At 41.2% G+C, this 143,023-nt stretch overlaps 6 protein-coding genes across 11 annotated transcripts in view; 4 read left to right on the forward strand and 2 right to left on the reverse strand.

Annotated features, from left to right (window-relative positions):
• Nucleotides 1-8,193: 8,193 nt before the first annotated feature.
• On the reverse strand, nt 8,194-11,587 carry pdcl3 (phosducin-like 3). Its single transcript, XM_087803673.1, has 6 exons — nt 11,518-11,587; nt 10,892-11,012; nt 10,352-10,442; nt 9,351-9,494; nt 9,033-9,241; nt 8,194-8,582 (listed from the first exon to the last, which is right to left on the reverse strand). Exons 1-6 carry the CDS (start codon nt 11,521-11,523, stop codon nt 8,437-8,439), a joined length of 717 nt encoding a protein of 238 aa, XP_087659799.1. The 5' UTR covers nt 11,524-11,587; the 3' UTR covers nt 8,194-8,436.
• Nucleotides 11,588-12,051: 464 nt separating this feature from the next.
• LOC148068821 (interleukin-1 receptor-like 2) lies at nt 12,052-35,523 on the forward strand. Of its 2 annotated transcripts, none has more exons than XM_087803671.1 (12): nt 12,052-12,393; nt 18,129-18,206; nt 19,420-19,672; nt 22,235-22,427; nt 22,587-22,758; nt 23,986-24,048; nt 25,465-25,600; nt 31,844-31,998; nt 32,672-32,815; nt 33,000-33,167; nt 33,764-33,975; nt 34,267-35,523. In XM_087803671.1, the coding sequence occupies exons 2-12, from the start codon at nt 18,131-18,133 to the stop codon at nt 34,558-34,560; spliced, it is 1,866 nt and encodes a 621-aa protein (XP_087659797.1). In that variant the 5' UTR covers nt 12,052-12,393; nt 18,129-18,130; the 3' UTR covers nt 34,561-35,523. The 2 variants fall into 2 exon arrangements, with proteins under 2 accessions (XP_087659797.1, XP_087659798.1); XM_087803672.1 differs by lacking the exon at nt 12,052-12,393 and adding an exon at nt 14,755-14,823.
• Nucleotides 35,524-35,627: 104 nt separating this feature from the next.
• Nucleotides 35,628-70,678, forward strand: LOC148068822 (interleukin-1 receptor type 1-like). Of its 3 annotated transcripts, none has more exons than XM_087804545.1 (12): nt 35,628-35,744; nt 36,548-36,688; nt 38,690-38,873; nt 64,447-64,615; nt 64,951-65,123; nt 65,210-65,274; nt 65,353-65,479; nt 65,969-66,108; nt 67,845-67,991; nt 68,135-68,296; nt 69,456-69,653; nt 69,962-70,678. In XM_087804545.1, exons 2-12 carry the CDS (start codon nt 36,601-36,603, stop codon nt 70,141-70,143), a joined length of 1,635 nt encoding a protein of 544 aa, XP_087660671.1. In that variant the 5' UTR covers nt 35,628-35,744; nt 36,548-36,600; the 3' UTR covers nt 70,144-70,678. The 3 variants fall into 3 exon arrangements, with proteins under 3 accessions (XP_087660671.1, XP_087660672.1, XP_087660670.1); XM_087804546.1 differs by having other exon boundaries at nt 35,643-35,744; nt 36,613-36,688; nt 65,353-65,413; XM_087804544.1 differs by having other exon boundaries at nt 35,646-35,744; nt 36,613-36,688.
• Nucleotides 70,679-80,143: 9,465 nt separating this feature from the next.
• Nucleotides 80,144-97,411, forward strand: LOC148068823 (interleukin-1 receptor-like 1). Of its 3 annotated transcripts, none has more exons than XM_087804854.1 (13): nt 80,144-80,166; nt 81,452-81,507; nt 81,865-81,928; nt 82,204-82,432; nt 82,520-82,709; nt 83,781-83,931; nt 84,414-84,476; nt 84,983-85,109; nt 85,772-85,920; nt 86,000-86,137; nt 94,390-94,554; nt 95,924-96,057; nt 96,696-97,411. In XM_087804854.1, the coding sequence occupies exons 3-13, from the start codon at nt 81,868-81,870 to the stop codon at nt 96,942-96,944; spliced, it is 1,656 nt and encodes a 551-aa protein (XP_087660980.1). In that variant the 5' UTR covers nt 80,144-80,166; nt 81,452-81,507; nt 81,865-81,867; the 3' UTR covers nt 96,945-97,411. The 3 variants fall into 3 exon arrangements, with proteins under 3 accessions (XP_087660980.1, XP_087660979.1, XP_087660978.1); XM_087804853.1 differs by lacking the exon at nt 80,144-80,166 and adding an exon at nt 80,173-80,757; XM_087804852.1 differs by lacking the exon at nt 80,144-80,166 and having other exon boundaries at nt 80,766-81,507.
• Nucleotides 97,412-106,996: 9,585 nt separating this feature from the next.
• On the forward strand, nt 106,997-110,620 carry LOC148068824 (putative ribonuclease ZC3H12C). Its single transcript, XM_087804851.1, has 5 exons — nt 106,997-107,700; nt 108,010-108,149; nt 108,220-108,454; nt 108,970-109,076; nt 109,193-110,620. The coding sequence occupies exons 1-5, from the start codon at nt 106,997-106,999 to the stop codon at nt 110,575-110,577; spliced, it is 2,571 nt and encodes an 856-aa protein (XP_087660977.1). The 3' UTR covers nt 110,578-110,620.
• A 2,259-nt stretch (nt 110,621-112,879) lies between these two features.
• The window catches only part of LOC148068825 (radixin), a 32,512-nt gene continuing 2,368 nt past the window's right edge, over nt 112,880-143,023 (reverse strand). The window contains exons 2-15 of the mRNA XM_087804855.1: nt 139,422-139,527; nt 121,087-121,170; nt 119,700-119,795; nt 119,310-119,432; nt 118,962-119,113; nt 117,956-118,039; nt 117,743-117,889; nt 117,091-117,187; nt 116,857-117,020; nt 115,850-115,980; nt 115,526-115,686; nt 115,350-115,442; nt 113,979-114,188; nt 112,880-113,374 (exon numbers count right to left, since the gene is read on the reverse strand). Coding sequence (XP_087660981.1) covers nt 113,210-113,374; nt 113,979-114,188; nt 115,350-115,442; nt 115,526-115,686; nt 115,850-115,980; nt 116,857-117,020; nt 117,091-117,187; nt 117,743-117,889; nt 117,956-118,039; nt 118,962-119,113; nt 119,310-119,432; nt 119,700-119,795; nt 121,087-121,170; nt 139,422-139,433 — 1,719 coding nt within the window. The 5' untranslated portion in view covers nt 139,434-139,527 and the 3' untranslated portion in view covers nt 112,880-113,209. The remainder of the gene's footprint in view (nt 113,375-113,978; nt 114,189-115,349; nt 115,443-115,525; nt 115,687-115,849; nt 115,981-116,856; nt 117,021-117,090; nt 117,188-117,742; nt 117,890-117,955; nt 118,040-118,961; nt 119,114-119,309; nt 119,433-119,699; nt 119,796-121,086; nt 121,171-139,421; nt 139,528-143,023) is intronic.

Here is a 143,023-nt window from a genome sequence, read left to right on the forward strand (position 1 = left end):
AGTTAAAAAAAATCATGTAATCTGTGGCCGAAAAAGTGAAGTATGGTCTCTTTTTTATGTCTCTTTTTATACTCATTATAATTTTAAATCACTTTGGGCATCATTTCTATCACATGGCTTTTAAAAAAAACTTTTTGTAATCATTTCCTGTTGCCACAATGATGTCAGTACCCTGGAAGAGTGCGTATTGGTGTGCGTATGTGTGTCCTTATGGGAGACATTAACAGAGTTACTGTAAAGAGGTGTGTGAGTAGGATCAGTTTGAGTGGGTGTGCCGGCAGTGACCAGGCGAGTGGGATTGATCACCTCTACGTAAGTGAGGATTCCAGACAGCCTACAAAACTGGAGTGTTCTCAGGGTGTTGCAGGGCAAAGACTCAACCGAGATCAGCCGGAGACCTCAACACAGAACGGAGCTTCAGCAGAGGCAGCAGAGAGGAAGTAAACACAGACATGACAAGTTCACTTTTGCCTTTTTGTCTGTTGTGGTGTCTCGGCTGTTGGAGCATGACAGGTAAATTAATTTTATAATAACAAATATGTATTAATCTTATCTATCTATCTATCTATCTATCTATCTATCTATCTATCTATCTATCTATCTATCTATCTATCTATCTATCTATCTATCTATCTATCTATCTATCTATCTATCTATCTATCTATCTATCTATCTATCTATCTATCTATCTATCTATCTATCTATCTATCTATATCTCATTGATGGTGAAAATTGTATAACTTGCATTTTTTTTTTTTTTTTAAACGCAAAGAATGATGACGTGGCTACTCAATATTGAACTTGATTCATTCATAATTAAATTAAATAAATGTGGAAAAAATATCTATTTATCTATTTTTCATTATTATAACATTGTATAATAATCTGTGTATGCTTTAAATACTTTAAATATATATTTCAACATATTTACTAACAACTTTATATGCATAAACCATTCTTTTAAATATACATTTTATTATCTGTGTAGGTTTTTAACACGTTTTTAAAGGTATATCCTTACATTTTTTAATGTTATTAACATATTTTCAAATATATTATTGTAGTACACTGGAAATAGTTTGAATAATATTTAATTGATAAGTGTATTCTCTCTGTTTTTGTTTTATTATTGTCTCTACTATTTTTATTTCCTGTGTGAAACCTTAAACAATTTAATTTCTATGCTATGGTCTATGTTGGCGCATGCGCAGTAGGTCGGAAAAAAGAACGGAAGAAGTTGAACTGCCAATTGAAATAAAATGTTAACAAAACAAGAAAAGACAGCAAAGTTGGTGGACGTAAAAGTTTGGTTCAATACACTTAAGGAGGTGTACCATCGACAGTATTATGGGATACTGGAACCCAGGGGTCGATTGTTGACAGTGACTGGAAAAAGAGAAGCCTGCCTGATGCTGTGATTCGAGGAGTAAAATAACTTCTCAAGGAAGACGATTTGGATCTATCTGCTGCAAATAATCTATCTGCCGAAACACCATACCAAGGCTGGATTGAAGTTGTATTTGAAGTTGAGTTGTCTGCCTGCAAACAAGAACAGTGAATTGTTGGTACTGATATTGGTGAGTTCACTACCACTAATGAAACCTATTATTGGGTTCAATGTGATCGAGGAGTTAGCCTAGACCAACATGTCTACATTAGAACAGTATCAAGTAAATTTGTGCACAGTCTTGGATCAAAAACTGAATTATAGGATCCTCCAGTTGACCTTTCTTACCTGACAACTGAACAAGAGCATATGGATAGGACCATGTTGAGGGAGGAAAAGTGAAGTCTTTGCCCAGTGATCGGTGGGATACTGGCTGTATCAATGACTTGCAAATGACAATCTGTCTGAAGGATGATGTTCCTGTTACAAAGACGTAATTCCATTCCTCGTCATCTTTATAAGAAAGTGAAAAAGCACATCGAAGACCTGCTCAAGAGAGGATGGATTCAGAAGTCCTCTTCATCGTACTCGTCATCAATAGTCATTGTGAGAAAGAAAGACTCTTCTATACGCTTCTGCTACGGTCACCTCAGTTGAATGAGAAGACACACCCTGATCGGCACCTAATTCCTAACATTTTATAAATATTGGAGAACCTCATGGTTTACTGTGATTGATCAAGGTAAAGCTTATCCTAATAATAATTAGTTTTCACCAAAGACTTTGAGGAACATGTGGCAAATGTGAGTAGAGTGCTGCACAAGTAAAAAAATGTGGAATTAATTAAAGGCCGAAGAATTGTGAGTCCTTTAAAAAAGAAGTGTGCTGTTGTTTCAGAGGAAAGTTATGAACACAAAAAGAGATTTTGCTCTGAAGAAAGAAAGTCTGCGAACTGTTAAAGAAGTGAAATCAGAGAGAGTTTATTGGGCTATTACAGATCTTTCATTGCTGACTTTTCAAGAATTGCAAAACCTCTGTATAATCTATTGTCACACCCAAAGCATCGATGGGTGTCAGAATTATCAGATTTTCACTTTGAGACAAAGATGGAATATCACGATGCCAAACAAACTCAAGAAATTAGCTAGTGTTTCCTCAGTCTTTCAAATTAATCATTTTTAAAAAACAACATGAGGAAATGGGTCATTTAGGTGGTGACAGAATGACATCATTGGCAAGAGGGAGTTTCTTTTGGCCAAAAATTAGTGAAGAAATTGACCATACCACAAAAGTATGCCGTTGTTTGAAACAAAGGAAGCCAAACAGAAAAACGAAGACCCCATTGCAAAGCATTGTCACTTCAGCGATGTTTAAAATGATTTAAATTGATTATCTGCAATTGGAAAGAAGCAAAGATGGTGTTGAATATATCCTTGTCATCATAGATGACAAAAACACAAAGTTTGCACAAGCTTATGCAACTGCTTACAAATCTGGAAAAACTGCTTCACGCAAGATCTTTGATGACCTCATCCAGCGATTTGGTTTCCCAGGTAGAATTCACCTGAGAGAAAGAGGACAGAAACACTTCAACCAGAAAGCATGGAGTTCAGTTCTTGAGCCTGGAGATCATGTGTTGATTCAGAACTTTACTGAAAGAGGAGGACGTGGAAAGATCCGAGCATACTGGGAAAACAAGATCCATGTTGTAAAAGAAAGAAGAGGAGATAATGGACCAGTGTATGTTGTAAAGCCTTTGGAAAGAGCAGGTAGAGAACCAACACTACACCACAACCTTCTGCTACCATGTCCTTTTCTTGTGGATCGACCGGAAAAGACATTAAAGTCTAAAAACAGATCTACAATGAAACAAAGAAATCCAATAGTAGTAGGAACGATCAGGAACTTAAAGATGACACCTCAAGTGAAGAAGACTACACTATGTGGGTCCCAGTTCAACTGAAACCAATTGCAACAGTCTTTAGGCCTCAAAACATACATGTTCATTCTCCTGATGAAAGACGAAGGGCGGGGGATGAAAAACAACTTGTGGATATGGAACCTGAAGAAGACTACCTCCAAGAAAGGATGCAGGACTCAAACTGATGAGGCGGGAATGTGTTCAGAAGATGACCAAGAAGTCCTTGAAAGTCCAAGAAAAACCTAGTGTTTCAACCTTAAGATAAAAAAAACCCCATTAAGTTGTTAGTTCCAGAGTTGCACAGAAACATTTGGTTAATGCTTAAGTTAATTTATACAGCTATAGTATCTGATAGTCAAAATATAAGAATACATCTTCTTTTGACGAACAATAATATGACAGACTACAGTTAGTATTGAGAAGTAATTACAGATATTTGAATATTTTGTAGGAGAGATTACTGCATTTTGGGCAGGTGTGAATATTAAATTTCATTCAGTATGTTGTAATGATAGTTTCCCATATGTATCTTCAAGGACTTGGGAGGCCTACCAACGTAACCAGATATTGGAGTCAAAGCAACAAGGCAGATAACATAGTATATTGCTATATGTGTCCTGTATTAATTATAGTGCAGTGTTACGAGTTATAGTGTTAACATATAATTTATTAGATTTAATACTGTATTCTTGTTTTGTTTATTAAATTTGAGGTAACGGGTTTAATGCCTTTGTTTAATTTTTTTTGTGGAGGAGGTTGTAGTACACTGGAAATAGTTTGAATAATATTCCATTGATAAATGTATTCTCTGTTTTTGTTTTTTTATTGGCTCTACTATTTTTATTTCCTGTGTGAAACAGACCATACTGAGGGCCCCACTACTGCAAATGTGTTTCACATTGTGTTTTATGTGCGTTTCTTTTGCAGATGCAAGTCCTTTTGATCGATGGAAAGACGGAATTGTGTTACGGAAGGTAGACAATTGTGTTATTTCACATTTATTAGGCCTCAGATCCTCTTAAAGTGCTCAATTTGGTGACGGAAAATTTAGCTACAATGTCGTAAATTCTCTGTTTGGCCGTTGCAAATTTGTATTTGTTTTAAAAACAAGAGAACAAATATTTCAAGCTTGAGCTTCTGGCAAGTTGATAAAGTACACCTGTACTTCGAAAACACAGTCTCTGACAGTTTGATGGTGACATGACACTCACAGACTCAGCGGGCGGGTCGCCCAGAGAAAGTTAGGCAGTGACGAACATTGTACAGATAACAGCTAGAGTTCTTCTACTAAGAAGAAGAAGCAGCATTTTATGGTCGTGAACTGATTGTGAACAGTGTGTTAAAGGAAATGCCCATCCTAGTGTTTGACTTCTGCATGCTTCTCTCCAGGTTCTCAGCAGACACGATGGTTTACAAGACAGTTCAGCGTGGAGAGAACAGAACGAAGTAAGAAGTAAAACCATTACAAAATCTATTGGGTGTCTATAAGAAGCCACAAAGATTTGAAATATACATTTTCTTTCCACCCAAGAATCCAGAACAAGCGGTTTTCAAAAGAGTAAGGATTCTACATTGTTCTATCTGAATAGATTTTGGATCTGTTCTTACCTCACCTCATGTCCTTCTTCTCCAGTTCCTGTTCCACTACGCCAAGGCACACAACTCTGCTGGAGCGGTCCACCACACGGTATGTCTTTCCCATTTATTAAATATCCATCCACCAAATTGTAAAAAGCACTCACTTGTTTTTAATAATCAACACACGAGTCAGTAAAAGTCTTTGAAATTGTGTGAAATGTAAGTAAGTAAGTAATAGTTATTTGCTGACAAGTGTTATAGTCTTGTGTAGTGTTTGAATGTCAAAAGATTGATGGACATCAATACTTTAGTGGGGGAGGGGACACATGATGTTTAGTACTTTGGTTCCAACTAGTGATGTACCATCATCTTCAAAACTATTTGTTAACATTACAATAATTGTTATGTTTTTCATTATTGTTTTTTTCTTCCAGTCAGACTCAGTCCACCCGTTGATGCGACTAGGCCCAAAACTGTCAGAGAGGAAAAAGAAAGTTCTGCTTTTGGTAAAATGATATTGAATGATATCTCAGTTATGGACATTCTTTGCTTGCAGAAAAATCAGCATATTAACTTAAATGTCTAAATCAGTGCTGAGTGATAGTGAGCCCTCCCTGAAGAGAACTCAGTCAAACACCACCTTCTGCTTCACTTCAAGCATGTAAACACTCTAAGTAAGCTGATCTGACCCAAGTACAACACCCTGGCACTACCTCTTGGTCACAATAATACTAAATGCTGAGCTCTCTGCTAGGAAATTCCCTAAAAATGCAAAGATCGGGAAGCTTATAACCCTGTTAGGTTTTTACTACCCTCAACAGAAAATCAGCATACACTCTAAAAATCCTTGTAAAAATATTTGCTACTCAACAAACTCATCATCAAAATTAAACAACATTTTAATTACTTTGATTTCAAAATTTGACTAATGAAATACTTCATTTGTTTAAGTGATCAGCTCCAAATAAAAACAAATTTATGTGCAACTGATCAACTTCCAGATCAAACACCAGGTTCTACTTCATTTGTGCTCTTCCCTCTACAGGCTAATCATTACCTTGAGGCTCTGCCAGCCAGCAAGGGGCAATAGGCAACCCCGACATCTAACATGATTGGAAGTACATTCAAAAGAAGGAGAGTTGTAATAAGGCACAAGTTGGGTGCCCACAAAACAATTTCCCAGACTTTGTCGACACCTCCAAGTACAGTTAAGAGCATCATAAAGAAGTAGAAAGTATTTGGCTCAACCAACATCTTGCCTAGACCAGGCATTAACTCCCAAATGGATTGGGAAAGGAAGGATATTGATCAAAAGAGCCTATAGGCCACACATGGTCCTTTCATTGTATTTATGCAGCCCTTACAAAGTCTGAGTAGAACATGTTTCCGACAGCTAACAGTTTAGTTTTGTAATTATTATTGTATAAACTCTTACTTTATACAGTTTTTTTTTCTTTTTTTTAGTCCTTATTTATTACATATTTTGTGATCATCTATATAATTTCAGTGAATATTAATTAAGTAAGTTAGTAATTTATATTTATAGAGTGCTTTTCTAGACCAGGGTCACAAAGCACTTAAACAATCAAAACAATACTCAATAAAATATAAACTTAAAAGGTCAAGATAACACCAAGAACAACACAGGAGTCCCAGAAAATCTAGGAAAAGCCTGCACGAATAAAAATGTCTTAAGTTGTTTCTTGTTTGTTGGAGTCAGAAGACTCAGAAGAGAGAGGAAGATCATTCCAAAGATTAGGAGCAACAGCCAATATTGAGATCATATTTAATGAGGAATTTAAATTTCCTGCCCCTGGTCTAGACAATTGTTCAGGATCCAAGGGTAAATAACGCCACAAAGTACACCCAGATTCATGAGGAAAACCTGCCCCTTCTACTAGACACCAGAAGATTGGCAGGTCATTTACCTTATCTTAAACATACTGAGGTTAGAAAGATGAATGAATCCTCTTGAGCAGCTAAGTCACAGCCCGGACTTTAATCCGATTGAAAATATTTGAAATAACTTGAAAGGAGCAGTCTAACGCCGTTTGACAAAACTTGAATAATTCTGCAAGGAGGAATGGATAAATATTCTCCGATCTAGGTGTGCAAACAAAGGCAAACGGAAGCTCTACAAAGTACGTATTATATCAAGGGGCTGATGACTTTCCCCAACTATGTTATTCAATTTGTCCAGTTTTTTTAAAAATTTATCTACATATTTTCAGTACTGTTTCACTTATCCCCCCATTATTCGGACATTGTACCTTTAAACTAAATAGAACATGAAAATATTTATTTTAATGAGATTTTGATTTTAGGCTGTATGGCGAATAAAGTAGGCATTTGTGAGGGGTTTGATGATTTTCTATGGCCACTGTATACACCTGAACCCAGAGCAGATATTTTGAAGTAGAGGCTTCTTAGATAAGAGGTGCAACGTCTTCCCAAAATCAAAGTTTAGTTGCTTCTCTTTTTGTTTTTTTTAAACCTTTCTTTTTTAATATATAGGTTTAAAAATACAAACTCCCCGTTTTTTTTAATCTTTAAATAATTATTTAAAAATAAAATAAACCAATTTGCTTAGTCGCACGAACGAAGTTAACCAGACTTTTTTCTCGTTTATGTATTCTCGCACCGCGCTTACGCTGCATTCCGCTGGCGCCCGCTGGAGGAGGGATGCCCTCTAAGAACCGCTGCTCTAGATTACATTTATTCATTTAGACTTTTGTAAAAACGATGACCTCTCATGTTTCAGACAAACTAAAGCTTATTCAAATTCAAGATTTAATGTTATGTTTAAATTCATCACACAAAATAATTATGACAATGTCATAATAATATTTGTTATTTGAAATGTTATTCATATGGTCCTTTACAGTAATTTCACTTTTTATATTTTAATACTTTTGTCTTTACGTGGTATATAGCATACATATAATTATGTAAACATGTTTTTGCATCTTCAAAAACTTTTGCTTGTTTATTAATTATTTTTTAAATGCTGCGCCAACAGAGTATTCGAGCTCTGCCTGATGGATGCTGTGGATTCTGAGAGAAGTGGGGGAACAGGACTGAACATGAGAGCGTTCCACTGGAATACAGCCCAACCATAGCTGCTGCAGCATCATCATCATCATTCTGCATCCCCGTCGTCGATCCAAACATTAGGTCCATCTGTTTCATAAATAAATGATTGTGTAGCTAGATCAACCCAAGTTCTTAGAACGTTAATTTCATGTGTTTCTCTCCTTCCATGAATCAATAAGCATTTTGCATTTAGGAAAACAAACGACAAACTCACTTTCAACGTAACGTTTCTTTATAAACCTGTTTGTGGCTCATAATGGGTGGCAAATGTCTGCATGTAATTCATTTTGGCAAATTGTACAACACTGCTGTAGTTAAAACTGTGTGAATATGAAAGATAAAAAGTTGATTGTGTCGTTTTCAGTGAAAGTAACCAGAGATCTGCAACAACAAACTCCACAATGAGATGTTCATCAGCTGTCCAGACAGGAGTGTTTTCATATTCTCTAGGTGTCCACTAGTCCTCGTCCTCTGAGTCGCTGTCCTTATGTGTGGGTGCTGTGCATCGGATTGAACTCATGAGCTTGTCTTCAATGGGCTTCCTAGGGTTTTCCTCCAAATCCGTTTTCACTGCACCGCTCTCTGATAACCTCCACTCCAGCTCTGTGAGGAGACACAAGCCAACCTCAACATACAAAGAAATTCTTTACAATAAAAAGAAAGGAATGAAATGAGAATTAATTTTTTAAATGTAGTGCCGTGTTCTTGCAGTATCCTGAGACGCACTTTTGTGATAAAATGACAAGAAGACCTTTATATTGTCAATATAAACACGCAGTTGAGCTTCCATACTACTACATGTAATGCAAGTGACGGCCATGCCTATGGTCTTCAAAGGAAAACAAATATCAAATGTCCGAAGAAGTGTGTGTGTGTGTGTGTGTGTGTTTGTGCGCAAAAGAAAAACCAAACATGGCAGTGTTGTGTCGCTACAACATTATAGGAGAAGAGGATTTTGAACAGAGTCGACCTTGTGAACAATATAGGATTTCATACATATCAAAATATTTATGCATAGTTCAAAAAAATCATTGAGTCTGAACGGTATCATACCATCAATTTTTAGGTTCATGCCTCCAAAGACGAGGGGGCCAATGAACTGAGCCTTCATGTCGCCTTCAAAGTAAACAAAGATGGTTGGCAGGTTGTGGTCAGGGTAGTTGGGGATGCAGGTAGTAGCGATGGACTTGAGGAACTTTGTCTGGGGGAACTTCTTGGCCAACACACTTATGTGTTGGTTTATCAGGGTACATATGGGAATACTGCGAACGAGAGAAATATTTAAATGCATGAGGAATTTTTTTTATCAAACATTAATAAGCAGTACAACATGAGGCAACGATTAAAACACTTTATACATCTAAAAATTACCCCTGTTTGTAGAGGTGCAGCACCACCCAGATGCCTTCTCCTGCTTTGTTGACCTCTTTGACGTAATCCTGACCGGAGATTTCTGTCACTTCGCCAAAAATGTTTTTCATCTGGGTTGCTTTCCATTCAGCCAGTCGCTTTTGCCTGCAGAGATCAAATACTCACTGAGTCTCATTCATGAAGAGTGAGCAGAACACATTTGTGTTTAAAACAAGAGCAGCAGAAAATTCATTAATCAATATTTTAGCAGCTCCGATTTTGTCTTGGCCCCTCACAGAATCTACACCTGAGATTTTGTGTTAATCCGAGTAATATTAAAATGATAAACGACGACAACATCTACTTTGATTGTCCTGTCACAACTCCACAACTGAAGAAAATAAAATATATATTTGTACTCCACTACTCTGATCTCCACTTCACCCAAAATGATTTCAATCTATGCTTCAAAAAAGTTATTTTCTCTCTCCGTCTTTTTCCGCTAAACAATCATGAGATGAGCTCATTTTGGGGATTAATCCAACACACTTGAGTTCCCCCATCAGATTTTGTTTTAAGTGATTCATGATCCTCTACTCGCGCTTCATGACAGACCCAGTGTGTGTTCATTCTAGACAGATGGTTCTGATTTTCGACCTTTAAATAGGTCACCATGACGTTTTTCTACCTTCACCCGTCTTTGTCCCTCACATCTTCCTTCATTACTTTCTTTGTCTCGTTAATCCTTCTCTTTCAGACTTCAGACTGACAGCTCATCCTCCAGCATGCTTAAACCTATAAGTTGCCATTTAGTTTAATATTTGTAATATTTTGCAGAAATGTAACCATCCGCTCAAGATAAAATGGGCTGTCGTACATATTAAACTATTTACATAAACATTTTGTTGTAAATATATTAACATTAAATCCTGCTTACAGTAAATTGTTGACCAAGTGACGAGTCAGCTGTTTTTTCTAGCATTTATTTCAAAAGTCTTGTCCCGACGTTAGACTGTACTGACCTATACATTTCAATTGCTGCCTCGTCGTCGTCACTGAAGTCGTCCTCATTCTCATCCAGTTCCTCCAGTGTCATGCTCTCATAGGTTTTGACTGTTAAGAGAACGAAAAAAGATTCAGTCTGAACTCACTTGCATAATTAATAATCATTACTAACGGAGAAAGACACTTTAATCGTTTAAAGAAAAACCCACAAACTTTGGTTACTTAAATCATTTTACTAGCTATATATGGTTTCCACAACAGATTAAAATACTTTTCTAGCACAAAAAAAACAAAACATACATATACATAAACATATACATGTTTAACTTAATATCATAAACGGATTTGAGATCAACAAATAATTACAACCTCTCAAGTTGTAAATCTGTACATGCGTTTCATTTTAAGTGATCTTTTTTTTCCGAAAAAGCGTTTTTTGAGTAAAAGTTGTACATTCAACCTCACCACACTTTAACTTTAAAGACACAGTTATGAAAATGAAAAATTGATTCAGTTTTGCATAGTGATTCTTTTTCTTTCTCAATAAAAGTTCTCACCGATGGACTGTTGTTTGAGGGCCAATTCTTCTTCTTCCTCATCTTCTTTGGGTGTCTCTTTGGGCGGAAGAATGCCCTTTTTCCTCAGAATATCATTCCACTCGGTATCTTCATTAGGATCCTTAAATAAATTCAGGATATATTACTACAAATAAAGGGAGGGCTATGGGGTTTTCCATCACAAAAGGATTCGTTTAAAGTATAACATGAATGTAAATGGAACAGTCTTTGAATCCCACTTTTGAAAAGAGGAGAGACGATTGTCTTACTTAGGACACATTTCGAGTTTCAAAAGCGATTTATTCTTATTTTTTTTAATCTTAATGACTAACAACAGCTGTTGTTTGTACAGATGAGCAAAAGCTCAAATTCAGTATGATTACATTTTGGTTTTAATATATACACGACGGAAACAGCATGGACAAAACATGTTTAACTTTAGGAATTGTCTTTCACATTAAACAAGTAAAGCTATCAGAGGCTTCTATTTATACGCCCAACTTCACTAAGGTGTAAATATGTGGCATAAATCATCATTACATCTCACCAACGGGCGCTTTCAAACCAACAGCTTCCCTGGCCGATTCAAAATAAAGCTTACAAAATAACAACACGATTAAACTAACCTGCATTTTGTAGACTTGAAGACCCACCGAAGTCACACTACTAGGCTCTCGCAGACACGGAAATAGAAGGAGTGCCGACAAAAGCAGTCCGGGTAGAAACCAGAATATAACCAGTAATGCTCACAAAAATGGAGGACTTATCCCAACTGTTTCTGAGTAAACGTACTGATGAACATACAGAGTGCGTCTGAAGTCTATAAAAAGTATTTATTAATACAAGTTTGACACACGCTGGGGAAACGGACAGAAATATATGTGACACTGTTATCCGGCTAGGAGTAATATGACCAAATAAGGAAGTAGTGCGCTATGCGTTCCGTTTGTAGCTGTCGAGACAGGTGACACACAAGCACAGACACACACACACGCACGCGCGCGCAAACACAGACACACAAGTCATTTATATTTGTAATAATCTCAAACATGTATATTGTATAAAACGGGAAAAAAAATCGATTGATCAGAAAATAAACAAACACGAGGTAATGTATATGTTATTTTATGTCCTACCACAAGAGGTCGCTGTAGTACAGTCGGCTCATCTCCGCCGATATCGGAAATTGCGCTTTAATGGATTTTCTTTCTATAACAGTTGACTTGAATATACATCCACGATGTGAGTCTAAATGACTGAAGGCTTGAGCCACACGGAGAGGCGGACACCATGGTGTCTCCTCCCGGTGATTGCGCAACACTTGGACGCACGCTGCTCCTGAACAGATCCCTGGAAGGATGTCGCAACATTCACAACATAGATGAGGAAGTCAGAGCTGCGCACTTCGAACTCCCGCTCACTGTGTTTTTTACACAGCATAAGATGTTTTCGGGAGACTGACACGTGACCCGGGTGGAGACCAGTCCGTGATCCACAGACTGGTAAGACATGTTTTGAAATAAAAATACAAATATGACGTTTAAAGAACCATGCCAGCAGGAGTCGTTTCTTCTGTGTGTGCCATTGAGCAGTGTTCCTGTGCACTGATTTAAATGATTTCGATGTTGAACGATTCTGAGGTTCACCCATTCGGGCGTTCCTTGCTTTTGGCGTTGGCTGTGGCCCACAGCAGCCTGTCCAGCACTATAAATACTATCAATAAAGTTGCTAAACTTCTCACACGCTCTCCCTCTGCGAACGCTACACTACGATAGTGGAGAGTGTGTAACTGATTGAATACATCATCATGAAAATAAGTCTTAAATATACTGTAAGTATATGTAAAATAAATATTTATTTCATGTTACTAACTATCACAAATTATAGTTTGCAAATAATCCATAACATTTTTTGTTTTACTTTTACTTTGTAAAAGAATATGATGATGACAGCAAGTTTCTGTTTCTTTGGATCAATGACTTTCCTCAAAAGGGCCTATTTCACTAGTCTAGAGGCAAGTTTGTAGCTGCGACTAGAGTCTCCATTGGTCGCGGCGTCGTATGTGCGATGTCTCGATGAACGCAAGTCAAGTCACCTCGAAGTTGCAGGAAAACATTGGAGACTATTTGGAGACGTTTTCAGGTTTCTTTCAGGCCTTGGAGACATCTTAATTAGATTGCGGAGATTTTGCAGAGACTTCATTTGCGCTTGACCGGGGAGTGCTGTCAACGACCTCTCTGCGACCTTCTTGAGACCAAGAAGTGTGGAGTGAGGAGACGTTGCGCAACAGATCAGTCAAAGTGACTCGGAGACAAGTGTCCACTGGCAAGATACAACTCTAACCGCTGATGTGTTGTCATCGGTTTCTCTGGGATGCATGGTGTTGTCATGCTAGTGAGATCTGGTTTCTAATTACCACCTGCTGACCCATAGTGCAAATTGCTGCTAAGGAATGCACATTTTTTTAAAAACATGCAGTGAACTAAATGTGAGTGCAGTCCTGATTAATTGTTTTCCCCAAACAATGGATAGAGCCATTCTTCTGATAAATGCAGACTGTATGCAGGTTTTTTTTATTACGCCTTAATTTGGTTTCACTAACTCGTTAAAATATTTTAACATTATAACTTTCTAACATGGAAAAATGGTTATAATCATCTTTCCTCGTTGTATCCAATTAATTTTGAGAAAAGGAGAAAGAAATAAGTCAAGTTTTGTCTTTGTGGTAGATATAACAAATAGATTCAGATGGCTAATAGGGATGACTAAGAACCTTGTGTCTGACCAGTTTGTGTTTGATGAATTTCTTACTTGAAGCAAAAGTGTTCTCCTCAATAGGTATCTCACCCCCTTGTACCTAAAGGGCAACTAATGTGTTGATTTAAGTGTCTCTTAAATAGATGATGGACCTCTATTTTACTCATCAGTTTGTGTCTGTCTGTACAAAACTCTCTGTTAATTGAAATATTTACAAAAAAAAATATGTTTAATTCCAGCCCAGTGACAACACTTGGTTTTTCTAGAGATTAAATCTTTTAACTATAACCACACCCACTCTGCTGGGATTGGTCATCGAAGAGCTTCGAGGTTTGTCCAAGCGTGTCATAAATTCTCTACCTCCAAGGAACTTGTTGTATAAACAAAGTGGGGCGTGATTACAGCTGGCTTGAGGAATGAAGCACATTGTTATGTAATAATGGCCTTTACTCTCGTAACCTCTTGCTTGTCTAGATTTCAGATGGGGGAGAACTTTATACATTAATATTTTTAAAACATCGTCATGATGAGGGACTTACTGCATCTTAGAGAGGAAGACTTCAACATTTTAAATATGACTGAGTCAGTAGAGTTACATTAGTTGCCCTTTAACCACAAGGTATTTGGTGTCAAGATCATGCACTCACTCAAGGTCATATTGATACATTATACATTTGTACATCAAGATTAAATCATTTCCTTTTTACATTCACTACATAACAATACATGGAATGTTGGATTTACAAAATAAAAATACATTGAGAAAACTATACAATAAACAATAAACAACCCATGAGCTTAAATGAAACTCTTTTTACCTGCATATTAATTAATTCAAATGAAAATAATCATTTACTTTTTAACCGTTTACAAACTTTTCTCGGCTACTTTAAAGTAAGAAAAAAGGGAAACATCTCCCTTAATTAGGGTTGAATGAAAGCACATTTTTTTAATGCATTTATTGATTTGTGGATGAACTTTTGATTGAGACTACCTAACTAACTAGTCCGACTTGCTTCCTGCTTTTGGCTTCGAAGCTGTTTGTGTGTTATAGAGGGGAGGAAGGAAAGTCATGTTCAAACAATGATGAGGGTTTATTCAGGACTCCCAGGGCAGAGGTGTCTGTCCATCTGGTAGCTTCAGTTTTCTTACTTTCCTGCGGGAAAAGCCAGAAGGTGAGTCACTTAATGTACCCTTCTTAAAGCTCTTGGAAGAAAACCTTCATCTTATGCAGACACAGTTAATCTTTAATTTCCTGAAACCAATCAAATCTTTTTATTTTTTTTTCTATCTGTGAGGCTGTTTTAAGCAATGAGTTCTGGGCAATCATTCTTATAATAATAAAATTCTGTTTGCCAGCAAAGCCATTATGCTTTCATAAAACTGATAATAACAAAAAGGGTCTTGGAAAAAAATGTAGATATGTGTTATTGAAATTTGTAGCTATTATATATTTAAACTTGATGTAAGACTGTCTTCTCTTCTTAAAGATTGGGATACATTAGAAGGATTGGGTCATTGTCCTTTAGTGTAGCATCCCATTCTGTTCCTGGAACTTTTGGAGTTTTCTGCAGACCTGCTTTCCTTATGTTTGCCGATCATTTCAATTCTGCATTTTTATAGAAGGTCACATTTGAAACTTTTTCAACCCAGCTTAGTTTGTTTCACTTTCTTCTGGGAAGTTTTGAAATGTTGGTGCAGAATGATTAGAACTTGTTGTTTTTGGGAGGTTCTTCAAAAGTCAACAAGTTTAACTGATAAGATGGTCCTGTTTTCATGAAGGATCTCTAAAATGTGTCACAAAGTACAAAACATGACAAAGTTACGTCAACTTGATTTTAGCCAACTTGAATATAATCTTTACGATTGGGGAAAATGATCCTAAAAAGATATAAAAAATGACCTTTACTTAAACAATATGAACATCCCTGTTAAAGCTAACATGGATATAACACCATCAGTAATTTGTAGTTCCATGTTTTTTTTGGCTTCGTACTGGCCTCCTCCCAAATGACTTAGTAAATGATATTGGTCCCCACTTTGCACTCAGCTAATAGTGTGGAGTATGTCTGTGTAAAATGTATCTGATTTTATATTTTGGTTGATTAAAGTTCACAGGCTACAACGACTACTTTAGTTTACCATTTATCATGTTCTCTTGCCACATGAATGTTGGCACAACCTTGGACTTCTCCCTCAAAAAACAGACGGAAAAATATCGGCTGAGTGAGCAGCAAGTTTGTGGCAGGAACATCCGATAACCACTTAGACAAAGCAAACAGAAATAAAAGTATGTGTGTCCATTGAGTCATTTATTCAGAGTTAAAATCAACATAAAGTCCGTTCAGACACCTTGATAACAAGAAGTTATGGTATGATCGTACATAAGTTAATTAATACTTCTAAATTATTTTTATGTATATGTGTGTTTTTTTGTCTATATGTGCCTTGTGATTCACTAGCTACCTGTATTTGTTGTAATTTGTTTGTAAGCTTCACAGTTGTTCACGGAGTAAATATGCATACTGTAAAATGGCCCCAGGAGGGTGAAAAAAATAATCTCATCACTCTAGAGCCAAAGACTCATGGAAATACAAAAATGTTGCTGCAGCACCCATCACACACATAATCAATCCGTCATTGAGTGAGAGTGTTGTTCCATCTGCTTTTAAAACTGCTTTAAAACTTAATTGTAACACCCATTTTCAAATCAGGAAACAGAATATATGAAGAACTACAGACCCCTCAGCATATTCCCAGCTGTCTATAAAGTCATTGAAAAGGCTGTAGCTGAACAGTTGATTGAGCTCCTTGATAACGGAAACATGTTGTATCCTATGCAATTCAGCTTCCGGTCAAAACATTCCACTGACAAGGCATGTTGTTCCTTATTGAGGTCATCAAAGCCAGGTTAGACAAGGAAGGGTTAGTGGGGGCCGTGTTCCTCGATCTTCGTGAGGCATTCGACACCGTCAACCACACAGTGCTGCTGAAAAAACATATTCATTTCAACATACTTGAAAAACATGGTGCAGCCATCTTTTTTAATGTAACTGTACATTGTCCTTTTAAATAAACTGAAACTGAGGGACAAGACGGCTAACTAACTCAATAACTAGACACTGATGCCTGGGAGTAAGTTACTCTCACAGGCGGGAAGCCATGCACTCTCAGTTACAATCTCAGTAAAAAACGGTGGGAGTTTAATTGCCAACTCGCTACTGCCACTTCTACTGGGTGCTGCACTTGCTCTCCCCATCGTGCCTGTGCCTGTGACTGGCACCCCTAACCACAACTGAACCCCTGCTGATCAATGTGGTCACTCTCAGAAAACAGAAAACCCCTGCTGGCTATAACTCACAGTTCATCAGAAAGACTGGCCTACATTAAACCAAAAAAAAAATTAAATAATTATCATCACAAAGAAGAAGATCAGAAAACTGGGGAGCAATTCATGACTGCATCTATGGTTTCAACATTATTGTTTGCTACACACACTCCTTTTTCCTTCCGTTTGGCAGAATTGTTTCTAAATTAGTCAGACACTATTTACGGTCGTCCAACAGATTCAGATTTTCTTTCTTGTGATTACAGAGAGCAGCTCTGATTAAAACTGGACTTTAGAACTCCAAGTACTTTGCTTGGCATATGTTGTCTGGTGATTAGTTTTTGTTTATTTAGTTGTAACAAGCAAACAAGCAGGTTTTGTTTATAAATATAATGTAGTTGTCCTGAAAATCTCACATCTTGATGCAAGCTTCAACACATAGAGGCTCAAAATATATAACATTTGGCTGCAAAAACTACATTCCTACCACATACTCTTTCTGTTTATTAATTTAAAGTTACTGTCCTTTAAAGAATATTTAATTTATGTTCGGTTGAATGTCTTGACACATACTGAGACTGTGGAATGGCTCTATAACTGGGATGTTGTTTGAGCTAATATCAATGGTTAATATTTCATTTGGAGCTGTTTATATATAGCATAAAGGCAAACAACAAGATAACATGGAATCATATTTCATTTTCATTTTAACAGCCAAAAGGATTTTGTGGCTACCATTGTTTTCTTTCCTGTAGTGTGGTTGAGGTTGCCAAACCCTGCCTTAGAGTTTTCCACTTCCTGACGCTGCCACCATGGATGCATCACTTTAGGGGTTGAACTGGTGATAAGTAATGCCTTGTTTTTTCCAGCCATAATGCCAAAGAGTTAAAACTTGTCCACCAGTCTTACAAGCACACGCACTCTCACTCACTGGCAACGACCAATTGAGACACTCCAGCGGTGGAGCTGGAATTCCAGGCATGATTCCAAGTGTTACGTGTCTTTTTTTCAGAGAAATAGCCGAGGAAAAAAAGGAATAGAGGGCGTTGACTAATATAAGGCCCATTTTAAAATCTTCACATTATTGAAGCCAGTTGAAGCATGAACTGCCCTTTAACCTCTACGTTTGCATTCTGATTTTTTTGTTTTCAGTCATGGGCTCAAATCTGACCATTGGATCTTGGCTGCTCTTCTTAAGCCTCTTCCTGATCTGTTCAGGATCTAACCATGGTGAGTATTAATTAAAACCATTAGGTGGTTAAAATAAAATGTGCTGTACTTGTGCATTAGGCTTAGAGTTGGAAAATTAAATGAAATAAAGTTGTTAATTAAATTGCTTCATTTTTCATTAAAGTGATCATTTATACACTGTTTTACATATAGTTATCAAAATAGTTATAGTTAGGCTGCCTGGTCATAGCATAGCATCATAAACCTGTCGTCTTTGACTATTCCATGTAAGCGTCATGGCTGAAATATTATGTTTTAATTAACAAATTCTCTGAATTTCAACATTTAAATGTTGTGTCATTTTATTGTTTCAATAGTTTTGCCTTTTGTAATTAATTTATAATGAGACAGATTAACCGGGTGACAATCTAAATTATATTAAACAATCAATAGATATGGATTATTTTTAAATAATTTCCCCCTACTGGCGTGGGGAATTTACTATATAGTTTAGCCAGAACTCCCCAGATTAAAGTGTTATTAAATGATTGGCTAGATTTATGCAAAAAGGACCAAAGTTTATGATATTGAAAAAAAAAAAAAATAAATACAGAGTATTTAATGGGTAAATATAAGTGTGAGAAAGGACAGGTGTGGCGTGTGGTTTTAGAATGAGTCAAATTGCACATGACACATGGCAACCCTGCAATCCCATTGTCAATACATGCTTGTTTGCGTGTGACAAGGTGCAGTTAAAGTTTTTGTTTCTTCCAGTGCAAATATTGTTAATTTATTTGTAATGAGTAATAACAAAGTTTGCGTAGGGATATAAATAGAACACATTGTAATAACAAATTAATTCAGAGCATGCAAATCTTAAACCCGTTACCTCCTAAGTGATCTATCTTAATTGAATGTTGATGCACAAAGTAATGGCTGATAAGGGCGTTAAAATCACAATAATGATTAACGTGTTAGGCTATGTAACAAATTAATTATTTATAGCACCTATTACCACAAAAACTAACATTGTTCCAGCTGTACTAAACACGTACCAAATGAAAATGACTTACTTACTTACTTAATAAAACGTTACTCCCAACAATGGTTACCAGTGGTGAAACAGTCCCTGGAAAAGTTGGAATATACTGTACCTTCTAAAAAGCAACAGTGTTTTTTTAACACACGCTCACACACAGACAGACAGAGAGAATATTTTGATATTCTTAGACGCTGCTCATTTATTAACTTAATTTAAACTATGTTTTCTCAGAGAACTGCATCGACTATGAGGTACAGTTTGAGAGGGTGTTCGCTGTCCCTGGAGAGACAGTGATGCTGAACAGCACTCTGGTGGCTCCTGACGTCTTCAACTTCACCTCAACCCCCTACAACATATCCTGGTATGACTTGAAGACCACCAAAGAGCTACACAATGAGACCGGTCGGACCCTTGTGTGGGGACACACCTTGTGGTTTCTGAACGTGAAGATGGAGGACGCAGGGGAATATGCGACTATTGTAAGGTATGATTAGAACACATATAAACACCACTATTAGCATTGTTTTAAACATTTTAAACGCAAATATTCCGTGACGTCAGACAGAGACTGACAGACAATCAAGGGGAACAGAGAGCAGGTGAGACTAAGACATGTTTGACACAAATCAGGGCAATCAGGTCAGAAGCACAAGAGGAAGGGATCAGGGCTTCACAATAAAACCGGGAAGTATGATAAGAGACCACATAAATGACAGGAAGGTTGCATTTGTTATTATTGTATGATGGAATTCAATCATTTTTATATTAAATGGTTGTTGTCCTTTTTAAATAATTCAAATCATTTTTTAATTGATTTTATTTAAAAATTCAATTCAATATACTTTATTGATGGGGCTGTATGGACACTGGTAACTAGGGTTGGGTACCATAGCCAGTTTCCAAAATAGTTTTAGTGAAGTTAGAATCTGCTCTTGAATAAGGAAAATGGGTAAACTGTGTTAGAAACGTTATTTTTCTTTTTGGCGTCAGAGGACCCGGAAGCAGAAACAGTCAAACACACAGGAGTAAATCCAAAAGCTCCTTAAGATGAGGGAAAACACCGCCAGAAATCAAAATCAGCCATGCACCTGACTCCTGCTGAAAGATAACAAAAAGCAAAACAGGAAGTTATCTCAACAAGATAAAACATACAGCAGGGTTTGAATTTAACCGCGGCAACCAGGGCACTTGCCAAGGGAAGGGGGAAAAAAAGGAAAGGCAAGGAATTGTTGGGAAAAAATGTAGCAAAATACACAACTTTCTTAGGCAAGTTTATTTTATTATTTAAATTTAAATTTTTTATAATACATTTTTGTTATAAATGAATAATTACTAGCAGTAGAAGCACAAGATGTTAATGAATATCTGATATTCTAAAATGAAAAATATGTCAAACCTGAGTGCATTATTTAAAAATGTTATTGCATCATTTGTTGTAAGTCAAATAAATGACTTATTATATTTTGAAATTGTCATTTTACTTTCTTGTTGTTTTCAATAGGTGTTTAAAAGAGCATGATATATATATATACACACACACACACATTTGCTTTGGTGCCCCTACTTTGAAAGAAATGTTTGCCTTGGTGCCCTTCGAACTTTCCTTGGTGCCCTAAAATTTATGCTCTTCTTTAAGGCAGCACTTGCCTTGACGTTAAAAAGTTTTAATACGAAGCCTGATACAGTACAAGATTCATGACGGTTCCCTGGTTTATCGGGGTGCTCTCTATAAAAGTATCTCAGGAGTGAAGGGTCAAGGATGAGGCTGTGTGAGATCCATGACCTCTCCTCAGGTCCATATTCCTCCCAGTCCACAAGGTATTGGTATCCGCCACCTCGGCGTCGGACAGCCAGGATCATGTGCTCTCTGTACACATGGTGATTTTCGACAACAAGAGGAGGAGGTGGAGGTTCGGCTTCGGGTCCTGGAAACATACAGGTCAGAGGACTGCCTTAAGGAGGGAGAGCCTTGGCCATTTCATGACACCAAAACTACTGTATGAGGAAGACCAAAGTGCGATTAACTCCAGGGTGGCAGGTTACCTTGTTGTTGTGTCCCCATTGCAGAACTTGAGCCCTCAAAGTGTTGGGAACAAATAGTCGGTCAGGAGGTCCAGAGCTCGGCCCTGGATGCGTCTGAAAAGCCTGGAGAACAACCCTTTCAATGTCCTAATGTCCAATGCTGCCCAGGCGTAGCACCTCTCTGGAAGGATGGTGTCATCTACTGGCTCTTCCTGGGGTTGGCCGAATTGCCTGGAAAAGGCATCCCGGCTTGACATTCTTGCTGCCAGGACGATAGGTCAGAGAAAAGTTAAACCGTCCCAGAAACAGGGCCCAACGGGTCTGGCAAGAGTTTAACCTGTTAGCCTCGCTTAGATAAATCAGTTCTTTTGATGCGCTTGTACCGTGAAGGGAGTTTCAAGCCAGTGCCTCAACTCCTGCAGCGCAGCCACCACCGCCAGGAGTTCCCAATTTCCAATATCAGTTCCTCTCAGCCGGAGACAGCTTCCCGTAAAAGAGTGCATAGGGGTGTACCTTGTTGAACTTAGGAGAATACTGGGAGAGCACCACAATTACTGTTGCACTCAGACGTTTATCTGGCATCATGACATACTGTAATTGGAGCAGCTGAACAAGCATGTGTTTTATCAAATGTGTAATACAGGCTGTGTGGTAAAGGCTCCTCTCTCAGACACTTGGATCTGACCATCAGAGCATGACATCATTCTTGCTGCAATCCTTTGACATTAGAACATAGGTGGTGGCCCGTGAGATGTAATTTGCACTTTTTGAAACCCCAGATGTTGAAACAAAGGTTGAAAATCCAACCTTTATATATACAAATTACAGAATTATAACAAATGATTTAATTCAATTATTCAAAAATATGCTTGTGCTCAATTGTTCAATATTCTGTTTCTACTGATATACTTCCATAATATAACTTCCAAAATACCACTATGTGATAGAAAAGAGCAAATAAAGAATGGCTGACACGTCTTTAATATTTGGTATAATCCATCCAGTTTGTTTGTGTTATTTGCAGGACCCCCAGAGGCTGTTTCAGACAGGTCATCAAGATGGTTGTGGAGCAGCCGACTGCAGGAAATTGTGAGCGACCTCAGAAGGCTCATCAGACCCTCACAAGTGGAGAGACAGCCTCTCTTTCCTGCCCACTGAAAGACTACATCAAAATCTTAGACCAGTACAACATAAGTTCGACCATCACATGGTTCAGAGTGAGTTCAGTTGAATTCACTAGAATTGTTTCTATAATAATGAACCAATGCAAATACAGATGTGGAAGTTCTCAGAATAAACAAGTTAAAGGAAACACAAATAAATGTTTCACGTTAAATAAAAAGTCCTGAGCAGATGAAGGTATGACTGTCTTTCAGGGCTGTGATTTCATCAAGGATGGGGCTGACCGGCACAGCTACTGGAACAGGTTCAAACTAAAGATTGATGGCGTAGAACCCATAGACGATGGCTCCTACACCTGCACTCTCAGCTTCAGCCTAGGTGGGGTCGATCGATCTGTGTCGGAGACCATTGAAGCATGGGTCAAAGGTCAGGCACACAACATCAGTGGAAAAGCTTCTCTTATACTGTGTTAGGTATCCAAGCTGTACGGTAGTGGTGGGTTGATGTGATTTTTTTGAAAAAGCTGACGAGGTATTATGATACAGTGTCTTCATAAGTAGATGTCTCTGCTTTATAATCCTTGGCTCGGATGGACTAATTCAATGAAACCTCACATCATTTTCAAACTTTGAGTGCCAAAATAAAGACACTGTATTGTGAAACCTCATGAGCTGTTTCATGAGACCTCATCAACCCATCACTACTGTGTGGTATGGATCAAAGTAATGACTGAATTATACTAGTCCAAAAGTTTGTTTCTAAACAATAATTGTTGTGCAATAGATAAAAGCTACTGTAGAGGGAAAGTTGTTCTGTTGGGTTTCTCAACTAATAACTTAGGTCAACTAAAGTTACTATTGTTTAAACTTTTAAATTATATGAGTTCATTTTTTCCAAGGTCAGAATAAAGAAACAAATTGTACTGAGACATGTGTGTAAGTGTAAATTCACAGATTATGTTTGTAAAGTTACTGCAAAATCGCATAATTCATTTTCTTTTTTTTTTCTCCATAATAAAGAGTGTGTGATAGTGAGCCTCTCCTAAAATAACTAAATCAGCTGTTCTTCCCCTAACTTACTATTATTATGTTATTATACTTTTTCAGGTCTATTTTTGTTTCACTGCCTCACACTTTGAAAACCTGTCGCACAGATCAGTTCAATATATAAATAAAAAGTAAAATGAAATGTGTATAAAAAACATGGCACCTTCAAGCTCAAATATAATTTGTGTTTTGCTCATTTTGTCCACCTTATAGGCTCAATTTAAATACTTTTAAGTTTAAAACCTCCATCTGTCAGAATGTTTTTTTTTGTTTAACCGTCTCAATATTTAAACATCAGGATTAACAGGAAAATGTTCTTTTTTTTGCGCCCTGATGGGCCCACGCCTGGTAATTGAAAAACACTGCTTCAAATAGTTGTGACGATATTGAACCTAACCCATCCTTATAAAAATCGAAACTACATATGATTATATATGCTGATGCAATTGATTATATAACTCTTCAACTGAAAAGTTGAAACACATTTTTGTTATTCACACTGACCATGAGAAAGGATTGTACCTCATCAAACTAGGACGATAGAATGGGTTTCATTAAAATATTTAGTTATCTCAGGTCTTACTCTCACTCTTTGATGTGTTCACAGAGGAATATTCTTTGGCACCACAAGTATCCGAGCCGGCAGAAGAAATCCATAAAGCGTCTTTAGGTGAGTCTTTTTCATCCTGAACAGCAACAACCAGATTTTACTTTTACAAAATGTCTGGAATAGACCTGATACAGAATATTAACCCTTTTAAGACCATTATATTGAACAATACCATCAAGAACAACATTAAATATAATCAGAATCAGAAATATTTATTGCCATTATTAGTGGAGAGGGTCCACTAATTAAGAATTTTCTTTGGTCAATTGTGCAACATCAAACATTAAGCTATAAACATAATGCAATAACATTCACAATTTAGCTATTTACAAAGTGCAGTGGAGACAATTAAAACAGGTTTGTATTCATGAGTCTTATTGCAGAGGGGAAGAAGGAATTGTTGTAGCGGGAGGTTCTGGTCCTGATGGAACGCAGTCTCCTGCCTGATGGCAGAGGTGTGAAGAGTCAGTGACCAGGATGAGGAGGGTCGGCTGTGATCTGACCTGCACGTCGCCGGGTCCTGGAGACACACAGGTCTTGAAGAGATGGTAGTTTACAGCCGATCACCTTCTCAGCTGTGTGTACAATGTGCTGCAGTCTGGCTTTGTCCCTAGTGGTGGCGCTGACGTACCACAAGGAGATAGATAAGGTGAGGATCAACTCATGGCAGACGGTGTTTCTTCAGCTGCCGCACGAAGAACGTCCTCTGCTGGGCCTTCTTAGTGAGGGAGCTGATGGTCTGCTCCCACTTGAGGTCCTACAAGATTGTGGTGCCAAGGAAGCGGAAGGAGTCCACGATGGAGGAGGGGGTGGAGGAGTCAGCGAGGGTGAGGGACCGATGGTGGGGGCTGTGACTTTCCTGAAGTCGACGATCATCTCCACGGTTTTCTGGGCGTTCAGCTCCAGGTTGATTAGTTGAGCAGACTGATGTGGATGTGCAGCTGTTGATGTACAGGGAGAAGAGCCAAGGGGAAAGTAAACAACCTTGACGGGATCCAGTGTTGAGGGTTGTAAAATCAGGTTCTTTGTCTGAGTGAAGGAAATTCGTCTTGGATGAGAAAAGAACAGTCTGGAGTCTGGAATCAGCAAAATATATGTGTGTTGATGAAAAGGCAGATTACAAGAATCTCTGGTACATCAATCGTAGCTTCGGACACATCTACTAAGACAAGCCACGCAGATGTCTCTCCTGCAGAAGTGCTGTTTTCAAGGTCAGGTTCAAACATAGTTCAGATCGTACCATATCCCACGTGAAACCTAACATTGTAACTTAATTGTATATCAAGACGTCATTAAGCGAAGGCTCACAGAGTACACGTTATCTGGAAAGGAACATTACATTCCATTTACAATTACATTTGAGATGCAACTGGCCGTGAATTTAAAGCTACTGATGTCAAAGTCAAACTTCATCATTATTTCCCTCTTTGCTCTGCCTGAATGGCGGTCATGTTTCTTGTTTCCCATTGTCCTCAGGATCCAACTTCACAAAGAAGTGTCTTGTGTTTGTCCCGAGTGTTGGGAAACCAATTGTGAACCTTTACTGGCTCGCCAGAAACGGCTATATTTTGAGCTTGGAGCCTTCCGACCGAGTCTACACCTCTGCACAACGGTGACTGTTTATTTTGTTGAGTTATTTTAATATATATATATTTTTTCATTTATTGCTGAAATATTTTTTTTTATTTGGTCCTCACATTTATTGCACTGGAAAAGTACATGTTAAAAACAATTACATATTTAGTGTTTTGGCAGATTTCCTTCATATATTGATATTGATTTTTTTGAAGATATCAGAAATAAATACAATAAATTATAAATGATTATATGAACCACTTTTTGAAGCTTATAATGTGATGCATTGAACTACAAACATAACATATATTAAAACATATTTTTGCTTGTATTTGACTTTTAATTTTGAAACCATTTTACCATAATTTTAATGCAACTACTTTCGCTCTCTTTTTACAATAATCAAATAACCTTTTGCACTTTTTGTTTCAAGTTGAAATAAAACGAAAGTTACATATGTAACTACGGTTCTATGAGTCCCGGATGACCGCCAGAGGCGGTGCTTCAAGCACTGAATGTATCCATCTTGCGCATGCGCAGTTCGAGTTTAATACCAACAAAGTCACCTGTGACCCCTGATGACCCGGAAGGGTATATCTTCCGGTGACATCAGAGGATCTGTTCCTGCAGAATCTTCTCGCGAAATCACAAGGATTCTGAGTGACAGAACGCTCTGGCGGTCATCCGGGACTCATAGAACCGTAGTTACATATGTAACTTTCGTTCTATTTCGTCCCTACTGACCGCAAGAGGCGGTGCTTCAAGCACTGGATGACCCATAACAACAAGGTCACAAAGAATCCTAGTACATACACCTCATTGAGGGGAAGCAACAGAGTCGGGCAACCGGACCACACCTCATGGATGAGGAGTGGCGACGTTCACCCGATAGAACCTGAAAAAAGTGCTTGGTGAGGCCCATGATGCTGCCTCACAGATGTCCCCTAGGGGTACCCCGCGTAGGGCTGCCCATGACATAGACATCGCTCTGGGAGAGTGGCACCTCACCCCGAATGGCAGGGGGTGACCACTTCCTTTATATGCGTGGGTAAACACATCCACGATCCAGTGAGAGTCGCTGTTTGGAAAGAGCACAGCCTTTCCTAGGGCCACCATAGCAAATGAAGAGCTGGTCCGACCGTCTTATACTTGCGGTTGCAGCTACATAGGTTCTAAGGGCCCGCACAGGGCACAGCAGTCCAAACGCGTCTTCCCCTTCCGGGGGAATAAGTTGTGCCACTTGAATGGGACGGTTGAGGTTTGATAATGACAGAACCTTTGGGAGAAAAGCCATATTTGGCCAGAGGGTAACCCCTGAGCAGTCTGAGCTCCACCGCAGACATGACTCACTCACAGAGAGGGCATGTAGTTCCCCAATACGCTTCGCTGAAGCAATGGCAAGGAGAAAAGCAGTCTTAGCAGAAACCCACTTCAGCTCTGCCTGAGCCAGAGGTTCAAAGGGAGGCAGACACAAAGCGTCGAGCACCAGGTGCAAATCCACGCTGTGTGCGTGGGGGGCGTAATCGCCACGCGCCCTTTAGAAAGGGGGACACTAGTCTGTGGGACCCCACTGTGTTATCATCTACCCGAACATGTCGAGAGGAAATGGCTGCCGCGTATACTCTCAGTGTAGCAGGAGACCGGCCACTGTCCAATAGTGACTGGAGGAAATCCAGAATCTTTTGGACTGAACAGTGCACAGGGTCCTCACCCCTGTCTGAACACCATGCAGCTAACAGTTGCCATCTATTTGAATACTGCAGCCGTGTAGAAGGCGCCCTGGCGTTTAGTATAGTGTCGCAGACAGCATCTGAACACTGCGTCAGAAGCGGGTTGGGCCCTGCAGCGGCCAGACCCAGGTTGCAGGTGAAGAGGGTCGGGACGCCAAATCTAGCCCTCTAGCTGAGACAGGAGATCCTTCCTGTCGGGGAGGCGCCATGGTGAGCTGCGGCAGAGCCTGCGCAGCAGTGGAAACCATGTTCTCCCTGGCCAGAAGGGGGCTACCAACAGCAGCCTGTGACCCTGATGGAGGACCCCCTGTAGTGTTAAGAATATCAGAGGACTGCTTTCCTCTTTCAGGTAGAACCAGAGGGGGCAATGGGTCGACTGCTCTGTGGCAAACAGATCTACCTGTGCTCTGCCGAAGATGTCCCGGATATTGAGCACCACCTCTGGATGAAGCCGCCACTCCAATGGAGGCTTGCCTCGGGAGAGCAGGTCTGCGACCTGACTCTGGTCCCCGGGCAAAAAACATTGCTCTCAGGCTGGACAGGCGTGGAGCCGCCCACAGTAGGAGGTCCCGGGATGCTTGCAACAGCTGTGCAGACCTGGTGCCCCTCCTGGTGGTTTATATGCGATACGGTCGACACATGTATGACCGCACAAGCACATGTTGCCCTCTCGGTAAGGGAAGAAAGTACTGCAGGGCCATATACATAGCTCGTAGCTCTAGTACATTTGATGTGCTCCGAGCAATCTCGAGCAGACCACAGCCCCTGGGCTGTATGGTTTGCCAAACTGCACTCCACCCTGAGGGGAGGCGTCTGTTGTGATGGCCTCTCGACGGAATGCAACCGAACCCATCTGCACGCCTTGGAGGAGAAAGGTCTCTCTCCACGGAGCCAGAGCAAGGAGGCAACGGTGTGACACCTTGAGTCTCCTGTGCCGGTGCCACCTGGCATCCAGGTGAAAGTTGTTCAGCCACCTCTGAAGGGGGCGTAGCAACAACAGCCCCAAAGGGACCACGGTGGCGGCAGCCGTCAGTTTGCCTAGGAGTCGCAGAAACTCCACGTAATGCAGCCACATGCCCCTGCGGAAGAGGGAAGGAGGCGGAGGATGTCGTCCACCCGCTGTGGTGAAGGGCAGGCTTTCATTGAGACTGTATCGAGTGTCATCCCGAGAAAAAATGTGCTCTGCTAGACTAGGCAACTCCTTGAAGAGTTGACCCTGAGAGCTAGTCGAGACACGTGGGAAAGAAGGCTTGTGGTGTCCAGGGTCACCCGAGACCGGGACAGAGCACAGATAAGCCAATCGTCTAGGTAGGGCAGAATCTTCATGCCCTGCGACTGCAGGGGCGAGAGGGTTGCCATCACAACCCTGGTAAGGAACCCGCGGCGAAAGGGAGAGGCCGAACGGGAGCACCCTGAACTGAAAATGACGTCCCTGAAAGGCGAACCTCAGGGACCGTCTGTGGTGTTGTGCTATGGGCACATGAAGTAAGCGTCCTTCAGGTCTACTGAACTAAGCCACTCCTCTCTGGAAACAGCTCGCAGAACCTCTGCAGGGCTGAGCATGTGGAATTTCAAGACCTTCAGGAACTTGTTGAGTCCCCTCAAGTTGAGGATAGGACGGAGTCCGCCATCTTTCTTGTTACCAGAAAGTAAGTCGAGTAGACCCCTCCTGGTTGTAACAGGGGATCTATCTGCTCGATTGCACCCTTGTCCAGGAGGACAGACACCTCCTGGTTGAGGGTTCGGGCTCTGCCGGGTCGCGTATGATGGTCATCTTGACCAGGCCAACGGTTGGGGGCCGGCGTCGGAACTGAAGTTGTACCCATTGGTCAACTGCTGAGCAGGCTGTGGACCTGTTGAGTTTGTCTGGCTTGGACAGTTCTCTCAAGTGCCTCTAGCGCGGCAGGTCCAAAGAGTTCCCCCCGGTTCCACTGGAACACTGCGGAGGGTTCTCCCGCATGCCTATGCAAATTATGGACGAAGCATCCAGTGCAGTCTCCTGTAGGGATGCTGATAAAGCAAGCACCAGGTGGGGCATAGAGTTACCTATGTGTCGCATTCGTGCCGCTGCCTCATAGGCTTTGGAGAGCAGCTATTGTCGGCTCAACCGCTGGTATGCGGCCCAATCCAAACTTGGGTGCATGCTGCCTGGCTGCCCGGCTCCGGCCGTCTGAAGTTGCACGAGAGAAGGCTCTGCAACTCCCTCAAATATTCGTCAGATGGAGGCACAGTAAAGTTGGCGGGAGCTGATCCGCGCCTGAAGAGTACTGGCCGAAGCTGGCTGAGCCTGCGGTATATCTAACTGCAGGCGAGCCAGGGCCGTACGAATGACAGCCCCGTTGAGCCGTCTTCAGAACCAGCAGTAGAACTGTGGGCTGAAATACGGGAACCTGCCACGGAGACGTGGGAGGCTACATGCCGTGGCACCACCTCCTCTCCATATTCGGCGAAGTCAGTGGCTGAAGCTGCCATGGGGATTACATCTTCCTCCGGTACCAAGATGGCTGGAGGAGGAGCAGGATCACCCAATTCTCTTTCCCCGGGCATGAAGCTGCAGTTCATACAGGGATCTTCTGACAGACCTTCCCTCAGATGCTCGAGAGCTCAGGCTGCAGGGAAGCCAACAGACTGAGCAAGAGTGGCCGCCAAGCATGTTAGCAACGAGCAAAAGGCCACACAGAGAAAAAACAACAAACGCTGGGAGCGGGACCGAAAACACAGCCTTCACCAACTAGTGTTACACATATGAGATAGAATTATCACAAACGCTGGGAGCGGGAGCGAAAACAGCCTTCACCAACGAGTGTCACACATATGAGATAGAAGTATCACAGATGCTGGGAGAGGAAGCGAACACGCAGTCGTCACCAACAAGTGTTACACATATGAGATAGAATTATCACAAACGCTGGGAGAGGAAGCGAATACGCAGTCGTCACCAACAAGTGTTACACATATGAGATAGAAGTATCACAGATGCTGGGAGAGGAAGCGCATACGCAGTCGTCACCAACAAGTATAAAATAATCTACTTCAGTAGCTGAAAAAACAGCAATATAAATGTCGGGAGAGGGAGCGAAAACACTGCCGTCACCAAGAGAAATCAAAATACAACCAAAAGCGATTACAACAGGTTGTACCGATATATAAATATTTAGTGTACAATGTTGGGAGAGGGAGCGAAAACACTGCCGTAGAAGAAATCAAAAGTACAACCAAAGTGAGTACAACAGGTTGTACTGGTATTCATTGAATATAAATATAGAGTACGATGTCGGGAGAGGGAGCGAGTACACTTCCGTTCACCGAAATAATCAAAATACAGCCAAAAGCGAGTACAACAGGTTGTACTTATATTCAATGATATATAAATATTTAGTGTACAATGTTGGGAGAGGGAGCGAAAACACTGCCGTCACCAAGAAATCAAAAGTACAACCAAAGTGAGTACAACAGGTTGTACTGGCATTCATTGAATATAAATATAGAGTACGATGTCGGGAGAGGGAGCGAGTACACTTCCGTTCACAGAAATAATCAAAATACAGCCAAAAGCGAGTACAACAGGTTGTACTTATATTCAATGATATATAAATATAGAGTACAATGCCGGAGAGGGAGCGAGTACGCCCCCGTTCACCGAAATAAATCAAAATACAACCAAAGCGAGAACAACAGGTTGTACTGATATTCTATGATATATAAATATAGAGTACAATGTCGGGAGAGGGAGCGAATACACTTCCGTTCACCGAAATAAATCAATACAACCAAAAGCGAGCACAACAGGTTGTACTTATATTCAATGATATATAAATATAGAGTAGAATGTCGGGAGAGGGAGCGAGTACGCTTCCGTTCACCGAAATAAATCAAAATACAACCAAAAGCGAGCACAACAGGTTGTACTGATATTCAATGATATATAAATATAGAGTACAATGTCGGGAGAGGGAGCGAGTACGCTTCCTTTCACCGAAATAAATCAAATACAGCCAAAGCGAGTACAACAGGTTGTACTGATATTCAACGATAAGAAAATTGGTACTCAGCTAAACGATGACGATCTCCGGAAGTGTCCACGGCAAGCCGCTACAACTTCTCCGCGTCAAAAGTTTGTTGCAGTCTCTGGAGGGCGAAAGTTTCGCAGCTCCGACAGAAGTCGCGTGACTACCGGCAACGAAAGAGCTAGTCCTTGAGCTAGCTCGGTGACATGCTACTTGCGCAGCGAGAAGATGAAAAGGAACAGATCCTCTGATGTCACCGGAAGATATACCCTTCCGGGTCATCAGGGGTCACAGGTGACTTTGTTGGTATTACACTCGAACTGCGCATGCGCGAGATGGATACATTCAGTGCAAGCGCTATATAAATAAATATTACTTACTTACTTACTTACTCTGGCGGTCAGTAGGGACGAAATAGAACAATTTTTCATGAATCTATTAAAACAAGTATCTCCTGTATATACTTTGAGCTTGTCTTGTCATTGTTTTTGAACCCTTACTTAACAAAATGATCCAATAAAACTTTGTGTTGGTCTTGAACAGAGATTGGAATCAAGAATCTCCAATTAAAGGAGTTTGGTTCGAGAAGTACCTGTTGTTTGGTGAGCTGAGGGAGGAGGACTTTAACACCAACTATACCTGTCAAGCCTACGGCCCTGGGGATTTTTCTGAAAACCACTTCACTCTTCTGCCAAAAGGTCAGTCTTACAAGTTTTACTCTTTACCCTTAATATGGAGCTCAGATATCACACTTAAAAACATTCCCTTTCATCAGCATCATCATCAGAGGTGCAGAGACAACAGCCTCGTGTTTAGTGCCGTCAAAAGATTCAAGAAAATAGATAACAGACTTGACTGATATAATTGAACTCATTAATATATTATTAATAGTTGAGTTATTTCTTAAAATAGCTGAGTTTTTATTTTATGCTGTATTTTAAACTAGTCCCAAGTGTTGCTGCAACCTTTAGTTTCCATGAGAAGGACTGAATATTACTGTTCTTTTGTCTTATTCATTAAAAAACAAAACAGCAGGTCTATATAAAGTGATTTAAGTGCACATGAAAAACAAATATTATACTATTCTTCAGACCAATCAATGTCCACTTTAGGGTGACTGGCCATTGTTTTCACACCTACATCTCAAGCACTAGAAGCCCAACCCAAAAATGATTTTACAAAACGATTTTACAAACAGAAGTAACAGCAATTGTTATAGTAAAAAGAAGGCATGATATGGTTATGGCTGTCGTCACATGGCATAATTTGATAACCTTGTTTACAATTTAATATTTACACTGTTAGAAACTGTAGATTGTTGGCTTTAATCGATTAAATGTAAATCCACGACTATGTTCTGTTTACCCACAGATCCCTCCATCTTAGTTCCCATTGGATCCCTGATGGCCGCAGTGACGCTTCTCTTCATCAACACTGTGGTTTTCTACTACATCTTCAGGATTGACATAGTGCTGTGGTTCAGACAATCTTTCCCAATTGTCTACGGGAACACAGGTGACGTTACACACATTGTCAAAGTAAATCAAATGAGATTCACCGCTATAAATGTCGGTGGTCCAGGCAATAAAATCGAAAGTTAAAATCATCAGTAATACTAGTCAATCAATAATCAAGTTCCTTGTAATAATCCCTGATCGAGCAAGTTCTACACTAACGGGGTGACTTCTTTATTGTGCAGATTCTGATGGGAAGTTATACGATGCGTACGTGGCCTACCCTCATCCGGGCACAGCAGGGTTCAGACAGGAAGTGGAAACATTTGCGGTTGACACTTTAACTCAAGTGTTGGAGAAATCTTATGGTTACAAGCTTTTCATCTCAGGGCGAGACTGTCTGCCTGGATATGGTAAGTTTTCTTTAGTAAAGCTGTGTTTATTGTGGCCTGAGAAATCTACTTGGAATTATGACTCAGATGAGTAAAACACAGCGTAGTCCACAGAATATGGATCTGAAAATAAAAATGTGACGCTTCAAACGCCTTTTAAAGCTCCCAGAATGAGAAATATGAAAACAGACACAATGTTTTGCACATGCAGACCCTTAAGGGAATTCAATTTCCATCTTGTTACCATGGAAGAAGCCAGAAACACACAACAGTCACAGATTGGTTTAAGATTCATGACTCATGTAGTAGAACCTTCTAGCTAACATTTTAACAATGTTCTTAGTTTACATGCCAGGAGAGTCTGCGACACAACAAAATCTTTCTTTAGTTTAGTTTACAAATGTACATGAAGAAAACAGCAAAAACAAAGAATGTATGGCAATATTAAAGAATCTCCAGATTGGACCTCAACATGAAGTCACATATTGTAACTCAACCTTTATCTGAATCAACTTGCATGGGTAACTCTTTTGTTATTAAATGGAAAAGAAGCTCGCTATGGTGTGATATAAAATATTCAACACGTTATTTGTTAAACTGACTTTACTTCGCTTCAGCCGTGGCTGACTCGGTGGATGAGAACATCCGGGCGAGCCGCCGACTTCTTCTTCTCTACGACTCTTCAACCTTCCCTGGTAACCACAACATCTCCAAGAGCGGTCATGATGTTGGTGATTGCCTGGAGGAGGATGGAGTAAAGTCTGACCGGAGGCAGCAGCTGGAGTGTGTGCTGGCCATGCACCGTGCCTTGATGGAGTGTTCTCTGAAGGTGAGGAAGTGATGACCCAAATAAATTGAAGATAGAAATATACTCAATATTAAATATAAATGTATGTAAATTCATGATTTTAAAGATCACAAACTTGGAACATGCTCACATGACGCATAAAATCCTGACATGACGTTAATAAATGATCATATGTTAATGACATATAATGACCACACAAATTAACTAATAATTGTTGTACCCATGAAGTGGGATTGTTTATAAAATGTACAGATCTACTGAAACAGATGTAAAGTACAAGAAGAGACTGAAAAAAACCGTACTGATTTGCAGGTGGTTCTGCTGGAATTGGAGGAAATTCCAGCTCCGCAGCTAGCCCTCCTCCCCGAGTCCATCCGTCACTTGAGAAAGAAGCAGGGAGCTGTGTGTCTGTGGAAGACCAGGAAGACCAGGCACAGATGGAGGATGTGTGCCAGGTCACAAGATGAAGAGAAAGTAAGACAAGACTCAGAGACTCCCTTGTCCCTCTTTCCATCGCCCAGGTTTTGGAAGGAAATCAGGTATCACATGCCAGTGAGGAGCAAGCGAGCGGTGTCCCCAGAGAAGACTGGACTCTTGAAATTGTGATGGAACCCAAATCACTTGAAGCAAAGACAATCCTAGCTGTCAAAAAGACAGTGTCTCATTATTGTCCATGTGGACATGATGACCTCGCTGACCCGTCAAATTTGTAAATACTTCTTTAGAATCTTGAATGGATGAAACAGTTTTTCGGAAATTATATTATATAGGATTAGCAAAATAATTGCTGAGCTCAGATAAGAATCTAGCAGGGTTGTCTGACACTGACCAATCACAACAAAGGACACATGTTTGGAACAAGGACCTGGTCTAATGAGAGCAAATCGGTGATTTGCTACTTCTAACATTGCTTAGAATCATCTATTTTTTTTAAATATATGTTTTATTAACAAGAAAATAGACATGAAATCATACATACATTTGCATTTTTTAGAAGAGTATGTGTATTGAAGAATAGCTGACCCTAAATTCCTTCTGTTATATTTGGCATTACTTTTTCTAATCATGAAGCCAGGCATTTGGACAACAGCTGTACATCTACATTTGGAAGTGACAGAGGCCTGTAAGATCCACAAAGTGTTGGATCCTTTCCATCATAAGGAGAACTAATATAGCAGCTTGTGTCGAGCTGGGTGGTAAAAAGCCATTCTCTAAAGGTTGATTAAACAAATCCTTCAGTGCCAGCAGAATTATTAAATTGCAAAGCTTTAATTGACTAGTTTACCTCTTAAAGAGTAATCAGACTATTCAATTCAGCAGAGCATACAGATGTGATCGTAGAGTTATTTAAATGTTCAAGGAAGTCATTCAGCAGAGTTGAGTCGGAAGGAAAATCTGATTGTACAAATTAAAAAAAATGATTTTAATGTGTGATTAATGTCTTCAAAATCATAAATATTGGAATTTGGATTATCGTTTATTTCAGTTTCAGAATAGTATGTATGTTGTAAATTGTCATTTTTATGTACAATTTGTTTTCCAAACAAGATAAAGGCTCTTTTTGTGTCAGTTTCTGGTTTTATTTTCTGCAAAATTCTGCAAAAGTCTTTCAGTACTTGACTCACAGCTATAAAGCTGCAGTCTTCTGGAGTATTGTCTCTTTTGATGAGCTGGAAATGAAACAAGCTCATTGTGGTTTTGAGCTCATCTCAACCACAATAGGGGGAAAGGAAGAAGGCATACAAACTTCAGACGATCTTTTCAGATAACAAATGAGCAGCTTTGTTCTGGTAAGTCAACGAGAATTAAAAAGAATGAATGTAATTTTATAATAAGTTCTTGTTATAATTCATTGCATTTTGCTAATATTAAATTAAATTTAGGTTCAAAATATCATCTGGCACAGATTATACTAAAACATGTGACACACGTTAGACACTTAACTCTTCACAAAGGTTTAATGTTTATAAGATCAATAAACAGGACACTTTTAATGTCTTCATATTTAACAAAAAACTGACAGATTTTCTGGCTGTAGCAAGAAAAATAAATCAATGTTGATATGTTATTTGACATGTTATTGCTATTTGACATGTTATTCAATAAAGCAGTGACACCGTTTTGTTGGAAAAAAACATATTTATAGGTTTGAAAAAAAACAAAAAACTGGAATCTCTCGGTCAAATATATCTTGAAATAAAAATAAAGCCATATTCTTATTCGAACTAAGGCACTAAAAGTTTAATTTAAAAAATGAGCTGCATCAGGATATTACGGCAAGTTAGCTGGCCCTGACTCTGTGAAGCAAAAAGACGCACTGAACAATTTATGTTCAATTAAATAAAATTACACAATACTACACATTCAGTACTCCTGATTTATTAGTATTTTATTTTCTCCTTGAAGCAACTAAAAGATAGGTTGTATGTGCAATTATTTATTTTTTAAAAAAAGCAACGTTTATTTTAAGTAACAATTCGAATATTCAAATAAACAGTGAATCGACATAATTAATAAAAAAAAACCCACTTATTTATCAAGCTACTGTTGCACTACATGCAATACTAAATGATTATTTATACCATTGTGCAAGATTCTCACTTCCTGGTACTGAAACCATTCAACGCTGGTGTGGTGAGACATTACATGTTTGGACAGATCCTTTGCAACAGCAGCATGGCAGCAGCTCTTAAGATCTACTGGCTGATTGCTGTGGGAATTGTGCCGTCACACTGTAAGTATTTACTCTTTTAGTAAGTTCAATGACACTTTTTCATGTCTTGGGTGACGATTGAAGGTAAAACGGATAAAACCGGAGTCCGTTTCCGTCGCTCCAACACGACGTCACCTCCGGGTCTTAATACTTTGCTTTATGGAGAAAAAAGGATCAATTCAGAGTGTACGTTGTTTATTCACCGCTTCAAGACAAACAAACATACAAACTTTTACGATCGAGCGGACTCGCTCTTTGCCGGCAGCTCTACAGGTCAATAGCTCCGGGAAAGACGGTCCCGGGTTATGGGTCCCCTCTATTTTTAAGGGAAAGTTTCCTGTCCAGGGGGGCGTATTTTCCGGGGCAGTGGTTCTTTGATGTTAGTCCCTGCTTTCAAGCTAGCCTTGAGACAGTGTTTATCAGTATGAAGTGAAATGTTGGTTGTGAATGTGTATTCAAACATTTAAGCTCTTAGATGAGGCTAGTAATTTATATTCTATATTTTTATTATCTTTTTAGCATTAATTTAACTTATGGCGTAAAAGTAAAGTGTATAATAATTTCCAATCTAACAAAGGTAAATGTTCTTCAAACTTATGAGTGACCTATAATTTCTTGAACTTCGCCACCAAAGCTGATCATTCTCATGTTGAGGGATGTACTGCATCTTGGAGATGAAAACATCATCTCAAGGTCATATTCATTGTTGTGTCAGAAAACTTAATTTATTGGCTGCAACCAAGGCGTGAAGCGCATTTTTAGAAAAATAATGAAAAGAAAATACCTCCTTACCGAAGATAAATATTACAACCTTCAACCTTTCAAATCGCTGTCAAGTCAACATGAAACAGCTTGAGATGACACAGAGTGAACTCATACAAAATGCTTGTTTTTTAAAATCAATCAATCAAATCGGTTGTTTCCAAATAGATGTATAAAATATATATATATACAGATTATACATAGATTTAGGCTCTATTAAAAATATTTTGAAAACATACACAGATTTAAAAATACAGAGACATATTTAAATATACATTTAATAATATGTTAAGAACATACGAAGATGTTCAATATAGATTTAAAAAAAATACATTTACAGATTAAAAAGTGTTAAAATTAACAAATGTTAAAATATATCTTTAAAAAGAATGTTAAACACATACAAAGATGTTGAAAACATTTTAAAAAAAATATACACTGTCTTCTTGTTTACAGGTAGAAGAAGTTAAAGCTTTGGTTTGAGTGAATGTTCTGACAGGAAGTAAATAGGTCGGCTGGTTCTTTTACCGCACTTTCCTGTCAAGTTCTGCCTTTTCTGAAAAGTCCCCCACACACTGGGGGTAGAATATAGGGCAGTAGGCTAACTACACACATTGCTCAACCTCTTTTGAGTGTTTAGATTTTATGTTTGCTGAGGCATTATATACTCATGTTCTCTTCAGTTAGCAGTTCTAAGTTGTTTTTGCTAATGATTATGGGGGGAACTGGGAAGCAAAGAGCTGAGGCTGCGTTATATCCCAGACACGTGGCGAACCCACAAGAAAGCTTAGACTTAGACTTAAACTTCCTTTAATTGTCATTGCACAGAAAAGCACCGCTGTGAAACCAGCAAAGAAATGTCGTTGTTTCGCAACCGTTGAAAAACAGCATATGTATATAAAAAATAATAAATATAAATATGAATAAGTAAAAATTGTGCAAGATAGTATAAATAGAATAAATGAATAATAAATAATGTTTTAAACATTGCATAGCTCGTGTTATATTGGATTTAGCAGTCTGATGGCCAGAGGGAAGAAGCTGTTGTTGCAGGAAGAAAATGAAGTGATAAGTGTCAAACAAGTTCTCTAGATGTTAGTGTTTCTTTCTTTTGTGTTGCTTAAGTGCACCCAATATATTCATTCCATCAGTTCATTGCCAATTTAAAATTATATATATATTTATTTATTTTATTACAAACACTACATACTGTATATTTATTACTTGCTTTACAAATGTAAATTACTTTCTCTCTCACAGTCACGACAGTACACTACGGTACTGCTGGTCAACTCGCTCTCCTCAAGTGTCACGCCAAAGACAACATAACTTGGAGAAGAGAAGGGAACTTGAGCCTGCCCAGCGGTGTACAGGTCAGAGGCGCAATCCTGTTGTTTGCACCTCTGCATTCGTCTCATGGAGGAAGCTACACATGTGGGAGCAGGTTTGTAAAATCCCCTGATGTAACGGATATATAAAACAAGAGAGGCATTCTTATTTCAAAAGAACAATCAGATCAATGTTTGTGAAACTTGTGGAAATGTGTCAACGGAATGTAAGCTTTACATTCTTACATAATTAAATCATCACAATATCACAGCATTTTCATCCATCCATCTGTACACTCTGACATCATTACATCTTCATATCATGAAATCATTACATTGTTGGATCATTACATCATCATATCATTTTACATTTTAGTATTTTAGAACTTTAAAACTGAGAACCTTACCTCACATCTCAGGTCCCTCTTCTCCTCCCAGGCTCCTATTTGTGCAGACTCCTTCTCCTCTGAGGCTCCTACTTGGTCAGACTCCTTCTTCTCCTCCCAGGCTCCTACTTGTGCAGACTCCTTCTTCTCCTCTGAGGCTCCTACTTGTGCAGACTACTTCTTCTCCTCCCAGGCTCCTACTTGTGCAGACTCCTTCTTCTCCTCTGAGGCTCCTACTTGTGCAGAATCCTTCTCCTCTGAGGCTCCTACTTGGGCAGACTCCTTCTTCTCCTCCCAGGCTCTTACTTGTGCAGACTCCTTCTTCTCCTCCCAGGCTCCTACTTGTGCAGACTCCTTCTTCTCCTCTGAGGCTCCTACTTGTGCAGACTCCTTCTTCTCCTCTGAGGCTCCTACTTGTGCAGACTCCTTCTTCTCCTCTGAGTCTCCTACTTGTGTAGACTCCTTCTTCTCCTCTGAGGCTCCTACTTGTGCAGAGTCCTTCTTCTCCTCTGAGGCTCCTACTTGTGCAGACTCCTTCTTCTCCTCTTAGGCTCCTACTTGTGCAGACTCCTTTTTCTCCTCTGAGGATCCTACTTGTGCAGACTCCTTTTTCTCCTCTGAGGCTCCTACTTGTGCAGACTCCTTCTTCTCCTCTGAGGCTCCTACTTGGGCATACTCCTTCTTCTCCTCCCAGGCTCCTACTTGTGCAGACTCCTTCTTCTCCTCCCAGGCTCCTACTTGTGCAGACTCCTTCTTCTCCTCTGAGGCTCCTACTTGTGCAGACTCCTTCTCCTCTGAGGCTCCTACTTGGGCGGACTCCTTCTTCTCCTCCCAGGCTCCTACTTGTGCAGACTCCTTCTTCTCCTCTGAGGCTCCTACTTGTGCAGACTCCTTCTTCTCCTCTGAGGCTCCTACTTGTGCAGACTCCTTCTTCTCCTCCCAGGCTCCTACTTGTGCAGACTCCTTCTTCTCCTCTGAGGCTCCTACTTGTGCAGAGTCCTTCTTCTCCTCTGAGGCTCCTACTTGTGCAGACTCCTTCTTCTCCTCTTAGGCTCCTACTTGTGCAGACTCCTTTTTCTCCTCTGAGGCTCCTACTTGTGCAGACTCCTTCTTCTCCTCTGAGGCTCCTACTTGTGCAGACTCCTTCTTCTCCTCTGAGGCTCCTACTTGTGCAGACTCCTTCTTCTCCCTGAGGCTCCTACTTGTGCAGACTCCTTCTTCTCCTCCCAGGCTCCTACTTGTGCAGACTCCTTCTTCTCCTCTGAGGCTCCTACTTGTGCAGACTCCTTCTTCTCCTCTGAGGCTCCTACTTGTGCAGACTCCTTCCTCTCCTCTGAGGCTCCTACTTGTGCAGACTCCTTCTTCTCCTCTGAGGCTCCTACTTGGGCAGACTCCATCTTCTCCTCCCAGGCTCCTACTTGTGCAGACTCCTTCTTCTCCTCCCAGGCTCCTACTTGTGCAGACTCCTTCTTCTCCTCCCAGGCTCCTACTTGTGCAGACTGCTTCTTCTCCTCTGAGGCTCCTACTTGTGCAGAGTCCTTCTTCTCCTCTGAGGCTCGTACTTGTGCAGACTCCTTATTCTCCTCTGAGGCTCCTACTTGTGCAGACTCCTTCTTCTCCTCTGAGGCTCCTACTTGGGCAGACTCCTTCTTCTCCTCCCAGGCTCCTACTTGTGCAGACTCCTTCTCCTCTGAGGCTCCTACTTGGGCAGACTCCTTCTTCTCCTCCCAGGCTCCTACTTGGGCAGACTCCTTCTTCTCCTCCCAGGCTCCTACTTGTGCAGACTCCTTCTTCTCCTCCCAGGCTCCTACTTGTGCAGACCCCTTCTTCTCCTCTGAGGCTCCTACTTGTGCAGACTCCTTCTTCTCCTCCCAGGCTCCTACTTGTGCAGACTCCATCTTCTCCTCTGAGGCTCCTACTTGTGCAGAGTCCTTCTTCTCCTCTGAGGCTCCTACTTGTGCAGACTCCTTCTTCTCCTCCCAGGCTCCTACTTGTGCAGACTCCTTCTTCTCCTCTGAGGCTCCTACTTGTGCAGACTCCTTCTTCTCCTCTGAGGCTCCTACTTGTGCAGACTCCTTCCTCTCCTCTGAGGCTCCTACTTGTGCAGACTCCTTCTTCTCCTCTGAGGCTCCTACTTGGGCAGACTCCATCTTCTCCTCCCAGGCTCCTACTTGTGCAGACTCCTTCTTCTCCTCCCAGGCTCCTACTTGTGCAGACTCCTTCTTCTCCTCCCAGGCTCCTACTTGTGCAGACTGCTTCTTCTCCTCTGAGGCTCCTACTTGTACAGAGTCCTTCTTCTCCTCTGAGGCTCGTACTTGTGCAGACTCCTTCTTCTCCTCTGAGGCTCCTACTTGTGCAGACTCCTTCTTCTCCTCTGAGGCTCCTACTTGGGCAGACTCCTTCTTCTCCTCCCAGGCTCCTACTTGTGCAGACTCCTTCTCCTCTGAGGCTCCTACTTGGGCAGACTCCTTATTCTCCTCCCAGGCTCCTACTTGTGCAGACTCCTTCTCCTCTGAGGCTCCTACTTGGGCAGACTCCTTCTTCTCCTCCCAGGCTCGTACTTGTGCAGACTCCTTATTCTCCTCTGAGGCTCCTACTTGTGCAGACTCCTTCTTCTCCTCTGAGGCTCCTACTTGGGCAGACTCCTTCTTCTCCTCCCAGGCTCCTACTTGTGCAGACTCCTTCTCCTCTGAGGCTCCTACTTGGGCAGACTCCTTCTTCTCCTCCCAGGCTCCTACTTGGGCAGACTCCTTCTTCTCCTCCCAGGCTCCTACTTGTGCAGACTCCTTCTTCTCCTCCCAGGCTCCTACTTGTGCAGACCCCTTCTTCTCCTCTGAGGCTCCTACTTGTGCAGACTCCTTCTTCTCCTCCCAGGCTCCTACTTGTGCAGACTCCATCTTCTCCTCTGAGGCTCCTACTTGTGCAGAGTCCTTCTTCTCCTCTGAGGCTCCTACTTGTGCAGACTCCTTCTTCTCCTCCCAGGCTCCTACTTGTGCAGACTCCTTCTTCTCCTCTGAGGCTCCTACTTGTGCAGACTCCTTCTTCTCCTCTGAGGCTCCTACTTGTGCAGACTCCTTCTTCTCCTCCCAGGCTCCTACTTGTGCAGAATCCATCTTCTCCTCTGAGGCTCCTACTTGTGCAGAGTCCTTCTTCTCCTCTGCGGCTCCTACTTGTGCAGACTCCTTCTTCTCCTCTGAGGCTCCTACTTGTGCAGACTCCTTCTTCTCCTCCCAGGCTCCTACTTGTGCAGACTCCTTCTTCTCCTCCCAGGCTCCTACTTGTGCAGACTCCTTCTTCTCCTCTGAGGCTCGTACTTGTGCAGACTCCTTCTTCTCCTCTGAGGCTCCTACTTGTGCAGACTCCTTCTTCTCCTCTGAGGCTCCTACTTGGGCAGACTCCTTCTTCTCCTCCCAGGCTCCTACTTGTGCAGACTCCTTCTCCTCTGAGGCTCCTACTTGGGCAGACTCCTTCTTCTCCTCCCAGGCTCCTACTTGTGCAGACTCCTTCTCCTCTGAGGCTCCTACTTGGGCAGTCTCCTTCTTATCCTCCCAGGCTCCTACTTGTGCAGACTCCTTCTTCTCCTCCCAGGCTCCTACTTGTGCAGACTCCTTCTTCTCCTCTGAGGCTCCTACTTGTGGAGACTCCTTCTTCTCCTCCCAGGCTCCTACTTGTGCAGACTCCATCTTCTCCTCTGAGGCTCCTACTTTGGCAGACTCCTTCTTCTCCTCCCAGGCTCCTACTTGTGCAGACTCCTTCTTCTCCTCCCAGGCTCCTACTTGTGCAGACTCCTTCTTCTCCTCTGAGGCTCCTACTTGGGCAGACTCCTTCTTCTCCTCCCAGGCTCCTACTTGTGCAGACTCCTTCTCCTCTGAGGCTCCTACTTGGGCAGACTCCTTCTTCTCCTCCCAGGCTCCTACTTGTGCAGACTCCTTCTCCTCTGAGGCTCCTACTTGGGCAGTCTCCTTCTTATCCTCCCAGGCTCCTACTTGTGCAGACTCCTTCTTCTCCTCCCAGGCTCCTACTTGTGCAGACTCCTTCTTCTCCTCTGAGGCTCCTACTTGTGGAGACTCCTTCTTCTCCTCCCAGGCTCCTACTTGTGCAGACTCCATCTTCTCCTCTGAGGCTCCTACTTTGGCAGACTCCTTCTTCTCCTCCCAGGCTCCTACTTGTGCAGACCCCTTCTTCTCCTCCCAGGCTCCTACTTGTGCAGACTCCTTCTTCTCCTCTGAGGCTCCTACTTGTGCAGACTCCTTCTTCTCCTCCCAGGCTCCTACTTGTGCAGACTCCATCTTCTCCTCTGAGGCTCCTACTTGTGCAGAGTCCTTCTTCTCCTCTGAGGCTCGTACTTGTGCAGACTCCTTCTTCTCCTCCCAGGCTCCTACTTGTGCAGACTCCTTCTTCTCCTCTGAGGCTCCTACTTGTGCAGACTCCTTCTTCTCCTCTGAGGCTCCTACTTGTGCAGACTCCTTCTTCTCCTCCCAGGCTCCTACTTGTGCAGACTCCATCTTCTCCTCTGAGGCTCCTACTTGTGCAGACTCCTTCTTCTCCTCTGCGGCTCCTACTTGTGCAGACTCCTTCTTCTCCTCTGAGGCTCCTACTTGTGCAGACTCCTTCTTCTCCTCCCAGGCTCCTACTTTTGCAGACTCCTTCTTCTCCTCCCAGGCTCCTACTTGTGCAGACTCCTTCTTCTCCTCCCAGGCTCCTACTTGTGCAGAGTCCTTCTTCTCCTCTGAGGCTCGTACTTGTGCAGACTCCTTCTTCTCCTCCCAGGCTCCTACTTGTGCAGACTCCTTCTTCTCCTCTGAGGCTCCTACTTGTGCAGACTCCTTCTTCTCCCCTGAGGCTCCTACTTGTGCAGACTCCTTCTTCTCCTCCCAGGCTCCTACTTGTGCAGACTCCTTCTTCTCCTCTGATGCTCCTACTTGTGCAGACTCCTTCTTCTCCTCTGAGGCTCCTACTTGGGCAGACTCCTTCTTCTCCTCCCAGGCTACTACTTGTGCAGACTCCTTCTTCTCCTCCCAGGCTCCTACTTGTGCAGACTCCTTCTCCTCTGAGGCTCCTACTTGGGCAGACTCCTTCTTCTCCTCCCAGGCTCCTACTTGTGCAGACTCCTTCTTCTCCTCCCAGGCTCCTACTTGTGCAGACTCCTTCTTCTCCTCTGAGGCTCCTACTTGTGCAGACTCCTTCTTCTCCTCCCAGGCTCCTACTTGTGCAGACTCCATCTTCTCCTCTGAGGCTCCTACTTTGGCAGACTCCTTCTTCTCCTCCCAGGCTCCTACTTGTGCAGACTCCTTCTTCTCCTCCCAGGCTCCTACTTGTGCAGACTCCTTCTTCTCCTCTGAGGCTCCTACTTGTGCAGACTCCTTCTTCTCCTCCCAGGCTCCTACTTGTGCAGACTCCATCTTCTCCTCTGAGGCTCCTACTTGTGCAGAGTCCTTCTTCTCCTCTGAGGCTCGTACTTGTGCAGACTCCTTCTTCTCCTCCCAGGCTCCTACTTGTGCAGACTCCTTCTTCTCCTCTGAGGCTCCTACTTGTGCAGACTCCTTCTTCTCCTCTGAGGCTCCTACTTGTGCAGACTCCTTCTTCTCCTCCCAGGCTCCTACTTGTGCAGACTCCATCTTCTCCTCTGAGGCTCCTACTTGTGCAGACTCCTTCTTCTCCTCTGCGGCTCCTACTTGTGCAGACTCCTTCTTCTCCTCTGAGAATCCTACTTGTGCAGACTCCTTCTTCTCCTCCCAGGCTCCTACTTGTGCAGACTCCTTCTTCTCCTCCCAGGCTCCTACTTGTGCAGACTCCTTCTTCTCCTCCCAGGCTCCTACTTGTGCAGACTCCTTCTTCTCCTCTGAGGCTCCTACTTGTGCAGAGTCCTTCTTCTCCTCTGAGGCTCGTACTTGTGCAGACTCCTTCTTCTCCTCACAGGCTCCTACTTGTGCAGACTCCTTCTTCTCCTCTGAGGCTCCTACTTGTGCAGACTCCTTCTTCTCCCCCCAGGCTCCTACTTGTGCAGACTCCTTCTTCTCCTCCCAGGCTCCTACTTGTGCAGACTCCTTCTTCTCCTCTGAGGCTCCTACTTGTGCAGACTCCTTCTTCTCCTCTGAGGCTCCTACTTGGGCAGACTCATTCTTCTCCTCCCAGGCTCCTACTTGTGCAGACTCCTTCTTCTCCTCCCAGGCTCCTACTTGTGCAGACTCCATCTTCTCCTCTGAGGCTCCTACTGGTGCAGACTCCTTCTTCTCCTCCCAGGCTCCTACTTGTGCAGACTCCTTCTTCTCCTCCCAGGCTCCTACTTGTGCAGACTCCATCTTCTCCTCTGAGGCTCCTACTTGTGCAGACTCCTTCTTCTCCTCTGAGGATTGTACTTGTGCAGACTGCTTCTTCTCCTCCCAGGCTCCTACCTGTGCAGACTCCTTCTTCTCCTCTGAGGCTCCTACTTGTGCAGACTCCTTCTTCTCCTCCCAGGCTCCTACTTGTGCAGACTCCATCTTCTCCTCTGAGGCTCCTACTTGGGCAGAGTCCTTCTTCTCCTCTGCGGCTCCTACTTGTGCAGACTCCTTCTTCTCCTCTGAGGCTCCTACTTGTGCATACTCCTTCTTCTCCTTTGAGGCTCCTACTTGTGCAGACTCCTTCTTCTCCTCCCAGGCTCCTACTTGTGCAGACTCATTCTTCTCCTCCCAGGCTCCTACTTGAGCAGACTCCTTCTTCTCCTCTGAGGCTCCTACTTGTGCAGACTCATTCTTCTCCTCCCAGGCTCCTACTTGTGCAGACTCCTTCTTCTCCTCTGAGGCTCCTACTTGTGCAGAGTCCTTCTTCTCCTCTGAGGCTCCTACTTGTGCAGACTCCTTCTTCTCCTCTTAGGCTCCTACTTGTGCAGACTCCTTTTTCTCCTCTGAGGCTCCTACTTGTGCAGACTCCTTCTTCTCCTCTGAGGCTCCTACTTGTGCAGACTCCTTCTTCTCCTCTGAGGCTCCTACTTGTGCAGACTCCTTCTTCTCCTCCCAGGCTCCTACTTGTGCAGACTCCTTCTTCTCCTCTGAGGCTCCTACTTGTGCAGACTCCTTCTTCTCCTCTGAGGCTCCTACTTGTGCAGACTCCTTCCTCTCCTCTGAGGCTCCTACTTGTGCAGACTCCTTCTTCTCCTCTGAGGCTCCTACTTGGGCAGACTCCATCTTCTCCTCCCAGGCTCCTACTTGTGCAGACTCCTTCTTCTCCTCTGAGGCTCCTACTTGTGCAGACTCCTTCTTCTCCTCCCAGGCTCCTACTTGGGCAGACTCCTTCTTCTCCTCCCAGGCTCCTACTTGTGCAGACTCCTTCTCCTCTGGGGCTCCTACTTGGGCACACTCCTTCTTCTCCTCCCAGGCTCCTACTTGTGCAGACTCCTTCTTCTCCTCCCAGGCTCCTACTTGTGCAGACTCCTTCTTCTCCTCTGAGGCTCCTACTTGTGCAGACTCCTTCTTCTCCTCCCAGGCTCCTACTTGTGCAGACTCCATCTTCTCCTCTGAGGCTCCTACTTGTGCAGAGTCCTTCTTCTCCTCTGAGGCTCGTACTTGTGCAGACTCCTTCTTCTCCTCCCAGGCTCCTACTTGTGCAGACTCCTTCTTCTCCTTTGAGGCTCCTACTTGTGCAGACTCCTTCTTCTCCTCTGAGGCTCCTACTTGTGCAGACTCCTTCTTCTCCTCCCAGGCTCCTACTTGTGCAGACTCCATCTTCTCCTCTGAGGCTCCTACTTGTGCAGACTCCTTCTTCTCCTCTGAGGCTCCTACTTGTGCAGACTCCTTCTTCTCCTCTGAGGCTCCTACTTTTGCAGACTCCTTCTTCTCCTCCCAGGCTCCTACTTGTGCAGACTCCTTCTTCTCCTCCCAGGCTCCTACTTGTGCAGACTCCTTCTTCTCCTCTGAGGCTCCTACTTGTGCAGACTCCTTCTTCTCCTCTGAGGCTCCTACTTGTGCAGACTCCTTCTTCTCCTCTGAGGCTCCTACTTGTGCAGACTCCTTCTTCTCCCCTGAGGCTCCTACTTGTGCACACTCCTTCTTCTCCTCCCAGGCTCCTACTTGTGCAGACTCCTTCTTCTCCTCTGAGGCTCCTACTTGTGCAGACTCCTTCTTCTCCTCTGAGGCTCCTACTTGTGCAGACTCCTTCCTCTCCTCTGAGGCTCCTACTTGTGCAGACTCCTTCTTCTCCTCTGAGGCTCCTACTTGGGCAGACTCCATCTTCTCCTCCCAGGCTCCTACTTGTGCAGACTCCTTCTTCTCCTCTGAGGCTCCTACTTGTGCAGACTCCTTCTTCTCCTCCCAGGCTCCTACTTGGGCAGACTCCTTCTTCTCCTCCCAGGCTCCTACTTGTGCAGACTCCTTCTCCTCTGGGGCTCCTACTTGGGCAGACTCCTTCTTCTCCTCCCAGGCTCCTACTTGTGCAGACTCCTTCTTCTCCTCCCAGGCTCCTACTTGTGCAGACTCCTTCTTCTCCTCTGAGGCTCCTACTTGTGCAGACTCCTTCTTCTCCTCCCAGGCTCCTACTTGTGCAGACTCCATCTTCTCCTCTGAGGCTCCTACTTGTGCAGAGTCCTTCTTCTCCTCTGAGGCTCGTACTTGTGCAGACTCCTTCTTCTCCTCCCAGGCTCCTACTTGTGCAGACTCCTTCTTCTCCTTTGAGGCTCCTACTTGTGCAGACTCCTTCTTCTCCTCTGAGGCTCCTACTTGTGCAGACTCCTTCTTCTCCTCCCAGGCTCCTACTTGTGCAGACTCCATCTTCTCCTCTGAGGCTCCTACTTGTGCAGACTCCTTCTTCTCCTCTGAGGCTCCTACTTGTGCAGACTCCTTCTTCTCCTCCCAGGCTCCTACTTTTGCAGACTCCTTCTTCTCCTCCCAGGCTCCTACTTGTGCAGACTCCTTCTTCTCCTCCCAGGCTCCTACTTGTGCAGACTCCTTCTTCTCCTCTGAGGCTCCTACTTGTGCAGACTCCTTCTTCTCCTCTGAGGCTCCTACTTGTGCAGAGTCCTTCTTCTCCTCTGAGGCTCCTACTTGTGCAGACTCCTTCTTCTCCTCTTAGGCTCCTACTTGTGCAGACTCCTTTTTCTCCTCTTAGGCTCCTACTTGTGCAGACTCCTTCTTCTCCTCTGAGGCTCCTACTTGTGCAGACTCCTTCTTCTCCTCTGAGGCTCCTACTTGTTCAGACTCCTTCTTCTCCCCTGAGGCTCCTACTTGTGCAGACTCCTTCTTCTCCTCCCAGGCTCCTACTTGTGCAGACTCCTTCTTCTCCTCTGAGGCTCCTACTTGTGCAGACTCCTTCTTCTCCTCTGAGGCTCCTACTTGTGCAGACTCCTTCCTCTCCTCTGAGGCTCCTACTTGTGCAGACTCCTTCTTCTCCTCTGAGGCTCCTACTTGGGCAGACTCCATCTTCTCCTCCCAGGCTCCTACTTGTGCAGACTCCTTCTTCTCCTCTGAGGCTCCTACTTGTGCAGACTCCTTCTTCTCCTCCCAGGCTCCTACTTGTGCAGACTCCTTCTTCTCCTCTGAGGCTCCTACTTGTGCAGACTCCTTCTTCTCCTCTGAGGCTCCTACTTGGGCAGACTCCTTCTTCTCCTCCCAGGCTCCTACTTGTGCAGACTCCTTCTCCTCTGAGGCTCATACTTGGGCAGACTCCTTCTTCTCCTCCCAGGCTCCTACTTGGGCAGACTCCTTCTTCTCCTCCCAGGCTCCTACTTGTGCAGACTCCTTCTCCTCTGAGGCTCCTACTTGTGCAGACTCCTTCTTCTCCTCCCAGGCTCCTACTTGTGCAGACTCCTTCTTCTCCTCTGAGGCACCTACTTGTGCAGACTCATTCTCCTCCTCCCAGGCTCCTACTTGTGCAGACTCCTTCTTCTCCTCTGAGGCTCCTACTTGTGCAGACTCCTTCTTCTCCTCCCAGGCTCCTACTTGTGCAGACTCCTTCCTCTCCTCCCAGGCTCCTACTTGTGCAGACTTCTTCTTCTCCTCTGAGGCTCCTACTTATGCAGACTCCTTCTTCTCCTCTGAGGCTCCTACTTGTGCAGACTCCTTCTTCTCCTCCCAGGCTCCTACTTGTGCAGACTCCTTCTTCTCCTCTGAGGCTCCTACTTGTGCAGACTCCTTCTTCTCCTCCCAGGCTCCTACTTGTGCAGACTCCTTCCTCTCCTTCCAGGCTCCTACTTGTGCAGACTCCTTCTTCTCCTCTGAGGCTCCTACTTGTGCAGACTCCTTCTTCTCCTCTGAGGCTCCTACTTGTGCATACTCCTTCTTCCCCTCTGAGGCTCCTACTTGTGCAGACTCCTTCTTCTCCTCTGAGGCTCCTACTTGTGCAGACTCCTTCCTTTCCACTCAGGCTCCTACTTGTGCAGACTCCTTCTTCTCCTCCCAGGCTCTTACTTGTGCAGACTCCTTCTTCTCCTCTGAGGCTCCTACTTGTGCAGACTCCTTCTTCTCCTCTGAGACTCCTACTTGTGCAGACTCCTTCTTCTCCTCCCAGGCTCCTACTTGTGCAGACTCCTTCTTCTCCTCTGAGGCTCCTACTTGTGCAGACACCTTCTTCTCCTCTGAGGCTCCTACTTGTGCAGACTCCTTCTTCTCCTCTGAGACTCCTACTTGTGCAGACTCCTTCTTCTCCTCCCAGGCTCCTACTTGTGCAGACTCCTTCTTCTCCTCTGAGGCTCCTACTTCTGCAGACTCATTCTTCTCCTCCCAGGCTCCTACTTGTGCAGACTCCATCTTCTCCTCAGAGGCTCCTACTTGTGCAGACTCCTTCTTCTCCTCTGCGGCTCCTACTTGTGCAGACTCCTTCTTCTCCTCTGAGGCTCCTACTTGTGCAGACTCCTTCTTCTCCTCCCAGGCTCCTACTTGTGCAGACTCCTTCTTCTCCTCCCAGGCTCCTACTTGTGCAGACTCCTTCTTCTCCTCCCAGGCTCCTACTTGTGCAGAGTCCATCTTCTCCTCTGAGGCTCGTACTTGTGCAGACTCCTTCTTCTCCTCCCAGGCTCCTACTTGTGCAGACTCCTTCTTCTCCTCCCAGGCTCCTACTTGTGCAGACTCCTTCTCCTCTGAGGCTCCTACTTGGGCAGACTCCTTCTTCTCCTCCCAGGCTCCTACTTGTGCAGACTCCTTCTTCTCCTCCCAGGCTCCTACTTGTGCAGACTCCTTCTTCTCCTCTGAGGCTCCTACTTGTGCAGACTCCTTCTTCTCCTCCCAGGCTCCTACTTGTGCAGACTCCATCTTCTCCTCTGAGGCTCCTACTTTGGCAGACTCCTTCTTCTCCTCCCAGGCTCCTACTTGTGCAGACTCCTTCTTCTCCTCCCAGGCTCCTACTTGTGCAGACTCCTTCTTCTCCTCTGAGGCTCCTACTTGTGCAGACTCCTTCTTCTCCTCCCAGGCTCCTACTTGTGCAGACTCCATCTTCTCCTCTGAGGCTCCTACTTGTGCAGAGTCCTTCTTCTCCTCTGAGGCTCGTACTTGTGCAGACTCCTTCTTCTCCTCCCAGGCTCCTACTTGTGCAGACTCCTTCTTCTCCTCTGAGGCTACTACTTGTGCAGACTCCTTCTTCTCCTCTGAGGCTCCTACTTGTGCAGACTCCTTCTTCTCCTCCCAGGCTCCTACTTGTGCAGACTCCTTCTTCTCCTCTGAGGCTCCTACTTGTGCAGAGTCCTTCTTCTCCTCTGAGGCTCGTACTTGTGCAGACTCCTTCTTCTCCTCACAGGCTCCTACTTGTGCAGACTCCTTCTTCTCCTCTGAGGCTCCTACTTGTGCAGACTCCTTCTTCTCCCCTGAGGCTCCTACTTGTGCAGACTCCTTCTTCTCCTCCCAGGCTCCTACTTGTGCAGACTCCTTCTTCTCCTCTGAGGCTCCTACTTGTGCAGACTCCTTCTTCTCCTCTGAGGCTCCTACTTGGGCAGACTCCTTCTTCTCCTCCCAGGCTGCTACTTGTGCAGACTCCTTCTTCTCCTCACAGGCTCCTACTTGTGCAGACTCCTTCTTCTCCTCTGAGGCTCCTACTGGTGCAGACTCCTTCTTCTCCTCCCAGGCTCCTACTTGTGCAGACTCCATCTTCTCCTCTGAGGCTCCTACTTGTGCAGAGTCCTTCTTCTCCTCTGAGGATCGTACTTGTGCAGACTGCTTCTTCTCCTCCCAGGCTCCTACCTGTGCAGACTCCTTCTTCTCCTCTGAGGCTCCTACTTGTGCAGACTCCTTCTTCTCCTCCCAGGCTCCTACTTGTGCAGACTCCATCTTCTCCTCTGAGGCTCCTACTTGTGCAGAGTCCTTCTTCTCCTCTGCGGCTCCTACTTGTGCAGACTCCTTCTTCTCCTCTGAGGCTCCTACTTGTGCAGACTCATTCTTCTCCTCCCAGGCTCCTACTTGAGCAGACTCCTTCTTCTCCTCTGAGGCTCCTACTTGTGCAGACTCATTCTTCTCCTCCCAGGCTCCTACTTGTGCAGACTCCTTCTTCTCCTCTGAGGCTCCTACTTGTGCAGAGTCCTTCTTCTCCTCTGAGGCTCCTACTTGTGCAGACTCCTTCTTCTCCTCTTAGGCTCCTACTTGTGCAGACTCCTTTTTCTCCTCTGAGGCTCCTACTTGTGCAGACTCCTTCTTCTCCTCTGAGGCTCCTACTTGTGCAGACTCCTTCTTCTCCTCTGAGGCTCCTACTTGTGCAGACTCCTTCTTCTCCCCTGAGGCTCCTACTTGTGCACACTCCTTCTTCTCCTCCCAGGCTCCTACTTGTGCAGACTCCTTCTTCTCCTCTGAGGCTCCTACTTGTGCAGACTCCTTCTTCTCCTCTGAGGCTCCTACTTGTGCAGACTCCTTCCTCTCCTCTGAGGCTCCTACTTGTGCAGACTCCTTCTTCTCCTCTGAGGATCCTACTTGGGCAGACTCCATCTTCTCCTCCCAGGCTCCTACTTGTGCAGACTCCTTCTTCTCCTCTGAGGCTCCTACTTGTGCAGACTCCTTCTTCTCCTCCCAGGCTCCTACTTGGCAGACTCCTTCTTCTCCTCCCAGGCTCCTACTTGTGCAGACTCCTTCTCCTCTGAGGCTCCTACTTGGGCAGACTCCTTCTTCTCCTCCCAGGCTCCTACTTGTGCAGACTCCTTCTTCTCCTCCCAGGCTCCTACTTGTGCAGACTCCTTCTTCTCCTCTGAGGCTCCTACTTGTGCAGACTCCTTCTTCTCCTCCCAGGCTCCTACTTGTGCAGACTCCATCTTCTCCTCTGAGGCTCCTACTTGTGCAGAGTTCTTCTTCTCCTCTGAGGCTCGTACTTGTGCAGACTCCTTCTTCTCCTCCCAGGCTCCTACTTGTGCAGACTCCTTCTTCTCCTTTGAGGCTCCTACTTGTGCAGACTCCTTCTTCTCCTCTGAGGCTCCTACTTGTGCAGACTCCTTCTTCTCCTCCCAGGCTCCTACTTGTGCAGACTCCATCTTCTCCTCTGAGGCTCCTACTTGTGCAGACTCCTTCTTCTCCTCTGAGGCTCCTACTTGTGCAGACTCCCTCTTCTCCTCTGAGGCTCCTACTTTTGCAGACTCCTTCTTCTCCTCCCAGGCTCCTACTTGTGCAGACTCCTTCTTCTCCTCCCAGGCTCCTACTTGTGCAGACTCCTTCTTCTCCTCTGAGGCTCCTACTTGTGCAGACTCCTTCTTCTCCTCTGAGGCTGCTACTTGTGCAGAGTCCTTCTTCTCCTCTGAGGCTCCTACTTGTGCAGACTCCTTCTTCTCCTCTTAGGCTCCTACTTGTGCAGACTCCTTTTTCTCCTCTTAGGCTCCTACTTGTGCAGACTCCTTCTTCTCCTCTGAGGCTCCTACTTGTGCAGACTCCTTCTTCTCCTCTGAGGCTCCTACTTGTGCAGACTCCTTCTTCTCCCCTGAGGCTCCTACTTGTGCAGACTCCTTCTTCTCCTCCCAGGCTCCTACTTGTGCAGACTCCTTCTTCTCCTCTGAGGCTCCTACTTGTGCAGACCCCTTCTTCTCCTCTGAGGCTCCTACTTGTGCAGACTCCTTCTTCTCCTCTGAGGCTCCTACTTGTGCAGACTCCTTCTTCTCCTCTGAGGCTCCTACTTGGGCAGACTCCATCTTCTCCTCCCAGGCTCCTACTTGTGCAGACTCCTTCTTCTCCTCTGAGGCTCCTACTTGTGCAGACTCCTTCTTCTCCTCCCAGGCTCCTACTTGTGCAGACTCCTTCTTCTCCTCTGAGGCTCCTACTTGTGCAGACTCCTTCTTCTCCTCTGAGGCTCCTACTTGGGCAGACTCCTTCTTCTCCTCCCAGGCTCCTACTTGTGCAGACTCCTTCTCCTCTGAGGCTCCTACTTGGGCAGACTCCTTCTTCTCCTCCCAGGCTCCTACTTGGGCAGACTCCTTCTTCTCCTCCCAGGCTCCTACTTGTGCAGACTCCTTCTCCTCTGAGGCTCCTACTTGTGCAGACTCCTTCTTCTCCTCCCAGGCTCCTACTTGTGCAGACTCCTTCTTCTCCTCTGAGGCTCCTACTTGTGCAGACTCATTCTTCTCCTCCCAGGCTCCTACTTGTGCAGACTCCTTCTTCTCCTCTGAGGCTCCTACTTGTGCAGACTCCTTCTTCTCCTCCCAGGCTCCTACTTGTGCAGACTCCTTCCTCTCCTCCCAGGCTCCTACTTGTGCAGACTTCTTCTTCTCCTCTGAGGCTCCTACTTATGCAGACTCCTTCTTCTCTTCTGAGGCTCCTACTTGTGCAGACTCCTTTTTCTCCTCCCAGGCTCCTACTTGTGCAGACTCCTTCTTCTCCTCTGAGGCTCCTACTTGTGCAGACTCCTTCTTCTCCTCCCAGGCTCCTACTTGTGCAGACTCCTTCCTCTCCTTCCAGGCTCCTACTTGTGCAGACTCCTTGTTCTCCTCTGAGGCTCCTACTTGTGCAGACTCCTTCTTCTCCTCTGAGGCTCCTACTTGTGCAGACTCCTTCTTCCCCTCTGAGGCTCCTACTTGTGCAGACTCCTTCTTCTCCTCTGAGGCTCCTACTTGTGCAGACTCCTTCCTTTCCACTCAGGCTCCTACTTGTGCAGACTCCTTCTTCTCCTCCCAGGCTCTTACTTGTGCAGACTCCTTCTTCTCCTCTGAGGCTCCTACTTGTGCAGACTCCTTCTTCTCCTCTGAGACTCCTACTTGTGCAGACTCCTTCTTCTCCTCCCAGGCTCCTACTTGTGCAGACTCCTTCTTCTCCTCTGAGGCTCCTACTTGTGCAGACTCCTTCCTCTCCTCCCAGGCTCCTACTTGTGCAGACTTCTTCTTCTCCTCTGAGGCTCCTACTTATGCAGACTCCTTCTTCTCCTCTGAGGCTCCTACTTGTGCAGACTCCTTCTTCTCCTCCCAGGCTCCTACTTGTGCAGACTCCTTCTTCTCCTCTGAGGCTCCTACTTGTGCAGACTCCTTCTTCTCCTCCCAGGCTCCTACTTGTGCAGACTCCTTCCTCTCCTTCCAGGCTCCTACTTGTGCAGACTCCTTCTTCTCCTCTGAGGCTCCTACTTGTGCAGACTCCTTCTTCTCCTCTGAGGCTCCTACTTGTGCAGACTCCTTCTTCCCCTCTGAGGCTCCTACTTGTGCAGACTCCTTCTTCTCCTCTGAGGCTCCTACTTGTGCAGACTCCTTCCTTTCCACTCAGGCTCCTACTTGTGCAGACTCCTTCTTCTCCTCCCAGGCTCTTACTTGTGCAGACTCCTTTTTCTCCTCTGAGGCTCCTACTTGTGCAGACTCCTTCTTCTCCTCTGAGACTCCTACTTGTGCAGACTCCTTCTTCTCCTCCCAGGCTCCTACTTGTGCAGACTCCTTCTTCTCCTCTGAGGCTCCTACTTGTGCAGACACCTTCTTCTCCTCTGAGGCTCCTACTTGTGCAGACTCCTTCTTCTCCTCTGAGACTCCTACTTGTGCAGACTCCTTCTTCTCCTCCCAGGCTCCTACTTGTGTAGACTCCTTCTTCTCCTCTGAGGCTCCTACTTGTGCAGACACCTTCTTCTCCTCTGAGGCTCCTACTTGTGCAGACTCCTTCTTCTCCACTAAGGCTCCTACTTGTGCATCTCCTTCTTCTCCTCTGAGGCTCCTACCTGTGCAGACTCCTTCTTCTCCTCGGAGGCTCCTACTTGTGCAGACTCCTTCCTCTCCTCTGAGGCTCCTAATTGTGCAGACTCCTTCTTCTCCTCTGAGGCTCCTACTTTTACAAACTCCTTCCTCTCCACTCAGGCTCCTACTTGTGCAGACTCCTTCTTCTCCTCGGAGGCTCCTACTTGTGCAGGCTCCTTCCTCTCCTCTGAGGCTCCTACTTGTGCAGACTCCTTCTTCTCCTCTGAGGCTCCTACTTGTGCAAACTCCTTCCTCTCCACTCAGGCTCCTACTTGTGCAGACTCCTTCTTCTCCTCTGACGCTCCTACTTGTGCAGACTCCTTCTTCTCCTCCCAGGCTCCTACTTGTGCAGACTCCTTCTTCTCCTCTGAGGCTCCTACTTGTGCAGACTCCTTCTTCTCCTCTGAGGCTCCTACTTGTGCAGACTCCTTCCTCTCCTCTGAGGCTCCTACTTGTGTAGACTCCTTCTTCTCCTCTGAGGCTCCTACTTGTGCAGACACCTTCTTCTCCTCTGAGGCTCCTACTTGTGCAGACTCCTTCTTCTCCACTAAGGCTCCTACTTGTGCATCTCCTTCTTCTCCTCTGAGGCTCCTACCTGTGCAGACTCCTTCTTCTCCTCGGAGGCTCCTACTTGTGCAGACTCCTTCCTCTCCTCTGAGGCTCCTAATTGTGCAGACTCCTTCTTCTCCTCTGAGGCTCCTACTTTTACAAACTCCTTCCTCTCCACTCAGGCTCCTACTTGTGCAGACTCCTTCTTCTCCTCGGAGGCTCCAACTTGTGCAGGCTCCTTCCTCTTCTCTGAGGCTCCTACTTGTGCAGACTCCTTCTTCTCCTCTGAGGCTCCTACTTGTGCAAACTCCTTCCTCTCCACTCAGGCTCCTACTTGTGCAGACTCCTTCTTCTCCTCTGACGCTCCTACTTGTGCAGACTCCTTCTTCTCCTCCCAGGCTCCTACTTGTGCAGACTCCTTCTTCTCCTCTGAGGCTCCTACTTGTGCAGACTCCTTCTTCTCCTCTGAGGCTCCTACTTGTGCAGACTCCTTCTTCTCCTCTGAGGCTCCTACTTGTGCAGACTCCTTCTTCTCCTCTGAGGCTCCTACTTGTGCAGACTCCTTCTTCCCCTCTGAGGCTCCTACTTTTGCAGACTCCTTCTTCTCCTCTGAGGCTCCTACTTGTGCAGACTCCTTCCTTTCCACTCAGGCTCCTACTTGTGCAGACTCCTTGTTTTCCTCCCAGGCTCCTACTTGTGCAGACTCCTTCTTCTCCTCTGAGGCTCCTACTTGTGCAGACTCCTTCCTTTCCACTCAGGCTCCTACTTGTGCAAACTCCTTCCTTTCCACTCAGGCTCCTACTTGTGCAGACTCCTTCTTCTCCTCTGAGGCTCCTACTTGTGCAGACTCCTTCTTCTCCTCCCAGGCTCCTACTTGTGCAGACTCCTTCTTCTCCTCTGAGGCTCTTACTTGTGCAGACTCCTTCTTCTCCTCTGAGGCTCCTACTTATGCAGACTCCTTCTTCCCCTCTGAGGCTCCTACTTGTGCAGACTCCTTCTTCTCCTCTGAGGCTCCTACTTGTGCAGACTCCTTCTTCCCCTCTGAGGCTCCTACTTGTGAAGACTCCTTCTTCTCCTCCCAGGCTCCTACCTGTGCAGACACCTTCTTCTCCTCTGAGGCTCCTACTTGTGCAGACACCTTCTTCTCCTCTGAGGCTCCTACTTGTGCAGACTCCTTCTTCTCCTCTGAGACTCCTACTTGTGCAGACTCCTTCTTCTCCTCCCAGGCTCCTACTTGTGCTGACTCCTTCTTCTCCTCTGAGGCTCCTACTTGTGCAGACACCTTCTTCTCCTCTGAGGCTCCTACTTGTGCAGACTCCTTCTTCTCCTCTGAGGCTCCTACTTGTGCAGACTCCTTCTTCTCCTCTGAGGCTCCTACTTGTGCAGACTCCTTCTTCTCCTCTGAGGCTCCTACTTGTGCAGACTCCTTCTTCTCCTCGGAGGCTCCTACTTGTGCAGACTCCTTCCTCTCCTCTGAGGCTCCTACTTGTGCAGACTCCTTCTTCTCCTCTGAGGCTCCTACTTGTACAAACTCCTTCCTCTCCACTCAGGCTCCTACTTGTGCAGACTCCTTCTTCTCCTCTGAGGCTCCTACTTGTGCAGACTCCTTCCTCTCCTCTGAGGCTCCTACTTGTGCAGACTCCTTCTTCTCCTCTGAGACTCCTACTTGTGCAGACTCCTTCTTCTCCTCGGAGGCTCCTACTTGTGCAGACTCCTTCCTCTCCTCTGAGGCTCCTACTTGTGCAGACTCCTTCTTCTCCTCTGAGGCTCCTACTTGTACAAACTCCTTCCTCTCCACTCAGGCTCCTACTTGTGCAGACTCCTTCTTCTCCTCTGAGGCTCCTACTTGTGCAGACTCCTTCCTCTCCTCTGAGGCTCCTACTTGTGCAGACTCCTTCTTCTCCTCTGAGGCTCCTACTTGTGCAAACTCCTTCCTCTCCACTCAGGCTCCTACTTGTGCAGACTCCTTCTTCTCCTCTGACGCTCCTACTTGTGCAGACTCCTTCTTCTCCTCCCAGGCTCCTACTTGTGCAGACTCCTTCTTCTCCTCTGAGGCTCCTACTTATGCAGACTCCTTCTTCTCCTCTGAGGCTCCTACTTTTGCAGACTCCTTCTTCTCCTCTGAGGCTCCTACTTGTGCAGACTCCTTCTTCTCCTCTGAGGCTCTTACTTGTGCAGACTCCTTCTTCTCCTCTGAGGCTCCTACTTATGCAGACTCCTTCTTCCCCTCTGAGGCTCCTACTTGTGCAGACTCCTTCTTCTCCTCTGAGGCTCCTACTTGTGCAGACTCCTTCTTCCCCTCTGAGGCTCCTACTTGTGCAGACTCCTTCTTCTCCTCCCAGGCTCCTACCTGTGCAGACACCTTCTTCTCCTCTGAGGCTCCTACTTGTGCAGACTCCTTCTTCTCCTCCCAGGCTCCTACCTGTGCAGACACCTTCTTCTCCTCTGAGGCTCCTACTTGTGCAGACACCTTCTTCTCCTCTGAGGCTCCTACTTGTGCAGACTCCTTCTTCTCCTCTGAGACTCCTACTTGTGCAGACTCCTTCTTCTCCTCCCAGGCTCCTACTTGTGCAGACTCCTTCTTCTCCTCTGAGGCTCCTACTTGTGCAGACACCTTCTTCTCCTCTGAGGCTCCTACTTGTGCAGACTCCTTCTTCTCCTCTGAGGCTCCTACTTGTGCAGACTCCTTCTTCTCCTCTGAGGCTCCTACTTGTGCAGACTCCTTCTTCTCCTCTGAGGCTCCTACTTGTGCAGACTCCTTCTTCTCCTCGGAGGCTCCTACTTGTGCAGACTCCTTCCTCTCCTCTGAGGCTCCTACTTGTGCAGACTCCTTCTTCTCCTCTGAGGCTCCTACTTGTACAAACTCCTTCCTCTCCACTCAGGCTCCTACTTGTGCAGACTCCTTCTTCTCCTCTGAGGCTCCTACTTGTGCAGACTCCTTCCTCTCCTCTGAGGCTCCTACTTGTGCAGACTCCTTCTTCTCCTCTGAGGCTCCTACTTGTGCAAACTCTTCCTCTCCACTCAGGCTCCTACTTGTGCAGACTCCTTCTTCTCCTCTGAGGCTCCTACTTGTGCAGACTCCTTCTTCTCCTCCCAGGCTCCTACTTGTGCAGACTCCTTCTTCTCCTCTGAGGCTCCTACTTGTGCAGACTCCTTCTTCCCCTCTGAGGCTCCTACTTGTGCAGACTCCTTCTTCTCCTCTGAGGCTCCTACTTGTGCAGACTCCTTCCTCTCCACTCAGGCTCCTACTTGTGCAGACTCCTTCTTCTCCCCTGAGACTCCTACTTGTGCAGACTCCTTCTTCTCCTCCCAGGCTCCTACTTGTGCAGACACCTTCTTCTCCTCTGAGGCTCCTACTTGTGCAGACTCCTTCTTCTCCTCGGAGGCTCCTACTTGTGCAGACTCCTTCCTCTCCTCCCAGGCTCCTACTTGTGCAGACTCCTTCTTCTCCTCTGAGGCTCCTACTTGTGCAGACTCCTTCTTCTCCTCGGAGGCTCCTACTTGTGCAGACTCCTTCCTCTCCTCTGAGGCTCCTACTTGTGCAGACTCCTTCTTCTCCTCTGAGGCTCCTACTTGTACAAACTCCTTCCTCTCCACTCAGGCTCCTACTTGTGCAGACTCCTTCTTCTCCTCTGAGGCTCCTACTTGTGCAGACTCCTTCCTCTCCTCTGAGGCTCCTACTTGTGCAGACTCCTTCTTCTCCTCTGAGGCTCCTACTTGTGCAAACTCTTCCTCTCCACTCAGGCTCCTACTTGTGCAGACTCCTTCTTCTCCTCTGAGGCTCCTACTTGTGCAGACTCCTTCTTCTCCTCCCAGGCTCCTACTTGTGCAGACTCCTTCTTCTCCTCTGAGGCTCCTACTTGTGCAGAGTCCTTCTTCTCCTCTGAGGCTCCTACTTATGCAGACTCCTTCTTCTCCTCTGAGGCTCCTACTTGTGCAGACTCCTTCTTCTCCTCTGAGGCTCCTACTTGTGCAGACTCCTTCTTCCCCTCTGAGGCTCCTACTTGTGCAGACTCCTTCTTCTCCTCTGAGGCTCCTACTTGTGCAGACTCCTTCCTCTCCACTCAGGCTCCTACTTGTGCAGACTCCTTCTTCTCCCCTGAGACTCCTACTTGTGCAGACTCCTTCTTCTCCTCCCAGGCTCCTACTTGTGCAGACACCTTCTTCTCCTCTGAGGCTCCTACTTGTGCAGACTCCTTCTTCTCCTCGGAGGCTCCTACTTGTGCAGACTCCTTCCTCTCCTCCCAGGCTCCTACTTGTGCAGACTCCTTCTTCTCCTCTAAGGCTCCTACTTGTGCAGACTCCTTCTTCTCCTCTGAGGCTCCTACTTGTGCAGACTCCTTCTTCTCCTCGGAGGCTCCTACTTGTGCAGACTCCTTCTTCTCCTCTGAGTCTCCTACTTGTGCAAACTCCTTCCTCTCCACTCAGGCTCCTACTTGTGCAGACTCCTTCTTCTCCTCTGAGGCTCCTACTTGTGCAGACTCCTTCTTCTCCTCCCAGGCTCCTACTTGTGCAGACTCCTTCTTCTCCTCTGAGGCTCCTACTTGTGCAGACTCCTTCTTCTCCTCCCAGGCTCCTACTTGTGCAGACTCCTTCTTCTCCTCTGAGGCTCCTACTTGTGCAGACACCTTCTTCTCCTCCCAGGCTCCTACTTGTGCAGACTCCTTCTTCTCCACTCAGGCTCCTACTTGTGCAGACTCCTTCTTCTCCTCTGAGGCTCCTACTTGTGCAGACTCCTTCTTCTCCTCTGAGGCTCCTACTTGTGCAGACTCCTTCTTCTCCACTCAGGCTCCTACTTATGCAGACACATTCTTCTCCTCTGAGGCTCCTACTTGTGCAGACTCCTTCTTCTCCACTCAGGCTCCTACTTGTGCAGACTCCTTCCTCTCCTCTGAGGCTCCTACTTGTGCAGACTCCTTCTTCTCCTCTGAGGCTCCTACTTGTGTAAACTCCTTCCTCTCCTCCCAGGCTCCTACTTGTGCAGACTCCTTCTTCTCCTCCCAGGCTCCTACTTGTGCAGACTCCTTCCTCTCCTCTGAGGCTCCTACTTGTGCAGACTCCTTCTTCTCCTCCCAGGCTCCTACTTGTGCAGACTCCTTCTTCTCCTCTGAGGCTCCTACTGGGGCAGACTCCTTCTTCTTCTCCCAGGCTCCTACCTGTGCAGACTCCTTCCTCTCTTCCCAGGCTCCTACTTGTGCAGACTCCTTCTTCTCCTCTGAGGCTCCTACTTGTGCAGACTCCTTCTTCTCCTCTGAGGCTCCTACTTGTGCAGACTCCTTCTTCTCCTCCCAGGCTCCTACTTGTGCAGACTCCTTCTTCTCCTCTCAGGCTCCTACTTGTGCATACTCCTTCTTCTCCTCCCAGGCTCCTACTTGTGCAGACTCCTTCTTCTCCTCTGAGGCGCCTACTTGTGCAGACTCCTTCTTCTCCTCTGAGGCTCCTACTTGTGCAGACTCCTTCTTCTCCTCTGAGGCTCCTACTTGTGCAGACACCTTCTTCTCCTCTGAGGCTCCTACTTGTGCAGACTCCTTCCTCTCCTGTGAGGCTCCTACTTGTACAGACTCCTTCTTCTCCACTCAGGCTACTACTTGTGCAGACTCCTTCTTCTCCTCTGAGGCTCCTACTTGTGAAGACTCCTTCTTCTCCTCTCAGGCTCCTACTTGTGCAGACTCCTTCTTCTCCTCTGAGGCTCCTACTTGTGCAGACTCCTTCTTGTCCTCTGAGGCTCCTACTTGTGCAGACTCCTTCTTCTCCACTCAGGCTCCTACTTGTGCAGACTCCTTCTTCTCCTCTGAGGCTCCTACTTGTGCAGACTCCTTCTTCTCCTCTGAGGCTCCTACTTGTGCAGACTCCTTCTTCTCCACTCGGGCTCCTACTTGTGCAGACTCCTTCTTCTCCTCTGAGGCTCCTACTTGTGCAAACTCCTTCTTCTCCTCTGAGGCTCCTACTTGTGCAGACTCCTTCTTCTCCTCTGAGGCTCCTACTTGTGCAGACTCCTTCTTCTCCTCCCAGGCTCCTACTTGTGCAGACTCCTTCCTCTCCTCTGAGGCTCCTACTTGTGCAGACTCCTTCTTCTCCTCCCAGGCTCCTACTTGTGCAGACTCCTTCTTCTCCTCTGAGGCTCCTACTTGTGCAGACTCCTTCTTCTCCTCTGAGGCTCCTACTTGTGCAGACTCCTTCTTCTCCTCCCAGGCTCCTACTTGTGCAGACTCCTTCTTCTCCTCTCAGGCTCCTACTTGTGCATACTCCTTCTTCTCCTCCCAGGCTCCTACTTGTGCAGACTCCTTCTTCTCCTCTGAGGCGCCTACTTGTGCAGACTCCTTCTTCTCCTCTGAGGCTCCTACTTGTGCAGACTCCTTCTTCTCCTCTGAGGCTCCTACTTGTGCAGACACCTTCTTCTCCTCTGAGGCTCCTACTTGTGCAGACTCCTTCCTCTCCTGTGAGGCTCCTACTTGTACAGACTCCTTCTTCTCCACTCAGGCTACTACTTGTGCAGACTCCTTCTTCTCCTCTGAGGCTCCTACTTGTGAAGACTCCTTCTTCTCCTCTCAGGCTCCTACTTGTGCAGACTCCTTCTTCTCCTCTGAGGCTCCTACTTGTGCAGACTCCTTCTTCTCCTCTGAGGCTCCTACTTGTGCAGACTCCTTCTTCTCCACTCGGGCTCCTACTTGTGCAGACTCCTTCTTCTCCTCTGAGGCTCCTACTTGTGCAAACTCCTTCTTCTCCTCTGAGGCTCCTACTTGTGCAGACTCCTTCTTCTCCTCCCAGGCTCCTACTTGTGCAGACTCCTTCTTCTCCTCCCAGGCTCCTACTTGTGCAGACTCCTTCCTCTCCTCTGAGGCTCCTACTTGTGCAGACTCCTTCTTCTCCTCCCAGGCTCCTACTTGTGCAGACTCCTTCTTCTCCTCTGAGGCTCCTACTTGGGCAGACTCCTTCTTCTTCTCCCAGGCTCCTACCTGTGCAGACTCCTTACTCTCCTCCCAGGCTCCTACTTGTGCAGACTCCTTCTTCTCCTCTGAGGCTCCTACTTGTGCAGACTCCTTCTTCTCCTCTGAGGCTCCTACTTGTGCAGACTCCTTCTTCTCCTCCCAGGCTCCTACTTGTGCAGACTCCTTCTTCTCCTCTCAGGCTCCTACTTGTGCATACTCCTTCTTCTCCTCCCAGGCTCCTACTTGTGCAGACTCCTTCTTCTCCTCTGAGGCGCCTACTTGTGCAGACTCCTTCTTCTCCTCTGAGGCTCCTACTTGTGCAGACTCCTTCTTCTCCTCTGAGGCTCCTACTTGTGCAGACACCTTCTTCTCCTCTGAGGCTCCTACTTGTGCAGACTCCTTCCTCTCCTGTGAGGCTCCTACTTGTACAGACTCCTTCTTCTCCACTCAGGCTACTACTTGTGCAGACTCCTTCTTCTCCTCTGTGGCTCCTACTTGTGAAGACTCCTTCTTCTCCTCTCAGGCTCCTACTTGTGCAGACTCCTTCTTCTCCTCTGAGGCTCCTACTTGTGCAGACTCCTTCTTGTCCTCTGAGGCTCCTACTTGTGCAGACTCCTTCTTCTCCACTCAGGCTCCTACTTGTGCAGACTCCTTCTTCTCCTCTGAGGCTCCTACTTGTGCAGACTCCTTCTTCTCCTCTGAGGCTCCTACTTGTGCAGACTCCTTCTTCTCCACTCGGGCTCCTACTTGTGCAGACTCCTTCTTCTCCTCTGAGGCTCCTACTTGTGCAAACTCCTTCTTCTCCTCTGAGGCTCCCACTTGTGCAGACTCCTTCTTCTCCTCCCAGGCTCCTACTTGTGCAGACTCCTTCTTCTCCTCCCAGGCTCCTACTTGTGCAGACTCCTTCCTCTCCTCTGAGGCTCCTACTTGTGCAGACTCCTTCTTCTCCTCCCAGGCTCCTACTTGTGCAGACTCCTTCTTCTCCTCTGAGGCTCCTACTTGGGCAGACTCCTTCTTCTCCTCCCAGGCTCCTACCTGTGCAGACTCCTTCCTCTCCTCCCAGGCTCCTACTTGTGCAGACTCCTTCTTCTCCTCTGAGGCTCCTACTTGTGCAGACTCCTTCTTCTCCTCTGAGGCTCCTACTTGTGCAGACTCCTTCTTCTCCTCCCAGGCTCCTACTTGTGCAGACTCCTTCTTCTCCTCTCAGGCTCCTACTTGTGCATACTCCTTCTTCTCCTCCCAGGCTCCTACTTGTGCAGACTCCTTCTTCTCCTCTGAGGCGCCTACTTGTGCAGACTCCTTCTTCTCCTCTGAGGCTCCTACTTGTGCAGACTCCTTCTTCTCCTCTGAGGCTCCTACTTGTGCAGACACCTTCTTCTCCTCTGAGGCTCCTACTTGTGCAGACTCCTTCCTCTCCTGTGAGGCTCCTACTTGTACAGACTCCTTCTTCTCCACTCAGGCTACTACTTGTGCAGACTCCTTCTTCTCCTCTGAGGCTCCTACTTGTGAAGACTCCTTCTTCTCCTCTCAGGCTCCTACTTGTGCAGACCCTCACCCTCCCCTTAGGCTTTTACCTCCTGCTGCACAAGGGAGGCTTAAAAACCCAATGGAAATTCAAACATGTCCAATCATTGTGACAGTTAAACCATACACTAAACATATTAAGTTAGACCGTTTTCCAGTAATTCAAATTGATAGGCTCATAATCTGTCTGAACCCATTTTCCTCTGTCCTATCCCTATCTCTGTATTTTAAGGAAGGGAAGGGAATGGAATCGACCGGATTTTCACTTGGTTGTGTCTGATGAAGTGTGTCCACCTCCGGCCATTACACAAACCTTACCCTTTAATAAAAGAATCAACCTTTATTGCCATCAGAAAGAGGTCCTAAACCTGAGTAACACGATCAAGATAAAGTGGCTGAAAGTAAGTAAATATTAGTCAAAACTTTGTATCTGTTTATCCCTCCAACATATGGCCGACCTCATAAAATCAACAAAGAGGTTTTGATAACTGTTATTAACTTGTATACAAGAATGGATTACAATGAACTAAAAGAGAAAGTTGTAAATTTGGATTAATAAATGTTCCTGAGAATATTTTACCATTTTTATAATTAAGAAATAATAGGGTTATTTTTTCCATTAATAAATCTTCATATCTTAGTATATACTGTATTTATATATATATGCTGAATAAAATAAAATATATATACTTACAATGCAGATCCCTGACATTTGCTTAAACTCTTTGTGACACAGGAATGCCTCTCATGGAAGTACCCAGAAAATTCTGTATTGGTGAATACAACTGGTTTGTTAAAACTTCCTTCTGCCACCAAGAGAGACTCTGGGAGCTACACTTGCTTGGTATCTGTCAGCATTAATGGCAGCACATTCACGTCTGCACGCAGCATCCATCTCAGCATAAAGGGAAGTATGTTCTTTCATCTTCAAAACAACTTAATAATAATGAATAAGCACAGAGTGTATTTTTTTTTAATAGATGAATGGTTTCCTTAAGTTCAGTAATTGCTGCGCCCCGGTTAGTGTCTCCAGAGCATCAAGAAAAACAAGTGGACTATGGTAGGTACTAAGAACATCAACTATCATTTTCCAAAGCAACTATTCAGTAAGACTAATGAATCTTGGTTGTGGTTGAAGGCTCCAGGGTGGAACTCGAGTGTTCGGCCGATGTCACCTCGAGTGAGAACGACACTTTTATGTACTGGACCATCAATAACAGTTTTGTTGAGCATGATAAGCTTATTTACAATAAGACGCCAGTATTGTGAGTTTTGGTCTTTTCTTCTTTTTTTGTGACAGCAGTAGTAGTTGTTGAGGTTTGACGAAGATAATTTTAATTTCACTTAAATAAATCTACAAATGGGCCTTAACATGTATGCTTTTGTCAATTAAGGTTTTCACTGTCTGTTGTATCTTGAGTGAAAAACAATTACAAATGCACACAAAGAAAATGGAGAAGTTTCTCAGACAGAAATACCCTGGTGCTAACTAGTGGAGTCCTAATATAATAACACCCATTTACACATAAACTTCAGTTGTATTATAACTCAATAAAACAATTGTGAAATAATACAATTATACTATTAACACTCAACTCATCTTGACTGAAAGATGTTTACTGTTGAAAATACAATACAAGCTCTTGTTTGGCTAACTAGAGGTTTATGGTTTGGTTTAGCTTATAATGTTGATACAAGAATACTACAGAATAATACAGGAGGGTAGATTAAATTAATTCTTTTGTCTCTTGCAGCATTTCCAGCAACGGAAGGGTGATTGGAACTACCTCTCTGACCGTGTCTAAAGTTCTCAAACGGCATCTAAATGTTCCCTTTAATTGCATCTTCGAAAACCCAGCTGGACGATGTCATGGTGTCGTGTTCCTTCGCGAAGGTATCTGTTGTGTTACTTAAAACATATTTTCACACATTTTCCTGTTGTTTCCAAATAATCGGGCAAAGTGTGCTCATTAAAGAAATAGCCCCAAATTCCAAAGCTGTGAAAGTATGAGATTTTTAACAATGACCATCTATTTGAATTAAAAACAAAACATGCATGAACCAAATGATCTATTCAATAGATTACAACACAGCTAGAACCTGTCAGTAAAATATAAATAAAAGTGACTAACTTGTGTTTTTGACCTATGATCCATGAGTTTCACCCGGAGAAGGTTGGCGGGGGGGCATGCAAGGCCGTGCCTCAGGCACACAACAGGAATTTATGTGTTTCTCTAACACCAGGAAATAAAACCAATTGTGTTAGCAGGAAAACCCTCCCTTGTGTATTCCTAGGAAACATTTTTTCTACTGTGACCTTCCCCTACGTATTACCATGTAACAACACAGGATCACAATAGTGCTGTTATGTAATCTCTAGATTTACAGGAAAGATATGTCCATGAGGTTTAACTTTTAGTCGACCAGAAGAGATTCCATCACAGCATCTCATGATGGTATAAATAGGTTACAACACTCTCAATTACGACAAAAGGACCATTTGTGGTGTGTTTTGCATTTTAATTTCTATTGATTTTTTTTTTTTCCATAAACAGAAAAACTTCCAGATTATGGTCCATCTTGTATGTGTCTGACCAAACACACCAAACATACCTTGGACTAATGTGAGCAACGTTTTATTAAGAGAATCAAATTACAGCATTTCCATTTTCCTTATATACTTCTTAATAATTACCTTAGCAAACAATAAAACTGAAAACAAATGTGTAGTATGTTAACGCCAACTTGTAACTCTAAATTAGAAAACCAGGCTTAGCTTGAAATGTGTGCGTGAAGCTCTTGCTGTGCACAGACAGAATAGTTCTGTTTATACATTTTGTTTTATCAACAACAGAAAACACTTTAAATAAGGCTGCACACTCCGTTAGTCTTCAAACCGTTTAGAAGGTTATTATTTTTTATATGTTTCTAAAACAAAACATGTAATGACATTCAAACACATAACTCTCTCTGACGCTCGCGGGTCGTTATCACAGACATCTCCACGTAATGGACAACAAGGCATGACAATCCATCTAGCCGACATTTTCTAGCGGCTCCCATCCTATTTCACATAATACAAAACTTACCCACCAAAGCATTCAGTGAAGGGTTCAATTCAAACTTTTATTTTTTTTAAATTAAACAGGTGATGTATTTGTTTTCAATTTATAAACACAAAACCATGTGAGAACACAAACTCACTGTCAATTAACGATTTGGCAAAACTGAGATGTACCTGCAGATTGTGAATTTCTTCTGGTCCACTGACCGTCCAAAGTGATCTTTTGGGAAAAAATTGTCCCCTTTCGTTTTCATCCAAATAATGCTCCTCATTCTTCAGGAAAAATACAAACATAGTACAAATAAAATACATTTTTGTAGCTGCTCCATCAACACTGATTTAAATATTATCCATTGATTGATTCCATTATGCATTGCATGACACAAATGTGATTAACATCCTAACATAAGGTTTTAATTACATACAATAAAGAGGATCAAGAGAGTCAAATGTTCTTAGAAAATAAATAAATATCATTTTACCTTCAAAGTGCAATGGATTTTTTTTTGCAACCAGGATTTTAACTCACAATTGATATACAAGTTTTGATTTCTCCTTGTCTGCAGTGGACCACAGCTCTTTCTACAAGCTGATGTCTTCCTGCCTCACTGTACCCTTGGCTGTTTTAGCTCTGGCTGCCTGCTTCTTCTACAAAAGAATTGACATTGTGTTAGCCTACAGGAAGTTTCTGAAACACACTGGAAATGTAAAAGGTAAACCTTCTGGCTGAGCCTCAAATTTATTTGTGATTTCTTGTCCAGAACTGTTCATATATTCACAAATTATTACTATTCTTACTTTGATAACATGTTTAAATAATTGTTTAATTTTTTTCTTTTTACAATTTTTTTTACAGCAACAGATGTAGGTGTTTATGATGCCTACGTGAGCTTCCACAATTTAAAAGGGCCTTCTTCAGAGAAGCCTGAGCGATTTACTCAATTATTGACAGAAAAGCTTGAAAAACAACATGGATACTCTTTGTACATCAGCGGTCGTGATGACCTCCCTGGAGAAGGTCAGGTGACACAGTTCTAACTCACAGAAACAGATCTCATACTCATCAGCAAATCTATCAGCCTGAGGGTTTAATACATCATAAAGGTGTGTCTTAGGTTATGTCCTAGTGCAGTAATACTTTGTTTAGTCATCTTGCTTTTGAATTCAACAGAAGAAACTTTGTTGACGATCATTTCATACTAAATATCTATGGATAGTCACAACATTGTGTTACAGGCCCTTTTACCAGCCATTTAAGTCAAATATTTCAAACTCAAGGCCCAGTGACCAGGTCTGGCCCATAAATTAATTTTATATGGTCAGTCGGATGGTTGTAAGTAAGTAAGTAAGTAATTTATATTTGTAAGGCACTATTCACAGACCAGTGTCACAATGTGTTAAAAAACAGAACAATACACAGTTAAAACTTACTTTGAAAGGTCAAGACAACCCAGTGACAAACACTGCAGCGAGTGGGACCATCAGTAGATTCTGATCCACAGACCTCAGAGCCCGAGCTGGGGTGTAAGGCTGGATCAGATCAGTGATGTAAGGAGGAGCCTGATCATGAATAGCTCTGAAAGTAAGAACCAGAATTTTAAAATTGATCCTGAAAGAAACTGAGTTTTAAGGATCGGGGAAACGTCAGTTTTCCTACAGAGTGGACCAGAATTCTCACTGCAGAGTTTTGTTTTAACTGCAGGCGAGACAGCTCCTTCTTGCTTAGACATGAAAATAAACATGTCAAAACGCGAAGAATCAAGTGCATGGATTATAAAGTAAAAGCAATTTGTTAATTGTTTAATAAAGATTGACAGACACAAATATGATTTGGATATAAAGAGCCCCCAAGAATGAAAAATACCATAATACTACTTCCTGATAAATATACATTTAGTTTGGCCAACATCTAAAATTTACCTTACTTACTTACTTCACCAGGATGAGCACTTTACTGTACTTTACTGTACTACAACGCTCTACAAATATAAATTACTAACTTACTTACTACATCTTGTAGACACTAACAACAATTGGGATCAGACCCCAACCTAGTCAGGAGTAGGCAGTCCACAATACACATATTAAAGATGATTGCACCAGTGTAACCCACTGCAGCCCTGTTCAACATAGGCCGATGAAAATATATTGACATCCACTGTCATTTGTTTCCACAGCAAAGCATGAAGTCATTGCTCAAACCATGAGAAAGAGCCGCAGGCTGCTGCTCATTTTGTCAGCACAAGAGTCGTCATCCACAAATGAGGAAAACAAGGAGCATCTCTTACCTTATGAACAAAGCCAGTACGAGCAAACACTTGGCCTATACGATGCTTTGACCCACAATAACCTTAAAGTCATTCTTGTGGAAATAGGTGAGGAGTGAAACACTTGAACTTGATTTACTGAAATGTGTAAATCAGGTGTAGCTCTATTGAATCTTACTTATTGAACCATTCTTTAATTTAGCAAATAATTAGTCAATTTATCGTTACATTCATATTTAATCATGTGAAATGCAAGGTTGATTTCACTTTTTAGGAATTGTACTAAAGATGTGTAGGTAACAATGGTGCACAAAACCTGTAAGAGCAGGTTGTCTTTAAAAAAAAAATGTGACTTATAAATTGTTCCCTTTTGTTTATATTTATTGATAGATACTACATTTAATCTTGTTTCTCAGATGGCCCTTTGGATTACAGTCATCTTCCCGAGTCTATACAATATATAAAGAGGAAGCAAGGAGCTCCGAAGTGGAAAACAAAAGTTTCTTCTGGGAATAGACAGTCAAATAGAAGGTTTTGGAAAGAACTTTTATTCTACATGCCATCTGTACCAGCAGATGGAAGCCAAACCATAATCTGACGATGTGTGAAAGAAATATTGCTTCATTACAATATTAATGTGTTTTAAACTACTTACTGCATTATCACAATATTAATGTGTTCAAAACTGCTGACTGCTTTACCACAATGAATATGTGTTTGAAACCGCTGATTGCTTTAACAAGAAACTGCTGATTGATTTGACACAACTGCTGATAGCTTTGACACTGCTGATTGCTTTGACACAATGCGTATGTGTTTAAAACCACTGCTTTACTACAATACATAATTGTTTGAAACCTCTCACAAGAGGGGTCAACTAAAGAGCAAGTGGAAAACAGGAAACTAGGTGAGAGGGAGGATGAGCAGAGGACCTTGTTATGAGCAGGTGCACCATAACCTTGACTGATATCTGTAAGATACCATGACTGAACTGTTTGAAACTGCTCTTGATGTAACCCTTCACAATGTATCCTATTCTGAAGAAACTAAATAAAAGAGGAGGGACGCAAGGCCTTCGTCAGCAGTTTGTGAGAACTGACTTCCGCGTTGGTTCTGCTGTCCCCTACGGAGTGAAGACAAACTCTTGCTGGTGTGAGTCTGAATCTTTTGCTATTGAACTAATTTGTCTGTGAAACTTTGTGAACAGTTTTTCTGACACGATGCAAAAAAAAAAACGGATTCCAAAGCGAATTGTTACATATTGGATCTCATTTATAAAGTGTTCGATTGGAATCTGGGATTAATTGCGTTGTGACAACACTCTGACCCAATCGGGGTCGAGCTTGGCTGTGAACTGGACACCCTTCCTGCTCAGAATGAGCGGCTGGTTGTGGTTGATGACCTTGTCAGCTCAACGGATACCAACATGGAGAGGTTGTCCGCTCGGCTTGAAAGATCATTTGGCCATTTGGAATCGCTATTAGTGATGGGATCCGCAGTTCTTTTGACTGTACTGAATCACTAGAATCAGTTCATTAAAAGGATTCGTTCAAAAGATTCGTTCAGTTCGTTCGTTCACCAAATCACCAACTCAGCGCTTATGGAGCCCTGACTGCAATTTCTTCTGAACGCAGCCAAACAATCCGTTACTAGGTTTAATGATTCAGACCCGAGGTTAACATTCACTGCACTTGAGTAATCGCTATAAAAGGATCACAACGCAGAGTCGCTTCCGTGAATCAGTGGAATGTTGATTGTGAATGGGTAGTCAAATGTTCCCCGCTCTTAGATCAAGCGAGTAATTTAAACTTTATATTTTGATTATCTTTTAGCATTTATTTACGTATATGTATATAATCATTTTAATCCAACAACTATGAGGCTGTTGAGAGACTGAAGGTGGAAAAAAATGTTTCAGCCTGTCAGGTGTTATTTCAATCTGAACTACCCCAGTCTTTTATTTAAAATATATTCTGGAAAGTCATGCTCTGCCACCCACTCATCTCCCCGCGGACTCTGAATTGCTCTCTGGACCAGCTCCCAAGGCCACGTACCACCTGAAGGCAATGACTGGAGCACTGACTGGAAGAAGGTAAACAAATTTGTGCACTATGACACACCGCATACGTCGTTTCTTCTTCTTCGCCCCCACTTGCAGCTGTCAGGACCTGTGGAGTGCTAAACAGGTTTTTTAGCATTGCTAAACTTTCTTATATTTACTCCTCCCAATATATTACCCAGTGCCAGGCAGGGTGGGACAGGGCGGCTGCATGCAGAACTGTCACATTACTAATCCATTGCAGATTGTTTTGAGGGTGATGTAAGGAAATTACAACTTTACTGTAATCAATCATCTAGATTTAGCAAACATTTCAAATAGTCACTTGATTAACTGATAATCTTACATATTTAATTCATATAAAATAATCCTTTTCTTGCATTGCATTCACTGACTGCAACAACTCACAGGCCCAGGTCACAAAGCCTTGCACACACACAGACAGATTAAACAATCCCAGATTCCCAGCAAGTCTGTGGACACATGTATGAGAACTTACACTGAAAAAAGACACAACAGGCCAGCAAGTCGCTTGGAACAGATTCTCTCTGTAGAAGACAACAACCTTTGGTAAATATCCACGACGACCACGTGCGACGGCCATCTTAGAATCAAGTGTTTACAGTTACTGACCAATCCTACATGTATATTTGACTAGAGGCGTTAACCTGAATATTCTACTATAAATATCCACCATTTTGTGAGATCTTTGCGTTCTGGCATTTGAAGACATCTGCGATAGATCTCTCTGCTTGCTAGCGCCCGTGATCACGTAAGTTCTTGTCTCTGACTTTTGCATAATTCACTAAACGAGAATGACACATGGTCGAATGGTCACATGACAACCATCTATCAGAGCCTTCATGGACGATCATACTGTAACCACAGCCTCAGTGCCAGGTTGCAGGTGGATTCTTCAAGGCCTCGAGCAGATCACTTGGGCAAGAATGAGCTTCAAGCCTGTTAACTCCAGGGCCTTAGTCTTAAGGAAAGGAAAAGTGGCTGACCAGTTCCGCTTTATGCTGTGAGACACCAGGATTCCAACAGTTTCAGAGAAGCCGGTGAAAAGCATTAGCAAGCTCTTCACTGCCATCTGAAGGACATAGCTGCACCTTAGGGTACTTGCAATGACCTCAATACATGGCTCTCTGCAGTAGACAAGTCAGGACTTCCTGGAAAGTTTAAGGCCAGGATGCCTCCCTCGTCTCCTCTTGCCATTGCTCATCTTTTAAGTCCCAATTACCACCGTGGAGAGCTTTGAGTGGAAGATCAGCCAATTCCCGCGCAGGTGGCTGGTCCTACCACAGAGTTTTAGTAGCTTATATTGGCTTCTTCGGCCATTCCACCAAGCTACAGCTTCCCTTCAGCAGTCTGGCAGAGGAGTGCTACTCAACCGAGACCTGGCTGATACAAAGGTCCCCACAGCAGGAGTAGAGGTCAGGACAGGAAGACAGTGGCAGGACTGCAGCACAGCACCCTGGTGGGCACATTGGCCATCGGGTTGGTGGGATTTGGCAACAATCCTAAAGCGTGCTACAGTAAAGCCAGTGGAAAGGAGAAGCGGAAACTCATCCAGGAGGAGGTACAAGAAGAGGTGGAGTAAGCTCACTTCAGCAGAAGGGTGGGCATGTCCAAGCAGTTTGCATGGACTAAGTGGGAGCATACAGCTGGCTGGATGATCAGCTGGGAAGAACTCTGGAAAGCAGAGCCTCACCATTTCAATTTCCTAATCCAGTCAGTGTATTATGTCCTTCCTAGCCCTGCTAACCTGTTCACCTGGTGGACTCACCGGCTTTCCAACTCTGAATAAAAATACGATCATTAGAGCACATCCTCAGCTGCTGCTCAAAGGCCTTGGGAGATGTGCGTTATCATTGGCGCCAAGACCAGGTCCTGAAGGCAGTAGCCGACACCATGTGCACTGGCATTAACATCAGCAAGTGGCATCACCCAGCCAAGTCTGCAATCGCCTTTGTCCGAGCCGGTGTAGGTACAATTTCGGTCCCCCCTACAATATCGGTCCCCCCACTTCCTACGTGATGACGTCACACGCTGCATATGCGAACATCTCTTTAAAATATTTTTTATGGGTTAAAGAAACATCAACAGAATGTATGATACTTTTTACCACACATAAAACTTCACATGAATCATAGATGACATATCCATAATATGTAGTATACATACAACAAGTTACTCCTATTCAAGTCACCCATCAGTTAGATATAAGAAGAACAGTCATACAAAGGCAAATCAAACGAAAGAAAAATAAATAAAAGAATACGAAAAAAAACTAAAAAAACAAAAAAAACATCAACAACCTTTACCTTGAGACAAATTAAGATAGAGCTAAACATTCAGTTCGACAGTATGTGTATTCAGATTGGGCATCTCAATTATACTTTTAGTATTCTTTTGATACATCAAGAAGATACAATAGAGGTTCCAGAGGAATGTCTTTTGCCATGATAGTCTTGATCTCGCCCCCAATATTTGTCCAAAACGTCTGTTTGCTTGGACAGTCCAAGAATATGTGAGAGTGATCACCAACCATTCCACACTTCCTCCAACACATATCATTGGTTCCATCTTTAAACTTACTGGTCACTAACAGAGTTCGAAAGAACCTCATTTTTATTTTCCAATCAAATTCTTTCCATATTTGGCTTCCGATTCCTTTATGGCAGCCTACAATCCTATTTTCCCGAATGTCATCTTCCAAAATAGTATTCAATTCAAGTTCCCATTGCTGTTTAATGTGAAGAGTGTTATCTGTTGTATCAGTCAGTAGTCTTTTATATATCTGAGACTCAAGTTTCTTTGGTGGTACAACATGTTTGAATACCAGAGAAAAGAAATTCTCAATTCTTCCTTCATGATGTTCCCCAGATCTTTATGTTTTGTAATATAATTTCTTATCTGCAAGTAACGGAAAAGGTCACAATTTTGTAAATTATGTTTGTTCTTAAGTTTTTCGAAGGATTTAAAATAATTTCCTTCATAAAGTTGGTCAATTATTTCCAGTCTATTTCAGGGTCTTTAACCACCCAGGCCACCAAGGCTCTAAGCTGCGCTGCCCAGTAGTAAAGTTTTAGATCGGGTAGGCCAAGGCCTCCTTTATCTTTTGGTGACATCAATATTTTTAATCTGATTCTTGGTCTTTTGTTTTGCCACATAAATTGTGATATGAGTTTGTTGATGAAATTAAAGGTGGTGCTTGGGACAATGATTGGGAGAGATTGAAATAAGAACAGGAATGGAGGGAGAATGTTCATTCTTATGGTCTCGATTCTGCCAAACAATGACAACGGTAGCATGCTCCATCTGTTAATGTCCTTTTTTATTTCCTTTATCAAAGTGTCATAGTTGGAAGAGAATAGTTGTGAAAATATCTGAGATAGATTAACTCCAAGATATTTTAAACCATTTCCAGGCTGTTCAAATGAAACCATGTTATCAAGTTGGGTTGGCCATTCACCCTTAATCATCATCAATTGAGACTTTGTCATATTAATCTTATATCCTGAGACGGAGCTGTATTGGTCTAGATTTTGTAATAGTGCAGGGATTGATGTAATTGGTTCCTCTAGAAATAATAATATATCAACTGCAAAAAGTGCAAGTTTATGTTCTTTTTTTCCGTTATCCAATATTTATTTTATAGTGGGGTTACATCTGATTAGCTCAGCCAATGGTTTGATGCTGATGGCGAATAATGTTGGAGAAAGGGCATCTCTCTGACGTGTACCACAGCCCAAGGTGAAAAAATTGGAGCAATGCCCATTAACCCGAACTCTTGATTTAGTATTTTTGTAGAAAACTTGAATCCACTTTCTGATGTTTCATTGAAGCCCATATGTTTTAAGGTATGTTGGAGAAAAACCCAGTCAACCCTGTCGAAGGCCTTTTCTGCGTCTAAGCTAAGGAACATTGACGTAGTTTCTCTTTTGTATACGGTTGACTGCAAGTTAAGAGCTTTTCTGATGTTGTCAGTACCTTGTCTGTTTTTAATAAAACCTGTCTGATCTGGTTTTAATAATTTATGAATATAGTTCTGTATCCTGTTTGATATAATAGATGTCAGAATTTTAAGATCAACACAGAGGAGGCTAATAGGTCGATATGAGGCACATAAGGTTGGGTCTTTATTTTCCTTGTAAATTACGCTTATTAATGCCTCTGACCATGAACCTGGTGGATCGCCCTTAGTCAGGGCATAGTTATAGATTCGGCAGAGAACTGGACATAACTCACTGATACATGTTTTATAGTATTCGGCAGGGAAGCCATCAGTACCTGGTGCTTTGTTGTTTTTAAGTTTAAGAATGGTGTTTTTGATTTCCTCTTCTTTTACGGGTGAGATGATCATATCAGCCTCTTCTGTTGTCAAACTGTTTAGTTTCACTGATTCAAAAAAGATTCAATATTTTGTATTTTGTCGGGTCCTTCATGCCCTTTGTATATTGTGTCATAGTAAGAAGCAAATGCATCTGCAATTTCTTTAGGTTGTAGTAGCATCTGATTATTTTTAGGACCTTTAATTTTGTGCACTACTCTACTGGCCTGAGCTTTACGTAACTGGTAGGCCAGCAGGCGGCCTGCTCTGTGACCCATCTCATAGTATTTTCTACTTGCAAATCGAAGTGCCCCTTCTGCTTTATATGTCAAGAGATTATCTAATTTCTGTCGGCTTTCCTTTAGTAAATCAAAAGTAATCAGATTTTTGGATCGTTGATATTCAATCTCTAATTTTCTGATTTCTTTCTCTAATTGCAATTGTTCATTTAGCTTTTCCTTCTTTTTTCTAGATGAGATTGCAATAATATTGCCACTCATTACTGCTTTAGCGCCATCCCATAGTGTAGATAGTGACACCATATCATTGTCATTAATAGTAAAGTATTCAGAGAGTTGTTGGGCAATGTCGTTTCTGATAGTTTCGTCGTTAAGTAATAACACATTTAATCTCCAATATTTTGTTCCATCACTTTGCCCTACTTGTAAATTTAGTGTGACTGGGGCATGATCAGATATGGTTATGGGTTCTATAGTGCATTCAACAGCTCTATACGTGTCAGAACTTGAAATAAGAAACATATCCAGTCTTGAATAGCTGCCATGAACCTGTGACATAAAAGTAAAGTCCTTTACTCTAGGAAGGCGCAAGCGCCATGTATCAACTAAACCCAGTTCTTCAATCATACACTTCAGGGCACGTGATTTTTTGGTTAATGTACCTGCGGGAAGTCGGTCCAAGATCTGTCTCAAAACACAATTGAAATCACCTCCAATTAAAATAATTCCTTCTGCATGTTTAGCTAGTAATAATGAAATATTTTTATAGAAGTCTGCAGCGTCCTTATTTGGGCCATATACGTTAACAAGTGTTATTTTTATGCCGCTTATGAATCCGATGACCATCACATATCTCCCCTGTTCATCTTCTATTGTGGTTTCATGTTTGAAGTATGCCAGTTTGCCTATAAGAATGGCAACTCCTCTCTTTTTACCATGTTTAAAGGAAGCACTAAATACCTGATCCACCAGCTCTCTTTTCAATTTTTTATGTTCATTTGTGTCTAAATGAGTCTCCTGGATCATTGCTATAGAACAGCGCATTTGTTTAAGTTGAATTAGTATTTTTTTCCGCTTTATAGGATTATTTATTCCCTTTACATTGTAAGTCACAAACTTTAACTTGTTCATAAGTTAGTGAATAAGTAAACTAGTCATTCCCTTCCTCTCAAAAACCCTCCACATCGTAAACATTTCCCGAAATCTTCCATCGCTGAACTCGAACAGAAACCCAAGATAATAATGAAGTTTCAACACGGTCTCAAGGTAGAACAAAACACACACAAAAACTATATAAACAAGATTCAAAAATAACTTCCACATACCCGACTGGTCCCTTAGTTGTCTTATGCAGCTATTACATTTTCGAACCTGATGAGCCAGTTGCCCGATGAGTCCTGGGCAGAGGATGGCGACAGTTCCTCCCGGGGTTCACACACCCAGTGTGAGTCTGCAGCTGTTGTCAGGCGAACTAAGGAGTCGCTGCGCATGAGGAAAGAACTCGCTTTCAGAGTCGTCGTTAAGCTCCGTCAAAAGTGAAAAATATAAACGTAAAAGTCAACCTAACTATATCACAGTGAACTCTAAAAGTTTTTGAAACTCGGCATATCCATTGTGAGGAAAGAGTGATCACTCGGGCTCCTGGAACAAGGCTTTAACATCCGTGCTCGTCAGCACCGCGGGCCGCGCTCTTGTCTCCTCCCGGCTCTGCTCCACGTATCGCCGCCGCTCGGCTCCCGCTCCACCCGGTCCCGTTCATCTTCTCGCACCTGAATGTCAAGTTCACGCAGCGCTGGGACGGCATCGGCGAGTGAAGGGAAAACTTTCTCGCCTTTCTCCGTTGACATCTTGAGCTGTGCGGGGTAGATGCACCTGGCTGTGATGTTCTTGAGCTTCAGCTGTTTGATCACCGCTCGCACCTGAGCTCGCCTTTGCTGCACCTCCGGCGAATAATCGTGGTCAAAAAAGATCGGCTTGTTGTTGTACAGGACTCGTCTTTGACTCCAAGTATGTTTGATAACAACTTCTTTGGTAGAGAAGTCCAGAAACCTCACCACTATCGATCTCGGTGCAGCGTCAGGGTCGCTCGGCTTGGCAAATGTCGCTCGATGCGCTCTCTCCAGTTGAAAGTTAATGTCCGCTGGTAGTTGATGGATGGTCGACTTCAACATTTGTTGCAGAAAACTCTTCATGTTATCACCCTCAGCCCCTTCTGGAACTTGATATATCCGCAGATTGTTGCGTCGCAACCTATTTTCCAAGTCCTCATTCCGGGCTGTCAGGCTAGCTTCCCGTTGCAGAAGATAATGAAGGGTTCGTCCGTGTAGCTTCTGTGTCTCTTCGGCACAACTTATTCTGTTTTCTGTTTCTGTTGTCGCTCCTCCAGCTGCTTGATACCTTGCTTGAGTTCTTGAAGTGAAGTCTCCAGTTTAGTCAGTCTGTCTGGTGTGACTATGGCCTTCCGTGTTCTCTTTACGGAGGCTCGTTAGCTCCGCCATTAGCCTCGACTCCGGCTCGTCAGCGACATCATCTGTTATTTTCCATTTCTTGTCCAATTTGTCTTGTCGACTCGTTCCCTTTCCTTTGGATGAGGTTGCCATGTTGTTCTTGTCTTTTTTTCCGAGTAAATTCAGTTTAGTTTCTTGGTTTTAACGACGGAGCTGAACTTCTACGCTTTTGCCTGTGTCATGGCATCACCGGAAGCTCCACATAAAACATTTATATTGACAAAGAGATGATCTTCGTCAACATAAACACTTTCCGTTCTTTCATTTGCTGGTCTGGCGATACCTGATACACGTGACTTCGACACCAACGGAAGCGCCCGCGCTACATGTGACGAAGCCGCTGATTGGCTCAAGCTGTTTTACTAATAATAACGCACAACTGTACAATGGAATAAGAACATTCGAGTTCCGAAATAATTCACTTATGTACATTTAATAATTGATTTAAATCGGGGAAAAAAAATCGAAATGAAAACTAAATAATTAATGAGGTGTTTATGATCCAAACTACAGACAGGTAGAATGAGTTATAGAAAGGGGAATATTCTAACATTGTTTGTTTGTCATGAAAAGCGAATTATTTCGGAACTCGAATATTTGTATTGCATGAACAGTGTGCGTGCCGTTATTCGTAGTAAAACAGTTTCAGCCAATCAGCGGCTTCGTCACATGTAGCGCGGGCACTTCCGTTTGGGTCGAAGTCAATATATCGCCAGACCAGGAAATGAAAGAACGGAAAGTGATTATGTTGACGAAGGTCGTCTTTTTGTCAATATAAATGTTTTATGTGTGGTAAAAAGTATCATGTAAACGTTCTGTTGACGTTTCTTTAACCCATAAAAAATATTTTAAAGAGACGTTCGCATATGCAGCGTGTGACGTCATCACGTAGGAAGTGGGGTCACCGATATTGTAGGGGGGAACAAAATTGTACCTACACCGGCGATAAGCCCCTGCCCCCTTGGCTAGGTCGCCCGGGTGAGGGTGTCTGATGTAAGACCAAAAACACCAGCATTTCACCAAGAAGCAGCACAACAACCATAAAATGTAGAACATATTTTGACCATTTTAAATCCAAACTCACCAAATTTCGCATTCACAACAACATCTGTCATTTGTCTTCCTGTTTCAATGACATTTTCAATTTATGATTTTAAGTTATTGTCAAGACGGGTCATGTTTATCTAATAAGAAAATAAAAAAAAAAAGATAAAAAAGCACCATTGTGGGTAACTCAACTCTCACCTAAACTCAACTTCATTTCTAAAGCACTTTATGAACAACATAAGTTGATTCAAAGTGCTTTACAAGAACATAAAGATGTCACTAGAATAAGAACAGTTAAAAACACTGTGGTGCATGATAGGGTTAAACAGGAAGGTAGGAGGAAACAAATTCACTGCATGAGACGGCACTCCCTACCCCTTGAGCTCTCGAGAGAGACACTGACAGAATCACTGGATCCACTAGAGCTGAAGAGGTATGAGTCACTTTTTTTCTGAATTAACATTCACTGGACAATATGTTTGATTATCCCCAATGACTTAATTCATACATGCAGCTTTTTGTCTTTTAAGAAAGCTATTTAGTCTGTCTAATACTTTTATATATTTCATATTTTTTCTAATCATCCAAAAAATGAGATGACATTATTTGCTGATCAAATTAAGTATTCAGATGTTTTGTGAAAGTCCTTATATATACCTATATAACTATTAACTTGATACAAAAGTAAACCCATTCCTCTTTTGCTGGAATTTCTGAGTCGTCTTGTGAATGGTCCCTGAGGTTTCGGACTTACATCTGTAATGAACAAGATATTTTGGAAGACAATGACAAGAGGGGACTATAGAAGTATATTTTATGCCCCCTTACATAATTTATAGCAGTAGATGAGAGGGAGGACAAGGGAGGTGTAGAGGTAAGGAAGTTCAGACTCAAGCTCCAATTGCCACTTACGCAAAGGCTCTATTTACCTTTCTGAGGAAAATCACATTTCCCGGCATTCCTCTGTCCTAGAAAGCGTGGGTTGTCGAGTCTCTCTGCTCCCTGGCAACCGGTGACAACAGAAGTATGTTCACACTGAGTCTGGTTCTGCCTACTTGGCTTGTGTCTGTTCATTTCTTTGTTATAATTTGACACTTAATGTACTGTGTCCACAAGTAAAGAGAGTGACTTCCTTTTCTGTTTTTTTTTTTTTTAAAGATCAGATAAATCCACCAACTCAGTTCCAGCTACACTTTATCACATTTATGTTTTTCGTTTTCGAAAGTAGCACAATTTTTGCTTCGCTTGGTTAATTTTAAATTTAATCTTTACTTATCAGGTGTCAAGAAAGATAAGAAAAAACTGAGCCAAATATGTAAGTGCTAACTATTTCATCAGTGAGTTGAACTTCGACCTATTAGCTGCCATGAAGTGTGTTCAAGTGGGCATTCAAAGTGGTGGCGAGTAATTTACATTTCTGTCAAACCTCTTAGGTATTATTCAATGATAAATACTAATATACAGAACAGTTGAATAGTGAATGGAAATATTTAAAAATCATCTTGAATGAAAGTTTTTACAACTTGAGGTGTTGACTGTTTTAAGATCCGTAAAATTTTTGGATTATTATAAAGCATATTGGTTTTTACAATTTCTGGGGTCACCATAGCGAATCAATCTCCTCCATCTAACCCTGTTCTCTGTATCCCCCTCTCTCACACCAACCAACTACATGTCCTCTTTCACTACATCCATAAACCTCTTTGGTCTTCCTCTAGAACCTCTTGCCTGGCAGTTCCAACCCCAGCATCCTAAGGTGGACATTATTGGTTTGGTAAATTATATAATACTAATATAACATGTTTTTCGATGTGTTAATTTACAGTACTGCATATAGAGCAGATGTCTTATTTGTATTCTCTAATGATTAAACCGTGATTTATAGATGACTAGGACTGCCTTTTTAAGAACAATAAATTACTTTTTGAAACAATATATCAATATTGTCATGTGACACAATCGTGTATTTGAATGTGGAAAATAAACCTAAGGTAATTAATGATCTGATTATTAATCTTTCAATTTTTAATGTCGGGTCTTATTTCACACTGTGTTAAATCAAGTCCTGTTTGTGTTTTCTTTGTCAATGAAGATAAGCACAGTATCTTTTTTAACATTCTGTTTTGTTAAGGTCATGAATTGCATCCAGCTTGTCGCCTGCATCACAGCATTGACTGCTATGGCAAAGGTTTCAGGTAGTGTCCAAATAAACGTAATCATCACTAAAGTTGTTTTAATAAATCCTTTACAAAACTGTCATCCTCCGTTTGAGTCTTGCTGCATATAGTACTTAATATTAGGACTACTTTGATAACAACTTTTAAACTTTTTGAACACCCTCAAATGACACAGAGGCTCTAAACTCAGGCTCCTGTCTGAGACTCAACAGATATGCATCATTATGTGAATCATTCATAATTGTCCATCAAATATTTTTTAAATGTGCATGTATCTCATCCTTTCCACACAGGAAAAGAAAAGTGTAGTGTATCGGCAACTACACAAAGAAGACTTCTAGAGGGAGAAGCATTTTACTTCTTTTCTGAATTTGGGAATGAAGACACTAGCGAAGATAGGTTCACATGGTCCAGAAGCAAACAGGTCATCTCCTCAGATGAAAAGAAGAGGATTCATGCTCACGGTTTCGCCATCTACTTACTAAACGTCACAACTGATGATGCTGCTATATACACTGCTGAGTGAGTAACAGCATTGACATTTGACACATTCATAATTATGTGTAAATGTTGATTTAAACTCTTAAATTCTGTCATCACTCTTTCCAGGTACAATAAATCACAGAAAGAGTGTTTCACTACTGATTTAAATGTTACAGTTTACAATGAAAGTTTTAGACTAAAGAATCCGATTCTTTATGGTAGTGTTGTCAGCTCGGCCCAAAGCACAGGAATTTCTTGTCCAGATCCTGTGCAAGAGACATGCAATGTTGCAGATGGAAAGATTACCTGGTACAAGGTATTTATCTCCCTGTTACTTTCTGCGGTTCTGTGTTGGTACTGTAGATACAGCAAGAACCACAATTATCTTGATATGGCCAACATAGAACTCCTGACGAGTTCCTGTTTATTTCCAACCGAGGAAACTTCTAAACATTTGTACCAAGATAAACTGATGACGCCATTCTGTCTCACATGTGTCATTTAAAATGACACATTTTACTTGATGAGTTCAATCCTTTAATCCTTGTTAGTAAACACTTTCTACGTATTACGTACTCACAAAATACACTTCAGTCCACAAGCTGTGGTGAGTATACCTGAAAAAGGTTCTGTCTCAAGCTCACCTAAAAAGCCACTTTTAAACTAGCTTATCCACTTTAATTCATGTTTTTTAATTTCCTCTTTTAAAATGTACTTTTCAACTCATTGTATTTTTCTGAACTTTTTCTGACATTCATTCTCACTATCGTTCTTTAATGTAGCTTTTAATGAGTGCTGTGAAAGGCCCCTTAAGAATACCATTAAAAATGTACTGTTATTTTTATATCATCTTGTTCCCAGAGTCATAGACCAAAAGTAATTCTAAAAAGGAAGATTGAATTGCAGCAAACAAACAGGCATTTACTGTAATTTATTGAAGTAGTGAGCATTGAGCATTCTTCATGACATAATCTTGAAGAACTGCAAACAGAAGAAACAAAAAACTGCAAATTATAGACAATAAGTCAACAAATTAAGCTTGTTTGTAACAGAATCTCGCTCTGTCTTTGTGGAGATCTTGCACAAGATGGCGGTGTCTTAGTTCACAGCACTACTGGTGACAGTTTGCATGTGTGAGATTCACGCTTAGCTTGGATCTTAAAATATATTTAATTCTGAAAATTCTCCTCTTTGTCAACATAAATGGTGAATAGAAAGTGAATGTAATTTGAATTTTTGAACTTTAAGTGGAGTACATTAATCTGTTGAGCCATGGCGTGGTAACCCACAGGAGCTGTCGGCCGGGGGCGGGGCACACATAACCTGAAAATAAATACATTTTTGCCGGATATTTTGACATGCTGTTCTTTCTTTATGACACCTACAGAACATGGACTTACTAAAAGGTCAACATAATAAAAGTTTATATTTAGAGAATGTCTCCAAGCACTCTGAAGAAGTTTTCACCTGCATGTGTACATGGGAACATAACCATCGGTTGTACAACACGTCAGGATCGAGGAAGCTTAACTATTCAGGTAATATTTCTATTAGAAGGATATGCTAAACGATTTAAGACCATTGTATTCATTAAAAACAACCAATTTTGAACGACAGAATTATTCTGGCTTGTCTTAAAGGTGGGGTAGCTGTTCTTGAAAGTGATATGAACAAGCTGCATTTTGAATTTTTGAAATGGCTGTTGAGTTTCATTGACACATCACTATATAAGGATTCTGAATAATCAATCAAAGTAACTTCAAATGATTGATCAGTGTTTTTATAGAATTGTTCCACAGAGGATATTTTATTTTGAGCATTGTAATTAGGCTGCAATCACGTACGAATATTTTAAGTTATATCGTTTTTTAAAAAGAGTTGACTTTAATTTATAACCTTTTCTATAATACAAATTCAAGTTGATTTAATTTTACACAAATACTAGTCTTATTAGAATGATTATCTATTAGGCAATTTCAAAATGATTGTTGTAAATTGTGTCCCTTTACTCTGTCCCCAGATCCATACGCCAGTCGTGAAATTAAACTCCTCTCACTGGACCAGGAGCAGTTTGCTGTCATAGGTTTGTCACATTTGCACCTTTATGATTTGTTAGTGCCTATGAACTGAAATACTATAACTCAGTATGAGAGCCACACAAAGAAAAGACATCATCGAGATTCTTAGTAAAGCTGTGCTGATGTGTTTGAAGCAGCGACTTCCAACTGACCGACCAGTCTGCCAAACTGTTTAGTCCCGCAGTGGTGCTGGACATTCAGATCTAGTCTGGTCAAAAGTTATTATAAATATATAGGATTAACGAAGTAGCAAACAAGCAGATATGTAAATGTGTCTATATGTTTTCAACATATTTCTAATATCATATAATATTTTATATACTGTATATTAAATATATGTATTCTAAAATCATTGTGTCGGTTTTTAAGTTTGTTCATATTTTTTCTTTTATAACTAAACAAGAGGGGAGGCAAGCCTCATACTGCGAAACTGTTTATATTTGCAAAGTAAGCATGACTTCTGTAAAATAGTTTGCTTATCAAATCTGACTGTTTATCTTGTGTCTCGAAGGTTCCAACACAACACTTAACTGTTCTGCCTTCTGTGGGTCCAACATTGTAAAGCAGTGTGTTGCAAGATGGGAAGTGGATGGAAGTGGTATAGAGAACATTGAAGGCTACAACCAAGTTGTCTCAACGTAAGTCTGATCATGTCGTGCAAATACAGGTGCAAGGTTAGAGTAGAGAATGTGTAGACATGTTTCAGTATTATTAGGTGACTTCACAGGTATTTTCAGAACAGCAAAGCAAAGAGAAATACACTCACCTTCATTCCTGGATTATAACTGTATAACCTTTTTCATATGTTTTGAACCGTGTTCTATGTAATAATGTGCAAGTCTATTTAAGCTGATTTAGTGTCTCGAGAAGGTGCTCTAGCAGGAGACCAATGGTACGCAGGGTGCATAGAGGAGGACGACTGAACACTGGTGTCAGTGAAAAAATGTTCGGTTAAATGCATTTGCCAGATTGCAATGGATTTTATTAATGACATCTGGCTTCATGAAAATATTTGTGGTAATATTTTTGCCAGCCCATCTCCCCCTCTTTTGCAACTGTGCAATGTGTGACGAAAAAAATAAATAAAAAATAAACCGCATATGTCAGCAAATTACAAATTATCGTCAGACAAAAAATAAAAAAAACGGACAGAAGTTTGGAAAACATTCCAATTCAAATTTGTCAACCATTAAAGCCTTAACTAAATACTCTAGTTATCTAGCCATACTACTGCTGTGTTACAAGCACTGTTTGTAAAGCTTAAAAGCATTTTATTCTAAAAAAATATTTTTGTCTGCAGGGACAATGAACCAGGCACCACTAACACAATCGCCACTGCAGTTCTGTACATACAAAGGGTCTCTTCAAAGGATTTTCAGACAGATTTCAAGTGTGTTGTACAACACAAATACAAGTCTCTCACTGTCGTTTTTAACCTCAAACCAAGGCGTGAGTATTTGACACAAATGGAACACCCTTGTCTGCACCCTTTTTCAAATGTCTTGTCTGACCACCCGGTTTTCTGCAGAGACCATTATTCCAGTGGTTGGGGGTTGTCTCTTCATGCTCTTTATCGGTGTTATTGGAGCCATGATTATCAAATTGTTCATGGTCGAACTGACTCTTTTCCTCAGACCCTACTGCCCACTTGGCAGTGCCAAAGATGGTAAGTGAGAAAATGACCTGTTAATTATATTATAATTGTTACTTTGGTTGTAATTGTAATTGGTTCTCTTTTTAGATTATAGTTATTTAAGTAATTCATTTATTTTTTTGTACTTTGTTAAGTTACTTTGGAATAAATTAACAGATAATTAGACCTGAATTTAGTTTTCTAAAATTTTAATTTATAAATTTGACTTGTCAATGTGTTAAACAAGTAAGTATAGTCAATCAAGTAATTTGTTGATTGTTTTTTCAGATAAGTATCTGTTCTTAGATGCTCAGGTAATGAAATGTAAGCTATTGGCATTAACAACTTGTATTTACTTGAGTTAATAATCGATCAATGCTTACTTAGATCAATTATTTAGATTTACTCTTTGGTTATATAGAATGTTATTAACATTTGTCTAATTTGAAGATTTGACTATGTAAAATATTTCAACTCGTATAAAAGTATATGGTTTTATACTTTATGGTTTTACTTAATATTCTTTTTTTTTTTTAAATTGTATGAAAATAATTGTGTTCTTATTCAGTTTAAGGTATGGTCAAATTGTTGTAACCATTAGTCTTACAGTAATTATTCAATTTAAGTTGGATTTATTTAGTAACTAATTCTGAAGATGAAGAGAAGTTTAAGGTTTCTTTAGTTGTATTGTTTTTGTTTTGTATACAAACTATCTTTGTCTTTAGAAATTTGTGATTTACTAAAGATTCTGATTAAAACTAATTTTAAGACAAGTTAATTATTATTAGATTTAACGATTATCACTTTATTTAAGTTTGCTTCAAAGGATCTTAATCTCTAGTCTCATCGTTAAGTTTGTTCTACTAAATAGTTTATTAATTCAATCGTCAATTTAGTTTTATAGATGTGATCAAAAATAAATTAATAACTAGTTTCTTAGTCTATAAAAATGGTTTTAAAAATAGTCCTATTTATATTTATTTCTTAATTATAGTCAAAAGTTTGAATTCAAGGAATTGAATTTGGAGTTCACTTGAATTAAGGATTAACTTGTACAATTCATTTATTGGCACGCTTTAGTCTGACAATTAGAAAGTTTGTTTGAAAATAATCTAATTATTTGTTTTATTCGACAACTGTTACCCGCAATGTGAGATTCTTATGAAATCTCTGTTCCTGCTCTGTACACAATAATTGAAATAGGTCAAATAAACCACATCCAGCACAAGTAACGTCACTTGATCACTATTGTTCCCGTGGGCGGATTATCCGTGCACGGGGCTATAATACAAAAACTCGCAGTCGGAGGCGATCCTTTAAAAATAATAAAAATAATTGGGTAGCTAAGCCATATTTTAAGGACAGAGATTTGAATGTTTAAATCCTCGTTTGGTAGAAGTTCGTAACACAGCCGTGATTTTACATTCGTTTAGACCTAAAGAATAAAGTTTGCATTGTTGTGAACACTGAAATGAACATTTGATGTATAAGTCTTTAATAAAAGTTTAGGTACCACAGTTTGAGTTTTAGTTTTAGATTTACGCAGCTGTTAGCTGAGCTCACACTTCAGGTGAAAGGAGGGGGCTTTAGCTTGACTCGGAGATAAGGTGAAATACAGAAAGGAGGGGCTGAGGGTTGATTTCACACATACATGCAGAATGGATCCTTAGGTCAGTGATTTTCAAGTCCCTTCTGTCCCTTTAAGAAATGGAACCATAGCACTCTCGGGTCACCTAAGAAGTGACGAAATGCCGAACAGGGGCCTGGACAAAATTATGACACAGATGAATATGAGTGGTGGACAAAAGAAAAAAGAAAAGACGGTGAGCTCGAGGCAATACAGCGAAAGCTATCTTTCATTTGGATTCACTTTCACCGGGGATGCAACGGTACCGACTCCACTGTGCTTGGTGTGTGGTGAGAAGCTGTCCAATAGCGCCATGGTGCCAAGCAAACTTAAACGCCATCTCCCACGAAATACCCTTCCGTTCAAAACGAGCCTACGGACTATTTTCTACACTTACGTACAAAAAATGAGAAACAGGCAAATTTTCTGTGAAAAACCACAAAGGTAAACGAGAGAGCCCTAAAACCTTGTCGCTGATCTCGTAGCTAAATCAAAAGAGTGCCACACTGTGGCAGGAACATTAATACTGCCAGCTTGTAAAGCCATTGTAAATGAGATGCTCGTCCCTGACGCGGCCAAAGAGATAGCTAAAGTGCCTTGAGATGTTCCCACTCACCGTGAAGCTGCATGATGGCAACACTACTGCAATCTGCCAGGTGATTGGCACACATTTGAAAACTCTTGAGGAGAAGTTGTCATTTTATTTCCATTCAACCTTCACAAAAGGTCTTGACTGGGTTAGGGACCCATACAGCTCAGCATCCTTTGCTGGAAAGGACATGACTTTAAAGGAGCAAGAGGAACTCATGGAAACTGAAACAAGATCGTAGTTTAAAGCTGAAATTTGCTGATCTTCCTTTGGACAGTTTTTGGTTATCTGTTGCCAAGGAGTTCCCCATTCTGGCCAACAAAGCTATTTTGACATTGCTCCCGTTTTCAACCACATATCTGTGTGGGCTGAGCTTCTCAAGCTTGACTGCGATAAAAACTTATAAACAGAGAGAGACTGAGAGCTGTAGAGCAAGAGCTTTGTGTTCATTGAAACAGGCCCAGGTTTCACACTAAGTGAGTGTATAAATACATTAAAAAAACATATTAACTGTGTATTACTTTGTAAATGTAGAAAATGTGCCGCAGCTCAAAAAAGGTTGAAAATCACTGCCCTAGGTCAGTGGTGCAGAGAGAGAGAGAAGAAGATAGGAGCTGTGGGGAATATTCACTTCAGGAATCGCTGTTTAAAGGTTTTGGTCAGAGCAAATACCCTTGTTTCTTACTCATTTTGGCTCACTGGCCATGGGTGGAGGCTGGGTGAGGCCTGCATTCCACCGTCGTAATTTCACTACACAGTCATCGTTTTTTAACCACAGGGCAAAGCTCACAACCCACTCTCGCGATTTACAGGTGGGGAATTTCCTACTCTAGTCAATGGTTTACAGTTCTATTAAATGTGTTAAAAAAAAAATTGATATTATATTTACATTTATATTACTAGTATTCACAGTGTTTTTTTCATTTTTGTGTTGCAATTAAACTTCCTGCCGCTAGATGACAGCAGTCATTACGTCCTTAGCAGCTAAAGGATCAATTAAATCCTACAGTTGACTGAGGACAAGAGGATACGGTCGACTTCAGCAGCTTTTAAATCTGATGCTTAAAAATATTTTGATTTTGATAGAAACTAAGGTCCACTTGTAACCACTTGTAACCACTTGTAACGTTGAAGTAGTTGGAGGTTAGACCTTCCTTTCCCATCAAGACAATCCTGAGCTTGAGTGTTATTATGGGCCAGAGGTTTGAGCAGGAGATTATTTATATTTACTAGAAGTTAGTACTAAAAAATAACTAAACCTAATTTTACAATTTTACAACAAAAATTAAAATAATAAGTCAACAGATATTAACAGTCAAGTCTGTTGCTCCTAAGCTTTGGAACGATCTTCCTCTCTCTTTGCGCTTGATGGATCTAGTGACTCCTTTAAGAAACATCTTAAGACGTTTTTATTTGTTCAGGCTTTTCTTTGATTTTCTGGAACTCCTGTTGTGTTATCAGTTTTATCTTGACCTTTAAAGTATATACTTTATTGAATATTCTTTTGATTGTTTAAGTGCTTTGTGACCCTGGTCTGGAAAAGCGCTATATAAATAAAAATTACTCACTTACTTACTTACTTACTATGGTTAATTACTGCTGGTGCATATTTATTGCAGCATTTAAGAAAAAAAAGGTCTAGAGTATTTTTGTTTAAACTTGAAATTATTTTAGAACATTGCGTGTTAATCTCTCATGTAACAACATATAGACCCCTTTTTTTTTCAATGTAAAACATATTTTTGATTATTTTAATCTTGGTTGGTGCAGCTTGTATTCAGTTATATTCCTGTCATTTACTTCTGATTAGACTTTTTAAAGTTACTTAATCAACTCTGCTGTAGTGTCCAAAAATTAACTCTGGATCATGAACTTTGGTATTGCGGCATTTTTGTTTCCCATTTTGGATCACGTTGATTTTTTGTCAGTTTTTAAACTTTTTTAAATAGATAAAAAATCCAATTCCCCAAATGTATTACATCCAAGAGGCTTTTTTAATTCCAATTAAGCTGGGGTTTAGGAGCCAGTATATATCCGGCTAATCGGGAGAAGCATTCCCCTTCAGGGGGATTGGCCTGGTGGTAGAAACTGATAGCTGAGTCCTGGCCTGAGGAGGTGGCTCTCCTGTGTTGAGCCATAAGCTTGTGAAGCGGTTGTTTATGTAACCAGGTAATAAATTGCATATTGAAATTTAACAACATCCATCGTATTTTATTTGTGTTATCTTTTATTTTTCATTTTATGTCGGTTAATTTTAAATAGTTAGATTGTGTCCATAAATGTGTACTGTCACTTTAAGTGTTTGAACCTGTACATGCGCGAGCTGCGTGTCTCCTCAGTGCGTGCATTAGCTGCAAGGAGGAGGTATGTTGAGAGTGCTCTGCGGAGAAAGTTCTTGTATTTGTCTCAAAACTTTACCATTTTTCTGTTATGCTTTTGTGTATGTAAAAATGTTGTTTATTCGTGTTCTAAAATTTGCGACAGTTTGTCAAACAAGTATTTAAATAGCATGTGTGTTATGTTTATTTTCCTATTGTTAATGTAAGAGTGCGTGCATTAGCTGCAAGGAGGAGTGAGCCAGTATGAGGAGCTCAGCAGCTCATGCTAATTCATATGCTTGTTTTGTACAGAGAAATTAAAAGCATTTGGAAAGACTACCTGCGTCCTGAATACCCATAGTCTGCACAGAACACAACGCAGATAAAGAAAACACACCCTGTTACATTTAGTTCCCTAATGTACAGGTCCTGGCATTCCTCACGGCAGTGGACAGCATTCACCACATTGCTCTGTTTGTGCCTGGGTGTTTTGTCCTTAGGTTCGATAAGCTTCCTTACGTGGCTGGAGTATCAGAAAAACTAAAGAGGATCTTCGGCAAACACGAGATCCATGTTCACTTCCAGCCTATGAACAGCATAAGGCAGAAGAAGAGAATAAGAGAATACTGGATCAAGTGGCACCTGTTAAATCGAACTTGAAAATTCAGAAAAAACGGTGCCCTTGGACAAATGAAGATCTCCTGAGTCTGAAGAGACTTTGTCGAAAGACTGAGCGTCTCTGGAAGTCCACTAAACTTGAGGTGCATAGACTTCACCTCAGGGATCTGATGACTTCTTACAATGAGATGGTAGAAACTGCTAGATCTGATTACATCAGAAAACTGGTAGCAGCAAATAGGAAAAACCCCAAAGTTTTGTTTGACACGATTAATTCTCTCGTGTCTCCTGCTCCTCAAATCCCGCCTGTCTTCTGTGAAGCTGACAGCAATGCATTGTTGAGATTTTTCATTGACAAAATTAAATTGATCAAAGAGAAAATCTCTCCCCCTTTGTTTGGAGCCCCTACTTTCTCTGAGCCCCTCTCTTCCTCTTGGTCCTCCTTCACTAGTATTTGATGTAATTGGCCCCTGGGTTACCAATATAGTGAACCTCTCCCTTTCCACAGGGGTTTTTCCCAATGCATTTAAACATGCCATTGTGGAGCCTCTGCTCAAAAAAACAGGCTTAGACCCAACTGACCTCAGTAATTTCAGGCCTATTTCTAAGCTCCCTTTCTTGTCCAAGATCTTGGAGAAGGTGGTGTCTGAGCAGCTGTCTTTGTTCCTGGATCAGAGCGACATCCATGAGAAGTTTCAGTCTGGCTTCCGTAAACATCACTCTACGGAGACAGCTTTATTGAAAGTGTCCAGTGACATCATGATGTCGGCTGACTCTGGTAAATTCACTGCTCTGGTTCTCTTGGATCTGTCGTCAGCCTTTGACACAGTTGATCACCAGATCCTGCTGAGAAGACTGAGGGATGAAGTGGGACTGTCTGGGTCTGTGTTAGAATGGTTCTCATCTTACCTTTCTGGGCGCAGTTTTAGTGTATCTGCCAATCAAATGAGGTCTGAATCGGCAGATCTGTTGTGTGGAGTCCCTCAAGGTTCTGTTCTGGGTCCTTTATTGTTTTTGCTGTACTTGATTCCCCTCGGTAAAATCCTTCAGAGATTTCCAGATGTTTCTTATCACATTTTTGCTGATGACATCCAGCTCTACTGCTCTTTTGATCCAACTGAGCCCCAGAGGCTGAACAGCTTAGTCAATTGTTTGCTAGAAATCAAACAATGGCTGAGTGAAAACACTTTACAGCTAAATGTGGACAAAACTGAAACACTGGTGATTGCTCCTGATGATAAGATTCCAGGGTTGAGTCAAACTGAGCCTGATAAACCTGGGTGTTGTATTTGATAAAGACATGTCTCTTGTTCGACATTGCAGAAAACTGACCAGAAACTGTTTCCTTCAACTGAGAAAAATCTCTAAACTTAGGAAAATGTTGTCGGAACATTATCTGGAGCTTGTAATCCATGCGTTTGTTTCTTCTCGTCTGGACTATTGTAACAGTTTGTTTTCATGTCTTAACAAGAAGGAGCTGTCTCGTCTGCAGTTGATTCAGAACTCTGCAGTGAGAATTCTGACCCGCTCAAGTAGAAGAACTCACATCTCTCCGGTCCTTTAAACTCTTCACTGGCTTCCAGTTTCTTTCAGGATCAACTTTAAAATTCTGGTTCTTACTTTCAGAGCTATTCATGGTCAGGCTCCTCCTTACATCACTGATCTGATCCAGCCTTATACCCCAGCTCGGGCTCTGAGGTCTGTGGATCAGAATCTACTTATGGTTCCACGCACACGGCTCAGGACCAGAGGAGAGAAATCTTTTCAGGCTGTTGCTCCTAAGCTTTGGAACGATCTTCCTCTCTCTTTGCGCTTGATGGAGTCTACTGACTCCTTTAAGAAACATCTTAAGACGTTTCTATTTGTTCAGGCTTTTCCTTGAATTTCTCGAACTCCTGTGTTGTTCTCAGTATTATCTTGATCTTTAAAGTTTGTACTTTTTTGAGTATTGTTTTGATTGTTTAAGCGCTTTGTGACCCTGGTCTCGAAAAGCGCTATATAAATAAATATTACTTACTTACTTACTTACTTACATTGGTGTTATAAATATTGGGATTTTTAACCAAATACAATATGATGATATCTCTCTTCTAGTCAAACAAATGGTAGTAATATTAGGAGAGTATATTCTTCGGAATAAACTCTCTGGTGTCAATAATGTAAGAATATAAATAGTGTCTTAACAAACAAAAAAACTGTTAATGAGACTAAAATCTAAATATTCTTTACATCACAATAAGATTTTAAAAAATCACGTAAAAATGACAAGAACGAGCCAGGTCTCGAACCAGGAAGTGCTGTATAGTGTAGCAATGAGCTAAACTGGCTGATGATGTGATCAGGGTAAATTACCATAGACGAATTACAAGATTTAAATCAATTTTCCATTACACTAGATTAATATCTCGTGGCCACAACTCAGTATTTCCTGGCCACAAATGATTTTTTTTTTTACCATGTACGTTTTTAACTTTAGTTGTTTGCTTTTATGTAAAGCACTTTATAACTATGGTTTAAAAAGTGCTATATAAATCCAATTATATCATCATTATTATTACATGTCAACTCCATTCAGCTGCACGGAGGCATTTCCGCCCCCTAATGGCGGGATAGTGTCATCGCAGCTGATGCATTTGTTTACAAATACACATTTGCGGATCGTGAACAACAAGAGCAGGTTTTTCTGTTTTTTGGAAGTTGTGCAAAGTTTGTGATGCTTGACTTGTCCGTTTTTTTTTATAGATTCAAGCATACCTTTTCTGAATTATACATTTACAAATTGAGTTACATATTTGTAAAACAAAGCTTTAGCAACAGTAATAGCCCCATATATCACCACCTTAGTTGGAATTGAAAAAGCCTTTGGATGAAACACTTTTTCATTACTCTGTGTTAATGCTATGGTCACGCTAGCAACTTAGCAACGTTCTTCTGGCTGTAAAAAAGTCTTAAGATAATAGAACAGACAGTGCCATCTAGTGGCCTTCAAAACATGACAGCCGCATACACAGAAAGAACAAGGTGTATAATGTGTGTTGAGATTATGTAGTTAATTGCCTCATAATCTCCTCATTAATTTATTTTGTGAACATTTATAATAACACAACATTTGAGGTTTTTCTCTTTTCTGCAGGGTCAAAGGTTTATGATGCCTATGTCATCTACCAGTTGCAAAGCCAAAACCAGTCTGTGGAAAAACTTCTCAGTGAGTTTGTTTCCTGTGATTTACCCGCTGTTCTTGAAGAAAAGTGTGGCTATAAGCTTTTCATCCACGGTAGGGACGACACCCCCGGGGAAGGTCAGTAAAATCCATTATGTCACAAATCCGTGATTCTTTATTTGTGGTTTAGACATACATATTTGTGACCCTGTTCTAGAAAGGCGCTTTACAAATAACCGTTACTTACTACTTTACTTACATTGACACAGTATGAGGGAAGTTTATTATTATTATTATTATTATCATTATATTAGGTATTTATTTTACAAGATTTATTAAGTGGTAATATATGAAAGCCGAGATCCTCAACAAGGTCCTGGCCAGGTAAGTTTATTGGCAAACTATATGTGCATCCTGAATGGGTCCCTATTAGAGGTCCTTGCACATGTGCTTGTCAACACATTTATCAAAAAGAATTGAACGTATCACAGTTTTTCTGATGCGACTGTTGCTTTCTGTTGATGTTTTTGCCACTAAAAGTTGCTAAATGCTACAAAATCCAATACTGGATTTCTGATTTAAGTTACTACTTGATGAGTTTATAATTTAAATGAACAGCTGTTCTTAGTGGAAGTGATCTGACCAGTATAAAAGATCTCCAGCAGAGGGCAGTCTTTAACAAGCAACTTTACATTTTCTGAAGTACCTTCAGACGCGTAACTTGAAATCTTTATTCAGTAGCGTTTAATTACAATACATATAATTCTGTTATTAATGGTGATCATTTTCTACTCTTTGTTTTAATATTTATCACAAAAAATGATTTATCAGGGACAGGGAGCAAAGAACACATACAATGTTGATCCATGATGTCATATTATAATGGTAAATTCAAATTTCACTAATTAGATACTCACCCTTATGTCAACTAAGGTTGGTGATCTTTTTTCTTTTTTTCAATAAAAAGTAATCTGCGACTTTTTTAAGGAATGTATGTCCAAATGACGCCCCCAAACAGATTCATCCGTAGAAAAATAACCTTAAAGTGTCTAGTGTGTCTATTCAGCTAGTCTTTAATGTCTCTCGTGTATTGAAGCCCTGACTTGAGAAATTGTTTCCAAAAAAATTAAACAAGTCCATGTTTTTATCTTGTATATAGCACAAGCTAAAAGGCCAACATGCTACATACACAGGATAAAACTCTGGGTAAATAGCATGGTGTGTCTATACTGATTAATTAGGGAACCAGGAAGGTTAACATGGATGTCAATACATTTCACTCAATTATTCTCAGACTGGCCTTAAAAAAGTAAAAGAAAGTTTGTGATTCATCTACGTTGATGTAGTTAAAAGGTTTCTTCGTTGAGTAAACTTGACTGAAGTGATCATCTTCTTGTAGTCAAGAGTTACATGATAATGCATGATCCAATTTACTAACTGACGTTAAACGATGAGTGGCAAACTAACTAAACTACTATATTGTACATATTGTCTTGTAATTCCTCAGACCATCTGGAACTGGTGGAGCGCCGCATGACAGGCAGTCGCCGGCTTATGGTCATCCTGACGCCACCTCCTCTCACCCCTGAGTGTAAGTCGGTATCTCCCCAAGAGTCTGCAGTGGGAGGGTTTGACTGGCAGGTAAGGAACTCCTAAGGTATATTGATATATATATATATATGTCACAGTTGAGACTGGAATCCAGAGTCCGGAACTCTACTGGTAGAGATTGGAATTCTTCTAGTGAATCGGAATCTGAATATTTGGATATACATTGTGCATTTTTAGAAACATGCATTAACCTTTTTTATTCATAAAGGCTGTTAAATTTTATTACTGGGTAGGTAAATATGTTGCGATGTCCATTTGTTGATTATGTCAAACAAACATGATTTTCCAGATAACATTTGTTGTTTTAGTAAAACTAAACTTCAGGGTTTAAGTGATCATAGTTTTATTTACTATTAAAACTTCCCCTTGGTGACTAGACTGGTCTTTCAGGCTGTTTTACCAAATAGAAACTGTGTCCAAAGTCGGCCATCTGTAGCTCTTGAGCAGATTTCCTGCTTAAAAAAGAACATTTTACATTGAAAGATTGAAATCTCCTGCTCTAGGTGAAGGTAGAAACCTTTCTTGCTGTGTCACTAGAGAAGCCTCATGATAGTATCTTGGTTTATTGACTTTCATTTCAGTGGTGTTTGTGCTACGTGTCAAAAATCACAATATTCTCATTTTGTGATTTTATTCTTGTTTGATCCCAAATTCCCTTATTTTGCCAGGTGGGGCTCCACCAAGCACTAGTCCAAAGAGAAATGAGCGTCATTTTGGTTCAACTGGGCGAAACAGGACCCCAAGGTTTCTCACACCTCCCCGCTGGCCTGCAGCATCTGATCCAGAAGAGTGCACCTATCAAGTGGCCAGAGTTGTCAAAGAATGCTTGCAAACCGAACTCTCGCTTCTGGAAGAAAGTGCGCTACCTAATGCCTGCGCGCCCTGTAGCCAAATATCGGAACTCGGACATCATATAAAGCAGGGACATTTTTTGCAACATGGACTTGTTCAATTACGGCATTATTATGTATATATTTTTCTTTCTGTGCTGCCTGTTATCAAATGTCTTACATATCTGTACCGGTCTCCGGCCCTTGTGTTGGGAAGCCTTGATGTATGTGAACAGATGTCCGGGTGTCACTGTATGGCAGGTATATATATATAGTATATATATATATATATATACTATATATATATACTATATATAATATATATATTTATCTTTAGACTTAGATTGTGTCATCTTGTTCTTTCTCTTTATGTTATTGTTGTTATTTTATTAATAAATTGCTGTATGTATTGGCTATTGGACAAAAACTATTTCCCGAAGGAGACCTCCTGAGGGATCAATAAAGTTTTACCTTACCTTACCTTACCTTACCTTATATATGCGTGTAAGCCTTTTTATAATAAAGTGAAGCTGTTTTGTTAAACTGATAAGAATACAAGCATATTTTTACATTTTATTAAATAAAATGATATGTTTCTTTGTTTTAAGGTTTCTTTGTTACAAGGTGGAAACACAGATATATAAACACAGAGAATTGCAAATACATTCAACAGCTTCAACACTTGAAAGTGCTTGTGTGTGTCCTGATTTGACTTCCCTCTGCTGCCAAGTCCCAGACATGACTGGGGAGGGTCAGGAAAAGTGTGTCCACGGGTGTGTGTGTGAGTGTGTGTGTATGAAATGGTCAACAGAAGAAGAATAGTGGCACACTCCCAGTGAAAAGAAAGGCGGGCAGTTGGGGGGAGATGACGTTTACCCCGGCAGCTGGGAGCTGCTCCACACTTTTGTTCCACCCTGACCCCTGTGACCCTGCACTCGCCCTCGTACCACACACACCTGCGTGCAGTCAGACACGCGCGTACGAAACATATGCACACACACAGAGTCGCACGTATACCAGGATATATGCAGATGAGGACTTTTATAAAAAATGGACACATCTGTCTGGACCGGATCAGGACCAGTGGGGACGAACTATCGTGACTTGGTGAAGTTGTGAGTGTGTGTATTTGTTCTAACAAAGACTACAACCCTGGTTTAACACAACCCTGTAACACACAAAGAATTTATGTTAACACAAGCAATAGCCATGCATTATTTATTTGTCCAGATCCAAACTCAACATCCAGGAGCTTGATCTAGCCAGCCAGATGATTTTAGACGTTTTGATGAATATGGTTGCCTCATAATTAAATTCCATATAAATCATTATTAAATCACTATTGTGATTATGCATCACTTATATTGTTTTTCCTACAAGAGGGTTAATGAATTTTGTAATGTATTATTATAATGATTGTTTATGTATTATTTTTTAATGCGCTATTATCATTTTCTGTCATTACTTCGTGATGGGCTGTTAATACTAATGAAATAAAATAATTGAGGCCGAAGGAATAATAATTTGGTTTTCTGAGCAATCAGTAGGCTACGTACAAACTTGAAGTTGAGACTAGGCTCCGGTAAAACCCACACAATTAATTAAGTAGCGCCACATAGTGATAGAAGAGATGCACAGCCAAGAGGAAACAGACAGGTGAGGCAAGGATAAAGTAGAATAGGGTGGAGATGAGGTAGGCAAGGATGAGGAAGACCGGGCCAAACTAGCCGCTGCAGACTGAAGCCGAGGACTTGATGAAGGTGGGCTTCAGTCAGAGACTCACCTTCTCCAAGTGTTGACAGACAAATGGGAGGCAGCCCAATAAGATGTGCAGTGTTATCGCCTGGAGCAGCGGAGCATCGGTGCCCAGTAAAGGTGGGCTGTGGCAGGTTTAGCGACCTCCATTATTAGATGACTAAAGGAAGTAAGAATCAGACACCCTGACAGACATTTCTTTGAGAGTCAGAGAGAGTGTTTACTGTGTACTGATACGTACATTTTCAACTTACGAGGTAGATAAAACTGACAAGAGATTGTATCTTGTTTTTTGGCACAAATTTACACACAGGCCATTTGGGCATCTTTTACGGCATTGCAGGGTCAGCAGAAACAAACTTAAATTTAAAGTATTATCCCTTTAAAGTAATATTATTATAACTGAGGTCCACTCCCTAAAACCAACCCAAATTTTCTGCAAGGTGACTGTGAGAGATATTAGATGATCTTCTTTTCTTCTTTGATCAACTATTGATTGTTTTGCAAACGCCAATTCCTAAAGCCATTTTCTGGTTGCTCCAGAGATTTGATTATCCCAAGGTATGTAGTAAATCTCTGGCCTTCCTGTTGTCTCAATGTGGCCGCTGGATCACTCCATCTCCATTACAGCCAACAGGAGTCTGTGTGAACAGCAGGTGGTGTGTGAGTGCGTGTGTGGGTGTGTGTGCGTGAGTGTGTGTGTGGTTGTGTGCATGTGTGTGTGTGGGGGTGCGTGCGTGTGTGTGTGTGTGACCCAAAGGGCAGTAGGCCTAAGGCTAAGCTATTGTTCCATCAAAGTCCTCAGTGACCTCTTCCCACCTCCAGCCCCTCCACACACACTTCAGCACATGTGCTTTAGTCTGCAGTGTTTGGCCTCCCTCTCCATCAGGAGCAGCATGTGCGGGGGGTTAGTAAAACATTATGTTTGTAAAGTGTGTGGATGATACCAGCTGGGCTGATGCTTCCTCTCCTCCCAGAGCTTGTTCGGGAGCGCTGCATTGACCCAGGCCACGGATCCTCCTTCTAAACTAAAAATTTTATTATTCAAAAACATGCCACTGCCATACATTTGAAAAATGTCATCCACTGAAGAAACAAAGTCCAACATCCTAAAAAGTCTCTCATCTTTGGTACCAGTTCTGCTCCCCCAGTGTCGTCTTTGTAGCTTCTTCAGGCACACAGGACTTGATCCTGTCAAATGTGCAGTGCTTGTTAAAACCAGAATCACACCATGAAAGGCAAAATAAAGAAAACAAGATAAGATAGGGGTGTCAAATGATGCAATTCAATATTTTCATCCATAACAGTACTATTTAGTGCTTGTATCAATCATGTCAATTACATGTTTAATATCTAACTTTACTGTCTTTGTTTGCAAGTTGTCTTTTTGTAAAATTAGACATTTTTTTGTGTTGGTCTTGTTGGTGTGAAAACGATGTTCACTTACATCACTGTATATAGACCTGATGTTTTGTTTATTTTTAAATTTAAAAATCGCATGGATGAATTGTAGATCATAACAAATTACTCTGTGTTTTTTAACTATGGACAACTCTAAGGACATTTTTTGGTAACAGCATCATTTTTAAAATGTTCATCATCCTAAGACATGAGAGATCTAGTCAATTATCACAGGGATTTTTCTTATGAAATTTTTTGGCAAATAAACTTGGAGCAGAGAATGTTGAACAGCACAGGTGAACAAGACAACATGTTAAGAGTTAAAAGATTGTTTCATGGTTGTGTTAAATGTTCAAATATCCACATTGGGGTTTTCTGCCGAGCTGCAGGCAGACAGCAGGACACCTGTTCATCCCACGACTACAAGCAGATGGTCCACAATGATCCTGCTCCCTGAGGGGAAACTCTGTCAGTCCAGCTCCAATTAAGGAGTCACTAAAGTCGGAGGGCAGCAGAAGAGGCTGGGGGAGGAAGATACAGAAGGAGAGGATGATATCAGACCTGTCATTGACCGAGAATCCACAATTATCTGTGATTTGCTGCTTTGATTTTTGTATTGCATTAACTAGAGCAAGTGACAAAATAGCAAGTCAAGCAAAGGATCACCTTAGAAAGAGACACTTTTTGAGGGACAGAATCTAAAACAAAAATGCTGAAAATCACAGTGGATGATTTTAAATAATTAATTTCCATTTTATACAGGACATAAGTATTTCATACAGACAAACAGAACTCTATATTTGGTAAAAACCTTTGAGACGTTTTCTGTAGTTCACCAGGTTTGCACACACTGCAGCAGTCATTTTGGCCCACTCCTCCATACAGATCGTTCAGTTTCGGGGCTGTCGCTGGACAACACGGGCTTTCAGCTCTCTCCAAATATTTTCAATTGGATTCAGGTCTGGAGACTGGCTAGGCCCCTCCAGGACCTTGAGATGCTTCCTATGGAGCAACTCCTTAGTTGCCCTGGCTGTGTGCTTCGGGTCTTTGTGATGCTGGAAGACCTAACCCACGACCCATCTTCAATGCTCTTCCTGAGGGAAGGAGATTGTTGGCCAAGATCTCACGATACATACGAGTGGAGATAAGACCAAAAAGCTCCACTTTTGTCTCATCAGACCACATGACCTTTTCCCATTCGTCCTCTAGATCATCCAAATGGAAACTTCAGACAGGCCTTGACACGCTGGCTTGAGCAGTGGGCACTGCAGGATTTTAATCCATAACGGCAGAGTGTGTTACTGATGGTTTTCTTTGAGACTGTGGTCCCAGTTCTACTCAGGTCATTGACCAGGTCCTGCCGTGTAGTTCTGGGCTGTTCCCTCACTGTCCTCATGATCATTGATGCCCCACGAGGGGAGATCTTGCATGGCTCTCTAGACCGAGGGAGATTGAAATTCTTATTGAACTTCTTCCATTTTCTGATAATTGCACAAACAGTTGTTGCCGTCTCACCAAGCTGCTTGTCTATTGTCCTGTAGCCCATCCCAGCCTCGTGCAGGTCTAAAATTGGATCCCTGATGTCCTTGCACAGCTCTGGTCTAGGCCATTGTGGAGAGTTTGTGGACAGGTGTCTTTTATACAGGTAATGGGTTAAAACAGGTGCAGTTAATACAGGTAATGAGTGGAGAACAGGAGGGCTTCTTGAAGAAGAACTAACAGGTCTGTGGGAGCCTAAATTCTTACTGGATGATAGGTGATCAAATACTTGTGTCCTGCAATAAAATGGAAATTAATTATTTAAAAATCATCCACATTGATTTTCTGCATTTTTGTTTTAGATTCTGTCCCTCACAGTTGAAGAGTACCTTTGATACAAATTCGGATTCAACATGCTTTGTGGGAAAACTTCAAAAATCAGCAGTGTATCAAATACATGTTCTCCCCACTGTATATAAATATATATATATATATATATACACGACATTATGTATGAAAGACCAATTTTATTTTATAATTATAAAATCACTGAACTACAGATGAATGATGTAATTGATATTTCACGTTGTTAAAATAAATGTTGTCATCATTTTTGTTATGAATTAATTACAATCATAATTCCAACTTTATTTGTTTTTAATATTATTATCTTATATTATCTTACTATTCATCTCTTACTTTACTCTACTATTTCTCTCTTAATCTCTTTTCAAACGTCATTAGACAGCCTCAAAATCCTTCTAAACGTTCATGCCAAATCTGTTTAACTGTACATCACACAGCTGACTGATGTTTTAGAGAGAAGGAATTTCTTTTGACGTCATTGAGTGTTTGAATAAAACAAAAGGGTTGGAGATGACGGAGGACCAGGTGTTCTACCATCTTAATTCATGGTCCTTTAATTTTCACTTACACTTTTCTCTCTATTTGTACTGTGTGTTTGAGTGCACACGTGTGTGTGTCTTTGTGTGTGTGTGCCTGTGTAATGGCCCAGGGCCTGTGTGCAGCTGCCCACCAAGGCCCCTCTTTTGTGTGGATCCCATCCCCCCCCTTTGTCAACTCATGCCTTGATGGCTCAAGCCAGGGATGTCCTGCTCCCAGTGTATATATGTGTGCATTAAACAGAGTGAGGGGGACAGATTTGGGGTTTGGGAGTGTAAGGGGAGGGGTTAAATCAGCTTATCTTCCTGTCCCTTTCTATCAGCTGTGTGTGAGTCTCTTGTTACTGAGTAGGCAGACAGAGGTGAGTTTCTAGTGTGCTCTCTGGTTCCTGTGTGGGTATTGGTGGAGCCTGAGGAAGCCATGGTCCATGTCTCAACCTCCATCTGGTGTCACTCTCACTGATGAACCTGCAGCTCCAGGACACAGCACCTTCACCAAAGAGGACCCTTCTGTCATATCAGAAAACTGCCTGGAATGGGATGAAAGCTTTGACTTTCTTCTTGTGATTTTGACGGACATTTGTTTCTCACTTGGGCTTACTCTACAACGTTTTGTTGCGGGACATTGTGAGACACTTTTGGTAGGATTAGAAGAAAGAGATTACTCAAGGAGTCGTCCCGGTTGCAGCTCTACGGTGAGAACTTTTGTTTTTCTCTTTAAAGCTAAAACAGCATAATGAGCAAAACTACTTCATAAATGTGAATTTAAGTTGTACATGTTTCCTGTTATAGGCTTCTATTACCAAGACTTGGGTCGGAGAATGTATACTATGCTTGTCCATTAATTGTCTTTTGAGAACATTTTCAACTGTTTGTGGAACCATGTTAGAGACCAAAGCCAGGAAAACTGAACGTTAGACTCACCATTGATAAAAAAAATATTCCAAGGTTTATTGCAAGGTAACGATCGGTCAGTTTCTCGGAATGAGACTAAGTAATAGTTGATTGAGGAGAAAAATACTTATTTCATGTAACTCATCATTTTCCTGAGTAAACAATATTGAAAGTAGTAGCTAGATTACAGCTACATGTTAGACAGATGTAAATCTTGGTATAGACTTGCTATAGAACTGCTAAGTATATATATATTTTTAAACTTTGTATTGTTTGTGATTGTTCAAGCGCTTGGGACCTTTGGCGCTCCAGAAAAAAACATTACTTACTTACTTACTTAAACGTTCTACTGTCAAATTTCAGTTCACCACCAGGGATTATAATAATATAAACACCAGTCAAAACAACTGGTCGAAATATACAGAGTAAAGTAAATAAAATAGATGACCATTGTCATCATCACACATGACTGAAAAATAAGGAAACAGTGAATATGCTTCTTCAAAGAGAACATTTTTGTAGCCAAGGTTTTTTTTTATAAGGGACTGAACAATACTCCTTGGAGGCACTGCTACTGTTGTTAAACGTATTGAGTAAGTCAAAGTTAACATTCAGTCTACACAAACTGCATCTATTTATTATTCTATAGCCTTCAAAGCAAACCAGCAGATACTCACAATAAAATCAACACTTGTTTACTACCATCTCACTCTTAAACACAACCACAACAGAAGACATACATGGCAGGTAAAACTTGTAGTTTTTGTGTGTGTTTTTGGTAAATTAAAATGTGTTAGTTTAAATACAAATAAGCCATATATCATTTCTTTAGGCAAGAAATGATTGACTCCAAAAGATCTTAAAACGATTTCAAATGTTTAAAAATACCACAAGAAAATATAACTTTAAGCCAACAAAACATTTTAGACCACAGAACCACCACTGGAAAATATTTTTTTAATGATTTTCCACAACTATATCTTTTCTTTACTATAAAGTTTGTGTTTTAGTTTAAAAAAGAGTTGAGGGTCTAAATCAATAATTTCCCGGGTAGTATTGGAGATTACATCGGAGAAGTCCTTAGAAGGCATCTGTCAGACCCCACCCTACCCCCACATTTCAGGCCTTCCACCAAACCTTTGTCAACCTCCCCAGCCGGTCACCGGTGTGGCAGACTGGATCACCAGTGCTCAGCCGGCAAATGGTAGCAGCCCTATGGGACGGGTTGGGGTCTGGTCTCAGGGGAGCTCATCCCTCCACAGTGCCCCAGGGGAGGTAACCCTGGATCATGTCACATTAAGAGGCAGTCCAGAGGCAGGGCAGGCCGGCAGCCTGGGTCACAGAGGTGCATGCTGGGGCATCTGCTGGCTGTGCAGGCACTCGGACCCCTCCTCCTCCCAAACATCCCCAAGATCATTCAGATTACATCTGCATAATCCTGATTCAGCATTTAATATGAAGTCCTGACTCCTGCGGCACAACTCTTTTATGACTCTACAGATAATTATTCTTGTATATATATATTATATAAATATATATATTATATAATTCTATAAATTAATTTTTTCTTTATTTAGGATACGATTTGCTTCAGCATTATGTCACATTTGAATTAATGTAAAAATATGTGGATGAACAGGTGTTTATAGCTTGAATGCTTACTTGTTTTATTTTCAGATTTGACAGTATACATTTTATAGTCTAATCTTTTGAACTTTATTTAATTTAATTTAATTTAATTTAATTTATTTATTCTGTGTTACGTGTGTTTAACGTATTTTATCTGACAAACTATGGTATCCAAATGTAGGGTTTTCTCAACATTTCCTTTCACAGTTTTTCTTGGACAATTCAAGACTATATGTTTCATAACCAGAAAGCTATTCTTTCAGAAGTTTCTTTAGCGACATGAAAGTGAGGTATTCAAGAGATATTGTGATGACTTTTATTTTATATTTAATAAAATAACTGGTGCTGAATTACCAATATTTAGCTGTCTATATTTGTGAATTGACAGATGCCTCTTCTAGACACACCAACATTGCATTAAAGAAATACATTTTTACTTTCTAATGAACACACACAGTCCGAGACAAGATTATACACATGTGAGTTGTTCAGACAGCTGGTGTTTCTACCGGCTGCTGCTTCAATCTCTTAATTCTGCTTACTTTTCAAAAGACTTTGTCTGGACGAGACTATACCAAGGGTGAGTGTGTGTGTGTGTGTGTGTGTGTGTGTGTGTGTGTGTGTGTGTGTACAGAAAGCCCCCCACCTCCGTCTGTGCATGCCGCCTGCTCAGGAGAACAATGCTGCCAATACAGAAGGACAGATTGGGTGGCAGCTGCATTGTTGAAGGACAGCAAGCCAGACACACTTCTCCCCCTCAAGCCCCGCCTCTTACACACACACACACATACACACACCCTCTCTGGATTTGTGGCTCTTTTGTTGTTGACTTAATTATTCCAGCTCTCTCGAGGTATTCAGAGTGCAACAGTGGCGTGCAGTGTTCAGTGTCAGGAGGTACGCAGCTTTCCCTTATCTAGAAAACCTTAGCTTCTATACTGTTGTAAGAACTTAAACGGTTGCGTTACACTGTTCGACCAATATTGATCTGTTATGAAGAAGTTTGTGAGTCTGAAGGTTACACAAATTCAAGTAGCTATAACAGGAGTTGTATCTACAAATACTATGACTGTTCAGGCAATAGCCTTACCACACTTTGGATGTCCGAGTCCTCGACGTTTTCAGTAAGGACCTTTGGAGAGGTAATTCTCAGGATAAGGCAGAATCGCCACTTTTACAAATGCTACCTGCTTGTGGCTTAAGGCACCTACTCCAGAAAAACACAACCGAGATAGTATTCCTGTGGTTGACTTGATCTTGACTTGAAAGTGTGGACTTTGCATTGAAGTATATTTAAAGCAAGACTCTAATGCCACATTCATTACACAAATGCACCTCTCAATAGAGAGAATACTATACTTAGTGTGTACCTAAGTAATTATTATAAAGCGCAAGAAACATTTTAGGATGTTTCTTAAAGGAGTACTAGTAGCTGTATTTACATGCACCACTCCTCTTGTAATTACTGACTGACCTGAGAGAAAGTTCTTCATTAGAACATATATTATCTAATGAAATGATCAGTTAGGGCATGTTGGGAATTCAATTTCATTTTGGGAAGAAAGGGGTGGTACAAACATCGTCCATAGGGTCCGTGTTCATGTTAACACCTGATTTGAACTTCTCTCCCTGTCTGGTTTATTTGATCATGTTTACCTTTTTTTTTGCTTTTTTGACAATATTGAGGTGTTAAATGCTTTGTTTGTCCTAGTAGTTTGTTTAGCAACAGAGGCTGCGTCATTATTTATATATTATAAATATTTTATACATAGATAAGACAGAAGGTTTGTTTGTGTCACAGTGATGCTTTGCGGTCTTTAAGTCTTTGAACCAGAAGATATTGAACCATGCCCTTGAGCAATAATTAGCATATACAGCTGGACTTTTCTGAACTATTAATTTAAATGAAATTCATATTGTACTGATATGTAATGCTTATGATTCTTAACATTTGTGCATGTCTCCTTTAGCTTCCATTCCAAGACTATCAGTTGCTGCATTGGGTCTGTACAGGGCTGTGGACATCACAGGACATCCGGTGCTCTGGTGGGTGTGAAGCTGGATGTATGAAACGACTTAATGGGCCTGAGGGACCATCTGGAGGATGGGACGGGCCACATCCTCAATTTGGGACTGGATCTTGACTACCTGGAAGGTAATGTGCGGCCAGCAGGTCCAAACCCGTCTCTTGGTGCTGGGGGACGGGCCAGCCAGGGCGAAGTGGGACCTCTCAGCAACAGCATTGTGAGTTTGAGCACAGAATCAGGCTTTAGCAGCAGCAGCAGCTTCTCCAACTTCTCAGAGGAGAGCACCGCATCAGACAGTGAAGATGAATGTTTACAGAATTCTAGAGCCGACCGACCTCACAACATGTGCCGGTCAGCCGGCCTGGATTTGGAGTTCCCCAATAGTTCTTTGGAAGCACAACTACCAATGCCATGTTCAGACTTAGAGAGCCGCAGCAAGGTGGAGTTTGCACTCAAACTGGGTTACTCTGAGGAGCTAGTGCTTCTGGTTTTGAGAAAACTGGGACCAGACTCTCTCATCAATGACATACTCGGAGAACTAGTAAAGCTTGGAACCATGACGGAAATAAGGCAGCAGAAATGCGAAGCAGAGTTAAGCCCCCCTCCATCTTCCTGTTCCCCAACTACTTCATTGAACTCCTCCTGCTCAATGACCTCCTCATTGGACTTCTGTCGATCAATGTGTCCATCCCAGCTGCCAGAGGAAAAGGGGAACCTGCGACCGGTGGTGGTGGATGGCAGTAATGTAGCCATGAGGTAGGAGTTTTTTGTTGATTTTAATGGTGACAAACTGAAACATTTAGGGATGAATGTTTTCAATCATATATAATGATCCCTGGTGACGGATTGTGATCTCGATGTAAAGTGAACAGATGGCCATAGCAATAGTGAAACATTTAGGTTTTTTGGGTAATGTTTTAGATTGATTTGATCAACATATTGTGATTGATTTTTTTAAAAATAATTCTGTTGCTATTCTCAGAGGATTTAATTCAGGCATTTGGAAATAGCTCAAATGTTGAAACACTTCATGTCAGTAAAAAACTTTTTCGATTTCTCCTCTAGTCATGGAAACAAGGAAGTATTCTCTTGTCAAGGCATCCAGCTGGCTGTTGATTGGTTCCTGGATCGAGGTCACAGTGACATCACTGTATTTGTACCTGCGTGGAGAAAGGAACAGTCACGACCTGATGCTTTGATTACAGGTACCACTGAAACATAGTCCTGGTATATCTGAGATTGATGATTGAGGATTTATTTCAATGATTGCCTCAGACCAGGAGATCCTGCGACAACTGGAGAAGGATAAGATCCTAGTTTTCACGCCATCTCGTCGTGTGCAAGGACGTCGCGTGGTCTGTTATGATGACCGCTTCATCGTCAAATTGGCCTATGAGTCCGACGGCATCATTGTTTCCAACGACAACTACCGTGATCTGGCCAATGAGAAGCCAGAGTGGAAGAAGTTTATTGACGAACGTTTGCTGATGTACTCTTTTGTGAATGACAAGTAAGAAATCTTGAGATTTTTGTTCTGAGTCAATGCAAACTCATGCTCTTCTAGGGAAACATAATAATTGTTACATTTTAATATTTGGAATTATTTGATTGATTTATTATGATCTTCTAAAATGGCTTCTAAAAAGCCTATTTTCATTAACCTGCCGGTGTCCACCAGCAGGTTTGAATATTGCTGTGTTATTTTTTCTAAATTATCAATGGATACAATAACATGCACTATAATTTACTAAAATAATCAATGTCCACTTCAGGGTTTGACCATCTTTTTCAAACAACTTAACCACAACACAAACAAAAAACAGATTTCTAAAAAGACAACTTGAAAACAAACATATTCAATCTTATGTATTGCTGCTTTAAGTACCAACAATCCCAATGCATAATTGAACTTTCCAATGTTTCTGTCCATCAAGGTCGGCTTGAGTAGCAAATGACTGCAAATAAAACACATTGCAATATATGTTTATGTAAGTCCATACATTGAGATCTATATTTGTGTTGCAGGTTCATGCCCCCTGATGACCCACTTGGACGCCATGGGCCCAGTCTGGAGAACTTCTTACGAAAGAGGCCGGTCATGCCAGAACGAAGGAAGCAGCCATGCCCTTATGGTAAAAATAACTCTTGATTCTTCAACTTGTATTGTAGAAATGAGATGAGACTCTTTAATAAGCATATTTTTCAGAAACACAAATTCAGATAAAACTTACTTACTTTGCTTCCACAGGTAAAAAGTGCACTTATGGCCACAAGTGCAAGTTCTACCACCCTGAAAGAAGCAGTAAACCACAGCTCTCTGTGGCAGATGAGCTCCGTGCCAGTGCCAAAATGTCCTCTGTTGTATACAAAGTCGAGCAGGAGCACAACTTTATGAACAAGAGCCAAAATACAGGTCAACAAGTTTTGAATGCCGAGCTCAGGTGCTCCACTCCAAAGAAACAACAGAGCCTCCACATATCCTATGAAGAACGTCCTCTGAACCAGTCCAAATCAATGGAACGTAGAGGAGGCAACAGCGGGGACAAAAGCTTATACAGGCAGTCAGTGCTACCGGGAAACTTAGAGGAGCTAGAGTTTTCACGAAATGCAAGAGATGCAAGAAATGTGAGGTCTCTCGCTCAGAATCCAGACGATTTGTTCTGTAGAGGGGAGTCTCCAGTCCTGGGCTACAGTTCCATGGTGCAGACTTACTCCAAGCTTGGTCTGCTGGTCCCTTCAAGTCCTGAGCGCTTCTTTCCACTGGATCTACATACAAGATCTCTGCAATCCGACTACAGCAGTGATGGGAGCGCAAGCTCAGAATCCTTCTCCCCGGATTTAGCGATAAATGATGGACACAGGTGTCAGCACACTCACCCCGCTTCATCACACATGTTCTCCAGTCATCAACCTCTACATCGGGTTCCTCCAGGACTGAGCCAGCGGGCTCCTGTGGGATATACACATTTACATCCCTCACAAAGACCTCATGGCTTTAGCATGGAAGACTCCTCTTCTTTTAATTCTTCTTTGCCCCCAAGTCCCTTCAAACCGGTCTCTGCCTTTACCCCACCACGTCACCAACAACCACTGATAAGCACTGTTACAGACTTCCTACCTCCTCATCTGCAGTCACCTAAAACACCCAAACGTCACCCCCAGGGTTTCCACAGGGATCTTCAGGGTCTGCCACAAAACTACATGATGTATGAAAGGTCCCCAATGACCTCAAGAAAGAACTACTCAGACCAGTATCAAAACTCACAGCACCTCTGGGACTATCCGCCGGCCCCTAAACCTCCCTCCGAACAGTTTGCTCTTTTCCCTGAAGGGCGGTCGTGGCACTCCACTTGGTGTCCCCAACCTTACTCACCCCCTCGACTTCCACCAGCTTCACCTGCACACCAGATCTCCTTTCCAGCCTCCAACCCCCACCCGTGCATGCCACCAAGACACAAAGAGTCCCCCTCTTTGGGTAGGTACCAGGACCTCAGGGAGAGGGTCTTTGTCAATCTGTGTGGCATCTTCCCTCCAGACGTCGTGAGGCTAGTAATGAACAGGTACCCTCACATGATGGATGCTCAAGAGCTAGCAGCAGCCATTTTAAGTGAAAGATCAGAACATGCCAAATGATAAGTTCTCGAATCTTGATAATGATAATACGATGTCCTTCAACTGCTGCTGCACAGTGGATTCAGCAGCTGAGTGGACTGCACACGAGCTGGCAAAAGATTAACATGATGGTTCTCAAAACTTAACATTGACTTTGCTACACATCCAGCGGTTAGCAGCTGAGTGATGTATACACATCACTGACTCCATCATTTTATTTATGATTTGGACGACTGTCAGTTAGATGCAAGAGAAGGCATTGCTTGATTTAGCAGATCCCTGTTGAGTGAGTGTCTCGACAGTCTTGGTTTCCCTGCTCGACTGTCTCAGTGATGAGTTGAGTCAAGCAATTCATTCTTCATTACAAGGCTCGATCTGAACAATAACAAGAAGCTTACATGACCTGATATTAAGAGGCTTGTCATTTTTGATCGATATTGACAGATAAAGCCACATTGTAGGAATCAGCACTTCCAGAAAAGAAGCAGGTTTGAGATGTGAAGACTGTAAATTAAACAAGCTGTGAGTGAGATGAATGACATAGTTTTAAATTATTTATTTGTTTTAAGTTATTTACGTAAATTATTCTGTTTTGGCACTTTTTGTTGTATTTTCTTTTTACCTTTTTGGCAATCATATCAGGGTATGAAGACAGCGGAGTCAGTCTTTGTGGAGTATAGTAAAAGATTTATTTTGGGAAAGCTCATTTCAATTCAACTGACGTTAATTCAGATACATTTCTTTTGGCCCTTATTCTGTTTGTTGAGAAGAGGAGTTCATTTCTCATGAGTTAAATATCTAAGATTAGATTTGTTGGATTCCTTACAAAGTCAGGCCCTTCGTTCAGACCAAAACACGTTAAACAACCTTCATAACAAAAAAATAAAATAGTAATAAGTCCAGTAATGTTTTTTCTTATCCAGCTTATTAAATCATCAGATTATGTCCTTGACTGACTGCACAGTCACAACATCTGTAACAGCGATATTCAAAAGCAATTGCAGTATATTCAGTGGAGTCCTTCTATGTGTATTCTTTTATTTACTTTATCAGGCACACTAATGTTATAGACTAATTTATGATGTAAAGTTCTGTGTGCACCTTCCAAGCAAACAGAAGACACTTCTCTGTGTTGATACAAATTGTATCTTGAATGGTTTTAAAAAAAAAAAGAATATTTTCACATGTAAACGTTTACCTACTTTAAATATTGTTGAGTGGACCATGAGGGTTGTTTGCCCCCCTCTAATGAGAGAGAATGTTTTTTTTTTAAGTAGAAGAGTGAACTGAAAACCCAAATCCTACGCAGACCAAAACTCACAATGAGAAGAATGTGATTGTTCTTACGGCTTTTTTAGATGGCTTTACTTCGTTCCGTGTTAATCTTCAAATACTTGAAGAGCCTTCATTTTGAGGGCTGAACTGTAGTCCAGGTGCTGAAGTTTTGGAGAACCAAGGCGCTGTAGCACCATGTGCTGGAGATGATTTAAAGGGCCAAACCACAACTACCTTACCTCGGAGCTGTGTTAACTGTTGAGAGATAATGCATAAAAAAAACTATTTTTATATTGTTAGAGTGCATTTCATAACCTGGTTATGTGGTTGTTGTCAGTGTTGCTGCAGGAGCAGTGTGACTTGAAAACATACTTTAACTTCACCTTTGCAGTGTTGGTGTGATTCGAAGTGATTGTGTGCTGCATATCTGAAAAGAATAAAAAACTGTTCGTATGTGTTTGTGGAGTAATATAACAAAACAAAAGTTTATGTTGTTTAAGGACTTTTTTCTAAAATAAAATAAATAAAACATATTTGTGTACTTTCCAATTTCATTTCACAAGAAAGCCTTTCTATGTCATCTAAAGCAACATTTAAAATCCATCTGGTATTATAAAGTTAACTTATATGATGACATATTTTCCATGTTTAATTAAATAAATGGTTTTATGTTCGGAGCCCTATAGAATTTTTTAAAATGTATTATTAATGAATGTATGATCACATGTTTTCATCAGCATGTGTGGATAAGCTTTTGTGTAGATGTAATTTCAATTGGATTTCTAATGGCATACAAGAAAAACAAACTGTTCCTTATTGCACTTCAACAGAGGGAAGTTTAAATCACTTAATCACTGACTCAAGACAGTGTCAAAGTTAAATAATTTAAAAGGAACAATTTCAGGCTAACAGGAAAAAATCTGCACAATCAGGGTCAACTGTGAACACAGGTTTGGGGTGTTGGTTCTGTGGCTATTGTAGGTGAGATGAGCCAGACTGACAAGGGAAGGCAGGGATCAAAACAACAAGCAAAAATAAAAAACATGGACAAGCTGCATAACTGTTTTATTTCAACAAGTTAAAGCACAAACCAATGGTTTCATGGCTCCTCGATGCTGCAGTTACTAATGCAAACCTCAGCTTCATCCTTAAGAAATGACTATTCTGATAAAAAACAAACATGTGCTTTGTTGGGGTGGGCCAGGGGGCTCTAAAATAGCAGTGCGATTGAACAGCACGGACAGTTTGGCGAGGCAGAAGCTTCAAAGCCTGTGCCCTTTGATCCCTTTCTTCAGATCCCAAAAGCAGGACATCCCGGGGAGTTTACAGGGTCGTAGACGTGGCAACTGAGCCGTCTGTCCCTCACTGAAGACTCTCCTCACATGGACTCAAACTCGTCTATCCTCTGCTTCGTGTTTCCCTGGCGGATCTGACGCAGCGTCTTGTACTTGTCCCTGCCGGCTCGGACGTTCTCGGCGTGAAGGACGTCGTTTTGTGTGCTCTTGGTGTCGTCTCTGGCCTCAGCCAGCTCGGAGCTCAGTGCCTGTGTGAACAAAGGAGACGGTCTCAGATGATGCACAAGTAGAACCATTTTCACAAGCATGTATGAAACACAAAATAAATATTCATCTCACGTTCAAATTGTGCTTGAAAACAATTGCTTGTGTCTTATTGTCAAATGTTTTTTTTTTAACAATGAAGGTTTTGTTGTTTTTTAATCTGGTTTAAAGGGAAACGCTTCTGAATATGTTCACTCCTCCTGCACTACTGTGTGTCTCACACCAAGATGTTTAAGAATCTTTAAAGCTGTTTGCCCAAGTCCCATGGTAACCATCGTGTGATGCAAACCATCTGTTCTCTAGACTCTTTTTATCGAGCAGTTTTACTGCCGTGTCACAAACCCGCTAATTTATATATATATAAAAAAAAGTCAGCGTAAATATTTCATGTTACAACATGGTACCTGTGGATATATGTTTTAAATGTTTAAATATATCCAGTATAAATGTATACAGTAAGTTTTTTAACTTGGAATTTAAATGAAGAATTTGAAACCCTGTAAATGGCAAAAATAAAAGCAAACAGAAAATGGCATGAATGATAAACCGAAAACAGTTTTAACAGTCCCACGTGAGTCTCCTTCCCACCTCAAGTTGCCTCTTGACGCGCTCATTCTTCTGCGTCTCCGTGATCCGTTCTTCTTCACTGCGGAGGCAGGTGACACCATCGCTCAGCAGCTCCGCACTGGCCTCAGCATTGCTTTCGTCTTCCTCGTCGTTGTCTGGAGCAGGTGGAGACATAACGGCGATCTTCAGCTCCTCCCTGGTCTTCTCCAGGTCCTCCTGAGCAGCCATGGCCTGGAGCAAAGCAAATGTGAACAATTATATAGAGAGAATCAAAAGCACAAATTACTTGAAATAATCAAACTTTACATTCACACTAACAATAACAAGTGTCTTAATCTTCTTCTGATGTGTCCAAGGTTTAAAGTTGCTAAAGACAAAGAGCATATTTTATAGGTTCCGGTTGTTAACCTTAACAACTGTTCAGAAAGTTGTACATAAATATGGAAGCCACCACGAAATTTTGACCAATAAGAAGAAACATAAGGCGGGTCTATCCTCTGTATCCTCTTTGATCATCTTTTTTATTAGTTATTAGATCATTCATTTTTGCAATTTGTATTGATTGTTTAAAACTAATTTAGATTTAAATAGTAACTCAATTTATATTTCAAATAATTTAAAACGCCAAATTTAGGATTGGAAATAATGACATTTGAATGTATTGTATGTAATTTAAGAGAAATGGATAATTCAAACATAATATTTTAGCTGTGACTCTTCCATCCATTGTCAAAGATGACATGTTTGTGATGCTACAAATCAACAATTATCCCAAGTTATGATCAATGACTGCCATATATCTGTATGGTAGACTATTAATGAGTAAGTAATTGTTATTTGCAAAGAGCCTTTTGTGGACCAGGATTACAAAGAGCTTAATAACAATTCAATATAGACTTTGAAAGAAATTAATATTTAAATCATCCAATAATTAATAATTTCCCAAATCTCACTCTTGTCATTCGCTGAAACTTGCCAGCCCTTTAGTATAGTCTAAAAATGCTTACTCAAGACATTTTTATTCATGCAGGCATTTCTCTGATTTTCTGAGACTCCTGTGTTGTTCTCTGTGTTATCTTGACCTTTTCAGTATATCTTTTATTGGGAATTGTTTTGATTGTTTTAGCGCTTTGTGACCCTGGTCTGGAAAAGCGCTCTACAAATATTACTTACTTACCTTTGGATTTCGCCTTTATCACGTTCTTCAAACGCCATCTACTGGCCAATGTTAGTACTACAACTAGGCTTAGTAGTATTAACTACAAGGCTTTTTAAATTAAATACATTTTGAAGTGTTTGATTAATTAATGTGTGTATTAACTATTAAAAAAGCATCTTGGAATACATATAGATACATTTTAATGTCATTGTTATTAAGAAAATAAATGTTACTTTGTGTTGCCATTCTGTTGCGTCCTCTTCTTTTTTCCTCTTGGCCTCTTCAAGCAGGGCAATTTTGGCGGTAAACTCTGCCAACTCAGCAGCCTGTAAAAAACAAAGAGAACAGGAAACTGAGATGTAGTCAATGGTATATGCATTTGAAACTTTTATTGGTTATCATTATTCACCAGTTGCTCCTGTGTCTTCATCTGGTCAGCGGCCTGCTGAGCCAGGGCTGCTTTAGCCTCCTCCGCAGCTTGTCTCTCCTTCTCCAGTCGTTCTGCTTCTTCTTTCGCTCGCCTCCTCTCCTGTTCCAGGTCCAGAGCTCGACGGGTCTGTTCTTCCAGCTCTGTTGATCGGATTCCATACGTTAGCATGTCTTATGTATTTGATCCACTAAATGTTTTGTTATGGAGAGAAAAAAACAGGTGATCCAGACGGATTAACTTTACAGCTTCAGTTTCTGTGGAAAAATTGTAAGTCACACTGAGTGACCTATGCTAGCCACTGACCTTTCTGTGCCCTCTGTGTCTGTTCCTCGATCTGTCTCAGCCTCTCGATGAGCTCATTCTTCTCCCTCTCAATCAGCTCCTTCTCTTTCTCCGCATGCTCTCGCTTCTTCTTCTCGTTTTCCAGCTGAGCTCTGACAGAGCAGAAGCACAAAATGGTCAGACAGAGTACATCCCTCACTAGATCACGCTTCACCTTTGTGTCCTTGACATCAGGAACCGTTTGCTCATTATACAATACATGAATTGAAATGAATTAATTACAGTCATCGTTAGTGCATCACTTTTGAAAACAATATTCATCCAACTGTATCACTAGCATTGTTGTTTCTGATGGCAAGTTGTCCTTGTAAAATCTATCTTTGTGTTGGTCAAGTCAGTTCAAGCACAAGATCAGACAAGACACAAGTTCATTCAAGCAGTCACTCTGAAGGGGACATTGATTATTCTGGAAAAAATACTTGATACAAAACTCGTAAAATTTGTAATTTTTATAGAACCAGTGTTTTATTTGTATTTCCTAATGATTTAGAAAAAATAATACAACAATATTTCTACCTGCTGCTGGAAACTAAAGGTTGCAACAACACTCGAGAGAAGTCTTAACGCAGCAGAATGTAAACGAGTAGAACTACATCTATTTAAAACAACTTTATGAACTTATAGTATAAATTAAGCTTTTCATTTGCCATTATCATGAATGTAAATGACAATAACTATAGTTGAGGAATTCTCTTAATTAGAATAATTTAATAAAGATGGGAGTTTTTTATTCTTTTAGGCCTGAAAATGAAATATAGTAGGTGAAGTGAAGTAAAGAAAGAATAACAAAGAGAAATTGTCAGTTCAGAGCATCATGTCTTATTTTGATACAAGCATATGCGACGGGTAGGATTGAAGAATATCTTTGCTGATCCCTGAATCAGTTAGTTGTAGCTGACCAAACTGTCCAACATCAAGCCAAATTTGACAAAGCTATTTAACCATCAACACTGAGCATGCTCATGTACCTCTCCATCTGTTTATGGTGCTTCTCCTCTCTGGCCTGAGCCTTCATCTGCTGCACCTCGATGGTGTCGGGCTTCCTCCTCTTCATGTACAGTTCATGGTTCCCCATGCACAAAGCCAGGATGCGCTTGTTTATGCGTAGTCGAGGGGCATAGAAAACAAAGTCCTGCGCTCACACACAAGACCCTAAGCATGAGAAACACTTTGTGAGCGACCACATCTCATGCAGAACTCACTGGAGCTTTCTTGTCGATTGGCTTGATGACAAACTTCTTGTCACTGAAGGAAATGTTTCGTATCTCACTCCAGGGAAAGCCAATCTTTGGTGACAACCTAAGAAGAAGGTTATACATATGTGAGATGAAGCAAACATCAAAGAGAGCCTGTTGCTTTATACAAGTCACTTTTGACTTGCCACCTGTCAATCAAAATGTTAGTTTAAACAGAAGTATTAGAGTTCACAATAATTGTCATTATAAATTGGTATGGATCATCTGAGCTTTGCATTTTGGCTTAGCTCTTTTCTTACCTCCATGAATTGGTGCAGTGTCCTCATTACTGCTGACGCCACCTGTCCATCTCACAATCCATTTCTCCTACACTTGTGAACAAGATACCACCCCAAGAAACTTGAACTCCCCCACCAGGACTATGGTCTGGATAAATAGGGGTAGCCACCTTATTCTAAATGAGAAACGTGGACTGGCAAGAGCTGCACTATCATTTCCAATCATTATTTTAACCCAATTCACATTCCTAAACACGTTTTCTATTCATCAATATTGAAAATTGAAAAATCTATATACGTAGCTATGGTACAAGTATTTTATTTGCAATAGGAAATACATCTTTATCTTTTCTTTAAAGATAATGAAAAATGTTGTTTACTTGTCTCCATGTTCGTAGATGTTGAGACCGAGCGCGTCCACCCCAAGCCACAGTTCTGTCCCTTTCTTGTTTTTGATTTCAAAATAGTTGACGCCATACATCTCCAGGTCCTGAGCAATCTTTAGGTACTCCATCATTGCATCCTCCCTGCATACACACATCATCATCATCAGTCTTGAGATGCCCAGCTCAGGATCTTCAAGTACTTCTCACCTGAGCAAGCTCCTGTGTTCCTCATGCCACGTCTGTATTCTGTCCTCCCACTGCTCTTTTGTCAATTTGTGCTGCTCTAGAACTCTGCATGACACATGGTATGAATGAAAGACAATCACTTACCTTCCAATAGATTTGTAGAATCTATTATAAATATAATAAATTATGTATTATTCAGTGTTTCTTGCAGGCCGAGAATATACATTATATATGTATACATTTTCTTGCATTTGTGTAACCTTCATTATGCTTTTCATGCACATGGTTTCTTGGTTGGCGATTTCTTATCAATTCTATTCATTCTTGAAAATTAATTTCATTATTTCTGGCCTTTTTAGTAATTTTGTAGTATGTGTGTTACACTTTCACGTTTCTGGGAGAACATGTCAATTTATTCTGTTTCTTCAAGATTCAAGATTCAAAGATTCAAAGATTCAAAGTGTTTATTGTCATATACATCGAGAAACACGTTTCCCTATGCAATGAAATTCTTTCTTTGCCGTCCCTCCACAAATATCGGCGTAACAAAAAAAATAAAAATAAATATAAATATACATAGCAATATTGCAATGAAAATGTTTCTTTTTTAAACTGCGTGTATGTTGTGTTACATAACGCCATCTGCTGATCTTAAGTGTCAATCTTTTGACGGATTGGAAATGATGCTGAGCTTTTTAGGCACTGTCTTTCAGCACCAGTTCATTAAGACGGTCAGAATTAACGGTCCTTATTCTGGCCGTGCTTCCTGGTTGGCCATGCATGCTCTTGCATGGGGACGCTTTCCTTTGCAAGGATGCAAAAATCGGCAGGAATGCCTAGGGTCACTCACATATGCTACCTTAAATTGATAATTTTTAGACCTTGCTGTTAAAAAAGCATTTACAAACATTTAGCTGGTGTGTATGAAGGAACATATGCAACATACATGTGTTACTTGTTCAAACATGCATAACGATGTGTGTAGGCTGTGAAGTAGTAGACATGTGTTCATGAGTGAAGTGTCTACCTCTGTGGCAACAAGCGGTCTGAAGCAAGGTAACCAGGCTTGTGAATATCTTTGTTGAAGTCTCCATATTTGGCCTGTACAGCGTAGGATGCCAACAACACAGCCGTCTCTGGAGGGCAGTAGTTCTCATCGTTGAGGATGGCTTCCTTTACCTGCCAACAGGAGTAATACAGCACACAGTTATTTGAGGGCATTTCAACGCTTGAGACAGCCACAATGGTATTTGATGAGGAAGCTAATAAAAGTCTAACTTTAAAATTATATTAACCATTCAAATTTTTTACCACTCTATGCCGAAAAAATGAGAATGAACGTTTGAAAGCACAATAACAATATCCTGTGCAGTACCTGCATGAAGAACAGTTTCTGCGTGATCTCCTGGATAAGTTCTTCAGACACGTCCTCGGGGAAGAATCGAGCTCTGAACTTAAACTGGAGTGGATTTTCCTTCTTCACATCCTGCTGTGTCACCTTTTAAACATGAACGTAACAGAGTTGGGAAAGCCATGTTTATTCAAAATGAAATCATAGTTAAATAATGAAAACAACAGATGAAGTTGATGAGTTTACTTGTTAATTTACTTTTGGTCATACCTTGAACATTTTGATACTAAACAAATATATATATTTAAGCGTGTTATGGTTAAACATGCAAACTAGTGACAAATACATTCCAGGACTAGGACTAATAGAGCCAACACCTGTGATAGAAACACAAATGTACTTCAGTCATTTTACCTTCTTGTTGTACTTGAGCCATGTGATGTAACCTTTACTGTCGGTGTACTGAAGACCGAAGAACCAAATCTCTCTCAGACCCACCGTCTTCACCACCTGGACCACATAAACAATTCACTTAAAGTTGTCTACTACTGATTTCATTGGCTTCTGACATTTAGTACTGAAAAAGCCTTGGATGAAGCTACTGTTCCTGGACACTAAAAGAAGCCACTCTGTGGTTTAGTCTCCTCGTCATAATGCCTCCTGGATGCTTCCCCAGGTTTTTCTGACATGTCAAATAAGTAGGAAGACGCAGGACATTAAAAAAACTATATCTCGGACTGTCGCTCTTTTGTATAAATGGATAATATTGTGCTCATTGCAACTTTTACAGTAGATCTTCTATCACGGACTACTTCTATGATCCAACGTCGCTGCCACAGTTGACAGACATGTAGGAAATTGTTTTCCGAAGACAATGCTGACAGACACTTTGTGGTAATTTTACTCAGTTTTAGCGGTGTTTTCTCACTAAAGGCTTTTTGGTTTCTTATTTTACTAGCAATACTAGTGTTATATAGTGTGCCCTTCAATAGGCTCAGGGTGTCTCCAACAAATACTTGTTGTTAGTTATATTGACAAAGAAGTCACTGTCAACCTGTACGAATGATCTATTATGTTCTCATCAAAAACAAAGATCTTGTAGTAGTCAAAGCTGCATTATTTTCAGAGCATTTTTTTTCAACATATTTTCTCAACTTTAATATGAAAAACATTGTTTAACTATAACATGTGTTTTTGCAGGTTTATGCTAAAAAAAAACATTTATACACAAAAATGTACAGTTCAACCTCTAGGACCTGACCTTGTCCTTTATCATTGTTGATGACTAAATGCTTACATGTCAGTGCGTTTTGTGTTTTTTCCAACGTCTGCCTCATTAAGCAAGATTATTTGTGGATGACTATGATCATTCGGGAATGACAACAGCCACTAAGGAAAGAAAATGTTAAGATCTCCACATTTGGTTGGAAAACTACATACATGTGCAGCTATTTTCCCACAACCCTGAGATTTGACTGTGGCCATAATATCTAGAAACACGCACAAATACTAGATCAAAAACCTGAAAAAATAATCTTTTACTTTCATTTTTGTCGTCTTACTCACATTACTGAAAGCTTACTTTCCAGACACACACATTCAACTCTACACCACATTCTGCAGGCTAGACAATGGACCTTTGTCTATCCCGCGACAGAGACAAAATGAGCCAAAAAAAAAAAGAATATCACTTTTCCTTCTTTAATTGAGCTTTTTTTAGTGGGCTAAAGAAAATACCACAAATAGATAAAACTAAAAACTTTCTCTACTGTGTGCAGTGAATACCTGTTGTACCTCTTACCTGGTCATAGAGCTGTTTGCCTGTTGTATTTGGGTGGATGGCAAACTCCAGCTCAGCGTCCATGGTGGTGACGCGGACATTGATCTGTAAAACAAGAGTAAATTGCTAAAATGATCACAGGAGGAGGTTTCATACATTAAAGCCACATATACAGGTATACTGTATTTACTAAAATCCTTCTGAAAAAAGGTAATTTGTGTGTATGACCACTATGACCACCTATTATCCACCTACAAAAGAGAGAGCATGTTCAAAAAAATAACATGCTGTCTCTACCACAGTGTGACAGAGTCTCAGTGCCCATTAAGATAAACACTTCTTGCTTGTTTTGCGACAAGCTGCTTCTCAGTAATTGAAATAAATTGAATTTTAGGGTTGATCTGGTATTATTTGTTCTTCCAGTAACAAATTAAATAAAATCAGAGCTAAGCTTTTGAGGACTACATATAAAGAGGTGGAAACGGTTCACCTGTTTTCTGTACCCAATTTTGAATAATGGGTACAAGTATAATATTTGTTGAATATGAACAAATGAATTAAAAATTGATCAACATTGGACTTCATCAGTCATGCAGTAAAATAGCGTAAACATGGCAGTGATAAGCAGTAAAAAGCAGTTGGAAAACACACAAGCTAGAAATGACTATTGAAATGCAAGTTTTACTTAAACACAAACTAGTTTACAAAGTAGCCTAAATAAAACAAATATGGTATTAGATTATTTACCAAAGCTACACAATTGGAACAGTTCTGTGTCTGATAGAAAGCTCATTCCAACAACACAGTTATCTTTTCATGTCTTATTAGCTGCATTGTTAAAAGCAAATCAAAATCATTTTAGAAATTCAATAAAATAAGGTGGGGATGGAACCACACAACCTGCAGCCCACCAGGCATTTGCCCATTAAACCAGAAGGCAAGTCAGTCCCTGACGTATGTAACCAATTGGCTAAAAATAAATGTGTCAGTTTATATCATACTTGCTGCTCCTGACTATTTTTCTATGTTTGTGTAATCACTTGATGAAGTTATTTTCCGAATATTCCATATTACTTGTGCTGATAACCGGATCGATATCCTGTTATGCCAATTCTCAAGGCTCGAGTAATGGTATCATATCTGATAACAGAATAAACAGTTAAATCAAGGCTCCAGGATTTAAACATCTTGAAGCTGGAGTTGTCAGTCTTTGCTTAAGAGACCTACGCAGAAAAAACAATGCTGTGACTTGTGCCAATAAACGGTCTGCAGTGTTTATGTGTTCACCTATCAGCCATTTATTACTGCACGTGCATTATCTACACATCTACACTTCCGCTTCCGGTGAGCCTTTGATCGGCTGCTTGAACGTGAGCTCCAGATATTATGCTCATATCACTAAAGATATGTCTCAAGCATCTCGGATCTATGATCGTGATGCTCTTTTCAACATCAGAGAGTCGATGGAAGATTATAACCGCGACCGTTACCAACGTCCGGTGAATATGTTTCCGGCTCCGCTTCTCATCGACTCGGACTCTTTGGAATATCGTTTGATCTCTCGGGTACCGGGCGATTTCCACAAGCGATCGAGTCGGTCTGGAGTTCAGGTCAGGATGAGACGTGCAGTCGCGATCGCTCGGAACAACTCTGACGTCATCGGACGTCATCGATGTTTGATCAACATTCCTCTCACTGCAGAGCATGACGACACATCAGCGCTGCCGTCTGTCCAGACCTCAACGAAAGGTGGTAAGATTTTTTCATTACCTCTCTTTAATTTGGCTTTTACTACCGAGTTGAACTTCAGTGACAGCTGGTACCCACGTAACCGCTGTTCGCTTCAAAAGATCCCGCTCAGCGCGCCTGTCAGTGACGCGGCATCGTCAGTGACGTCATCGGTGCTGAATGTGGCACTTCTTAATGTTCGCTCCATTACTAATAAATCCTTTATTCTTAATGATCTTTTCACAAGAGTTAATTTGGATTTATTATGTCTTTCTGAGACTTGGCAGAGAGAGGAAGAGTTTATTCATCTGAACGAACTCTGTCCGGTAGGGAGCGCTGTCCTGGGGAAGCCTCGCCTCTCTGGTCGTGGAGGAGGTCTTGCTACTGTTTTTAGGGAGAGTTGTTCTTGCAAAGTGATTCAGACACAGGAATTCACTTCTTTTGAATCTCAGATGATCTTGGTTGGTTCTACAAGACCTTTCTATTGTGTGTCAATCTACCGTCCGCCTGGTCCGGCAGCGGTGTTCTTGAAAGACTTTAGTGACTTCTTATCTTCCATTATTCAAATGGAATCTGTCCTTATTCTTGGAGACTTTAATCTTCATGTTGATGACGTCACATCTTGTTCTGCTAAAGAACTTTTAACTTTAACAGAAGCCTTTAATTTTGAGCAACATGTTTCTGAACCCACTCATCAAAAAGGCCACATTTTAGACTTAGTTTTTACTCTTGGCCTGGACATTTCTAATGTATCTGTACATGATGTCCATCTGAGTGATCATTCTCTTGTATTGTTTAACCTGGACTTCATCCCTGAACCTAAGCCTTTGAAAGTTAGGTCTCAGAGGCGTGTCATCTCAGCCGATACTGCAGACAGTTTTTCTGCTATGTTTGACCGTCTTTCCTTTGATGACTGCCCAGACGTGGACAGTTTGATTCACTGTTTCACTGATCATTGTGTTGAAATACTGGATCAAGTGGCACCTGTTAAATCGAACTTGAAAATTCAGAAAAAACGGTGCCCTTGGACAAATGAAGATCTCCTGAGTCTGAAGAGACTTTGTCGAAAGACTGAGCGTCTCTGGAAGTCCACTAAACTTGAGGTGCATAGACTTCACCTCAGGGATCTGATGACTTCTTACAATGAGATGGTAGAAACTGCTAGATCTGATTACATCAGAAAACTGGTAGCAGCAAATAGGAAAAACCCCAAAGTTTTGTTTGACACGATTAATTCTCTCGTGTCTCCTGCTCCTCAAATCACGCCTGTCTTCTGTGAAGCTGACAGCAATGCATTGTTGAGATTTTTCATTGACAAAATTAAATTTATCAAAGAGAAAATCTCTCCCCCTTTGTTTGAAACCCCTACTGTCTCTGAGCCCCTCTCCTCCTCTTGGTCCTCCTTCACTGCTGTATCTTTGGGTGATATTTCGGCACTAGTGAACAAGATGAAACCCTCCTCTTGCTCAGATGACGTCCTTCCTTGTAGGCTTTTTATCAAAGTATTTGATGTAATTGGCCCCTGGGTTACCAATATGGTGAACCTCTCCCTTTCCACAGGGGTTTTTCCCAATGCATTTAAACATGTCATTGTGGAGCCGTTGCTCAAAAAAACAGGCTTAGACCCAACTGACCTCAGTAATTTCAGGCCTATTTCTAAGCTCCCTTTCTTGTCCAAGATCTTGGAGAAGGTGGTGTCTGAGCAGCTGTCTTTGTTCCTGGATCAGAGCGACATCCATGAGAAGTTTCAGTCTGGCTTCCGTAAACATCACTCTACGGAGACAGCTTTATTGAAAGTGTCCAGTGACATCATGATGTCGGCTGACTCTGGTAAATTCACTGTTCTGGTTCTCTTGGATCTGTCCTCAGCCTTTGACACAGTTGATCACCAGATCCTGCTGAGAAGACTGAGGGATGAAGTGGGACTGTCTGGGTCTGTGTTAGAATGGTTCTCATCTTATTTTTCTGGGCGCAGTTTTAGTGTATCTGCCAATCAAATGAGGTCTGAATCGGCAGATCTGTTGTGTGGAGTCCCTCAAGGTTCTGTTCTGGGTCCTTTATTGTTTTTGCTGTACTTGATTCCCCTCGGTAAAATCATTCAGAGATTTCCAGATGTTTCTTATCACATTTTTGCTGATGACATCCAGCTCTACTGTTCTTTTGATCCAACTGAGCCCCAGAGGCTGAACAGCTTAGTCAATTGTTTGCTAGAAATCAAACAATGGCTGAGTGAAAACACTTTACAGCTAAATGTGGACAAAACTGAAACACTGGTGAGTGCTCCTGATGATAAGATTCCAGGGTTGAGTCAGTACTCGGGTGACTTAGGTCAGTCTGTCAAACTGAGCCTGAGAAACCTGGGTGTTGTATTTGATAAAGACATGTCTCTTGTTCGACATTGCAGAAAAATGACCAGAAACTGTTTCCTTCAACTGAGAAAAATCTCTAAACTTAGGAAAATGTTGTCGGAACATGATCTGGAGCTTGTAATCCATGCGTTTGTTTCTTCTCGTCTGGACTATTGCAACAGTTTGTTTTCATGTCTTAACAAGAAGGAGCTGTCTCGTCTGCAGTTGATTCAGAACTCTGCAGCGAAAATTCTGACCCGCTCAAGTAGAAGAACTCACATCTCTCCGGTCCTTAAAACTCTTCACTGGCTTCCAGTTTATTTCAGGATCAACTTTAAAATTCTGGTTCTTACTTTCAGAGCTATTCATGGTCAGGCTCCTCCTTACATCACTGATCTGATCCAGCCTTACACCCCAGCTCGGGCTCTGAGGTCTGTGGATCAGAATCTACTTATGGTTCCACGCACACGGCTCAGGACCAGAGGAGAGAAATATTTTCAGGCTGTTGCTCCTAAGCTTTGGAACGATCTTCCTCTCTCTTTGCCCTTGACAGACTCCTTTAAGAAACATCTTAAGACGTTTCTATTTGTTCAGGCTTTTCCTTGAATTTCTCGAACTCCTGTGTTGTTCTCAGTATTATCTTGATCTTTAAAGTATGTACTTTTTTGAGTATTGTTTTGATTGTTTAAGCGTTCCCTGACGCTCCCAAGACCCTGGTCTCGAAAAGCGCTATATAAATAAATATTACTTACTTACTTACTTACATGATCAAGGTACCTCATTTGAGTGAGACATGTGAAGCAAACTTCATGTCTGATTGTCATGTTTTCAAGGTTTGATAAGGCAAAGCCACTTGTATGGACAAATGACTAATTATGATTAAATACAGTTCCGAAGATGCTTTAAACATTGACAAACGTATTTTTGGTGTTCAGGTCTTACTAACTGTTCTGTAATAAATAAACATAATTAAGGTTTATATTATTATATTATAAATATGTTATTATATTATAAATATTTTATTATATTTTTATAATATTATATTATATATTATAAATATTATATTATTATTCATATTATTTTTTATGTTATATTATAGCATAAAAGCACTGATTTTACTGAAGTCCATATTCACTTTCTTTACTTGCTTTCAAACTGCTCCCTCTGTCTCAGATCTTTCTCACTGAAATAGGTGTCCTACATTGCACACACTCATGAGGGGGTGGGTGGGTGAGTGGCATGTGTGTGTCAGGTGAAAAGAGCTACAAAAAAAAAGCAAGAAATAGGCTTTTACAGACATGACGTTTTCCTACTCAGGGTCTGACCATACAATTAAAAAACGGCAGGTTATGACATCTGTACATTCAAAATAGTTTTGCTCTAATGATAAGCCAATTCATCACAAGTGTTTTCACCTGAAAACTATGAAAGATCAACAGATAGTGTTATGTAATATATATTTAACAAACAGCCATTTTCCAGTATATTTAGTGGACATTTGGGGTCAGAAACTGACACTGATACTGGCATGATAAGGATAAACGGCATCAACAATTTTCTCCACAGCATCTTTATTGTAGATTGTGCTTAATGTTTATAAGTAGAGCATTTAGAAATCAAGGAAGCACAATTCTCAGTATACAACACTGTGTGCTCAATCATATGTACACATAATGTTTGCTTCATGACTGTGTGTTTATGTTCTTATATTTGCATGTATATGTTTATGTATGGAATGATAGTTTATATAGGTAGAAAATATACAGTAGGTAGTATTGTATAATTGAAAACCAAGTTTTTAGAAATCTGCTTTTATTTTATTTTAAATCAAACATTAGTGTAGTGAGAATTATTAATGTAGAATATTAATGTATATCACATAGATCAGTATGACTAATAATATTATTAACCATTAGGGTGTTTATGTCACCAGGACAACTCAACCTCAACTGCACGTCAATGGTCGACTTTCTAGTAGTTTTATTTGATCTGCAGCTCTATGTTTTCAAACAGTCTGGTAAAGAGTGGTCTGTTAACAGATCAATACTTTGGGCTGGATTAGATTTGATGGCAGTGGAGGCTGATGGACAGACTAGAACATGTAGTACGAGTATGCTAGTAAGTCTTATTAGCCACTATCACAGATAGCGTCAAGCTAAGCTGGTACCAGTTAATAGTCTGACCTCTTATTGAATAGGGGCATTGTGGTTTTCATCCAGGTGACATAGCAGTCGGCCATCTCTTTACCCTCACTAGTGTTCCTGAAGGTTTATGGGAGTTCAGTTCAATCAGTATGCCTGTGTTTTGTGGATATTGAGGAAGTATTGGACCACTTTTCTCTGGATATCCCGGGGTGGGTTCTCTAGCAATATCCAGGTACTGATTTCGTCAACACGGTCTATTGGTCCCCTGTCCCTTCAGTCATGATGTCTGTATAAGTCTGTTGTGCTAAAGGAAGAACTGAGCCAGTGGGGGAACTCACGGTTGAACGGTAGATTGATGTTTTTACTCTAATAAGTGGTAACTAATGTTGGCTAGTACCCCCAAAAAGAGGACAGGACAGTCCCAGGACATAATGATAATTCCCGAATAATAATTCCCGGACGGCTGCAGCCCCATTACCCCCGCCCTGCCCGCACAACCGTGGCCCCCCTGTGACCCGGGGGACTCTCACCGGAGGACCTGAGCCGGTGCCTGGCCATTGTTCCCCCGGGCTCATGCGGTGGCACTCGACCCGGCTACTGGCCGTGTCCGCAAGGTATTGGGGGGGTTCCGCTGCTGTGGTGGATCCCTATCTCCTTGGCTCGGTCCCCTGCTATGGACTTGGTGGCGGCCTAACGGTCTGGGGGTCTTCCGTGGCCCGGCCTGGCCCCGGGGCTCTATCCCCTGACTGGTTTTTCTGGCTGTCCCTCTGCCTCCGTGCCTACGCCTGGTGCCTCTCCCTCTTTGCTTCCTCGGTCGTCCTCGCCTGTGCTTGCCCTCTCGCGCCCCCGGTGGTGGTCCGCCTTCTCGCTGGTGTTTGGGGTCGGCTCTGGTGGTTATCTCGCCTGCCGGGTCCTGGTCTCCCGCGGGTTCCTGCCGCGGCTTGGGCCCCCGCCGCGGCTTGGGCCCCCGTGTCTGGATCCTGCTGTGCTAGGTATGTGCCCTCCCCCCCCCCCTCTCCCCTCTATATATCTTCACCCGTCACCGGAGTCTGTATACCTGTGTATTGTATACATTTGTCCCAAACCCACACCTTTTTATTTCTCTCCCGGAGCCCCAGGGATCCACCTCCAGAGCTGCTGCTGATCCAGGGATCCACCTCCAGAGCTGCTGCTGATCCAGGATCTTCACCACGTCATCAGATCCCGAGTTCTCTCCAGCACCCCCATGGACTCTCCTACACTCTCCTACACTCTCCTCTTTTCTCTCACTATATCCTCCCTCACTCCTCTCCTTATCCATCTGTCTACCCCCCCATCCTTCCTCCCAGCCGGTCAAAGCGGCAGGCCGTCAACAATGAGTCTGGTTCCGCTCGAGGTTTCTGCCTTCTAAAAGGAAGTTTTTCCTCGCCATTGCTCACTGTACAGCTCACTGTACAGTGTTTTGTTTCTTGCCCTTTGTTGAATTGCTGGGATCTATTTTTCCTTAATCAACTGTAGTCTTATTTCAACTGTATAGTGTCTTGAGATAACTTTGTTATGATAAGACACTTTAAATAAAATTGAATTGAATTGAATAATGGAGGAACCTGTAGAGTGACCATGGGTCCTCTTTGACCTGGGAACAATGTGGTGTTCTCCCAAAAGTGTAAGAAAATGTTTCTGTGGAGAGGAACATCTTTTCATTTCAACAAGTTTGTCACTGGCTTCAAACAACGTTGCTAGGCAACACAATATTCATTTTGAATAGAGCAGCTGATTGAAGGAGCTTCTAACAAAACCAGTAAAGATAAAAAATTTCTTAGCGGCCATTACATTCTTCCTACCAATTGATGAAACCTAAGCCTTTCTTATATCTCTGGTACAGGGCAGGATAAGACAGAACGAATCCTCAAGTAGTAATCATAAAAATAAAAAAAAAGATTAAGACGGGGAAGATTTTTAAGGTGCCAACAATGCCACAGTTGGAAAATGCTGTGGGTGAAACCGCTGAATGAGCCAGACACAAAGAATGATCCAGAACAGACTTGGACATGCTGTTACCCTGGCCAGGATTAAAATCATATTTAAAACTTCATATTAAGTTTTGTTCATGTTACTTTGAAGTGAGCCATCTACCTGTTGCCATGTCTATAAACCACCGAGAGAAGACATATCATACATATACTGACTTTTACCTTGCACTTTCTGTAAGACATGGTATTCTTCTTATTTATAAACTTTTTTGAAATCAAATTATCATCTGTAATGATTTGAAAACATCAAATGATACCTTTTAAAATAATTTGACCACGTTTTAGTTTTTGTCTATTCTAAATTTAGCCCTGTGGTAAGCTGACAGTTACTCCCTTTTCCCCTTTTTGGACAGCCAGAAACCACCGTAGACTTAAAGTGCTGTTGGCTAAACCTGATGAGTTTAAAAGCAATTCAATAGTGTTATTTATAAAGTAATGCATGCCTACTTTATGATAAGGTTCGTCGATAACATTAGTCTTTCTTCACATTATTGCATGCATTATTCATGCAATACATTTTTGACTACTGGGAGTTCCCTTCTATCCATACTACTGTGCTGATAACCGGATCGATATCCATTAGGCCAATAAAGCCATGGAAAACATACTGACATTAGACTTGTGTGGCCCCCATGAGGTCGGACTAAAACCAAAAAAAGAACATTATTATTCATATAGAATACAGTATAACATCATTTTGTAGTCGTTTACTCTTTATTATTTGTTCAACTCTAAATAAAGGCTATTCAAATTATTTTTAATCACCTTTCTTCTCTCCATTGTTTTTTAATAAACTATTCTTATCGTTCTAAAGCGAGTTGTCATGGAACAATTATGCTTGTTGATATTCTAGCTTCATTAAGTGATATCATATGAAGGCTTTCCTTCATTACTACATTATTTTGGCTTGACTCAAACAAGTTGACAGTCGTCTCCTCCTAAGACACTGTTGGGAAATACTTCAGGAAATATGGTGCGCCAAGCAGAAAAGTCAACGATTGTCAGATACAATTGATTCAACTCCTTCCCCCGAGACTGTACGGAAGGGAAATGCATCCAGCTAAAAAAAATGCTTGCAACAAATATAATCCAAAATAAACAGAAGGCTGATGAAAGTAAACTCTTTTAAAGTAGTGAATATGTTGCATTTGAGCTTGACTGGAACACAAACTTCCCGCAGGCATGACAAATGCAACCCGACACAAATACATGCAAACAATACTGACAAACAAAGACAGATATGAGTCTGAAAGAAGACGTGATGTTTAGTCACAGGAACAACTATTATTCAACATGGCATAATTTAGGAAGAATATTTACTATTTCCTCATCAAGATGAATGTAATGCACTTCTAAGGGTTAAGTGAAGCAAAAAGAGTGCCTTATGTTTATTGACATGTATTTATTTGTATTTGTAGATAACAATAGACTTCTACAAAACCAAATTATAAAAGGCTTCACTGAGAGACCAAAACCTTAAATCTGGAGATCCCCATGTAGGTTTGACACTCCTGCTACTCCTCAAGTGCACCATTCAAAGCTTAATTATGCAATAACAATTAAAAACTTCAACATTTTCTGGCATTGAATGTTTATCTGATGATTCAGATGAATAAATAAAACACTAGCAGTCCATCCTTGAGCTAACGCTAGAATAGTATTAGTTGTTAAAGTTAGTTTGCCAAACTCATAGTGTGAACTTTGTAGTCACATGTTATCTTCATGAATTTAGGTTAAGCAAATGTGCACTGCTAGTGCACAAGACCGGAAAAGCAAATGTTTAAACATACCGTTCACAGCACTCGCTTTAAATTGCTTTAACCTTTATTACTGTATTTGGAACTTGATATTTGACAACTAAAATAAAACAGTTGTGGTTGTTGTTGTGTGTGGTTGCTGTTGCATTATTATTATACTTCCATTTAGGTTTTTAAAAGGTATTTTTTTAGTCATATGTTGGATTAAAATGATAGCTCTAGTCATATTTTACTTTTATACACAGCATCCCATACAAGTAGAGGGAGTCTACAACTGTAATGTATGTCACATGATGACTGACAAGTAAAACAAATTATGTTGACATTCAAGACAATGTTTATGTAAATAAATATCTCAAGAAACAAATATTTGTTACATTTGTGACATTCAACAGGCCTTTTGTATTGTGTGAATGGTATTTACAGTCATTTAAACAGGCTCCATTGCTTACTTTCCAGAAAACATGGCACTGCGCCTTTGATCAGGACTCAAGCAAGTTTCTGCTGTAATGTTTACGGTTGAAACCGCTTGTTATTCACAACATTTCGATAAACGCTCGACCATGTTGAGACGTGTATGTTTATTTGTGTGTATGTGTGTGGCTAATATGAACCGACTCAGACAGCCATAATCAAAAGCTGTGTGAGTTAAGCCGTTTAACGACGGCTTTGAAGGCAGCCAGAGAAACACTACCCTCTTAACCTTATTCATTCACTCGTCCTCTTTGATGTATCTTCTTCACCCTTTTCTTCTTCTACGAGCATCACTTGAATTGGCTACACCGTCTACCTTGCTAGGACAACACCCTGGCATCAAACCAGGCATGACCTGTCAAGGTAGAACAAGTGTGTTCAATCATTTTTAGGGCAAAGTTAGGACATACTGTATATATTCTTGTATTGTTATTATTAAAATCGATTCTAAGCAAGTAATAATGTTTCTATCAAAGGGTAATAATGTATGTGACCTTTGTTAAGGCAATTGATAAAAATTGGTAAGATATTTCTTCTGGAATAATCTTTAATATGTTGTTCAAACCTCAACTGTCATTTGTCCTGCTCTCTTCCCTCTTAGTGAAATGTAAAAGAGGCTCAAGCAAATTGACGATGGATTAACAGTAAACATTGATAACAATAATCATGATGAAGATCAAGAGAACACTGAGACTGTTGTCTTGCACTATATTGCCTAATAAATCAAAATGTTTTAAAATTTTAAATACACAGCGGTGAGAATTGAATATAAGGTCCATTTTTATGTTCAGTTTTATATGCAGTGAATATTTTGATACATTATGATAATGATTCTGTGTATCTTTCAAAGACTTTTCAATAAAGCAGTGACATAATCCAAGAGGAGGCTGAACTTCACACCCTCCCTCTAATTAGAGTTAGTGACATGGATAATTCCCATTATATAAATGAAAATGCTCCACTGAAATATTAAAAGCCCTGCTGCTGATCAAACCAGACCCTCCACCCTCTCCCCCTTCACAAATCCTCAGCCCTCATAGGACACAATCGCTGGAGGGGCAACATGTGCAAACCGTGGAGATAAATCAATAATGCACTAAGTCTCTCACACCCTAGAATAACACACAAACAACCTGCGGTAAGAATCTACAGTGGTCAATGACATTGTTTGGTTCAGGCAGGATCATGTGTGTAAAAATAAAAAACGCCTCAAGCTTATATTAAAATCTACCTCTATTGTCAAGCTTGTTCCTGGTTGCTCAAACACAAACATACCTGAACACACCTCAACACTGTATTCTTCAGCATCACATACACTGCATGTGTTGTTTTTACAATAATGACAATGAATGTTTACAATTTTTACATGACAATGAAATCTGACGCATACATTCAATGTAAAACTGCTAAGATAATTGTCGTTTGTGGTTATATAAAGTCTGTGGCAACAATTTTGGAAAATTCTACCTTGAGGCAAAATAAAGAAAAAAAGAATAAGTTCATTTTTGGAACAGTGAAATTTTGAATTATGAACAGAACAGGGTAAACTGATTGTTAGGAACAGTGTCAATGCAATCAAATAACTGATTTAAGCAAAAGAAAGCGGTTAATCCACAGCCTTTTTTGGAACTAATCCAACTAATCTCCAAATTGTGATGGGAGCGATTGATATCTTATCCAAATTACATCGCTGAAACTCAATGAGAAAAGTTACAGGCAATGTAATCTTCGACAGTTTGTAGATGGAGTGCACATTTTCGTGAATCATTTAAACAGGTAAAACCATTCCATGTTTGCAGGTAAAACTGTTTCAATAGGGCTGCAAGTAACTACTATTTCAATAGACAAATTGTCACTGATTTTGACCAAAATACATGTATTAGTTGACTACTCTGATCATTTTTTATATTTAGCAAAAGGTTGCTATTATTATGTGCAAATGATAATAAACACAAGAAAGATGTGTTCTTGATGAAAAATGAACCTTCAGAACAAAAAGTTAACCTCAGTCATTTTTTAAAGGGAAGCCAACATTGGTCACCAGTTTAAGTTGAGACGTTTGCCATTACATCCCGGAACCTTGGGACGTTTATCCAGTATTGCACGCAATACAATAATGGTGAAGTTGTCAGTAAAGTAACAAAATATTTCTGTAATTCATCAAATAAAGCACTCAACATCAGCATCAACATCACCTTGTATTGACATTACACAAATGAAAATAAGACAGAGTCTCCAATATGGAGACAAATACAAAAAACATGTTAAATAGATTTTTCATTCCCTCCATTACTAATCAAACATCAAATTTGTACATATCAAAGTTGTTTTTAGAGCATGCCTCCTGTGAGGGTTTCTGCCAATTTTATCTACGGCAGCTCGGCAGACAGTATTTGGCATGCGTGACTCTACACTCTAGATTGTAAGTGAGACGCTTCACTCTATTGGAAAAATATGTCTTGTGCCATTTTTTGGCAAAAACATCAACTAATCATTGCAGCCCTGGTAATCATAACAAAAACTGATACTTCTGATATAAACATTTGCTTTGTTTAATGGTTAAATAAAAGTAATAATAATGATACAGTCTGCATGAGTGTTTAGTTGGGGGTTTGCTCTGGAGGGGCCACTTCATTTCTTCATCAGTTACGTTACACTTCTTTTTTGTGTGATGAATGCACTGAGTCATCCAGTGAAAGGCCTGACATGTTTAACAGGGTAGCTTAAAGTCAAAGTATGCAGACTAATGTAACTAGAGTTCCCCACGAGGTCAGCGTAGGTGTCATTTTCCTGGAGTTCATGTGAACAAAGATGCTGCCAGTCACTGCCTCACCAAATATTCTCTACTTTCCTTTTTATTCCCTACCCTGTGGTGGTCATGATCCGTTTCTACTAGACAAGTCAATTATAACTATACAACATTAGAAAGGTAATCAAAAACACAGTTGGATGGAGGTTTCATTTTAGATTTAGGTGTTCAAAATATTTTTGTACACGTTCGTCTAGTTATTGAAAAAACATCAGTGGATAAGATGGGTTATGTTAAATGTGTAGATATAGAGTTTTGTCTAGAATCAAGTTATCAGCATGTAAAGCAGTTACAGGTCTGCATATGGAAAAGCAGATTTGTACACAAAAATGTTGATTCCTTACAATTTTCTGCTTTAAAGCTTTACAAAAGAAAACAAATGCATTTTTTTTAAATTGTTTGTTTGAACATCCGTCTTTTCTATCAAAGTGCAGCATCAACAACCAGAAAATAAATAATAATAATGAAACCTTCAGACCAAAGAGTCTAGAATCGAGAAAATAACAAAGCATTTCAGAAAAGTATTACAGTATGTTAAAGAAAATAAAAGCGAGTTCCTTTTTTAGTCTATTGCCGTAAACCACTTGTTATAAGACAATATATATATAAGTTTATAGGTTGGCAATTTTAAGATATTGGTTATATTTCCCAGATTAATGGAGTGGCAGTGGAGTGGAAAACTTAAAGTTGAAGTGTTTTTTTCTCATTTAGTTATACAATTTCTACGCCCTCATTGTATCGTTCTCATATGATGTTCGGTGCAGCAAAAGTTGTTTTTTCACGTTTCTTTCAGTCTCTGCAATAAGTTAACATATATGCATATGAGGTAGTGTGTACATGTAAACAGGTGGGTTTAATGTTGTTTTATGGATCAATTAGACTCACAAATATTATTGAATGTTTAATAGTTTAGTCGTAGTAGTAATATTAACTCTTTTATTCAGATGTTTGTGGAAAACTTTACAACGCGTAATTAAATAGAATGGGTTTTTTTCTAGTCTAATATTCGCCTATGATACTTGCACCAGTGGTCCAAAGCTATGAGCACAATACAACATTGAACATTGTCTTATTATTTAGAAAAGTGGAGGATAAACATTTCTCTGTCACAGCTTGAGAACTAGAGCATTTGGTCGCTAAGAAGGCTGTTAAGAATTGGTCACCTAAAGTTAAATTAAGTTAACTTAAATTTGACAATAAAGTTGTTTAGTGTAACAATATGAGATGCTCAATGGGTGTTACTGTATGTTATTTGAAATGAACTTAATTTTTTGTTTTATTTTTTATAATCAATCGGAGGAAACTGAGCAGACGCAAGAGAGTCACGGACTGCAGACAAAAGTCAATTAATTAATTTTTAATATTTGAAGGCTAATCCTTAGCAATGTTTGAATGTATAATAGTTTAAGGCTTTGTTATTTATTTACACAGTTTTAAGACAAAAATGTTCTCCTTTTATCTCTACTAATGTAATGTATATTTGAACATTTGTAAGACAAATGTTCTAAGCTGTTTTGTTATTATGCTTAAATGCAGCGCAACACTGTTTGAATGCATAATATTTATTGGTTTTGTTAATTTATCAGGAAAGAAATGTTACCATGGTAACTCTTTGAATACTAAATGATTGTTTGTTGTTTTTCTTTATTAAAAAAATCAATGCACAATCTATCACAACCTGTTTCAATACATGTAATTGACGCACGCCGGTACTCGTATCTCTGAATGTCGCCAATAGAATGCTCACAAATACGCTTCTTTGCATTGGTTTTCCACAGTCTGACGGATGTCTAGCCATCAAGTTTTATGTTTTTAAGGGTCTTATTTAGTTTCGCTGAAATACAATACTGCAGCGAAAAAGCAAAGTTTGAGGCACACACTCACATCTCTATTCAGGCGGAGACACTTTTAAAACTAAAGCAAATAACGTGGTCTTTTCCAAAAAAGTAACAGAGGTTTGTGTGGCGAAAGAAAGGACTTCATCAACAGATAAAATGAAGACCAGAAACAGTTTTAATTTAAATCGTATAAACTAGAGATAAGACTTAGAAAAATACAATAGAATATTTTAAAACTACATTTTGGCCTTAATTAAAATATTATTTGTTTTTCTCACGCTTATATTGACCCATTTAATACTCAATATCTATCTTTTCACCATAAATTAATGTAGTGTTAATTTAATAAATAAATTGTTCCCTTTTGCGTAAATCTAGCCAATCATGGAAGGCTTGACGCAGTATTAACCAATCAGAAGCAACAAAACGCAGGGTCTATCTCGGCTTCTAAATTAAGAGCATTGAATCAGTTACGTCTTCCTTGTAATACTTTACTATCACGGTCATACTCTGCACCAGGGGTCTCCTAACCGGTCCTCAAAGGGTTTTTTTGTTCCAACCGATCAAGCATGTACAGTTTAACCAATGAGGTTTCAGCTTAAACAAGCAACACCAGACTGACTCACTGTCAACTGATCACACTCTGAAGACTCCTGATTGGGTAAAGGGAGGGCTCTTGATTGGTTGGAACAAAAACCTGCACCATCCCGACCCTTTGAGGACCGGTTTGGAGACCCCTGTTCTATACTGTTTAAATCTGGGTTTGCTAATCCTTTTTAATTATTTATTAGTTCATTATTTTTCTATGTACATTGATTGTTTAAAACAAATTCCGATTTTCAGCCAATTGAAAGGTGTCAGATCATTAAATATTGCAGGTTAAATATTTTGAATACATAACTAAATTGATAATTAAAATAATATTTCAGCTACGACTCTTGTGTCAATGTCAAAGATAACAGGTTTATGATGCTATAAATCAATATTTATCCACGATCGATGACTGCCATAGATCTAGAGGATGTAGACTAATATCCCACAAAATATCACAATAATTCAATATAGACTTGTTGAGAAATTATTAATTAAATAATATATTTTTTAAACTTCATATGTGTGTGAAGAATGCTGATGAGATATTAAATAACCAGTAGCCAATTGAATAAGCTTCACTTTTGGGTTTATATACTTGTAAAGCTGACATTAAAGGAGTCAGTGCCTCACCAACCTTGAACCTCACCGCACGTCACTGATATATATATATATATATATATATATATAATGACATCTTCAAAAGGTTTAAAAGAAGGTTTCTTTAAAAAAAACAATTACAACAAATAATTTCTCTATTCAGCAGTCAACATATAGAGTAGATCACTACCCCATCAGTAAAGTCTGTTTCAAGAGGTGGTCAATCAATGACTTCCTTTATCCAGATTCAACCCCACCTTCATTGTTTTCCATTTGTTTTCATCACATCCCTTTCCAGGAATGAGGTTGCTCTAATTCCACATTAATGAAATTGATGGAACAGGGATTGGCCCAATCTCTTCCTGGCTACAGACCATCTCTGTTAGCAACCAGTTTGAACAGGATACAAGGATTTTAAACCTGATATTTAAATGCTATCTAGCTATAGTTATCGATTTTACAGACTGAGGTAAATGTTACCTAGTAAGATTGTGCAAGGTCAACAAGGTGATAAAGCAAGTTTGAGATGAGGCTTTGTTTTAAACAGGAGTTTGCTAGCATGTTTTGCCTGCATCATTTGTTGCCATGATAACTGATCTAAAGTTTTGCTTAGTGAACTTGAAAATGTCCCCTAACCTCCTTGCAAAGCAACTTTATGGACCACTGGTTATACCACTGTTCAACTAACGTTGCCGTGGCTGCTGCTCCAGTTTATGTGGCAGATATTTTCACATTACATTTAGGGAATCTTTCACATGATACAGTTCAGCATATACTGTACAACGAATCAATAATTATACATTTACGAGCAAGTGCATTGCAGGTGACTGTTTTAGTGTGGAACAATAGCCGATTTAGATGCTGGATACTGTATATGTGAGATATTCTTTCAAATTCTAACTTGAGCCTTACTAAATTCTTAACAGCCATGTACTTTTCTCTTGTGTAGAAGGTATGACAGACTGAAGCAATGTTGACATAGATGGATGATGGAATGAAAGTGAAGCCTACTTGACCTACTTGATGGGTGACCTGGTTAATTAGCTTGTCGCCTAATTAAAATGAATACCCAAACAAGGGATATGTGAATATCTATACAGGATAAGAAAAAAAGTCTATTCATTCACATTAATTATTCACATTGGTATTCAAGATCAAAGGACTGTAACTCAAATACTAAATACTGTTTCCACAACGCAACATCTATTTTTCATAGACAACACTATGAAAAACGAAATAACTAATGTATTACTTAATAAAGTATTTAAGAGACAAATGTTGTATAACAAGGAAGATTAAAAAAAACCTTAATCATATATATACTGTATATATATATATATATATATATAAAATAACAATAATAACTAACAAACCAGACATTCCTATATTTGTCATTGCCTGTCAGAGGCAGATTTAAAGACGCCCAGACTTCCCTCTATCCAGAAATCTCATCGAGGTTCTCTACCCAAGGGGTTTCCACGGAAACTAAGAGATAATCTCTTCTAGTGTGTCCTGGGTCTGCAATACCACTCTCACCGGGGAGGCACAATGCATCTTGGCTGGTTGCCCAGAGTCACCTTACCTGGCTACACTTGATATGAAAAATATGCATTTGAGTGGTTGGAGAAAGTTTGGAAACAACCAAATTATTATTTATTATTTTTTTTTAATTGAAATTTTGGACGCATTCATTTGAAAGAAAGGAAATGAAAGAAATGATCAGACTTTTAAGAAACAAAGCTACATTCTTACACATGAAGTAACTACTAAGCTTGTCACTTACATACATACATCCACATCCTTCACAAAGTTTTCTAGCATTATGAAACTAAAATGCACAAGTAACTGCATTACAAATATGCCTATGGTGATAGTGAATGTACACTTGTTACTCAGTACAAAATAAAACACTATGTAATTTCCTTTACATGTATAAGCACTAAGTACAGACTGATACTGTGTAATTTAAACAGGGTATTATTGCCTTTTTTGTTCACGATTTACAACAAAAACGACGATGAATGAAAGATGATGTGAAGTTGTGTTGGAACTTACAGGTTTGGGCATCTTTCTTCGCTCTCCCTGCTCCCTGGGGCCCTGCTGCAGAGAAACAGAAAGAAATCGTCTTCCGTTTTCCTACGTCAATACAGGGCACCACCACCTGACAGAAACAAACACAAACAAATACATCTGAATGAAAGTATAAAAAGTGAATACACACACAAACCTTGTATTGCAGTGTTTCATTCTTAAACAATGGTGAAATGAAATTAACCATTACAAATAAATATAAGACAACGTATTCAACTGTAGGGGTTTTGTATTCAGTTTGTAAACCAGTGGAAAAAAAATGTTAACTAAATAACTCAACAAAACACAGCATTATGCAGCGATCTTGTGAAAACATTTGCTCTTTCACCTAACCTTGAATTAAGAAGAAATCCTCCACCTACAGATAAACATGTGTACGCATTTATAAGTATTTATAAGAATGTCTTTGCACTGTGTTGCACTGTGTTTCCAGTATTTTAAAATATGTCCTAAGACAAGTGGAGAAACAGTGGGTCCTAGATTGTATTTAGATTTTGGTCCATCTTGTGCTGTAAAATATTCCTGCATGTATCATCTTACTCTGCTGCCTACTCTATAGGTCAGGCCAAAACATGGTTGGAGGAAGAAAAGGAGGCGTGATGAGAATTCAAGACTTTGCTTTAAACCCATTTCAGCAGTTAAAATAAATAAAAGTAACCACTCCTTCACCATTTAATCTTCACAAAGGAGAGATAAAGGCTCAACGATTTGGCAATATAATCAACTCACAATTTTTTAAACCAATATTGTGATTTATCTTGTAATCTTTTTTTTAATTCATCATTTTCTACATTATTCATTACACAAAACAATACACACTTGAATGACTGCCACAATATTTGAGCCAATCAACATATAAACACTTCTTTCCAGGCCTACATATTATGACAAAATGAGACGAAATGATGCATGAATTGATATGAATAACACATCTTTATTTAACTGTTGAATTGTAAAAAGGAAAACCACTGACCAGAGTAAAATGTTGATTTCAGTCCTAGTAAACATGTAGTAAAATGATTTTAAATAATTACAAACTTAAATGAAATCAGAGAAAGAAACACAGTACTGCAGAACAGACCCAACAATATTACAAATAAACGTAAATCTTCTTCTGCACAGATCTCACAGGGAGTATAGTGTAGGAATAAAAGAATTAGATTAGATAGGATTTATTAATCCCACTGGAGATCTCCTTCTGTACATTAGGTAAATAAGCAGAAATCTCTGGCTTTAACACTTGAATGTGTGGTAGAGTCGAAGGAAAGAATAGGTGGATTGCAGGCTAATTTCACAGCATTATTTTGAATTTTGTTCATGTAGGGTTATATAGTCTCATGACCAGCTGTCAGGGTACTCGGCTCACTTGACAAACTGGAGGTTGTTGTTGTTCATGTCGTTGTCCTAATGACATGTCTGTATATTCCATTATCATCTCCGCTATATATATTATACAAGTTTGCTGAAGTCATAGCATACTTCTATTAAATATAAACCTGAAGTTTATTGAAATATTGAAGCTTTTATTCATTTCCAAACATGTTTAATTGTTATTATAGTGGAAAAAATAATGATTATTAGCTTTTATATTTTGTATTTGCTAATGATGCAACAGACGACAGCTGACATCTGACACCTTGAACTGATATCTGACTCTGGGTTATTTTGAGCAAATCTTTGCTATCAACATATATTTTTTAGATAATAGTTCTCTACGTGTCAATCATATCAATATAAAATAAGAGAGAATTTGAGAAAATAAAAATATTGTGCAAGATTCCCTCACTTTTGTAAAAACAGATCGCAAAGTGTTCTCACCTGTGTTTAGTGTTTCTTAAATATATCTTGGACCTCTATTGTACTCATGAATACCAACAACATTTGAAACATGTGAGTAAGTCAGGAGAGTTAGGTTTTCACATTAATTGCCCTTTAAGCATTTCATAATAATAATTTATTAATTAGGATAACTTTCTGAAACCAATAGCCATACATAGGATTTTCAAAACAAAAACCAACCGCTCATGAAGACTTAAACATAACAGCAACAATAAACATCTTTTAGCCTGTTAAAATGTCGGAAGATGTGCTGTTGTTTCCATTAACAAAGTCCTAAAAAGAAAGTGAGATGAGACTTGAAGGCATTACTTCAGCCTGTAGGTGTCAGGTTTATTCATATCCCCTGTCATCAGTCTACAGCCCAGTGACAGCTCGAATTGTGTAGAGGAGCCACCTCTTCCTGAGTTTAGGTTAATGGTGTGACACATGTGTGTGTTAACATTTTATGTACAAAACGGTTAACACTCAAAATGAGATCTTTTCGTCTTTTTTTCTTAGGGAAGTTTAGATTTGTATTTTACTGCTTGGTGGAGTTTGTATGCTCTTCCTGTGTTTAAAGAGTACAAGAAAATCATTAATGAATGACTATTTTGTTCTGAGTTATCGGATCCTTTATCCTTCGACAAGTATGTGACCTTACCAATTTTGAAACAATATTGTATAAATAAATGGGCCATGATCATCTCGCTCTTCTTCTTCATCACTCTTCATCAGCTTCTTCCTCCAAAACTATACTGCGCTAACTGACAGTTCAAAACAAAATAAAACTTTTGTTTCTTCAAGTATATCAGTGGTTAATGTCCAGTCTTTGGTCCATTTCTGCTGTAGGTATGGAAAGTGTTGGGAAACATGTGTCCGGCCTGCTGCCTTGTCACATCATACAGATATAAATAGATTTTTAAAAGCACTTCTTTAAACCTTATATTAGGGATTTGAGGACTCTTTCTACCGAGCATGAAATATTGGTGAACAAGAGGTTACAAGAGCAGAGCCCATTTTGATGTAATAATGGCTTCACTCCTCTCCCAGCCAGCGGTAATCCCTGCTTTGTTTATACAGACCAATGGAGGTAGAGACTTTCACACGCGTTGACAAACCTCAATGTTTTATCAATTAGAGCAGAGTGGTCGGGGAAATACAGGGTTAGTGTCCAGAGAAATTAAGCGATTTAAGCAAATAGACACATACCGATGAATACAATAGAGGTCCAATATCAATTCAAATTTAAAATTAAATAAATACAAATAAAAACATTAGTTGCCCTTTAACCCCAAAAATACAATAGATTATACTTATCACCAATTAGGGATCAGTTAAGGTTTTTAAATAACCACGATGATATGGACCAGCCAATCAGTGGCATAGAAAGTGGTGCAAAACCAGCATACTGTCTATCAGCCAATCATGAAGCTTTATCAGACCAGATAGTGACAAGACGATTAGAAAACAATCAGATTGACTTCTTTTGTTTAAATAAACATTTAATGTGTTGTTCAATGTGTCCTCAAATCCATTATCTGAAGTTCCATTAAAAGATTTAAAAATAAATATAATCATAAATAGGGGCACACAGCGTCGCATAGAGATATATATAATAGACACCGCATCGACTGCAGACGGATGGGAATAAATGGCCACCATCTTGGTACAGTTTCATCAGAGGCAGCTGGGCAGTAAGAACTGCAGGGAAAGAGATACTTCTGAGCCGCTTATGGATGCTTTAATTA

Source organism: Callionymus lyra, chromosome 12 (genome assembly GCF_982586985.1).
Source record: "Callionymus lyra chromosome 12, fCalLyr1.hap1.1, whole genome shotgun sequence".
Taxonomy (NCBI): domain Eukaryota; kingdom Metazoa; phylum Chordata; class Actinopteri; order Syngnathiformes; family Callionymidae; genus Callionymus; species Callionymus lyra.

What these genes read in the sequence shown, in the direction of transcription:
- pdcl3 (XM_087803673.1), bottom strand. An exon ending in CCTCAAACAACAGTCCATCG is followed by an intron (nt 10,443 to 10,891) that starts GTGAGAACTTTT and finishes TTCTCTTAACAG; the next exon opens with TCAAAACCTATGAGAGCATG. An exon ending in GCAGCAATTGAAATGTATAG is followed by an intron (nt 9,495 to 10,351) that starts GTCAGTACAGTC and finishes TGATCTCTGCAG; the next exon opens with GCAAAAGCGACTGGCTGAAT.
- LOC148068821 (XM_087803671.1), top strand. Translation starts at nt 18,131, where the DNA reads ATGGGCTCAAATCTGACCATTGGATCTTGGCTGCTCTTCTTAAGCCTC. An exon ending in CTGTTCAGGATCTAACCATG is followed by an intron (nt 18,207 to 19,419) that starts GTGAGTATTAAT and finishes ATGTTTTCTCAG; the next exon opens with AGAACTGCATCGACTATGAG. An exon ending in CGACCATCACATGGTTCAGA is followed by an intron (nt 22,428 to 22,586) that starts GTGAGTTCAGTT and finishes ACTGTCTTTCAG; the next exon opens with GGCTGTGATTTCATCAAGGA.
- LOC148068822 (XM_087804544.1), top strand. An exon ending in AGCTACACATGTGGGAGCAG is followed by an intron (nt 38,874 to 64,446) that starts GTTTGTAAAATC and finishes CTGTATTTTAAG; the next exon opens with GAAGGGAAGGGAATGGAATC. An exon ending in TGATGACCTCCCTGGAGAAG is followed by an intron (nt 68,297 to 69,455) that starts GTCAGGTGACAC and finishes TTGTTTCCACAG; the next exon opens with CAAAGCATGAAGTCATTGCT.
- LOC148068823 (XM_087804852.1), top strand. Translation starts at nt 81,406, where the DNA reads ATGTCCTCTTTCACTACATCCATAAACCTCTTTGGTCTTCCTCTAGAA. An exon ending in GAAAGATTACCTGGTACAAG is followed by an intron (nt 82,710 to 83,780) that starts GTATTTATCTCC and finishes TGACACCTACAG; the next exon opens with AACATGGACTTACTAAAAGG. An exon ending in TGGGAGGGTTTGACTGGCAG is followed by an intron (nt 96,058 to 96,695) that starts GTAAGGAACTCC and finishes TTATTTTGCCAG; the next exon opens with GTGGGGCTCCACCAAGCACT.
- LOC148068824 (XM_087804851.1), top strand. Translation starts at nt 106,997, where the DNA reads ATGGGCCTGAGGGACCATCTGGAGGATGGGACGGGCCACATCCTCAAT. An exon ending in GGCAGTAATGTAGCCATGAG is followed by an intron (nt 107,701 to 108,009) that starts GTAGGAGTTTTT and finishes TTTCTCCTCTAG; the next exon opens with TCATGGAAACAAGGAAGTAT. An exon ending in TACTCTTTTGTGAATGACAA is followed by an intron (nt 108,455 to 108,969) that starts GTAAGAAATCTT and finishes TTTGTGTTGCAG; the next exon opens with GTTCATGCCCCCTGATGACC.